Genomic DNA, 144,179 nt, shown 5'->3' on the forward strand with positions numbered 1-144,179 from the left:
TATATAATATTTGCAAAAATATAGTTGTTGAAAATATCGATTTTTTTATTAGTGTGATGAATTTTTTTTATATTTTAAATGTATGTGATGTATGTTTTTTGTATAAGTTTTGTTTATGTTTTTTGTTATATGCGTTAAATTTGTAGTAGTTATCAATTTTATTTTAAGTACATTTTATGTTTGTTGTTCCGTAGCAGGTTGTGGGTTTATATGGGATTAGGTTGGGGAGTAATATATTTATGACAAATTAACAATTATTTTTAATTTATTAATATTTATTTATTTGACATTTTATATTGTTTATTGTCTGAAGTCATTTATTTGTATTTAATTAGGAATTGGTGGTTAATTAAAATGTATTAGTAATTGGTAATTAATTAAGGACATTGTAATTTTAGGTGTGGGTTGTGGGGTTTATAGGGCTAAAGGGTGGGAAGTAATTTATGTTTAATTAATTAATAATTCGTTGTTAATTAATTAATTGAAATGTAAATATGGAAATTGTGTAATTAATTTTAGGTGTGGGTTGTGTGGTTTATGGGGTAAAGGGTGGGAAGTGATTTATGTTTAATTAATAATTAGTTGATCATTAATATTAATATTAATGAAGTGATATTTAATTAGGGTATTTGTTTATATTTTTGTGTGGGTGTTACTGTTATAGGGGTACAGTCTGGGGAGTATATTAATTTGACTAACTTAATAATTAGTTGTTAAATACTATTAGTTGTTTAAGTTTTAATTGTATAATTAAGTTTAATTTTAGCTGTGTTTTGTGGGGATTATAGGGGTAAAGTGTGGGAAGTCAATGAATTTTTATGAGTTTTAATTTATTTGTTTTTTATTAATATTATTTCTTTAATTGTTAGTTAAGGAAGTACATTCTTTTTTAAATTTAGATGTGGATAGTGAATTGTGTACTGTTATAGGGTAGGTAATAAAAAAAGGACATTTATGTAATAATCCATGTTTTTATTCTAAATAATTTCAAATTAACAATATGTATTTGTTTGGAAATTAGTCTTAATTTTATTAGTATGCTAATTGTTTTTGGAATTGAAATGTGACGAGCCTTTATCGCCGGAATGCCCCGCCGCACATTATTCCAAATGTAATAGCGTACTTATGACTGCCAAATGGAGCCCTTCGTAGGCCCCCACGAACTTCTGTGTCCTCAATCCTTCGTGCAGACCACACATTGTGAAAGGCGAATCCCCTTCACACGGCCCCCTCGGAATATTGGGGTGGTGCAGTCCCGGCGGATGAGCCTCCGACTTGATATTTTATGCAATTGGTTACTCACACGGGAGGCACAGCAATTTGCACAGGTAACCAGTCTTTATTTGAGGTATGGACACTGTCGTTTGAGGGCTTATTTCAGCAGCTTTACGAAACTTTCCCCTTCTTCTTGGGCTATCTGAAAGATCATGCTGCGGTAGGCAGCTCCATAGTTAAATACAAAGTCCCGCCCCAAGGGGATAAATAAAGACCTCTGGGAGTCGTAGTCCTTATTATTCCAAATGTAATCAGAGTGCATTTATAACTGCCAAATGGAGCCCTTCGTGGGCCCCTGCACACTTCTGTGTCCTCAATCCTTTGTGCAGACCACGCATTGTGAATGATGAATCCCCTTCACACGGCCCCCTCGGAATCCTGGGGAGGTGCAGTCCGCGCGGATGAGCCTCCAACTTGATATTTTATGCACAAGGTTACTCACAGGGGACGCACACGGATTTGCACAGGCAACCAGCCTTTATTTGAGGTATGGACACTGTCGTTTGCGGGCTTATTTCAGCAGCTTTCCGAAACGCCAACACGTTTCGGGTTTCCCTTCTTCTTGGTGGAATTAATATATGACGCCCATGGTATTTTATTTGCATCATGCAGTTTAAGACAATCTAAAAGAATGTCTTTAGTCAAAGCAGTTTCTTCCCTTTTCCATACTGAGTCCCAGAGTACCAATGATTGTACCAGTAGTAAGTCTTCTATATACTGAAGACCCACCTAATGATGTGCAATGGTGTTTGATGCAGATGGCGGTAAATAAAGCAAGCGTTTCAGGAATAGGTTTTTTTTGTATTTGCAGGTCCTATTTGTTTGTGTGGCCCCATAGCCCTGCCCCGTAAAGGGCTGTACTTGCACCTTTGGCTTTATAAAAAGCTGCCACCTCATAAATCGTCTGGGTCTCCAGTTTTGAAGAATATGTAAAAATTCCCTGAATTGCCCAGCTCATTTTGGCTCCGATATTTATGAAGTGTTGGGACCAGGTACCTAAATAGAAAAAAGAAGTAAATGTCTTAATAGGGCTTTTTTCAATAAAAAATGTTTTAGGCTGTTTAGGTTGGGGCCCAAAGATCATGGTATATGTGTTAGACTTATTTATGACCATTTTCTTCTGTGTCATAAAAGTAGAGAATGTGTCCATTATTCCCTGTAGGCCTATTGCGGTTCTTGGTAGCAATACGGCGTCGTCCGCATATAATAAGACAGGTATCGGACGACCTGCCACCTTAGGGGTGTCTGTCTGTATTGTCTGTAGATGTTTATCTATTCCACTAATATATAAGGAAAATAAAATTGGTGCAAGAAAGCAGCCTTGACGAATCCCCCGCCCCACTCTAAATGTGGGTGTACATACTCCTAAATCGGCAAAGTAAAGGTATATGGAACCTACCTTTGCTCTGGTATATTTGCTGGTAAGCAGTGCTAAATTTGTACATTGATTGATAGTCCCTATTCGCTTTCTGAACCAATACTGCACCGGTTTTAAAACTGAGTATTCAGTTGCCCATTCCTCTAGTCTTACCAGCAGGACCCTACTCATCACTTTCATAGATGTATCAAGGAGTGAAATTGGTTGATAGTTTTTGGGGTCCTCTTTATCCCCCTTTTTAAATATGGGTATGATAGTGGCTTCTCCCCATGTCTCTGGGATTCTATCAGTGGCAGCTATGTTAAACACCCTAGTTATGATGGGTCCCCAAAAGATAGGTGCTGATTTAAACACATCTTCTGGGACACCGTCCGGCCCAGGGGCCCGACCCCCGGCATTTGCATGGTTTGCCTGGATAACTTCCTAATTTGTAATATTCATGGGGAGGTTTATTCCCTCACTTATTAGGCCATCCTGTATCGTCCACGAATCCATATTACTATTAAAAATTTCAGAAAAATGATTTAGCCATTTATCCGAGGAGACAAAAGAACAAAAATCTGGGATATTATCACTCTTCAGAAATGGGGCATTAACTGCATCCCCAAAATGTTTATTATTTTTTGTTTTTGCAGCAACAGTCAAATTTTCCCATGCCTCCACCTTTAATATATTTTCCGGGCAGATACAGCTGTTTTATACTCCCGACATAGGGTTTGGAGGGTAGATAATTCTCTTGGTGATTTAGACAAGGCCTGCTTCACAGACCTTAGGGCTTTTGTGCAAGCACCGTCAAACCACCCCTTCCTTTTACTGCAGGATCCTCTGGAGGATTTTGTGAGAATTCCCTTAATTGATTCTTTAATATTACAGAAATTCTCAACCAATAACAATGAGGTAATTTCTTCCGTATACAATATGTGATTTTCCTTTTATCATTGTTAAACATGGTTCAACACCTGACCATTTAATTCTAATCCTGTTTGTCTCAGACAAATTTATATGGTGTACTGTGTCATGAACATCATTCTTTTTACCCCAGAAAAAAGGATAATTTTTACAAATTATGTTCACTAAATGGAGAAGGGACTACATTAAGATTGTCACACAGACCAGCAGCGGAAACAGATACCTATACATTATCGATAGTAGATTGTGCATTCCTTCCTATAAATGTTGGATATAAACACCCATTCGGGCCACTGCCACCTTTGAGGAGTTTAAAGTCATATTTTGCAATCAACTGATTGAGTGCTTCCCCATAATCATTATTACTAAAATGGTTGATTCCTCATCGACATTTAAGTGACCACAGGACATCAAGTTAGGACCTCCACATGCCTGTAAATTTAAATCTCCAGCCCTATTTATAACATACTCTCTGTTGACTAGGGACAAGAATGTTTCCAAGCCCTGATCAAGGGCTGCTACAAAGTTACCTCTTGAGGAGTTGAAGACATTATTAAAGAAATGTACAATGATCAAGTCCTTCGCATCCTTTTTACTGAACCACACCAAATGTGTGTGAGGACCCACTGTTGCAACCTTTTTGATATTGACAGATGATTTAAATGTTTTACCCACACAAACCTCACATAAAAAGCACGGACTGTCTGGCAGAAATTAATTAAGACAGACTAACACCAGATTAACTAAACAGTTTGCCTTTAATGGCTTTTCTAGTAACTAAACAGACACTTTGGGGTCGATTCCGAATAGCCGTTCGGAGCGTTTTTCCCATACGAATCGTATCTTGCAACGTCCCCCGTACGTACGACGTACGATTTGTACGAGGAACTGGACTACGTACGAATTGTACAGAGACCGTGCAAATTAAATCCCTGTACGAATCTCCCTCAGAACCCGCTGTACGTGACATCTGTACGGTTTGCGGCTGCTTTTTCCGACCCGGCAAGTACGATTCGTGTCGGGTACGCACCGTACAACCCTTTTTCTACGGGAGCTGAAAACAGCTGTAAAAACAGAGTTCACCCCAAAACAGGTACGGAACAGCCCCTCCGGGTACGGTGCGTACACCCCATGATTGCAGGGGTACAGTGCATACCCATGCGATCTTGGGGTGTATGCACCATACCCCACGATCTTGGGGTGTACGCACCATAACCCATGTTCGCTGGGTGTTCGGTGCGGACACCCTGCGATCGCGGGGTATGGTGCGTATACCCCAAGATCACAGGGGTACGCACCGTACCCCTGCTATCATGGTGTGTACGCACCGTTCTGTGTGTAAGTGATTGTGTGCTTTTCCGTACGAATCGTCCTTAACTAACGTGGACTGTAAGAATTGCGTCCTCATACCGGATCGTACTCGTCGGGTCGTACCACATGTGTACGAGTCGTACGGTTCACTGTTTCAGCCTTGCAATAGGTAGGGATCACGACGATTCGGACGGATTGACGGAATACGGATCATACTACGCAACTCGGACAGACAGGTACGAATCGTACGGTGATGGCTCTGGATGAAAATCGTACGGGCGTTTATTTTCCAGGATCGGAATCGGCCCCTTAGAGTGGAAAAAAAAATAATGTACCTCTCATTAATGAATAAGGCATTATGCACTATGGAGTACAAGCTATTGTGCTACATTAATGGAGGCTTGCTATCCAGTGCTTTGGGTACTTTGCTACTTTCTGCAGCTAGGGCAAATGTAATTGACAATTATCTATCTTTGTTTCCAATGTCTCTGATCTTTTCCAAATTCCTTTTTCTTTCCACCCTGTCTCCACAAAAGCAGATGAATAATAAATAAGATACTAAATCAAAAACGTCACAAATAAAATGCAGATATTATTATCCTGTCGGCAATAAGTAGGAAGAGGAGAAAATTATGCACAGCACTACAGGGAAAGAAATGGGCTAAATAGATTGAAGTTGGCATGTTTGTCACAGAGTATCCCTTACACTAACCTTGAAATCAAATCAGGCAATAAGTCCCACTTTTCTCACTGGCTTCACCCACCACCAAAATTATTTCCAACAAATTCATTAACTGGCAGTAAGAAGAGGAATCTTGACTTACTCTCTTGCAGGGTAAGGTAGAGGGATTAGACGAGTAGGCAGACATTTTGCTACAGAATAGAATGTGTCACTGATCATCGATTCTTTATGTGCCTAAACTTTGGCTTAATCAATCACTGTGTTAATATTCAAAAATGCAATGTCACTGTATGCCTTGATATATGTAATATTACAACGAACTTGCTTTGCTATTGTGGAATCTACCCGATATGTTTTGTAAATATATTTATTAAGTGCACAAATACCCAGAGGTGTCTTGGTGCTGAGGTCTGGAGTAGCAAGTTCATGTAAGGCACAGATCACTATGTATTAAACAGCCACGTTTTCAGGACCTTCCTGAAAACAAACAAGGTTGGAAGTGTTCTAATGGAGAGAGGAAGATATAAACTCCACATCAACCCAGAGTCAAAAAGATGTGGTCAGGCAGGCCCGGTGACCTATGCCTGAAGCAACTGATTGACAAATCACAGGTGGGGTGACATGTAACCTTTCGACAAACATTCAAATAGGAAAACCCAGATCAATCCCACAGATAGGAAGTGACAACTGGTTCCCATAAAACACGTTTGGCCGTAGGCGTACACATTCCCAAAACATCATCTAGCTACATACCACACTAAGTTAGCAACACCTAGTCATTCAGAAACCTGCAGGCACACTACAAGCAGTGATCACATGCTCCCTGTGTCGGACATCCAAACACGTACCCACAGGCCCCAAAATGTTGTGTCCACTCAAGGTCGAGACCCACCTGAGCTTCCTATCAAAAGAGCAGATTTAAGGCCCAGTGACTAGGCCCAGATTCCGCTTTTAAAAGAATGTACAAATTGCTTTGGGACACTTTATGAAATGCAAAAAATGTCGGCCAAAACCAATCTACTTTGAGACAGTTTCAGACGCCAACTCTGTTGCCTGTACTCCCAGCCAATGCATTTAATTCAACCAGCTGTTCCAGTTTTGTCAAATGCCTCTTGTGTTTCTTTTTTTCAAGGTAAATTCACATTCTAGAAAAAAACTGTAACAGACGGAAGTCTAAAGGGAAAAATCTGAACGGGCTTAAAGTAAATCTGTTATGGGAAACCATGAAATATATTTTGGAATCACTTCACATTGCCATAAACGTGGGCACATGCCAAGAATGGGTGCTTCAATTATTTTGGTAGGCTGGGAAAGAAGAACTTAGGAAAGAATAAAGGAGTGAAGTACTAAAAGGTGACTGAGTGGGTGAGGGGAACACACCTCGTGTGTTTGGTTTGCAAATCATTGAAAACTTTGTAAATGGAGCATAAACTGAGGCAGACGGACATTGCAGAGCCAAAAATGGAGTCACAAATTGAACCATACTACACTTCAGTGATGGGTGGCGAAATGCCATGAGCATGGAGGGGAATGATGAAAGATGATGGGTAGAATACATATCTGCCTCCCTTAACAAATAGAGTGAGTCAAGTGATTAGAACAAAAAATAAAATACCCTCCATTTTGAACCATATCTATGATAATGATAAAAAAGTAAGTGAAGTGTTGAGCAGCATGACCCTCTCCAGAAAAGCTCCCTTGTTTATTAATCCAAGCAATTATTCAATCATCCTTTCATTCTTCCTAATATATTCACCCATTGCCATAATGATTTAAGCTTTACTTTCTCTTATCCAATCTTTTACCAAAATGTTCTGTCCATTATCCGCCTATTCAGTATCCATCCTTTCTTTCAATCATCCTTTCACCCATCCATCAATTTATCGAATGCTCACCCACGCATCCTTTCACCCACCCACGCATGCTTTCCTTTTTCTCATCTACCATTTCACCCATCTTTTCTTTTAACCTTCAGTTCTTTCCTGTTTCCATCAAGCTATCATTTTTAGCTTACACTATGTGAGCACTTTTGCTGAGTTGCAGATAGAAGATGCCATAAGTCAACCACCGCTGGAGCTGGAAAAGCAAAGAGGGTGGGGGTTATGATCACACGTGAGTCACGACGATGCCCTTGCAGCTAATGAGAAAAATAGTAATTGTCAATAAGCAAGTAATGCGACTTACCACCACCCGTCCCTGCCACAACCACAATACATCACACCAGTTCAGTTAGCACTGCAATATCTTCTATCAAAAATCGCACTCGGGCATTTTGTTTGTTTACAATGTTAGAAAAAAAACAGGTAGCCAAACCAGTCAAAAACTTTTCATAATGGAGGGGCGCAGCTATAGTGTTTAGTCAAAATAAAACTCTGAGCTTAAATTGTAGAATGTGGTACACACCGAAAGAGGGTACATATGACGCAGAATGATGATGTTAAATAACCATGTGCACTGTAATGGAAGACTGGTGACTATGCCCAAGACGAGATTTGTAGTGTTTACGAAGGTGTGCTGCAAAGGTACACACATGTACTGGGGGTTACAATTGTTTGTATGTGCAACTGAATAATGTTTGTGTAAAAAAATATTTGAGGGGCTGAGCTATAGCCTATGAAGATAATGACTCTGAGTCATTAAAGCCCAATGTTGGTGGCAGATACAATAAGACCTCATACTTTCCAGCCATGCTGCACTGTCATGGCAACTGCTGATATACTGTATAAATGTATTACATAGCCCAACATTTGGGGTTGTGGGTGGTCCCTGGCCATGGCCACTCTCTTATTAACTGTTAGAGCATGAGCAGTAAAAAGAAAGCCACCTCACTATAATGCATGGTGAATATTATATATTATACTAGCCTACTTGGGCCTGCAATCTTCAAAGTATACAGTAGAATATCAAAAATATGTTCTTAGTCTTATAGTACCACAAGATATATAGGGGTGTAGGAAAGATGAACCACAAAGCAGATACAAATTACAGACTAGTACAGACCGGAAAAAGTCCGCTACACCACCATAAAACATGAAATAAGGGAAAAAAGTTAATTCAGAGATAACAGGATTGGATCAGGGAGAGGAAAATAAAAGGAGACAGTGTTTGGGACTGTACGAGCTACGTAATGAAATGCACAGAGAACACTAACTCATGGATATCACTAATTCTTTATGGTGACATGAAGGCAGAGGAGTTTGCAATGGCTTATTAAATAATCAGCCAAAGCAAGCGCGGATAAGTACAATTAGGTAGTGACGAGCACCTGCCTAGCTCAAACTGGATCACATAATAATATTCTTAACGTAAACTAAATGTAACTTACCCCTGAGTGTGAGCAGCATGCTAATCAAAAAATCTAATGTTAGAACTGTAGAACACAAACTATTAATATTCCTGAGCTCCTCGATCTCCATGCCTAGCAGGTTGAGCAGGTCCTGCTCCTGGTCTAGGATATCCACCCAGCAGTATGCCAGCTGATGGGTGGACTGCTGCACACTCTGTCACAATACAGCTGATGCTCCCGCAGGAGGTATCCACTGCCAGGCCGGTTGCCTACTGCCAGCATGTAGAGGCCATGGTGCTGCCTGAAAAACAACAGTGCTGCCACATCCACCTCACAAAAAAGATTGCCTGGAGCTGATTCCCTTGTGGCACCGCCATCCGCAAGTTAAGCTGCTCCTGCTGGCTGTTTGGAGGGAGACTGGTGCCACCACTCCCCTGGTCACCCTGCTTTGCTGTGCCACTGGGTGGGGCAAATAAAAGTAACAGGAAAAGGGGGGAAGGAAAAAATTAGATAGAAGGGGAAAACCAGACAAATTAAAAAAGGAGGGGTATATTAATTAGGAAGGCAGAGGATTAAAAAGTTTAAGAAGGGATTCAAAAGCAGGCCCAGCACTACAAACAGAGTAAGAAAACGAGATAGCAGCACCTATGTGAATAGCATTTTGTGCACAATTTTGAACAAGAGGACATATTCCACATTTGATGTAAAGCACAACCTGAATGGACATGCCGGGAAAGCGCACAGAAATCCGTGTAGCGTGACAGATTTTTTTAACCACTTCGTGGAGTCGCACTTCCATGAACTCCGCCCAGGCCTAGAACTGGTATGAAGTTGTGGTGAAGATTTCCACGTTCAGACTTTTGGAAGTCAAAAATCTCCAGTGGGAGAAAGTTGCAGACCATAGCTGATGAGGGCTCCACAAGACTGGGTACCCCTTCTTCAAACAGATGCTGAACAGGATTTTCAGCTGTGAAGACCAAGGCTGGAGCTGTCGCGTAGTCAGGCCAACTAGCGATGTGCCTTGGACTGATCGACGTGCAGGTAGGTCTTAGTCTCCTCTCGGTTCTCAGAGCATTTGTTAGTCAAAAAATCTCCAAGTCCCAAGTTTGGGATGTTGGCTATCTGGGCACATTTAGCAGCACTTCAAATGGTCCAGGACTGGAGAGGCACCACTCATAGGGTCAGGACTCACTCAGGGTGGTTCTAGGTGCAGGTTTAAGATGGTTGAAGCCTTTTATGTCTCTGAGGCACTGATCAGGAGGCCAAACACTTAGTCCTTGGAGTCACTCTGGTAGTCCTAGGTTTGAGCAGTAGACCAGGACTCAGGAAAAACAGAAGGCATCTGATGGTTCAATGCAGACTTCAGGTAGTGGATCAGTACTTACAGGTGCAGCAAAGCAGTCTTGTCAAGTACACAGCAGTCCACAGCAACAGGCAGTCCTCTGAGCATCCGTCCACAGGTCCAAAAAGAGAAATGAAGAGTGGGTCTGAGGGTCCTATTTTTATACCTCGCTCCTTCTTTGAAGTAGGAGAAGTTTGTAAAGATTCCCTTTGAAGGGCTTGGAATTTCCTGACTCCTTGCCCTGGTTCTAGCTTGGCTGCATGTTCAATGGATTAGTGTGATATTCTTTGTGGGAAAGCAGGACACATGCTATTGATTTGCAGGTGGGGCTGCACCATCCCCAACTTGTCCGACATGGCCTATTTCGGTAAACCTAATCTCACTATTGTTTAGCTGTCTAGGAGGAATATACAATCACCACTGCAAACTACACCTGGTCAGGTGACCCAGGAACAAGTTGCATGCTCCGAATAGTGAAGGAAGGAAAATCCCTACTTTCTAAAAGTAACATTTTCAAAATTGTAAAACAAAATACGACTTTACTATTAAAGAGGGTTTTAAATTATAATTTCTCAGACATCAATTATGACTTTTCCACCCTTTCCAAATCAAATGTTATCTCTTATTAAATGCAAAAAGGCAACTTGTTGTTATCCGATGGGAGAGGTAGACCTCAGAGTAGTGAAAAATGAATTTGTGAGTTTTTCAATTCAGTGCATTGAAAACTGAAAATTATATGTCCAACCTTTTAATTACAGTTTACTATGCCCAATGGGCTGCTTAGAGCTTACATTAGGCATAACTGATATGTAATAAAAGGGGAGATTAAGGCTTAGCAACTGAGTTATTTTTCCTATTAGAATTGGCAGTCTAAAACTGCATACAAACTGCAATGGAAGACTAGGACATGTTTTAAGACGCTACTTAAGTGAGTAGCACAATGAGTGCTGCAGGCCTATCAGTAACATTTAATTTACAGGCCCTCAATAGGCCAATCAGGTGTAAGCAAATGTGACCATTTTTAAGGAGTGAACACAAGAAATTTTAGAAAAATAAGAAAGTGAAGGCTCAAAAATTTGGAGGTGAACCTGCAGAGAGGGTCAAGTCCAACACAACCCTCCTCCCGACAAAAGCCACAGGAAACTAATCAATACCTTGATGGATGGGATGTCCTGCTTCGGCGATAGAACAAGAACAATGGTTCTTGTATTGCAGAGTCCCTTGCCAGTTCTATGCCCCTCTGACCTCAGTTATATCCCTCAGTCTACACTCTCTTGAGTCACTGAACTGACCTATGGGAAACACTTCTCCTCATCTGTAGGCCCCATCTCTGATGCACCGAACCTTAACTTGCTCACAGATGCATCTTAGTAGGCAGACAGTACCATCATGGCCAAAAAAGTACCGTGGCCCATTCTACCCCTTGGATCACATTCCTGTCCCTACCCCAAGTCAAACTTTGCCCATAAGGGCAGCAACCAACAGAGGACACTGACAGCTGTCAGATGCAAGAGACAGGGCAAAGGCCACCCAGGGATCTCTGACCTTTGACCTCTGATATTTCTCAGAGTAGGGGGGGTTGACGGGTTATCTGGAATCAGGGTCTGACAAAGAGCTAGGTCCACACTAACTCGGGTTAGACTAGGTTTCATTTTTCCTAGTACACGATTCCTGGGGGCAGCCAGAGTTTATAAAATAAAGGAGAAACAATATGTTGGCTTCAGTATCTTCCTGATGCTGCGTGTTCCTTCTTTCCCGGTCTTCAGTCCTAGAGGATATGGCTCTTCCCAGCTTCTGCATCTTCCGGAGTTTCGTAGTCACTCTGGCATACATAACAAGATAATGGGTACGTGTTAGACTGTCAGTGACACGAGGTGTGGGGGAAAAGGAGTGAGGGATCACCAGTGGGTTTACCCTAACTATTGAGGGCCATGAAAATATGTGGGCACAACACCATGGCAGAAACCTTCACAGGAGAGACATTCTAATCACTGTCCGTCTCCCGTCTCCCCCCGCCAAGCGTTCACGTACCTGGTAAAGCCACGCTCCTCCAGGAACAAAGCTGGGAGCAGCTTGTTGTCGTTGGCCTCCTGACTTGCTGCTGATGCGTTGCTCCTTGCCGTACTCAGTCGGTATCGCCTCCTTGTCTCCCAGAATCCTCTTCCTCTCTCCTGTGGCTTCCACTGACCACAGAGCTTAGATACTTCCGGGAATTTGTGCTTTGCATTGGTCGGAACGTGCCATTCACTTTGACCTGGTGGAAGTGATGACTCCCACCCTAGTGATCACCACTTTACCCTCTGAGTTCACCTCCCAACTATGGGAGATTAGGTCATGGCCTACTTCCTGCCGGTGGGGACAACATACTATTAACACCTTAGCAGCTATGGAACGTCCAGCTCTAGTGCTGGACGTTCCATTGCGCAGGTGCAGCTGGAACGTTCAATGGCCGACGGCAGCACTCCCGAGGTAGTGGTGCCGTCGGCCGCTGAACGTTCGAAGCACTTAAGGGGTTAAGGCCACATTGACCACACCCGTAGAGGTCCCATCAGTGGGTTTTTTCTTAGGACATGGTCCCCTGTTTATGTTCTAGCTTAGAACCCTCAAAGCAGTGGGGTTGGAAAAGGAGGCGTCCTGGGCCTCAGATCACCATAATCTCCTCGCTGTTTTGTAAAAGGGAGATGGGAACTGTTTCTCCGAACCTAACTCTAGGATTTGGCTGTCTTCCTTGACTTTCCCCTCATTCTGCTGGGGGGAACCAGAACCACCATTGGTGGGGTCAATCACAAGTCTCTTCTTATGCAGCGCGGGGCATATCCAGAGCATATGATCAAATGATACGCTGGGCAGGTGGCATTGTGGGCATTCAAACTGTGTTTCGGGATAATACCGCTTTAGGCATGCTGGTGTGAGATACGCCAGGTGTAGTATGTTAAACTGCATATTTTTGAAGCTTTGATTTTGTGATACTTTCTTATGTTGCTCTAGGGCCTTTAGCCATTCTTTGTCATGCAGTGCACAGCCAAATTCCTCTTCCCATTTTGTTTGGAATCGCGCGGGCGGTGTGGCCATTAGTTCTATGATGGATCTGTAGATCCATGTGATAAGGTGCTGCCCTGTGCCCATATTTGGTATTGTCTGTAGTGTTGGGTGAGTCTTTGGTTCTCCGTCTGTTAGATTCCATGTCTTTCGGCAGTCAGAGATGAGTTGCCCATGTAGGAGGAACTGACCGGCGGTGAGCCTGCTCCCCTCCGTCAATCTCTTGAAGGAAGCTAGTTGTCCTTCCTTGAATGGGGATTCCACTTCTGTGAGTGCGTATTCTGTCCAAACATGCCTATGCTTTGTCGTATAATGGATACGCCCCCTGGGGAGACCCGTTAGCAGCAATAGCCAGGGGTAGAGTGGTGTATCGCCGGATAGGCCGTTGGGTCTTAGCATGCAGGATCTGGCTACCGTCACCTGGATGGGATGGGTTGGTTGCAGTCTAGTACCCTGGAGAAGAATTCGGTGTATCGCAGAGGTAGTCAGGGGCCCTGATTGTCAGCCAATTTCCTCTAGATGTCACCCGAGTGTTCAACGTGACTGAAAGAAAGTAGGCCTCAACGGATAGGGCGCCTATCTCACCCTGGTCCCTTAGGAGTTGGCGTCCTCTTCCCCAGATCAGTAATACTAGTAAGGCATTTAACTCCTGGAAGAAGGCTTGCAGAGGGATCACTGGGAAAACAGAGAAGTAGTAGCGAAGGCGGAGTACCACCATCTTCGATAAGGCCACCTTCCCTATGGGGGCCAGGGGTAGAAGTTAATCAGGGTTTTAATGCCTCTTAGGGCTCTGTAGTGGTTGACCTCGTGGAGATCTTTTGGGGTGTTGTAGAGCCTAATTCCCAGGTATCTCGGGGCATCTCCATTCCATGCCATCCTATCTGCCTCGGCGCTGATTTCCTGTAGGGGAGCATCCGGGTGGAGGAGGTAGATGGTAGACTTTCCCCAGTGTACTCTCAGTCCTGCGGCCTTCCTGAAGTCATCCAGCGGGGCCCAGAGTGGAGATAGTTTCATGGTGATGTCTCTAATGTAGATGAAGAGGTCATCCATGTATAGTGACATGCTGTGGTGTGTGGCCCTCTAGTGGAATGCCCCAGTATTTATCTCCCTCCCTGAGCCTGATTGCTAGCGACTCCATTGTGAGGGCGAATAATAGGGGGGATAATGGGTACCCTTGGCGCGTTCCGTGGGGCACCTGGAGAGGGGGTGAGATATGGTGGCCGATGCGAACCCGAGACATAAGGCCAGTGAACAGCAGTTAAATGTGTGCTGTGAGTTTAGGACCGATCCCCACCCACTGTAGGACCACAGACACATACTGCCATGCCAAGGTGTTGAAGGCTTTGTCGAGGTCAGTATAAGGCAAGGGGCGTGTGGGAAATGGCCCTGCACCCCGTCCTGGACGTGGAAGAGCCTGAAGATGTTCTATGAGGGTTTTTTACCAGGTACGAATCTGCATTGGTTGGGATGCACAAGGTTGGGGAGTGCCCCCCATGAGCCTGTCTGCTAGGATCTTGCCTATTATTTTGCAGTCAACTGTGAGCAGAGTGATTGGCCAGAACGATGACCTGAGCAAGGGGTCTCGGTCCGGTTTAGAGAAAGTCACTAGTGTGCATTTGTGCATAGATTTAGGAAGTTCCCTGGTCTCAAAAGCTGATTTGTAAAGTATGTCTAGCTTCGGGGCTAGTTGAGAAGAGAATGTGCTGTGGTATTCTAATGGGAAGCTTTCATGGCGGGGGGCTTTGTTTGTGGTCAGTTTGTGGATCGTGCCTTCGGCATGATCTGTTCATCTAGGGAGGTTCTGTTGGAAGTAGTCAGCTGTGTCATGGTGAGTGGGGGTATGAATTTGGGTATGTTTTCCTCCCTGTCTGGCATTGGCATCCTATATAGTTCTTTAAGGTACTCGTAGAAGGTTTGCAGGATCTCCACTTGTGTGTAGGTGATGGTGCCTGCTGAGTTTATGATGTTGGTGATGGGTTATGTGTCTTGGTTCTGCCGGAATAGCCAGGCTACCAGGTTCATGGCTCGGTCCCCCTCTCTGTGGGTTCTAGTCTTGTGGGCTGGGAAGTTGTATCTGCATAGATCTGCGCAGGCTTCTACATATTTGGTCTTAGCTTCTGCTTATTGTGTGTGGGGAAACACGCTTTTGTCTGTGTCTTTGGACAGCTTCACCAAGCACAGTTCTGTCATTTGTATCATCTACTCTAGTGTTTTTACACTCCTGTGATTTGCCTAATGCAGGCTCCCCTCATGACCACCTTAAATGCATCCCATTCCAGTGTCCTGGATGTCGTAGTTTGTGCATTGCCAGTGAAGTAATGTTGTGTATTTTCTCTCTGTTCATGCTGAAACACTAGGTCTTCGAGGCAGTCCTGTGGGAGTTGCCACGTGGGGATTGGCAGTAGGGGCTGTTGTCATCCGAGGATCACAACGGGAGCATTGTGGTCCGAAGGCACCTTGCCCAGGTAGTCCGAGTGTTGGATCATGGATGTACCCAAGAACCGGTCCAGTCTTACACATAGGTTGTGGGGGATGGAATGGAAAGAGTAGAGTTTAGTTGTCAGTGTGTGTGCCGCCAGGCATCTGCTATCCACCAGTGGTTCAACCATGCGTGGAAGCAGGCTGTTTGCGCGTGGGTGTGTGAGATCAGGATGGGAGGGTGAGATCTGTGTAGATTGAGGTCTTGTGTGCATTTATAATCCCCTCCTAAGATCCATGGTGAGGCTGTAAATTGGGCTAAACTTTTAAATTAGGTCTCCCAGAATGCTGCTTGCTCTGTATTGGGTGCATAGATACTGCCAATTAGCACTGGTTGGCAGTCCAATAGACCTTACAACAATGCATATCTCCCCTCAGTGTCTACCTTTCTGCTGGTCTCCGAAAAGGGAATCCCCTTCGCGACCTATGCTGCAAGCCCTACATTGGCTGCCTGTAAAGAAAAGAGCAGTCTTTAAACTCCTCACACTGGTGTTTAAGACAACTCGAGACCTAGGGACAGCTTACTTAAGGAAGAAGACAAGGCCTTATGTTCCCAGTCGCCTCCTCAGGTCAAGTAATCAAAATCTGCTAGTACCTTGCAGAACTAATAAAGCCAGAATGGGAGGGCGTGCATTTTCCTATCTGGCTCCATTCCATTGGAATAGGCTGCCGGAAGAGATACGTCGCTGTACCTCTCTGGGACACTTCAAAAAAAGCTTAAAGACCTGAATGTTTTAGGGGTTTGCGTTGCTCGTAGCCTCTGTTTGCTGTCATGCCTAAGCGCCATGAGATCCCCCTGGGGATGATACGATGCGCGATACAAATTTTAAATAAATAAATTTAAAAAGTGCCCCACGTGCATACGCTTAATATGTAGTAGCACAGAAGGTGCCCCGCCATCGCATTTGAAGTTTTTCGAGTTCCCCCTTTGTAAGGGGCATTTCCTATATGATCTGCGCTTTTTGACACTCTGACCCCGCACACACCACAACACCCACCTCCGCTACGACTCCAGCACTCTCCACGCACTCAATGCCGGACAATCTCACACCTGCTGCCTGGCCGCCATGAAATGCACCCAAGGACCCTTCTCCTGCCGGAACTGCAGCTTCACCAGTATAAGCCCGCCAACCCACCTAACATGGAAACCAACTTCCTCAGATGTATCCTGCTCAACACCTGCTCCGCCCGCACACACGCCATCGAACTCCGGGACCTACTCGACACCAATGCCCCAGACGTTACCTTCCTGACTGAGACCTAGCTGAACCCCTCCTCGGCACCTGACATCTCCATAGCCATCCCAGAAGGCTACAAGATCACCCGCAAGGAACGCACCAATGGAATAGGAGGAGGAACTGCCATCGTCCATATGCCGACGACACACTCAGCACCGCTGAACACCTGCACTTCCAGATCCACACCGACCCCAACACCACCCTCCGAGGCACCCTCATCTACAGACCCCCCAGACCCCGACCGCAGTTCTGCGACTCCATCACCGACATAGTCAGCACACACGCCTTGGCCTCCACAGGCTACATCCTCCTCGAGGACCTGAACTTCCATCTCGAGCACAACAATGACGCCAACTCCTCCACCCTGATCGACAACCTCTGCAACCTCGGACTCAGACAACTCGTCACAGCACCCACACACTCCATCGGCTGCACGCTTGACCCCATCTTCTCAGCAAGCACCCATGTCTTCTTCGACTGCACCACCGAACTCCACTGGACCGACCACCGCTGCATCCACTTTACCTTCCGGAACCCACCACACACCACCGCACCTAGCAGATGCATCGCCGCAGCTGGGGCAAGATTACCAAGGACCAGCTAACCGCTGCCCTCGCCCAGAACCCACCCGCAGACCCAACTGACCCAGACGCAGCATTCCGCAGCCTCAGACAAAGGATCAACGACTGCGCAAACACCCTTGCCCCGCTCAAGAAACCCCTGACCACTCATACCAGCAAGAGAGCCAGCTGGTTCACCGAAGACCTCCAGGCCTCCAAGGGAACCTGCCGAAAACTAGAAAAAACTGGACCAGCGAAAGAACACCGGAAAGCCACCCGCCGACACCACCAACTCATCAGATCTGCCAAAAGGACCGCCTTCAAAGACCACCTTGACAACAGCGCACACAACAGCAAAGAGCTCTTCAGCATCATGAAGGAACTCTTCAACCCCAGCTCCAACACCAACGACATACCACCGTCACAAGACCTGTGCGACTCGCTGGCCTCCTTCTTCCATCGCAAGATCACAGACATCCAAGACACCTTTGATGCCGTCACCACCCCGGCAACAGCCGACACTCCCACTCCCACGACCACCACCCGCACCAACTGCCTGCACGCCTGGACCAACATCAACAACAACTACACCATCAAGATCATGTACACCGTCCACTCCGGTTCCCCGGAAGACCCCTGCCCACACCACATCTACAACAAAGCCAGCAGCACCGTCGCACCCTACCTTCGGAAAACCATCAACATCTCCTTCGAGACAGTGACCTTCCTGGAGAGCTGGAAGCACGTAGAGATCAACGCCTTACTAAAGAAACCCAAGGCGGACCCCAAGGATCTAAAGAACTTCCAACTGATCTCCCTGCTCCTGTTCCCAGTGAAGGTCATCGAATAGGCCGTCAACAAACAACTGACCAGCTTCCTTGAAGAGAACAACATCCTGAACCCATCCCAGTAAGAGTTCCAAAGCAAGCACAGCACCGAAACTGCCCTCATTGCCGCCACGGACGACATCAGGAACATGCTCGACAATGTAAAAACTGTGGCCCTGATCCTCCTGGACCTGTCAGCTGCTTTTGACACAGTCTGCCACCCCACACTAAGAGTACGCATCCTCGGCGCTGGAATCCAAGAGAAGGCCCTGGACTGGACCACCTCCTTCCTCTCCGGGAGAACCCAGAGCGTCGGCCTCCCCCCCTTCCGCTCCGAAGCCACCAAGATCATCTGCGCCGTACCCCAAGGCTCATCTCTCAGCCCAATGTTGTTCAACATCTACATGGCACCACTCACCCAAGTCGCCTGACAGCATGGCCTAAACATCATCCCCTATACTGACGACACCCTCGCTGACCAATGACCTCCACACCCCCAAAACCAACCTCCACGAAGGAATGAAGGCCGTCGCCGACTGGTTGAGGAACAGCCGACTGAAGCTGAACTCGGACAAGATAAGGGTCCTCATCCTCGGCTCCACCCCCTCGGCCTGGGACAACTCCTGGTGGCCGACGGCACTAAGAGCACCCCCTACACCCACCACTCACGCACAAAACCTAGGGGTCATCTTTGACTCCACACTTTCCATGACAAAGCAGCTCAATGACGTCTCCTCCTCCTGCTTCAACACCCTCCGCATGCTTCGCAGGATCTTCAAGTAGATCCCCATGGAAACTAGAAGGACGGTCACCAAGGCCCTCGTCAGCAGTAGACTGGACTACGGCAACGCACTCTACGAAGGAGCCTCAGCCAAACTCCTGAAACGACTTTAACGCATCCAGAACGCCTCCTCACACCTGAACCTCGACATCCACCCCTGTAGCCACATCACACCCCACCTGAAAGACCTGCACTGGATCCCCATCAACAAGAGGATAACTTTCAAGCTCCTCAGCCACCCTCCCTATCCGCCTACCGCAGACCGAAGACCTTTTAACCTTCAGGAGACTCCTCAAGACTGGCTCTTCAAACAGTAGCAGCACCCCCCTAGCGCCTTGAGACCCTCACAGGTATGTAGTGCGCTTTAGAAATGCTATGGTTGAATGATTGATTTATACGTACTCACATTTGGGGGCCTGGCGATTCCGGATGGTCCCAGTTCTGCAGTTGGGTGTTGGGGCCCTGGATGGATGATTGAGGGCCTGTACACTTTGCCCTGTTGACCCACCCCTGGTGACAGTAGTTTTCAGGTTTCTCCTGGCTTGCTTCCGGTTGCTATGTAGTCCCGTCAGGGGCCTAGCGCCTCTGGTTTGGCCTGGTGTTGCAGGTAGGCATTAGGGCTGTGGTCAGATGTCTGAGGGTCCACTTCCCTTGCTCTGTTGGCCCTCCCCAGTGGCTGTAGTGTTCGGGGGCCTCCTGACTTCCTGGCTCCTGATTGGGCAGCGGTGGCCGTGTGTTGGCAGTTGTGGCCCTGCCACTTGGGCGGACTTTAGGCGACGGCTGTGTAAAGTTGAGAGTCCTGCTCTCTCCCATATTCCCATGATGTTCAAGTGGTTGTGGGCCCCCCTCCGGGGTCCCCCGGTGTCTGTTTAGCTTTGGCTGCTATCACCAACGTAGTCTTCTTCCAAGATGAGAAACTCATTTTTGGCAAAGATTTCTTTAAGCACCAAGTTTTTTGCAGCAATTGTTAAGTCGTCTAGCGGATGCAGGCATGACCCTGCACAAGGACAAAAGCAAGTTTCTAGTCAGGGAGGTGGAGTATCTAGTCCATTTGATTACTGGGGAAGGAATAAATCCTAAATTGAATTTAATCAGTGCAATTGTTAATGCTCAAGTTCACAATGACAAAGACATGTTCAGATCATTCACGGGATTCCTTGAGTATTACTCGAAGTTTGTGAGGGATTTTGCTGAAAAGTTCATTCCATTGAGGGCCATACTTATAAAGGAAAGAGGTTTTCGTGGGGGAAGATCCAACAGGTGGCATTTGAGCAACTCAAAATGGCCATTGTAAACGTAATGTTGTTAGTACCTTTTCAATGTGGTTTAACTTTTCTAACCGTTGATGCCAGTTCGAATGGTATAGGAACCGCTTTGTCCCTGTGTATTGACGTTTTGAGAAAACTGTGGCTTTTGTTTCATGCTTGTTGTCTGAGGCAAAGAAAAACTACTCAGTCATTGAGATCAAGGCGCTAGCAGCAGCATGGGCTACCAACCATTTCTGAGTAATTTATTCTGAAAACTGATCATGAACAGTTATCACAAGTGTCAGAACCCAATGGATATACCAGGTGTTAAAGTCGTTTAGCTAGGTCGTTTAGCTAGGTTGGTTGTGAAGTTACAGGAGTACAACTACACAATTGAATACTTACCAGGTTGGAAGAATGGTGTAACTGAAGAAGTAGACGCTAACGTGGAGGATGCGATTGAGAGTTTAAACAGGTGTGTCTCCATAAGAGAGTGTAAGCTAGTGTAAGCTAGCCATGGATTCTGATGAGGTCCTTAGGGCGGCGATAGAGTTTCTCCAAGGTGAATTGAGAAGAGAGAGTACATTACCACAGGCAGTTAGACCTTTTCAGAAGGTATTGAAAGAACTATCCCAAGTGGTCTTATCATGCATAATGAAAGATTTGCGCTGCCTACAGCTGTGAGGGAAATACTCATGAGGCTAGCTCATGAAGGACATTTTCAACTCAAGGACCAGTTTTGGTTGCCTGTAATGGATGTTCAGACCAAGGCATGAGTGGCTGGACGATGAAAGGTATGCAGCATTCTTAGTAGATGTCAGTTCACTGTGGCCAGAGGTTGTTTTTGTGAGGTCTATCAACACTAGAGCGACCATTTTTGTGAAGGGGGAAATATTCAGATGGGAAGGCATAGCCTCAAGCCTACTCACAGATAATCGTAGACAGTTGACCTCCACAGAGATGCAAAGTGTTTTCAATGGTTTGGGCATTAAACATATGTACCGCACTTTATAACCCACAGAGCAATGGTCAAGTCAAGAGACTCAACTGATTAGTCAAAGGAACTATGGAACTGGCTGTTAGAGCTGGCATTGAGATGCAAAAAGCGAACAAGGACATGGTGTGGGCATACCCTACCACAGTGAACTCCAGGAAAGGAATGACACCCTTTGAGCTTATGAGAGGCAGGGTACCAGGTACCAAATTAGTCCCATTGTGGATGCGTGAGTGTGAGGCCAAGTCCATAAAAAATCTCAAACCCTCTTACAAAGGAGTTTTATTAGTATTGATGAGGTTTACCCAAATTTTGTGGTAGTAATCGGGTAAGACTGGAGAAAGGACAAATTTGAAACCTCAGGAGAGTAGCTTTGTTTAGAAAGAAAGAGAAAGGTTTTGCTGTTGACTTGTCTGAGGAGCAAGGTGGTAGTCCTGGTTGGTCTCACATAGATGACAATGAGTTTGTGAGACCTCAAGACATAGACAATGGGAGGAATGCGAATGCAGGAGTGAGTGGTGAGGACTCTAACATGCGTGGTCGGCGGCTGAACAGACGTCCCGCCTGGTTGGATGAATATGTTTTCGGTTAGTTCTTCTCTCTCGTGTTAAGTTCACCCTGGTGGGATGGGTATGTGGTTTATGTTTGCTGCATTGTTTTGTGTGAGTGGTCTCTTCATTTAACTTGGCCTCTGTTTCCCCGGTCGTCGGTTTTCTACCTTGAATATTTTGTATTTGTGGTACCTGTGTGGTTCTTTAGTGTAAAGAAAGGGGATATGCTGTATCTGGATCTTGCCTATCGCATGGAACTCTGTTGATGTCATGCTGCCTGGAGCGATGACGATTTACAAAAGGGGGTGGTGATGAACAGAGTGTCTGAATTGAGCGATGACATCACAGTATTCTGTGTCAGACATTGAAGCGGTTTGTGCCTGACCGAATCGGGCAGGTTGCGATGCCAATGAACTCAAAGAACGAACTTACATTTCAGCGGAGTGTCTTCTTTATTATTACAGGCCCATCGGCCGGAAAACTTCTTTGCCTATTTGGTAATCGGGAGCTGGTTAAAATATGCATAGTCTGGCATGACCTGGTCTAGCTTATCTTTTGAATTTGAGAATAGCGTGTGGGTAGTTATTGGCTAAATGAGGAGTATGTTACCTCAGTATGTATCAAGATAGTTCCAGCATACCTGCCTGGACAACAAATGGTTAAAGACATGGAGTGGTCTGGCAATCAGCTACTTATTGGTGGTAGGTAGTTTAAGCCTGGTGGACCCAATCAGTGGACATTAGGATGTTTTCATTCCAATGAAACAATGGCTAGAAAGCCAGAGGAAGAGTTGCCTATGTTGAAGGCACACCACTCTGTGTGGCATCTAGTTAACAAACACAACCAAAGGTCTCCCCATGCCTGCACTCTCCCCTCTGTGGCACCAAAAGCTGTGACTCCATGCATACTGAGTGAAGTTCCCCATCCATAGCTACATGCCCTCTTTGCCAGGTATTGGTCTGAGCAGTTCACATACCAACATTTGCTAAAGGCCGTATTCGAGCTTTGCAAGATGTTGCCACGTCCCATCTCCAACTGTATACAGATCTGAAACCCTGCCAGAGGCTGCAGTAAAAGGAATCTGCTTTACTGTACCTCACTGGTAAATGCAAAGAACTAAGTACAACTGTGCCTTCATTGCACTGTGGTAAATGCTGTGGCCTATGAATGTATACCAGACACTGTAGTTAGGTTAAATCTTTGTACTGACTCTGCCAATGCTTATGCTAACAATATAATTTAAAGTTTGCCCCTAGTCCTTTTGATATATTGTTTTATAACTTTACATATCTTCACTAGACAATTGAACTCAATAACTCAATATAAATACAAATTATATCTTTGTTCCTAAATAAATGCCACTGAGTGGGCACAATATCAATGTTATCAATAGCCAAACTTCTAGTGATACTAGCCTCCGACATTGAACCTTGACCGTTCAGCCTCTTTGCTCTTTACAGTTAAAGGCTATACCTGAGGTGTCAGCAACTCTATGAACTCGAAGCAGCTTCTTGCTCATGTGGGTCTAGGAACACTAACAATCATTGATAAAAGGATTTTTGAGTTAATTTTGAGTCATAAAGTTCATTGAGAGCTGGCCTCTGGATGTGGAATAGTTTTGAAATAGCCTCTGTCACATTAGTTTTGGATTTTGAAAGTGCAATTGTCAAACTGACCAATTGTCTCTACGGTACGTACGGTGGGCTTTGGGATGGTATCTTTCAACCACTAGTTTTGTGATCTACTTCTTACTGCTATTGCTTTGAAGCTTTGAAGCAAGGGGGGGCAAGAGCGACGCAAACCTAGTCATATTTTTGAAGCCACACAAAGCCACTTTGAGAGGTTTGAATGGCTTAAAAATATGAGTAATGCATCGCAGTGCAAATCTATGTTTTGCCTTAGACTGCACAAGAGAGGAGTTCCATGGGCATTGTGTGGGTGTGCCCATGGGACTCTCAGGGTTTTTGACACATTCCCAGACTACCCAAACCTGGTAAACCTGGGAATGCCCAAATAGAAACACCTCCCAGGTGAGAAGTAACGAGGAGAAATAACTTCATTTCTCCTCGTTTTTTCCTCTTTCTATGTGTGCTGCATTCTGAGGAAAAAGTAGCCCCTCCTGCACAAAAACAATCCTGCCCACAACACATGCACCCTTGCACTACGGTGCAACGGTGCCTGTATTGGTGCTAGCCTGCCAGAACAGCATCAGTGCAAGGGAATGGGACAGGAATTTGCCGTATTGAATAAATACAACACAATTCTGCCCTTTACCTGTAATTCAGGCAGGGAAGCACAACAAGGTGACTTTCTGCACTGCCCTGCACCAAAAAGGTCATTAATATGGCCCTTAGAGTGCGATTTGGGTCTCTCATTCAACACCCAGTTTTGTGAACAACGTCTTACTGCTGTTGCCTTGAACCTTTGACAATAGCATTTTGGCTCAGTCCAGTTGAGTATTTCGCTCTCACCTACTTTCATTGGCTGTCTATGTTATCTAACCACTTCCAATCAACTGTTTGCATTGAACTCCATGAGGGACTATTTTAACCTTAAATGTTTTCCTGTCAGCTTCTCCATGCTCATTCACCTTGTGTAGACTCTGTTTCCTTTCACTCCTCTCTGTACAACTGCTCGATCCTCTCTGCCCTGCAAAGGCCCGCTTTTTCAAGCTCCTCAATGCCCCAACTCCTTATGAATTGCAATCTCTCACTCTTCCATTCGGACTACTTACACACTTTCCCCTTTTTCCTGCATATATCACTCCTCCCCACGTGTTCCTCCCCTCCATTCTCCACTGTGCCATTGTGTCCTCAAGCATCTATATCCTCGCCATCTCCTCTCATGTGAGTCTCCTCTCATTCTTCCATTCTGATTATCTCTTTCCCTTGTGTCTTGTTCATTACTTCCAAAGCTCTACCCCAAGAGTGGTTCTGCACTGTAGGAAAGCTGTGGCAACAGAAACTGGGGAAGGAGCCATTGAAGAAGAGCGGTTATGGGTGAAGGGCAGCCACAGTGGACACAGATAGTGGTAGAAGTGAGGAGGAGGTATTAGACCTTATATATATTACATATATATATAACATAGAAGCACAGTTACAAGGAAATGTTGGAGCAACATTTCCAAAATGTTGGGATGCCCTGTATTTACAACAATACGGCGCGCCCCTGTGTTTTCCCTAGTGCTGGGGCCTTCCTTAGCTGCATGGCGCCAACACAGGCACCCTTGCACTATAATGTAAGAGTGGCTCTGTTGCAAGGAATGATTGTTTATGTGCACTAAGGTGTCCCTTCCTGCACATAAGCAATTGTTAATGGCATTTTGCTCTTTCTATGTGTGCTGCAAAATGCAGCACACAAAGAATAAGCAAAAATGAGGACAAATAAAAGTGTTTATAATTGTTTTTTGCTCTTCTAACGCCCGCTATTGCATGGCGTTACTGTTTAGCAATGCCTCAAATTTACACATTCTTGTAAACCTGGGGCAGCATCAAAATGCAAAGAGTGTTGCAGTGGAATGCCAACCGCAACACCCATTGCGCGCCTTTTCATGGAAAGTGATGCATGTAAAGGAGCCGTATTTGAAAATCTAGGGGCCATATTATCAGGAACGGTGTTAAAATTATCACCGCTTTAGCAGCAGGAAACTGCTGCTAAAGCGGCGATAATGGCTTGATAATATGCCCTTGTGAATTCACATAGAAGCCCAGGTTCTGATGTGAACCTCGGCTTCTATGCGAATTCACAAAGGCACATTATCAAGCCTCTTATCGCTGCTTTAGCGGCAGTTTCCTGCCGCTGAAACGGCAATAATTTTAACGCCGTTCTTGATAATATGGCCCAAAGTGTCTTAGCACCGCTTTGTAAATATGTAGAAGGGCAGAGCGCCACCAGAATATCGCTAAAAGACACGTTCTGGTGGCCTATGCTCTTGTAAATATACCTCACAGTGTATACTGAACTGCAACTTGTTTTTACACATTGGCCCGATTATGAATCAGGTACAGTGGGAACACTGTACGGAATTCCGCTCCATCCAGTGTTTTCACACCCAGTTCTCCCTGGCGTGGGAACGCTGGATACAATTGTTTGGACTATAGCTATGGTTAGTGAAATTGCCACATCCCTCTGTCACAAACAAAGTTTTTTGTTAGTATTGGGGAGCTCCACCCTGCCAAAATTAGTTTTCTCTTTCCCAAACGTATCCAGTCGTCCCTTCCCCATGGAGAAGCCACTGCTGCCATTTATCACCTACAGACAGCTGCGGTCGGTAGTGGGAGTAGCTGCCGGACCGTGATGTGGGGAGGGTGAGGGGCAGGGGGGGGGGGGGGTAGTAAACTATGGATTACAGAGGTTTACAGGTAAGTAAACATTTAAATAAATAAAACAAAATTTGTTGCGCACACTGCATCCCCAAATGCGATGCAGTTCATGCAGCGATATTCTTTTTTTTTATTTATATGTTTACTTACCTGTAAACCTCCGTAATCCATAGTTTACTACCCCCTACCCTCCCCCTCCCCCTCCCCACGTCACCACCCGGCAGCAACCCCCACTACCGACCGCGGCTGCCTACAGATGGCAGGTGGTAAATACGAACACCAAACTCCTCAGATTAGAGCACACCACGCCGAATTCTGTGTCCACACAGTTATTCCTCATTCTACTGGGTCTAACTCATAACAGGCGAAATTCCAAGTTATATCAGATGGTAATAATAATTCAACCGCTTGTCCTCGCCACATATAATTCCACCTAACTCCTAATCAGGGCCATTATTTCGTCTCAGACTATTGTAGCGTGGCCACAAAAAAGCCACTTTTGGAAAATATTGTGATCTTTGTCCCTTGCCTGTGGCTAATTGATCTGGCAAGTTATAAGCCTTTCATAACGTCGTACAAAAACCTACATTTAAGGCTCGAAAAACCTTAGCGCCGTCCAGCTCATTTTTCGCAGGTCAGGCAAATGTCTTTCAATTACTCAATATGCAACGCCCTGGGATACATCGAGCTCTCAGTGCGCAAATGGGACTAAAGCAAACGTCTCCTGGCTAAACGTGATCCACAAAATAAAATCAATTGATGTTGACAGACGGATTGTAATTTCATATGAGACGGTCTGGCATGCAATGCATTTTCATATGCCCTCGTGATAATTAATTGCACGAGTGCAATCTATTCCAGACTTTGACATCAGCTTAAACGTTAATTTATGTAGAGACCGAGCTATCCTCGGTCATCCCAGGAGATATTTTAAATGGACTGTGATCCATGTGCATCTTTAGCTTCTAATTCGGGAAAGGGAATGCAGACATCAATGCAGAAACCTCTAGAGAGTTCAATTTCGACCCCTCAAACGATTGGGTTTTAACAAATATCTCACTGTAGTTAGAGACAACACCAAATCACCTTGGAACATTCACTATAGGATCAGGGAGCTACAAACAGACCCTGTTAAGCGTACAACAATTAATAATACTCAAAGGGCAGTGCATCTCGGTTAATTTGTGGCTGCTTTTTTCCCTAGTAAATGTGCTACTTTGGCTGTTAACCATTTCCAAGTGTAAATTTACTATAAAGGTTAGACTTAAATGTCCTCACCCCCTGAAACCAGTAGGTGGAGCCAAATTTCCAAGACCAAAGTTACTACTAGTAACTTTTCACACGCAGGCCACAGAGGTCTTCACCGTAAGGACAGAAATCTCCCTATGGTAAAGTACAGGGAGGAGTAAAAAAGTTTAGTACGATTTTAAATACTATTGTAAAAATATTTTAATGCTTAATAAGAACACATACAAAAGCTTACCACACTGTTATAGCAAACGTATATTAAAAAATGATTTAATTTAAATATGTTTAAATAATGCATACATAGTTATTTAAATAGGAATACCTGAAAAAATCCCACCTACATTAACATGTATATTTTTATTTATTATGCCTTAAAAAGTACTGGAAGTAATGCGCAGAATTAATTTTTTAAAAAAATTAAAGTTATACTTTAAAATGCAAAAGTATTTGAAACATTGTAATATAATATTATTTATATATATATACCCATTCGAGAGTACAGTGTTTTTTGATGTGTGGAGGAGGGGAAGAGGAATATGGCGGCCGCCAGCTAAATGGCCGCAGCTCGTCTCCCCCCTATGGTGTGATAAAATTCCTGCCGATATGCATTGTTTATAGCCTATAGCCCCCTCCCCCCGTTTCTAAGTTACCTTGATGTTGTTTGGGGCTCTTGAGCATGGCCCCGGAGCGTGACCGGTGCTTGTTGCCCCCTCCCGCTAGTTCTCAGAGCGGGTCATGAGAGGAGCGCGGAGAACGCGGAGAGTGAGGCGGACGGCGTCTGCAGGAGTCGACGCTGGCTATGAGAGGAGGCGGCCTGGAGACGGAAGAGGCACGATTTGGCCTTGCTCCTGTTCCGGGTCACCGGGGGAAGAGCAAGTGGAGGTGGTATAGAGGAGAAAGAGCTGGTGAGAGGAGCTGTATCTAAAAATGGAAACAGAAGTACCTTTTAGACAAGCAGTGAGGTATTTAAGGTAGGGGGTTGGCAATTCTTATTTCCCCCACCCTGGGATGGTGATAAGGAAGTCTTCCCTGAGAACTTTGGGACAGAAACCCACCTGCTAAGTGACATTCATGTTCTTTCCTATGGAGGTTTAAACCTGTCACAAGGAGAAGAGGCGAAGTACATTTGTGCTCCAATTGAATGTATGGAAGTAGAAGGAGTGATTGTGGAGGGTGCTGATGCTGGCATCACCGTTAGATCTGGCAGTTCTGGCGACAAAGAAAAGAGCTCTGACCCAATTAAAATCAACAGGTACGCATTACGAGCCAGGGCAGTGTTTGACTCAGACAAAGGGAAACCCGTTTACCCCTCAAGCGTTTCACCCCCAGTCTCTCAAGTTAGGGTGCGCGCAAGAAGGGGTAAAGCTAAGTCGAATACCTTTGAGGAGTATCTATACGTCAAAAGTATAAACGGTAAGAGCAAAAGTAAGGGTGTTAAAGGCGCTACCCCCAACATTAAAGTAACCCCTTCTCTTAAAACCTTCTATAAAGTAATGTCTACTACTTCTACTACTACTTGTTCTCCTCAGCCAATTTTGCCTTCCCACCCTATCCAGTCTACCCCCGGAGCTGTGATGGAGAATACAACAGGGGTATTATTAAAAGGGGCGATATAGTAGTGGATATAGTACACCCAGGAGTAAGCTTGTCGAATAGGTACTCAGCACTTGGAGAGGAAGGAATAGGAAATTTCCCTACGGATCACATAGAATCAACGGAAAGTACTGACACCCCAAGTGAATTACAGCTAGAGCAAGCACATATAGCACACAACTCCGCCCCATCTAATAAAGTAGGCAGGGAGGCCGTCACCGATAAATCAGACGCAACCTCACGCTCATTGGCCGAAATACTGCTAGCTATGAGGGACAAAATCACCAGTAGATTTACGGTATCTGAAGCTAACCAAGCTGAAATGACCAACAGATTTTTAACTTCTGAGGCCAATCAGGCAGCGATCCAGGCATCATGTGAAGTTTTAGCAAAGAGACTGGATGAGGTCACCCTGAGAACTGAGACAATCGAGACCGAAATCCCTAAAATCACGAAATCCTTAAGCACCACCAGTGTAGAGGTGATCAAGTTGTCTGCCCAGAACAAAGAATTAAAAGAGGATCTTGAGCGCCTAGGAAACCACTCGCGCCGGAACAACTTGAGACTCCTGAATGTTCCTGAAGCCCTAGAGGGGGCTGATATTAAGGGCTTCGTGATATCTTTATTGAAAGGAACAGTGCTAAAGGACTCACCAGAGGTGGACCTACTACACAATATCCAGAGGGTGCACCATGACCCCTTTAGAAGAAATCCTGCAAAGCAAAAGCCTAGGAATTAATTCTATTAAGGAGCAGATGTTGTCTTCCGCCTTGAAAGTTGGCTCCATACACTTCAATAGCTCCAACCCTTTTACCTTTCAAATAAGATCAGATATCTCACATATAACTGCAACAAGACAGTGGGAGCTGGGGAAAAGGTTGGAGGAGCTGAATAGTATAGGGGCCAAAGCTCAGTTGAAATTTCCAGCAACGCTAAGGGTGATGTGGAACAACCATATGTACCAAATTAAAACTGGCGATGAGGCGGATGCCCTCATACTTAAGATCAGAGATGGGCAGGGGGGGAAGTAGATCTAGATCTAGGTGGGCCTTTTCACATATGATACGTTCCTAGCAGGAATTTGGTTTAAAAATTGAAAATGTTAACACAATGCCATGGGGGGTAGGGGGGCTAAATAGGCTTTTGCCTATTAGAAGGGAGGGTTCCTTATGGGTAGAGGGGGTACAGGGGCACGGGGGGTCAGGGGGCACTAGGGTGGGGAGCAGTGGGAAAAAAGGAAAAAAAATGTATCCGAAATCTCAAATTTATGTACAGTTTTTTTGCCATGAAGGAGTGTCAACTCCTCCGGATAGAATAGGGGGGGCCATGGGTGGCATGGACATGAGGGATAGAAAGACCATCTTTGCCTCTTGGAATGTGAATGGGCTAAGGTGCCCCCGGAGACAGAGGCTAATCCTTAAATACCCAGAACTGTCAACTGCTAAAATATGCATGCTGCAAGAGACACACCTGAGCTACGAAGAAAGTGGCGTTATCTTCCCCAAGGTCCCTTGGGTTAAGAGCTTTAGCGCTTCATACCAGACATCTCAAAGTAGAGGGGTGGCTATACTAATCAAACAGGGTACTCCCTGCACTATTAAAAAAGCACATTTAGATTCCACGGATAGGTGGTTGGTAGTCCAATTGGCATTTGAAAATGTTGATTTGATCTGTGCCTCTTTCTATGGCCCCAATATAGACGATCCGCCCTATATCTATAAACTACAGTCCGAATTGATGTTGGAACCCCCACCCTATGTCATTGGGGGAGATTTTAATGTCCTGCTGGACCCACTGAAAGATAGATCCAACCTGAGTCACTATGTAGGGGCAGTTAAGGTACGTTGGGCGCTACTTAATGTGATTCATGATATGGATTTGATCGATCTATGGAGGGCTCAAAAAGGGGATCAGCAGGGCTTTACATTTTATAGCAAGAAGCATGGCCACTCCTCCAGGATAGATTATGTTTTTTAGATAGAACGTCAACGGCTTGCCTGGGGGAAGTTTCAGTCCTTCCGAGTCTTCTTTCTGACCCCGCACCTATGCAATTTGAATATCAGAGTAAAGAGGTACAGCGGCAACCGTTGAGGTGGACCCTCAATAGGGCCAAGCTTTTAGATCCCAAGGTGGTTGAAGCAGTACAGGCTCCCTCTTTTTTCTTTGAATACTGGCTCTACAACTCCAGACATAGTATGGGACGCATATAAGGCCAGGTTAAGGGGGAAACTCCACGGTATAATCTGTTATAAGAACAAGGTCGAATCTGAGATACTAAAGGGTGTTGCGGGGAAGATAAGCAATCTGGAGAAAGAAAGAGACGGTTTAAGCAACAGAGACTCAGAGCAACTTGCACAGGTCTTGAAGAATCTAGAAGAGGTAAGATCGGACTATAGAGGGAAGTTATAAGCCAAGTGTAGGGCGCAGTAGAACTCCAGAATGATGCAGAACTTTAATTATGGGGAGAAGGCTGGCGCCCTTTGGGCATGGAAAGCGAGAACTGATCGTGCTAGAAATGATATAAAAGAACTTACCATCAATGCTAGCAGGGAAACCTCAAGTAAGATCAAGGACATGCAGACCTGTCTCCTCTCCTTATTCTCGGAACTGTATAGAGAGGACCTGGCGCCCTTACCAAATGCTATCCAGTCATTTCTTAGGAGTAAACATCTCCCCTCGCTCTCAGAAGAAAGTATGAACAAACTAGATGCTCCCTTTACGTTAGAGGAGATAGCAGACCAGATTAAAAAATCTAAGAATAAAAAAGCTGCAGGCTCGGACTCACTCTCGGACTCACTCCCAAGCGAAATATATAAACTCCTCAAAGAGGAGTTGATAAATGCTTTGGGGGTCACCTTTAACTCAGTTTACAGCTTAACCGGTAAGGTTCCTAAGACCTGGAAGGAGGCAACAATAGTCCTGATTTTAAAAGCTGGCAAGGACCCGAAAAAGGCGGACTCCTATCGTCCAATCTCCCTGCTGAATGCCGATTAGAAGATCTTTATGGGTATTTTGGCAGGGAGTTTGGCAAAACTGATCTCGAGGTTAATACATTCGAATCAGAAAGGATTCGTCGCAGGGAGACACATTCAGGAGCAGTCGCAGCTCTTAATTGGAAATATAGATCTGGCCATTCAGAGGACTGAACCCTTGGCCGTAGTCGCCTTAGACGCGGCCAAGGTTTTTGACAGAGTCTGCTGGGCGTACCTCTGGGAGGTCCTGAAGGCAATGGGAATTGGCCCCATCTTTATTCGAACCCTGCAGAACTGCTACCAGCGCGCCTCCGCTCGAATCCTGCTAAACGGGCTGCTTATGCCGAGCTTTAACATCCAGAGTGGAGCCATGCAGGGGTGTCCAATCTCGTCCCTTTTATTTAATATATACATGAAAACATTGGCACAGGCGCTGAGACTGGATGATTCCATCTATCCTTTCAGATATGAACAATACAGTTCCAAAATAGCTCTCTACGCTGATGACCTAATACTGTATACAAGAGACCCAGAGGTAGTGATCCCGAGGGTGGAGGAGCTTATGTGCAATTTTGGGTCCTAACCCGGGTATTTAGTCAATAAAACCAAGACAGAGGTGATGTGCTGGAACCTGGAGTGGTCGGGGAGAGTAGGCACTGAGCTGAGATATCTGGGGATTTATATAGTAAAGGACTTGGAGAGGATACCTGAGCTTAATCTTAACAGGGTCATTAAGGAAATAGACGGCCTCTTCAGTAGATGGAGGAACCTTCCCTTAACCATTTACGGAAAAACCAACTTTGTAAAGATGGTCATTCTCCCCAAGCTGTCTTACCTTTTTTCTTCCATACCATTAACATTGTTGAGAAAAAGCTTGAGCAAGGTTCAGAGTAAGATTGGGAGTTTTATTTGGGGAGATAAAGGGGTTCGTCTGGCGTGGAAAAAACTTAGGCGCAGACTAAAGAAAGGCAGGCTTGCTCTTCCTGATGTGAGGCTATCCGCTGCAGCATTCCAGTTTAAAAGCCTACAGATGCTACTTGTTAAACCAGGGGAGTCAGCTTGGGGCAGGCTGTTGGGAGAAATGACAAGAGTAGAGGGAGGAGGCGATGGTGAGGCTTTTCTATATAAGTTTAGGGCACCAAGATTTTTCAAGCGGGTACGCCTGAAGGTTTTGAGGGCGGCCTTGGAGCCATGGTATAGGCTCATATGCAGCTGGGGCATGGGATACTATTCGGACAGCGCCCCTGTTTGGGATACACCTGGAACACTGGGCTGCCTAATGGATAGCTTGGCTTTGCCCATAAGAAGGGCAGGGATCACCACCTGGGCCGAACTTGTAGACTCTGGGGGAATACATCCATGGGAGTACCTGAGGGCAAAGATTGGGCCAGGGTTCTCTAGATTTAAATATCTACAGTTAGTATCATCGTACGATGCAGAAAAGAGGGAGGTCAGTGGGAATAGAGAGATTGAAGGAATGTGGCAATCTATCCTCCCAATTAAGAAAGAAATCTCTATATGGTACAACACGTTGTTGGAAACCGAGGATCATGAGACCCCCCCCTTAGCTGCAGTGTGGATGGAAACTCCCCTCGGGCCATTAATAGAGTCCTTGTATGTGCCTTCCTTAAAGATTTTGTACAAATATGTTAAGCCAGCTTGCTTAAAAAAAAACATTTCTTTGTTATTAACAGGCTTTATTATACTCCCGCTAAAATCGCCAAGTTTGCCCCAGAGCCATCCCTTAAATGTCCCAGATGCTCACTACCTCCTGCTAATGACGTACATATTTTCTTTGAGTGTCCAGCATTGATACATTTTGGACTGAGGTAGGTGATAACATTCGAGATATCTTTAACACCATCATAGAGATCAACATGTCATTAGTCTTTTTGGAGATGACGGTTACCTCAGTCAGACCCTCTCTCAGAAAAACAGAGGTCTTTTAATTTATCTGATATTGTTGGCCAGAAGGTAAGTTTGCAAGAAGTGGAAAGACCACCTATCCCCACAAAGGGAAGATTGGCTTAAAGCCTCATTCTCCATGGCTCGTCTAGACTACGAGGGCGCAGATGACAAGCCAATAAATATCTGGCACCCTTTAGTGAGATGGGGCCAAAGTTTAAGATTAATATAATTGGTCTAATGATTACACCAGGCTCCCTCACAAAAAGGGACCGGTCGGATGACCCAAGCGAGTGCGGTAAGCCGTGGGGGTCATAGATCACGAAGGCGGCTTCATAAGACCTGCAGAGGCTTGTCAGGTGGGATGAGGACCAAGACATTAAAAGTACAGGAGTACAGGAGAGGAGGCTGCACCGCTGCATAGGACAAATACAGGAACCAAAAGACAAAAGGGTGTGTGGAGGGTCAAGGGGTAGTTTAACGACCTGTATGCTCAATCCCCTATACTTAACATTCAAAACAAATGAGAGCAAACCAAGTCGAGGGAATGGTGTCCAACTATGTGAAAAACCATGAACAAAATTTTAAAGCATGTATGAGCACCTGTCATTGAGGTACATAGGCTGAAAATAAAACCCCATCAGACCAGCCATTTGCTGGAGAATGCGTCATATGAGGGTTTGGTACAGCATTAGACCCCACATCCGACTTAGTAATGACGGTGTAGGAGTAAATGTCAGTACTTTAGCCATGAAACTCAATGCAGAGATGTCGTGCAGTGCTACAATGATAGTGGTACTTAAAAATGGCTACTTAGACTCAGACATAGGTTCAGAGCGAAAGACTAAGTGTCAAGATTAAAAGCATGCCGGATAGTAAGACTACCCTATGACAATTATACAGAACGGTCAACATGTTTCAGCCACATAGGGAATTACCCTGGCTTTCTTCAGGACCTTTAAATACAATATGGCTACTGCAACTTTGAAAAAAATCTTTTTGTATCAAATGTGACATAACAGTATGTACTGAAGACAAGTTACATAGCTACCAGGAACTTGAAAGAATGTGAGTCCATTGGAAGGGAAGAGACATGTCTTCTTCCTAACAAGACAACAGAAAACATGTAATTGTTTTTCTTACTCAACAACATTGGATTTCACACATACATTCGCTAAATGCACATAAGAAACGCATAGACAGACACCTGCATAAATAATTTACATTATGCATTATAAAGAAAGCATATTAGCTTAATCACCAGGAAGCATTTCTTCGCGGTGATACTCACCCAGCGTTGTGTGGATGAAGACCTCATCTCACCCGGCAACCGCTCGGGAGTGTGAGGCCCCGCTCTATGGTGTAAAAAAGGGCACAGTAAGTACTAAGATCCACTGTGTCCAAGCCAATTGTTTTACACACTTAACCCAACAAACGTGTATTAGAAACACCCTTGGCCATACTTCAAAAAATACCCACTGCGAATTTCTCTTTGAACCATAGAAAGCTATGGGACTTTCACAAGATTTTTATATAATATGGATAGTTAGAAAGCCCTAAAGAGTCCTGCTTGTCTCAAATTTGAAGTGTCAGACAACACTGGTTACAGAGAGCCTGACCAGCAACTCACCTGTCCGTCGGTACCTCCATTCGACACCGAACGGAAGGGGAGGAACTCTTTATGCCGTCTTTTTCCTTAATAAATAGTTATGTTTGATTGGATGTAAAGGGCGTTGACTTCGTGTAGCCAGTCGCGCTAGAAAACACTGTTTCTGCGCGCATGTGCTGTTGCCCTGCGAGTCTCGGCATCATGCCCAAGCTCTAATCGTGTCTATTAGCCGAAAAAACGGAACATCATGCGGCTATCACCCCAAGATACTGTGGGTGCTTTCTGCCCAAAGGACTGGGAAAAATGCGCAATGGAGCGCACTGAGCACGAAGTATGTGACTTGCGTGTTGGAGAACCACAACGGTAGTGTGCGCATGATCACGGGGCAGAACACTGTTCCCCGGGCATGCGCACCAGTGAATGCTGCCGCCCTGCAGATGCGTGATCCGTGTTCAGTGTCAACAATACAGAGTTTATAGTGTTATACCTCTGGAGCATGGAGCAGTCAGCGTCATGAATTTACTAAGATGGAAACAACCGAGGGGTATGTCCATTGATAGATCCTGAAATCCAAACATGGGCATGAGCAATATAGGACGTGTGTTACTTTATGAAGTGACTCGGTCAAACCCTATTGAGGGAGTATTTACCAAGGGAAAAGACCATTCGATATTGGAGAGTTGGTCTGTAATTGACTCAAAATACATGTGAGATTACCAGTCTAGTTGGCAAAGACGATTTTGGGAGTAACTCGGTCAAACCCAATTAAAAGAGTGTTTACTTTGAGGGAAAGAGACCATTCAATATTAGTAAGTTGGTGTGTAGTATTACCAAGCTTATTGCCTAAGGCAATTTTTCTTTTAAGTGGAAGTTGTATGTAGTGTGGGGTAGGATGAGATAGGCGAAGGGGCTGCATGCACAAGTAAGTTGGGTGAGCTGAAAGGGTACAAACTGTTTGTATCCATAATATACGACCCGCAACCAGAGGTTGCACTAAATACCAAAAGACAAAATGGTGTGTGGAGGGTCAAAGGGTAGTTTAACGACCTGTATGCTCAATCCCCTATACTTAACGTTCAAAACAAATGAGAGCAAACCAAGTTGAGGGAATGGTGTCCAACTATGTGAAAAACCATGAACAAAATTTGAAAGCATGTATGAGCATCTGTCATTGAGGTACATAGGCTGAAAATAAAACCCCATCAGACCAGCCATTTGCTGGAGAATGCGTCATATGAGGGTTTGGTACAGCATTAGACCCCACATCCGACAATATTGAATGGTCTCTTTCCCTCAAAGTAAACACTCTTTTAATTGGGTTTGACCGAGTTACTCCAAAAATCGTCTTTGCCAACTAGGGTTTGACCGAGTCACTTCATAAAGTAACACACGTCCTATATTGCTCATGCCCATGCTTGGATTTCAGGATCTATCAATGGACATACCCCTCGGTTTTTTCCATCTTAGTAAATTCATGACACCGACTGCTCCATGCTCAAGAGGTATAACACTATAAACTCTGTATTGTTGACACTGAACACGGATCACGCATCTGCAGGGCGGCAGCATTCACTGGTGCGCATGCCCGGGGAACAGTGTTCTGCCCCGTGATCGTGCGCACACTACCGTTGTGGTTCTCCAACACGCAAGTCACATACTTCGTGCTCAGTGCGCTGCATTGCGCATTTTTCCCAGTCCTTCGGGCAGAAAGCACCCACAGTATCTTGGGGTGATAGCCGCATGATGTTCCGTTTTTTCGGCTAATAGACAAGATTAGAGCTCGGGCATGATGCCGAGACTCGCAGGGCAACAGCGCATGCACGCAGAAACAGTGTTTTCTAGCGCGACTGGCTACACGAAGTCAACGCCTTTTACATCCAATCAAACATAACTATTTATTAAGGAAAAAGACGGCATAAAGAGTTCCTCCCCTTCCGTTCGGTGTCGAATGGAGGTACCGACGGACAGGTGAGTTGCTGGTCAGGCTCTCTGTAACCAGTGTTGTCTGACACTTCAAATTTGAGACAAGCAGGACTCTTTAGGGCTTTCTAACTATCCATACTATATAAAAATCTTGTAAAAGTCCCATAGCTTTCTATGGTTCAAAGAGAAATTCGCAGTGGGTATTTTTTGAAGTATGGCCAAGGGTGTTTCTAATACACGTTTGTTGGGTTAAGTGTGTAAAACAATTGGCTTGGACACAGTGGATCTTAGTACTTACTGTGCCCTTTTTTACACCATAGAGCGGGGCCTCACACTCCCGAGCGGTTGCCGGGTGAGATGAGGTCTTCATCCACACAACGCTGGGTGAGTATCACCGCGAAGAAATGCTTCCTGGTGATTAAGCTAATATGCTTTCTTTATAATGCATAATGGAAATTATTTATGCAGGTGTCTGTCCATGCGTTTCTTATGTGCATTTAGCAAATGTATGTGTGAAATCCAATGTTGTTGAGTAAGAAAAACAATTACATGTTTTCTGTTGTCTTGTTAGGAAGAAGACATGTCTCTTCCCTTCCAGTGGACTCACATTCTTTCAAGTTCCTGGAAGCTATGTAACTTGTCTTCAGTACATACTGTTATGTCACATTTGATACAAAAAGATTTTTTTCAAAGTTGCAGTAGCCATATTGTATTTAAAGGTCCCGAAGAAAGCCAGGGTAATTCCCTATGTGGCTGAAACATGTCGACCATTCTGTATAATTGCCATAGGGTAGTCTTACTATTTGGCATTGCTTTTAATCTTGACACTTAGTCTTTCGCTCTGAACCTATGTCTGAGTCTAAGTAGCCATTTTTAAGTACCACTATCATTGTAGCAGTGCACAACATCTCTGCATTGAGTTTCATGGCTAAAGTACTGACATTTACTCCTACACCGTCATTACTAAGTCGGATGTGGGGTCTAATGCTGTACCAAACCCTCATATGACGCATTCTCCAGCAAATGGCTGGTCTGATGGGGTTTTATTTTCAGCCTATGTACCTCAATGACAGGTGCTCATACATGCTTTCAAATTTTGTTCATGGTTTTTCACATAGTTGGACACCATTCCCTCGACTTCAAATACAGGAACCCCCAAGGAGCGGACAAGTCGTGGACTCGTGGGGTAAGAAGACACCAGCTTTCATATACTTAGTGCAGCAGAACGAGTTAGCAGGTGAACTGTTAAGATTAATAAATATTTAGCAAAGCTGCCCACCGGGAGGTGACAACAGAAATCTTCAAAAACTGAGCGGGATCATGGGCTGGAGGCAAAGGGGCAACAGCCAGCAATAGCCATCTGAGCCCGAAAAGTAAATACCTACAATTGGAGAGACTGAACGAGAGGGAAATAAGAAAATGGTGGGAAGCCACCAGCTTGCAGAACTATATTGAAGTTAATAGAGTACCCAGGGGCCTGAGAATTTATACGGTCCCTTTGTACGAGAACCCAGACCCAGAGCTGCTCAATGAATAGGCAGAGTATACGGCAGGTTCTTTGCAGGGGATGCTTAAAACATTAGTGAAATTTGCGTGGAGTGACTACCCGAATGCACTAGACGAAAATTAGAAACTTGAATAAAGCATCTTGGAGACCGCGGATACCATTATACACGAGGAGGAGAAAGAACTGATAAGGAAACAGCTGACTATCTACAAGAGAAAGATCCAAGTAAGAAAGCAACAGAAATTTGAAAGAGATACCAGGGAGTATGAGTAAGGAAGGATATTAACCTTCACCTGGAGATACGGCGCCCATAGGCATGACCTGGGAGCAATGAAGAGACCTGTGGTAGAACACCGGATACCTCATAATCAGAGGTTATGAGTGTGGAACAGTCTGAGGAATAAGGAGGCTCAAGTCAAAACACCTCACGCCAAAGCCTTTTTCACGAGGAGTTCAGCTTAATCAGGCAGACGCGGGTGAGGGAAAGCAAAGGACGACCTCCAGAGACAAAACCCACAGAGTCACAAGAAGGGGCGGCAGGAAACACCGGCACAAACCTGGCAAATACAAGGAACAGGAGGGGCAAGAACAACAAGAAATGAGAGACAATTTATCAATTGTTAACCTGACGGCAAGAATTTTATCACCAAAGGAGAGATCAGTGTTAACACTAGGCCTGACGTTTTGCCCAACTGAGGTGTTCAAATATTCACAGACTAGGCTAGATCTGTTTAAGTATATTCGTAAACTGATACTGTACAAGTTCTTTAAACTCAAGAACTCAGGACAGAGAAGGACTATAAATACTAGCTTGTCAAGACTAACAGATGCCTTAACTGGAAACAACCTTGAAACCCTGGCTACCATGGAGGAACTAGGACTTGGAAGTGGCACACATAGCACAGCAGTGGAGAGCATTTCTGATGGACTGGAGACTTTTGAAATAGCCCAGATGGGAGCCCCAAGTCCATTTAGACCCATATCGAGATTCTACCCACAAACACCGGTCAACGGTATTGACATTTTCTCCAACAATGTGAATAAGGAGCTACTGGGACTGAGGTTCAAAGTGCAACTGCCCCGTAAATGGAATCTATCGTACAATCAAAAAGGAAGTGATTAAGGGATTAAAGAATTATTAAACTATCCTAGTAAAACCTCCGGACAAAGGGGGCAGTATAGTTCTACTGACGAGAGAGGACTACTGCAGTGAGGAATTTTAACAACTGCAAGACAAGAACAACTATGTCACTGTGACGGAGAATGACTGCATGCTGAGCGTTATATCTTTTGAACAAATATTAGATAAGTGGCTTTGCAAGGGTATTTTATCATTGAAGGAATACCGCTTTTTACAGGATAAGCACCCAAGAATCCCGACATTCTACCACCTAGCCCACCAGGACGTCCAATAGTTTCCTCTAGAGGAGGCTTAACAGAGAATTTATCAAGATGCATAGACCATTTCTTGTTCCCATTTGTACTGAAATTGTCTTCGTATACACGAGATTCCAAGGATTTCCTGATGCAAATAGAAGGAATAGAATGGTAATCAGACTTTGTAATGGTAACTCTCGATGTGCTGAGACTGTACACCAGTATTCAACACACCGATGGGCTAGATGCAGTGAGATTCTTTCTAAGGGGATGGCATTTACGGTTTCTGGTGGAAGAATGTATTTCTATTTGTTTAAATAACAGCATTTTTATTTTCCAGGACCAGAAATATGGGCAAATACAGGGTACGGCGATGGACACCTGATTCACCCCTAGTTATGCGAACCTGTTCGCTGGCTGGTGGGAGAAGCAGATGGCCTGGGCTGATACCATGGATGAGTAGGTAGACAGAATTGTGTGTTGGAGGAGGTACATCAATGACCTCTTCATAATTTGGAGAGGGTCAATTGAGTCTGCAAAGCAATACATCTCTTGTCTAAATGATAACATCATCAATCTGAAATTTGCAGGAGAGCTCAATGCCACACAAGTAAACAGACTGTTTTTGTGAGCGATAACAAATATCATACAGCCTTATACAGGAGAAGTGCAGCATGTAACTCTGTTTTGCATGGGACTAGTAATCACTCACAAAAATCTGATCCAGAGTATCTCCTATGGGGAACTCTTAAGGATCAAAAGGAATAGCTTGAGACATGAAGACTACCTAAGAGCAGCAAACTTGAGTTTGAACCGCTTCAAAGTAAGGGGTTACCCTTGTAAGACACTGGATGCGGCTAAGCTCAAAGCAGAAAAAGGAACAGAACTTTTCTCATTCAGAGTGTGGGAAAAAAAGAAAAGAAAGAGAGCTCCAATAACTTTAGGACGATCACACGCTTTTCAAATGCAGCAAGTAAAGTTAGAGCTATTATGCGTAGAAATTGGCAGATTGTGAAATCAGATGCAGTCACCGGGAGGGATTTGCCAGAACAACCAGGCATAACCTTCATGAGATTCAGATCAATAAAGAATCATCTAGTTAAGAGTCACCTGACCCCGGTGAAACAGCAAAAAGGTTTGGCAGACTTGTATGGCTCATTTCCTTACGGGAAATGCATGGTGTGTGCTACGAGCAAGAGGACAACCACATATGCGATCCCTGAGTTGACAGCAATGAGGAGAATAATGAAATTTATGAAGTGTAGTACCCCATTTGTGGTATTCTGCCTTATCTGTCCATGCAACCTATGTTACATAGGGTGCACAATAAATAAGATGAAGATGAGAATTCTAGAACATCTGAGGGCCATAGCCAGCAACAATATGAATTACCCAGTTGCTAGCCATTTTGCTACCTATCACAATAGTGATAGAACACTGCTGCAATATTTCTGCCTTGATCACGTCCCTTGGAGGAGGTGACAAGGAGAAAAAACTAAGGAGGCTTGAATCAGGGTTTAATATAGACCTCCAATGCAAATCTCCAGAGGGACAGAATAGCGGGGAGGAACTTGCTGTTCACTTAGGATCCCAATAGGATTGGAGGTACAGTGCGGGCCCTGACTGGGAGTGTTAAAAAGCATGTACAGACATAACCTTTTATGTTGACGTTATTTGCCCATCCAGGGTGAGATCCTTAGATAAAAACACCACCACAGTGAGTAGGCCATCACAACCAGACTAACAATGTCACTAGATCCACACTACATGGTTCAGTTTCCATGGGTATGTAACAAGCTCGATCAGTCCATTCATGGCGTAATACATATAAGATTACCATATGAATTATCCCTATGAAGTCGGGAGAAGGGATTAACTGCTGGAATTGGATGTGGTGTGTGTTCATATTTTAAATAATTCACATAATTTGACAGTATCATGAAATGAATTAATGAATTATTAGAGAAATAATAATTTGTATGATGCTGTACATGCAAACTGCTTTTATACCAATGAATTCCATGTACAACTTAACACGTTCCAAAATTATTATAGAGGCTTTTGTAATGCGCCACCGGAGGCCTATGAAGGAAATTTGGAATAATGAAGTTAATTATTCATGAGTATTAGCTTTAAATTAGCTTAAATTAGATAAAGTATTATATTGTGAACATGATTGAAATGCAGTATGTTTTCAATCACGTAAAAAATGACTTTCCATGTACTACATTAAACATAATGCCCTGATGGAGTGCCACCCAATTCTTTCTTTTGGAAGAGTGTTTGGAAATTGAAGGCGGCATGCTCAGCCGCGGGGTAACGCACGACTGAAAGCAGCATTACAAAAACATGAACAGGGGCATCCCCGATAAATGAAATACCATACTGATGAAATCAGCCAAAGTCACCCACAGAACAGCTGTTATGATTTTAGAAAAATGTATTTTTAAATAGTCATTTTTTGATAAGATTCTCAAGACCAAAATAAATGTAGGTGAACCTCTTGTACATTAGGCATGGGCGTAAAATCCGTTCAGCTCGCGGATTTTGCGGATTTTTTGCTTGTGTTCGCACTGCTCGCGGCCCGCGGCGCGGGCAGCAACAATCTTGCACTCGCGAAATTACAAAAAAAATAAAAATGGCGGAGGAGTGAAGGAAGGAAGTGGCCCAGTCTCCAACTTCCTGTTCCTGTCCAGCAAGTTCCTCCCATTGGGGAGGGGTGAAGGAAGTGCCCCAGTCTCCAACTTCTTGTTCCTGTTTCCTTTCCTGGCCATTTTGGATTCGATCTTGACTGGGAAGGATTACTGGAAAGGGGCGACCACTCGGTCCCCCCGAACGTATGGATGAGTGCCTCGATCCCCCCGGGAAGCCATTTTTGGGCGGGAGGCGCGTCTCGGCTGGTATGCCCGAAGCGGCGTAGCCAGGGCGCGCCTTTTCCCGCCCTAGAGTGGGCTGGCCTAGACACCGACGCAGCCAGCCACGCCCCCGGGGCGGGCAGGGGCGGGTTTTCGCCCGCCCTGAAGACGGATAAAAGAAGGCGCAAGACCAGAAGACGTCCTCTTGTTCTTGTGCTCCGAAGCTGCACCTCCTCGCTACACGTGAGCTCGGGACGGAACGAAGAGCCAATTTTGAGCGTTTTGATCTTTTTCTTTGTCTTCTAGATACTTCGTAGGAGAGATGCCCAAGAAAGGCGAAAAAAGAATGACGACTGAGCAGATGGTTCGGGCACTATTCAAGGATATGTCCGACATAAAGAAACGGTTGGCGGAGCGAGATGGGGAGGAGGGTTCGGGCCCTTCGCCGGCTGGAGGGAGACCTAAGAGGCCGAGAAAGGTTCCAGCCGGTGGGGACGTCCCGGTTCCCTCTGCCCCTCTCGAGGCGCCGACCCCAGTACCGATGGAGGGGAATCCAATCCCCGTTGTCGTCACCCCGACATCGAAGGAAGACATGCCCCCCGAGCTGGCAGCACAGCTAGCAGCATGGTTGGGGGATAGTGGTGATGGCGCCACGGCTGCCGAGGCACAGGCGCTGATAAAAGGGCTTCGTGAGAAGAAAGAGGCAGCTAGAGTGGCGGGGATAGACAAGCCGCAAGCGGCAGATGCTGCGTCCGGTTCAGGTAAGCGGCCATTGCCGATTGCAAGGGACGAGTCAGCACCCTCTCGTAGAGAGAGATTGGGACAACATGTGCCTTTAGCTATAAAAGAAAAGATCTGGGCGGGGGAGTACGTGAATATTTTTTCCCTGCTTGTTGATCATTATGATGTGGAGCATGTGAAAAGTCAGAAGGACTTGATGCATCCGAGTGTTTGGCGTGCTAAAATGGCCGCCTTTAAGGTAAATGAGAACATTGGCAACTGGGGCAATGCGTGGGGTATTTTCACATCAATTTTGGGGGAACGTAGGCCCGAGTTGCTCCCTGAGTTTCCCGTTTACCAATCACGAATTATGGGTTACTCGACAACGTATCAAGGTAACCATTGGTTTTGTTATGACAATCTGTTCAGGAAAGAAAAAGAGCATAACAAGAGTTTGACTTGGGATTGTTACGATTCGTTAACGTGGGACAAAATGAAAGAATCAGGAATGTTACGAATGCCATTGGTCGGGAGCAATGTTGTTGAGTACTCCCGCCAAAATGTGGGGACGCCCTTTCGACCAAGTGCGAGCAGCGACGACCAGTCGAGGCCCGCAGGCAATACAGGGAGAAAGGGTTTCTGTTTTAATTTCAACAAGGGGAAATGTACCAGGCCTCCGGGATTGTGTAAGTTCAAACATGAGTGTAGTACGTGTGGGTCGTCCCATCCTGAGTCATCGTGCAGAGCCAAAACGGGTGAGAATGGGGGTAAGGGAGGCGCCAAACAGGTCTAAGCTAGGCCAAGGGGCGCCTTTACCGACCCCGATTGATACCATGGCGATGATTCCCTGGCTCAGCGAATACCCGGATCGTACTTCTGCCGGGGTGCTACGGAACGGTTTTACACATGGTTTCCGCATCCCGGTAGGGGACTTTCGGGGTGTAGGGATTTGCAAGAACCAACTTTCCGTTTTACAACATACATCCGTGGTGCAAGAGAAAATTCACAAAGAGGTTAGCCGGGGACGGGTCGCCGGCCCATTTAGTGTACCCCCGGTACCGGATTTTGTTTGTTCTCCGTTAGGGGTGGTTCCCAAGAAGGACCCGGGTGAGTTTCGTTTGATCCACAATCTGTCTGCCCCACACGGCCTTTCAGTAAATGACGCAATTGATCCAGAAGTTTGTTCGGTGCGATACGCATCGTTTGACGAGGCAGTAGCCATCTTGAATCGCCTGGGGCCCGGAACGTTGATGGCAAAATCAGATATCGAGTCAGCGTTCCGGTTGCTCCCGGTACACCCAGACGATCAGCGTCTTTTGGGGTTCGGGTTCCAGGGGTCATTTTACATGGATAGGTGTATGCCAATGGGATGCTCTATATCATGTGCTTATTTTGAACAATTCAGTACTTTCCTGCAATGGGTGTTCACTAAGAAATCGGGTTTTCGAAATGTAATGCACTATCTTGACGACTTTTTGTTCCTTGGTCCCGCCGCAAGTCCTGAATGTGCTCAGGCCTTAGCTGAATTCTGTGTGTTGATGGGTCATTTTGGCGTGCCATTGGCACCGGGTAAAACTGTGGGTCCCACGACTTGCCTCGAGTTTTTGGGGATCGAGTTGGACTCAATGGAGGGGTGTTTCCGTTTACCAACTAGCAAAGTGTTGAAATTCAGGACAGCCCTCCTAGTATGTTTGAATACACCTAAGGTTACACTGCATCAGTTGCAACAATTAGTGGGGAAGTTGAACTTTGCCTTGAGGGTGATCCCAATGGCTCGCCCCTTTTCCCGCTCAATTGCCCAAGCGATGGTTGGCCTGAAAGAGGGTCATCATCGCACGAGGTTATCGGCTGAGGTCCGCCAGGACATGCGGATATGGTTAGCATTCTTGGCGGACTTCAATGGCCGAGTCGTCTGGAACAAGCCAGCCGTGTCCTCGGAAGAGCTTGGGCTATGGACAGATTCAGCAGGGAGCATAGGTTTTGGCGCCATCTTCGGCACGAACTGGTCTGCTCGAAGATGGCCCCTATGGTGGCACGAGAAGGGGATAACGAGTAATATTGCTTTCCTTGAATTATTTCCCATTCTCGTGGCCCTGAGAACTTGGCCAGAAGGTTTCAGAGATCATTCTGTCGTTTTTTGGTCCGACAATATGACCGTGGTAGAATGCATCAATAGTCAGTCAGCCCATTGTAAAATGATTTTGAGGCTGCTCAAAGAAATTGTCCTACTATGTATGCAACTGAACGTGGTATTCAGAGCAAAACATGTCCCAGGGGTGTTGAATCAGGCTGCTGACGCACTGTCTCGTTTTCACATGCAGGCTTTCTCGGGTTTCCTTCCCTCAGCGGACCCGGAGCCGGCACCCTTCCCCGAAGCTCTCTGGTCTCTCGGTGCCCCGAACTTCGTCACCTCGTGGGAGAGAGTCTAGCACCCAGGACAAGGAAGGCATATGAAGGGGCGTTCCAGGCCTATTTAGCCTTTTTGGGGGCAGAGAGAGGGGGTCTTTGGGGACAGGAAGAGTGTGTAGTACTTTTTCTGATGTCATTACGTAGGGCTGGGAAATCGGTGGCTACGGCCCAAAGGCATCGTGCCGCCATTTCCTTTGTTGCCAGGGCCCATGGCATCCTGGACCCAACAGCGTCTTTCACAGTGCAGAAAGCGCTGCGGGGGTGGCAACGCCTAGAGGGTCGCAGAGTAGACGTAAGACGACCGATAGGTCTAGACAGGTTGTCCCAGTTACTGGCCACACTCCCTGACACATGCTCGTCCCCTTTTGAGTCCTGTTTGTTCCGGACTGCATTTACGCTGGCGTTTCACGGGGCTATGAGAGTTAGTGAGCTGGTTGCAAGGAACAAACAGGATGTGACGGGGGGCTTGTGCAGGGAACATGTTCAGATCAGGGGGGACGCGATGATTGTCTCCTTTCCCCGGTCTAAGACTGACCAAGATGGGAGAGGGGACTGTACGATCATTCGCAGGAACCCCGAGTCATCCATGTGTCCGGTACAGTGCTTAGAAGATTACCTAGCACGGAGAGTGGCAGCATGGGGGGGGACATTGTTGAGGCATGCAGACGCCACCCCGCTGACGAGGTTTCAGTTTCAACGGGTGCTTGCAATGGCCATTGCCGCAGCGGGCTTGGACCCGGGCGAATTCGGGACCCACTCCTTTCGTATAGGGGCTGCCACTGAAGCTACAGCCAGGGGTCTTAATGTAGAACAAGTGAAACGTGTGGGGCGTTGGTCCTCCAATTGTTATAAGAGGTACGTGCGATTGCACATGTTGTGAAGCTGTATTCATGTACTCACGCCTCTTGTCTTTTGTTTATTTTCAGTTGTGCAAGCTTACGCGGCAGGGCAAACTGAGCAGTCGACCCAACACCAGGCCAGCGGTCGCACGTCACCGGCTGTGAAGAAGGAGGTGTGGGTCGTGGGCCACTCATACGTGAGACGGGCCGCAGACGTATTCAAAGCAGGTGACATGATTCACATAGCTGGGGAATACGGGTACAGAGTGTCCTTCTACGGAAGGGGCGGTCTCTGTATTGACCAGTTTCAGGAATTTTTTGAGGGCCTGTTAGGGCGGATGAGGTCACCGCCGTCCATAGTCATAGTACATTTGGGGGGCAATGATTTGGTCACCACCGGTAGACGACTGCTCCTGGAGGCTATGCTTTCCACGGTAAGTTGGTTAGCGAGGAGAGTTCCGGGGTGCCTAATTGCGTGGTCTCATATGATTCCACGAAAAGTGTGGCGGGGGGCTATCTCGATCCCTGCTTTGAATCATTCTGTTAAAAAGTTGAATAACAAAGTAAGTAGGTTGTTCCGGTCCAAGACATTGCATTCAATCTCGCATAATTGTATTCATGATGATAGTATGTATCTGGGGGATGGTGTGCATCTGTCGAGGGCGGGGAACGAGTTACTCATAGGAGACTTCCTAGCCTGGTTAAAATCTTTAAAGCATGACCTATAGGTAGGAGTTTTGTGGGGGGTCCGGATAGCCGGTCAACTATCCGGACCTGTGGCGGTAAGGTCATGATCGGTGAGCACTAATTGGTAGATCCCTATGAGTGGGCGTCACCCAACACGGATGGGAGCGCTCGGGAGAGGTGGCCATTGGCCCCTCAGTGGGGAGGCGGTCCCGTCTAAGGGCGGGTCGCCGGAAGTAAAGTAAAGGCGGTCAAGGCCCCTTCCTTTGTAGGAGGGGTTACAGCCCCCTCCTGGGCAATTTCCCGGGGCTAGTGTCATCTGCGACGGCAGATGCGGTAAGTTGTGTGGGGTGGGGAGAGGTCAACGATACCTTCTAGATACCACACACAAGTGTTCGAACGACCTTTAAATGGCGTCGAGTCTTAAGTGCCCCCGTCAAGTCAAGGGAAATTGTTAGTAGTTGCACTTGTGGTAAGCCCCGGTGCCATCGCCCCTCCTAAGTGGGAGGGGTAAGTCTGGTTAGGGATCTTGACACCGGTTATGACCTTGCCGTTGGCCCTTAAACGTTAGGATGTACAATTTCAGTGTTCTTAGAGAATGTTTTGTAGGATGCTAGTTCGGCTAGGAGAACCTCTGTATTAGAGATTATGTTAAGGTTAGCCAAACATCGTAATGTGATAATGAAATTGTACATAACATGAAAACGTTTAATGTTTTAAATTTTTTGTTTTAATAAATACGGCCGGGATGGTCACTCCATCCCACATCCAAAAACTTTAAGAACAGTTTCCGGTTTCCCTTCCTTTTGGGGATTGTGTTGAGAGGGGGTGGCGGGTATCTCAGCCATATGGAAAGGGGCGACCACTCGGTCCCCCCGAACGTATGGATGAGTGCCTCGATCCCCCCGGGAAGCCATTTTTGGGCGGGAGGCGCGTCTCGGCTGGTATGCCCGAAGCGGCGTAGCCAGGGCGCGCCTTTTCCCGCCCTAGAGTGGGCTGGCCTAGACACCGACGCAGCCAGCCACGCCCCCGGGGCGGGCAGGGGCGGGTTTTCGCCCGCCCTGAAGACGGATAAAAGAAGGCGCAAGACCAGAAGACGTCCTCTTGTTCTTGTGCTCCGAAGCTGCACCTCCTCGCTACACGTGAGCTCGGGACGGAACGAAGAGCCAATTTTGACCCACCCACCAGCCCCTGAGGACAGCAAAGTTGTTGTGCAATAAAGTGAATTGATAAGTTTGTTTTTCCGTTTCGTTTACAGGCTATAACAGTATCAGTTCGTGGTTAATAAAGATGGTGAATATCGTTCAGGTTGTTACGATTAAAGTGATTTGATGTGATGTTGCATTTTTTAGCATGTTCCTTCGGTCGTAGCGACCAATGTTTTCATAGGTTGAAGAACTGTCGTATTTATTTTTTGGTAGGCGGTAAGGTCATGATCGGTGAGCACTAATTGGTAGATCCCTATGAGTGGGCGTCACCCAACACGGATGGGAGCGCTCGGGAGAGGTGGCCATTGGCCCCTCAGTGGGGAGGCGGTCCCGTCTAAGGGCGGGTCGCCGGAAGTAAAGGAAAGGCGGTCAAGGCCCCTTCCTTTGTAGGAGGGGTTACAGCCCCCTCCTGGGGAATTTCCCGGGGCTAGTGTCATCTGCGACGGCAGATGCGGTAAGTTGTGTGGGGTGGGGAGAGGTCAACGATACCTTCTAGATACCACACACAAGTGTTCGAACGACCTTTAAATGGCGTCGAGTCTTAAGTGCCCCCGTCAAGTCAAGGGAAATTGTTAGTAGTTGCACTTGTGGTAAGCCCCGGTGCCATCGCCCCTCCTAAGTGGGAGGGGTAAGTCTGGTTAGGGATCTTGACACCGGTTATGACCTTGCCGTTGGCCCTTAAACGTTAGGATGTACAATTTCAGTGTTCTTAGAGAATGTTTTGTAGGATGCTAGTTCGGCTAGGAGAACCTCTGTATTAGAGATTATGTTAAGGTTAGCCAAACATCGTAATGTGATAATGAAATTGTACATAACATGAAAACGTTTAATGTTTTAAATTTTTTGTTTTAATAAATACGGCCGGGATGGTCACTCCATCCCACATCCAAAAACTTTAAGAACAGTTTCCGGTTTCCCTTCCTTTTGGGGATTGTGTTGAGAGGGGGTGGCGGGTATCTCAGCCATATTTTTGTGGATGCTGCTGGATATTTGGATTTGAGGCCTTTTGGATTCAAAATTTGATTTCACAAGTAAGTTGATAAGTTGATGTTGTTTGTGGTGATTTTTGTGTGTGTTAATCGACTTTTGGGGTGGTGTTGGGGGCTGGCTATGTTGGTGGTGGGCCATTTGTAATAACTTTTGGATTCGAAATTTGATTTCACAAATAAGTTGATAAGTTGATTTTCTTTGTGGTGATTTTTGTGTGTGTTTTCCGACTTTTGGGGTGGTTTTGGTGATTTAGCGGGTATTTTGCCGCGTTCGCGTCGTGAAGCAACAGTCTCGCACTCGCTAAATTGCAAAAAGTGCAATTCTGCACCAGAAAACCACCAGCAGGCAGCATAAACCTTCTGAAACTTGATGGATGGCATTGGATTGTGGTGATTTGTGTTGTCTTTTTTGACTTTTTGGTGTTGGGGTTGGGGGCTGGCTATGTTGGGTGGGGCCATTTTGAGGCATGGTCCTCCTGGCCATGTGGATGGGGGTCAAGCGGCCATTTTGAAGGCAGGCAGTGAGCTTTGTGCCATAGGCCTGCACCCATTTTTCCTTGCTTTCACCCCTTGTGCCCAGGTTGAGTCAGTGGTACATGAAACTACATGCCTCTCTTTGGGCTCTCTTGGATCAATGTTGAATTCCTGTTTCCCAAAAATGTAGCAATTCTTATTTTGGATATTTCCATATTGTGGTGTGCACGTGTGTATTCGAAATTTGATTTCACAAGTATGTTGATAAGTTGATTTTCTTTGTGGTGATTTTTGTGTGTGTTTTCCGACTTTTGCGGTTGTTTTGGTGATTTAGCGGGTGTTTTGCCGCGTTCGCGTCGTGAAGCAACAATCTCGCACTCGCTAAATTGCAAAAAGTGCAATTCTGCACCAGAAAACCACCAGCAGGCAGCATAAACCTTCTGAAACTTGATGGATGGCATTGGAATGTGGTGATTTGTGTTGTCTTTTTTGACTTTTTGGAGTAGGGGTTGGGGGCTGGCTATGTTGGGTGGGGCCATTTTGAGGCATGGTCCTCCTGGCCATGTGGATGGGGGTCAAGCGGCCATTTTGAAGGCAGGCAGTGAGCTTTGTGCCATAGGCCTGCACCCATTTTTCCTTGCTTTCACCCCTTGTGCCCAGGTTGAGTCAGTGGTACATGAAACTACATGCCTCTCTGTGGGCTCTCTTGGATCAATGTTGAATTCCTGTTTCCCAAAAATGTAGCAATTCTTATTTTGGATATTTCCATATTGTGGTGTGCACGTGTGTATTCGAAATTTGATTTCACAAGTAAGTTGATAAGTTGATTTTCTTTGTGGTGATTTTTGTGTGTGTTTTCCGACTTTTGCGGTTGTTTTGGTGATTTAGCGGGTGTTTTGCCGCGTTCGCGTCGTGAAGCAACAATCTCGCACTCGCTAAATTGCAAAAAGTGCAATTCTGCACCAGAAAACCACCAGCAGGCAGCATAAACCTTCTGAAACTTGATGGATGGCATTGGAATGTGGTGATTTGTGTTGTCTTTTTTGACTTTTTGGAGTAGGGGTTGGGGGCTGGCTATGTTGGGTGGGGCCATTTTGAGGCATGGTCCTCCTGGCCATGTGGATGGGGGTCAAGCGGCCATTTTGAAGGCAGGCAGTGAGCTTTGTGCCATAGGCCTGCACACATTTTTCCTTGCTTTCACCCCTTGTGCCCAGGTTGAGTCAGTGGTACATGAAACTACATGCCTCTCTGTGGGCTCTCTTGGATCAATGTTGAATTCCTGTTTCCCAAAAATGTAGCAATTCTTATTTTGGATATTTCCATATTGTGGTGTGCACGTGTGTATTCGAAATTTGATTTCACAAGTAAGTTGATAAGTTGATTTTCTTTGTGGTGATTTTTGTGTGTGTTTTCCGACTTTTGCGGTTGTTTTGGTGATTTAGCGGGTGTTTTGCCGCGTTCGCGTCGTGAAGCAACAATCTTGCACTCGCTAAATTGCAAAAAGTGCAATTCTGCACCAGAAAACCACCAGCAGGCAGCATAAACCTTCTGAAACTTGATGGATGGCATTGGAATGTGGTGATTTGTGTTGTCTTTTTTGACTTTTTGGAGTAGGGGTTGGGGGCTGGCTATGTTGGGTGGGGCCATTTTGAGGCATGGTCCTCCTGGCCATGTGGATGGGGGTCAAGCGGCCATTTTGAAGGCAGGCAGTGAGCTTTGTGCCATAGGCCTGCACCCATTTTTCCTTGCTTTCACCCCTTGTGCCCAGGTTGAGTCAGTGGTACATGAAACTACATGCCTCTCTGTGGGCTCTCTTGGATCAATGTTGAATTCCTGTTTCCCAAAAATGTAGCAATTCTTATTTTGGATATTTCCATATTGTGGTGTGCACGTGTGTATTCGAAATTTGATTTCACAAGTAAGTTGATAAGTTGATTTTCTTTGTGGTGATTTTTGTGTGTGTTTTCCGACTTTTGCGGTTGTTTTGGTGATTTAGCGGGTGTTTTGCCGCGTTCGCGTCGTGAAGCAACAATCTCGCACTCGCTAAATTGCAAAAAGTGCAATTCTGCACCAGAAAACCACCAGCAGGCAGCATAAACCTTCTGAAACTTGATGGATGGCATTGGAATGTGGTGATTTGTGTTGTCTTTTTTGACTTTTTGGAGTAGGGGTTGGGGGCTGGCTATGTTGGGTGGGGCCATTTTGAGGCATGGTCCTCCTGGCCATGTGGATGGGGGTCAAGCGGCCATTTTGAAGGCAGGCAGTGAGCTTTGTGCCATAGGCCTGCACCCATTTTTCCTTGCTTTCACCCCTTGTGCCCAGGTTGAGTCAGTGGTACATGAAACTACATGCCTCTCTGTGGGCTCTCTTGGATCAATGTTGAATTCCTGTTTCCCAAAAATGTAGCAATTCTTATTTTGGATATTTCCATATTGTGGTGTGCACGTGTGTATTCGAAATTTGATTTCACAAGTAAGTTGATAAGTTGATTTTCTTTGTGGTGATTTTTGTGTGTGTTTTCCGACTTTTGCGGTTGTTTTGGTGATTTAGCGGGTGTTTTGCCGCGTTCGCGTCGTGAAGCAACAATCTCGCACTCGCTAAATTGCAAAAAGTGCAATTCTGCACCAGAAAACCACCAGCAGGCAGCATAAACCTTCTGAAACTTGATGGATGGCATTGGAATGTGATGATTTGTGTTGTCTTTTTTGACTTTTTGGAGTAGGGGTTGGGGGCTGGCTATGTTGGGTGGGGCCATTTTGAGGCATGGTCCTCCTGGCCATGTGGATGGGGGTCAAGCGGCCATTTTGAAGGCAGGCAGTGAGCTTTGTGCCATAGGCCTGCACCCATTTTTCCTTGCTTTCACCCCTTGTGCCCAGGTTGAGTCAGTGGTACATGAAACTACATGCCTCTCTGTGGGCTCTCTTGGATCAATGTTGAATTCCTGTTTCCCAAAAATGTAGCAATTCTTATTTTGGATATTTCCATATTGTGGTGTGCACGTGTGTATTCGAAATTTGATTTCACAAGTAAGTTGATAAGTTGATTTTCTTTGTGGTGATTTTTGTGTGTGTTTTCCGACTTTTGCGGTTGTTTTGGTGATTTAGCGGGTGTTTTGCCGCGTTCGCGTCGTGAAGCAACAATCTCGCACTCGCTAAATTGCAAAAAGTGCAATTCTGCACCAGAAAACCACCAGCAGGCAGCATAAACCTTCTGAAACTTGATGGATGGCATTGGAATGTGGTGATTTGTGTTGTCTTTTTCGACTTTTTGGAGTAGGGGTTGGGGGCTGGCTATGTTGGGTGGGGCCATTTTGAGGCATGGTCCTCCTGGCCATGTGGATGGGGGTCAAGCGGCCATTTTGAAGGCAGGCAGTGAGCTTTGTGCCATAGGCCTGCACCCATTTTTCCTTGCTTTCACCCCTTGTGCCCAGGTTGAGTCAGTGGTACATGAAACTACATGCCTCTCTGTGGGCTCTCTTGGATCAATGTTGAATTCCTGTTTCCCAAAAATGTAGCAATTCTTATTTTGGATATTTCCATATTGTGGTGTGCACGTGTGTATTCGAAATTTGATTTCACAAGTAAGTTGATAAGTTTATTTTCTTTGTGGTGATTTTTGTGTGTGTTTTCCGACTTTTGCGGTTGTTTTGGTGATTTAGCGGGTGTTTTGCCGCGTTCGCGTCGTGAAGCAACAATCTCGCACTCGCTAAATTGCAAAAAGTTCAATTCTGCACCAGAAAACCACCAGCAGGCAGCATAAACCTTCTGAAACTTGATGGATGGCATTGGAATGTGGTGATTTGTGTTGTCTTTTTTGACTTTTTGGAGTAGGGGTTGGGGGCTGGCTATGTTGGGTGGGGCCATTTTGAGGCATGGTCCTCCTGGCCATGTGGATGGGGGTCAAGCGGCCATTTTGAAGGCAGGCAGTGAGCTTTGTGCCATAGGCCTGCACCCATTTTTCCTTGCTTTCACCCCTTGTGCCCAGGTTGAGTCAGTGGTACATGAAACTACATGCCTCTCTGTGGGCTCTCTTGGATCAATGTTGAATTCCTGTTTCCCAAAAATGTAGCAATTCTTATTTTGGATATTTCCATATTGTGGTGTGCACGTGTGTATTCGAAATTTGATTTCACAAGTAAGTTGATAAGTTGATTTTCTTTGTGGTGATTTTTGTGTGTGTTTTCCGACTTTTGCGGTTGTTTTGGTGATTTAGCGGGTGTTTTGCCGCGTTCGCGTCCTGAAGCAACAATCTCGCACTCGCTAAATTGCAAAAAGTGCAATTCTGGACCAGAAAACCACCAGCAGGCAGCATAAACCTTCTGAAACTTGATGGATGGCATTGGAATGTGGTGATTTGTGTTGTCTTTTTTGACTTTTTGGAGTAGGGGTTGGGGGCTGGCTATGTTGGGTGGGGCCATTTTGAGGCATGGTCCTCCTGGCCATGTGGATGGGGGTCAAGCGGCCATTTTGAAGGCAGGCAGTGAGCTTTGTGCCATAGGCCTGCACCCATTTTGTGAATTCCTGTTTCCCAAAAATGTAGCAATTCTTATTTTGGATATTTCCATATTGTGGTGTGCACGTGTGTATTCATAAATGCCTACTTGCAAACTATTAATTGAAGCGCCACATATGCAACATATATTTAACTGATGTTCCTCTGTCTTCGTTTGCTTTTAGGTGCACAAAGTCAAGAACCCCGCATCATCGTTGAGCATCAGTGCCAGGAAGAAGTCCTGCTGCGGCCTGCTGTTCCGACATCTGAAGAAGAATCAGAAGATGGGTCCGAAAAGAGGTGCCCGTAGCTCCTCTTGCAAGAAAGATGTCTCTACTAAGGAGAAGAAGAAGCAAGTGGCACCACTTACAAAGGAGTCTGGTGCCTCGACCACTAAATTTATGTGGAAAAAAGAACCAAAGTCCACCATGAGTGCTGCACAGGTAGCCTGTTTATTGGTTCAATCACCAACGACCAGTGATGTTGGCTCAAGTACTATTCAACAACCAAAGCCGCAACAACAACTGCATGAGCTAACAGTACAAGCACAAGTACATGCGCAAGGAGCTGTCCGAGAAGGAGCTGGCCGAGAAGGAGCTGGTCGAGAAGGAGCTGGCCGAGAAGGAGCTGGCCGAGAAGGGGAAGGCCGAGAAGGGGAAGGCCGAGAAGGGGAAGGCCGAGAAGGAGAAGGCCGAGAAGGAGAAGGCCGAGAAGGAGAAGGCCGAGAAGGAGAAGGCCGAGAAGGAGAAGGCCGAGAAGGAGAAGGCCGAGAAGGCGAGGTCCATGGAGAGTTGCAAGTAGAGGTCAGTGAAGAGGGCCATGTAGCGGCGCATGGAGCGGTGCAAGTGGCCACAATGGTTGTTCTTCCCGAAGTCGGGGCACAGGAGGAAATTGACTTTGGACCCGGGGTATCAAGTCAGGAAGACGAAGCCACTCCTCCTGATGATTCATTTTCTCCCAGCTCCCCAGCAAGGAAAAGATCAAGGAGGGTGTGTAGAAGTTCCTCTTCAAGCCCCGCTCCCTCAGATGATCTGCATCAAGATTGGCAACCATCTCCGACGTCTGAGAGGGAGGCACACCATGAGCTGAGAAAGGTATCAAATGTTAAAAGGAAGGGCCCCGGAAAGCTCATACTTATGGATCCGAACGTCGGACTTGATGAAGTGGTGCATTCTGATGTTGATGAACAGGATGACAGCAATGACCTAGTCATCACACACGTCATTCCAGCCACACCGGCCATGCAGCAGACAGACATTTATACCCTATCCCGACGTCATGCTGAGCGTGACCCTGGCGATGTGGCACTGGTAGCACCACCAACGCAGTCATGTAGTACAAGTTCACCAAAACCTACAGCTCCCATATTTTCTCCCCAGAGGGGAACTCCATCCAGCTCGACTCCCTCAAGTAGGGTTGCTGCAATAATTGCACAATCCAGTAGAGGCCTGCAAGGCTCATCCACCACTGCTTCATCTGGCATTGGCAGTATCATCACCTCATGCGGCAAAACCAGAAGTTTCCAGTCCCCAGTTTGGAACTATTTTAGTGTCCATGCAAAGCATGATAACCTAGCCGTTTGTTCCATTTGTACGACTACAGTTAGCCGCAGTAAGATTGGCACCAACTATGGTACCGGAGGCCAGCTAGGTCATCTTGAAAGAAGGCACTCTGTAGAATGGTTTGCGCACCTAGCAAACATCAAGGCAAAGGAATCCCAAAGGGCAAGTGGCAAAATAAACCCGTACTAGGTGTTTCATCTGAAGATGACGGGGAGGTAGAAGAAGCGTCAGACATTTATCCGGGCGCACCCAGTACCCCTGGCAGCACCACACCCTCCGGAACACATAGGAGGCACACTGAGAGTCTGGGAGACACACCAATGCGGAAAATGTCAACACTGAGCAGAAGTGGGTCGAAGAAGGCATCAGCATCATCCATTAAACTTGTCCAGCGCAGCATTACAGACATGTTCTCCTCAGATGCGCCATTTCAACGCAATCACCCAATTGTGCGCCTGTATAACACTAAGCTGGCTAAAATGCTAGCGGTGGACCTTCTCCCTTTTTCGTTTGTCGAAGGTGTGGGTTTTCTTCAACTCGTGGCAACACTGGCCCCTAAATGGAAGGTTCCTAGCCGGTTCTATTTTGCCAGGGTTGCTGTTCCAGCACTACATAAAGAGGTGCTTGAGTTGGTTGGGGCAGCTTTGCAGAAGAGTGCTGTTCACACTATACACCTGACAACAGACATGTGGACCAGTTGCCAAGCCCTTGATTACATGTGCATCACTGCACACTGGGTCTCTTTTTCAGGGGTTGCAAAACGGATAAATGCAGGTGGTGACTTGGTCGACATTTTTCAGGGTGCTCGTAAACATGCAACATTAGCCATGTTTGGCATGGAGAAAACTCATACTGCAGACAACATTTTGCATGACTTTAACAAAAAGGTCTTGCAATGGCTGCCCAAAAGAAATTGCAAGGTTGGTTATGTTTCTACTGATAATGGCAGCAATGTAGTTAAGGCCATGGCGGACGGTGACTATTTCAGAGTGCCGTGTTTGGCGCACTGTATGAACCTTGTCGTGCAAAAGTTCTTGAAAAAAGAACCTGCAGTCGACAAAATACTGATCATCTGCAGAAGAATATGCACACATTTCAACCATTCTTTTAAGGCCCGGAAGGAGCTGAGGCGCCAGCAAAATGTACGTAGAATGCCAGTGAAAGCACTTATCCAGGAGGTGGCAACACGTTGGAACTCAACCTTCTACATGCTTGAGCGTCTGCATGAGCTGTTTCCAGTAGTCAATGAGTATTTCTACAACCTGGGTGGTGATCCGACAGAAATGATGCTAGCGGTGGAGCAATGGCAGCTAGTTAAAAGCCTGACAGACATGCTTCGTCCTTTTGAGGTCTTCACGCGTGAAGTCAGCAGGGAGGACTGTTCTTTGAGCAAAGCTATCCCATTGTTGCTGAAGCTCGAGCACCAAGTCAAGGTGGTGTCTTCAGAATTAAAGGATGCGGGAAAGAATGAAGCATATGAGTTGGCGCAGAGATTATTACAACGCCTAGTTAGCAATAAACGGCTTGTAAATATCAAGAAACAACAGCACTACATTTGTGCTACTATTCTGGATCCACGTTACAGAAAGCCATTGTTAGGAAAAGTATTAATTCCTTTTGAAACTTCAGATGTTACAGAGTACAAAGGTTGGCTAGCTCGGTCAGCCATTCGTTTTGAAAGAGAGAGGAAGGTAACTGTAGGAGAAGACAGTACTAGTGAATCAGCAGGCCAACAGGCGTCGGATAAAAGCACTTCTGTGCCTGTGGCAGAAGTGAGTGTCTTTTCCTCTGAGCCGTTAACCACACCAGCAACCGTATCATCTGCACCAGGCACAGGCGATATGTCTGAAGAGGATTGGCTAAGTCAGCTAGGGTTTGCTTGTCCCAGAAAGGACACAGAAGTGCAAAGTACAGGAATGCGGGAGAACATTGTTTCAATGGTGCAGGCCTACCTGGATGACTCAACAGCGGTCAATATTACTGAGGACCCATTGGCGTATTGGCATGGGAAAAGAAACATATGGCGAGAGCTCACCAACCTGGCTATCAATTACTTGTCTTGCCCACTCGCAAGCGTGTCTTCAGAACGTGTTTTTAGTTCTGCTGGTGGCATTGTGACTTCCAAAAGGTCCCGCCTCTTGCCCGCAAATGTGGAGCGGCTCACCATGATAAAGATGAACCAGCACTTCATACCACCAGATTACAAAGTACGAGAATGCACGCAGGAAGAAGAGGACACCGACCTACCTGAGGAAAGTTCTCCTCAGTTACCACAAGTACTACCGACTGAATTTGCAGAGTATGAGGACGAGTTCATTTTCCCTGACACCGAGTTCTGAAAATGAGTCAATGATTCATTAACTTTATTTTTAGTTCGACTCCTTATTCACTTTTATTCCTGTGTGTCTGTCTTTCTTTGTTTACCAAGTGCTTGATCCCATTCACAACAAAACTGTAATCACCCAATCAAAGAACAAGCCCATCAGCAGAACTGTCTTGCCGCAGCATTCATCAGGTTCACAAGTTAGTTGCCAAGAACTCAGTCCTGGTCGTCTATCTTCCTCCTCCAGACTCATTCTATCCATTTCCCGTAATGCTGATGCCTGGATTCTGCACAATGAAGAAACTTACGTTGACGAGTCCCCTAAAGAGGTACTGGAAGTAGTGAGTCCTGCTGCAGAATGCTTTAGGACACTGTGAATTCCAGGTGGAGACAACCCTCAACAAACACAAATTACAGGTAAGATAAGCGTTTGGATGGGAGGTAGTATAATGGAGTATTAGGAGGAGAGGCGAGAGAGTGACAGTGGTACTACTAGTAAACTCCTAGGACTCTTGATTTAGGAAACTCTGTGACAGGCATTTAACTTTGGAAAACATTTGGCCAACTACAGGTTGCTTTTGCTTTGCAGAAAATCCACGCCGGGAAACTCCAGTTGGGGCCCTGCTGCAGAACGCTTTAGGACACTGTGAATTCCAGGTGGAGACAACCCTCAACAAACACAAATTACAGGTAAGATAAGCGTTTGGATGGGAGGTAGTATAATGGAGTATTAGGAGGAGAGGCGAGAGAGTGACAGTGGTACTAATAGTAAACTCCTAGGACTCTTGATTTAGGAAACTCTGTGACAGGCATTTAACTTTGGAAAACATTTGGCCAACTACAGGTTGCTTTTGCTTTGCAGAAAATCCACGCCGGGAAACTCCAGTTGGGGCCCTGCTGCAGAACGCTTTAGGACACTGTGAGTTCCAGGTGGAGACAACCCTCAACAAACACAAATTACAGGTAAGATAAGCGTTTGGATGGGAGGTAGTATAATGGAGTATTAGGAGGAGAGGCGAGAGAGTGACAGTGGTACTACTAGTAAACTCCTAGGACTCTTGATTTAGGAAACTCTGTGACAGGCATTTAACTTTGGAAAACATTTGGCCAACTACAGGTTGCTTTTGCTTTGCAGAAAATCCACGCCGGGAAACTCCAGTTGGGGCCCTGCTGCAGAACGCTTTAGGACACTGTGAATTCCAGGTGGAGACAACCCTCAACAAACACAAATTACAGGTAAGATAAGCGTTTGGATGGGAGGTAGTATAATGGAGTATTAGGAGGAGAGGCGAGAGAGTGACAGTGGTACTACTAGTAAACTCCTAGGACTCTTGATTTAGGAAACTCTGTGACAGGCATTTAACTTTGGAAAACATTTGGCCAACTACAGGTGAATCAACACGATGACAGTGTTCCGTAAAACAAACTTACTGCAAAACCACCACCCACCAGGCTCAAAAGTAGTAAAAAACAGCTATGCTCAGATAAAGTTTGAAAAAGTATATTTTTATATCCCTAACAAAATAAACTCCCGCAAGACCCTCCCTAACCCCAACAAATAAATAGTCCATCAAAAGTCCCCAAAAACCCCAACTCCCAATTCCCACCCCCCAAAAGTCTCTAAAAAAGGGGCAAGGGACACTCTACGGATGCAGGTTGTTGAATTTGGCCTCCAGGGCATCAAACTTCTCCTGGATGATGGCTTGATCTAAACGGAGGCCCTCCACCAGATTGTGATACTCCTTCCATCTCTGGACCTCCGCCTCTAGGTTGGACACTCTGCGGAGTGCAAGGCGCAAGCGAGCCTTTACAGTACTGTGAGGAGGTGCAGCCTTTGCTGCTCGGCGGTGGCGTCTTCCAGCACGGCTCCGGTTGGCTGGAGCACTGCGCTTACCGGCAGAACGTGGGGTCATGGAGGAGGATGCAGAAGATGTTACACTGGAGTGCGTGTCGTCCCCCTCCATTTCCACCAGCCGGCGATATTGCGCAACAGTGGCATCCAGCCTCCGTTGCCGGGCAAGTACAGCCCGCATACTCCTGCTCGGTTTCGATGCTTTGGTATTACCAACTATAAGAAGAAAGAAAAACATAATCTGTAACGAATGCTCTTTAAGAATATGATTAACACAAAATGATTCAGCAGGAAGTTGTGTCACAGTACAACTAGCAACTAGCCAGCGCAGTACAAAACTATTGAGGCCAGTATCATGGGCGTCCGCATGGAGGGGCAAGGGGGGGCGCTTGAATCACCATTTCCCTTCCCACAACTCACTTGTATCCTTGGTTTGGTGCTCTTTCATATGAAAGAGATCTGGCAGAAGTGAGTGACTTTTCCTCTGAGCCGTTAACCACACCAGCAACCGTATCATCTGCACCAGGCCCAGGCGATATGTCTCTATCTCTCTCTCTGTCTCCCTCTGTCTCCCTCTACCTCGCTGTCTCTCTCTCTGTCTCCCTCCCTCACCCTCCCTCTGGCTCCCTCCCTCTCTCTCTCCTTCTGTCTTCCTCTCTCTCTGCCTCTATCTGTCTGTCAGTCCCAGCCTGCTGTAATTACCATATTGTAATTTGTCACTGGTCCAGCACTGGATACACATCATATGCTATCTAAGAGTCAGATAGTACCATGATCCAGCTTATCTGTACTCCACACCACCGCTGCCTGCTTCCTCACAGTCTGATTGTCCACTTGCGCCGCATCCTCCCCAGAGTCGCCCTCAGACTCCGAGTCGATGACGATCACGTCCGAGCTGGCCCCGCCACCAGCTGTTCCACCTAAAAAATATATTTAAGACTGTTAGATTACACCACTCACTAGTATTTGGTCTAGGAATGAAGAAGTTTGAAAACAGAAAAAATAATTGACTGTCTACTCTAGTCTAAAGTAAAAATGTCCCTCCTTCCAGGGAAGGCTGTTGTCTTGCTGCACTTTTTTGTCACAATTGATGAATGCTTGCTTAATTTTAACACACATCTTTTTTCTCTGAACAGACAGACGCTGGACTTCTACGGACAAGAGCAACCAACTAAACCAGGTGAAAGCTCGGCTCGACCACAAGACATGTGTTCCATTACTCATCAACTCAGCACCAAGCACTTTTCCTTTTCCAGCTAACTTTATTTTAATATATGTGTTTACTTTTACTTTTTTTAATAAAGCTTTTAAACTTGAATAGACTCTGTGGTTTTTGGTCCTCCAAGCTAGAGTGACTGAGAGAAAGGTTTTGTAATTTTTGCAAGGAGGAGTCCGTGCCGCTGACACTACCGAGTTTATACTATAGTATACAGTGTGCCAAACACGCCACTCTGAAATATTATTACTCTGGTCTTTGGTGTCCATAGTAAGGTTTGTGGAGAATTGTCCCTGCAACAGTAGTATTATTGATTTAGCTCCTATCTAAACACTGTTTCGAAAATTTAAATTAGGAACGCTTGGACAACAATAGGTCCTCTATATTTAAATGAAAACTTACTGGGGCCAGCAAAGGAGCACTCGCCGCCCTGGCCTGCATCATCCTCCTCCTTTGGAGCCACTGCATCCGCTGTTTCTGTCCGCTTGCCCCTGGGCGGACCTGACGTACAACATGAAAGAAAGAACAGAAAAAAATGATGATTGCTGCTTGTCGATGTCCTTGTCAACCAAATCAAACATTTAGAAAGAACAAGAACCAACTATTTTAGCCAAAAAGAGGGCTACAAAGGAAGGACTGCACCTGAGCCTCTACTCAGTCATTTAGGACAATGATGCGTCACTGAAACCCTGCGCCTGCATGAAGCAGGCTTACGGCTTGACGCAGCATTGCTGGAGCTGCGCCATCGTTGCAACCCAACTCCATCAATCAGCCGCCTTTACGGCACCGCTGCGTAACGCTTCGGTGACGTTTTGGCACCATGGCGTGCCGCATTGAAAATACGGCGCACCATGGGTGGTGCTGGCGTGCCTCACACTTTGCAGGGATGCACAGGTAATTGCTAATCTGACACTTAGGGGCATACTTACGAGTTCTGGGCTGCACACCTCCAGAGGTGCACCAGAACAAAATGCGTAACTCAAAACTAACCTTGCGTCACGGCAGATGCGCTGCAATTACAATGCGGCAAACCCTGGCGCAAGGGTAGGCAGATGCGTGATGCATCTCGTGACGAAAGAGGGGCGCATCTCTAGAGTCGCGTCGCAGGCGCGATGCAACTATAGCAATGCTCACGGATGCCCAATACTCAACATACCGCATCAGTCCTTACACCTGCTTCAAGCAAGCAGGCATAAAGAATTGACGTAGCAGCGTCGCGGAAGTGCCTGCGTTAAATCTTGTAGATTTCACGCAGGCACTTTTGCGAGGCGCACACCTGCCTGACCGCCACCCCCTCCCTCCCCCTGCGTGGCAACGCACCCATTGTGGCGCAGGCCCAGGTCTTAACGTGGCGCATCTCCTTAGAAGCATCACGTTGTACATGACTCGCAGGGATGCGCCACGTTTACGTCGCTGTGCGTCAGGTAAGGCAGCGTAAACGTGGCGCAAGGGGCTTGTAAATCTGCCCCTTTGTGTCTAGCATTACGCAGTTCTGTAAAGTACACTCATACATTACTCAGCCCAATTAAATGAACACAAAATAGAAAACAAATAAGCAGTGGCACAGCCACGGAGAAAGAGAGCAGTGCACCTGAAATGCACAGAAGATTTTGAAATATTAATTTAGCTCTCCTATCAATGTAATCAGCAGCATTATTGCTCTTTGTAAAAAAGTTAAAGCAAACATTTGCAATATTAACACACAGAGCAGGAGAAAAAACAGAGTAGTGAGTGATGAAAAAATTGCTACTACTACTCACCAAGCCGGGGACCTCCACTCCCAGCAGATCGAGCAGGTCGTGCTCCCGCTCCAGAATATCGGTCCAGCGGTGGGTCACCTGATTATAGGTGCGCTGGACCCCCGTGATCTTAAAAAGGGCCCGGCACACCTGCCCCCACCGCTTCCGACGCTCCTGGCTGTTGGTATAACCGGCAGCAATCCTGCCGCCTGCTGCGATGGTCCTCGGGAGACGGCGCTGCACAAAATAAACGAGTGTGCCCACCTCCTCAGGGCTGAAGATCTCCCTGGGCACCACCATTTCCGCCCTCTAGCGGCCACACGGGAGCCGGGCACGGGCTGCGGTGCCCGGCTTGGGCAGCTTGACAGCTGTTTTCACCATGTTCTGGGCAGGTAAGGAGATAAAATGAAAAAGAATAGGAGTAGAGAAGAAGGAAATAAAAGTTTAAAAAGTACTTGAAAAGTAAACAAAAGTAGCCTAAAACACAAAAATATAGACCTAAAAAACAAGAGGGATAGAAAAAAAGTTTAATAGATCAAAAACAAAATAAAATAAGCAAAGGATGGCAGAGATATACAGAGGATAGAAACACCATGCCCAGACACATAGGAATGAATGAAAAACAAGATGGCGGCCGATCACGTGAGCGTAAGTAGGTTCTCACGCGATTTCTCTCGCGAACTCGTGCGAACTTGTATTCGCAAGGCGCTCATCGCGCGAGACTACACATAGCGGGCGGAAACGGAAAAACGTCAAGCAAACAAAATGGCGGCACCCGTAAACCTTGGGGTAACTCGCACGAGTTCGCGGCTTACACGATCGATTTCGCACGACGCCGCGCCTCGCGAATAGTGCGAAATTACCGAAAAACGAGTTTTGCAAAAGGAAAAGCTATGAGCAGGTGCAAAAGTTCAACCTCATCATTTGTAACCATTCCCTGTAGTGCTTCCTGAAGGGGCCCTCCAGAATTCGGTTAGGTTCCTGTTAAAAAAAAATTACATTGCAACAAACAGGAAAAGGAAAGGAAAGGGAGCAGACAAGCAGGTGCCAGCCTTCATTAATGTCAGTTGGGGCAGGGCAGGTGTTGTTGTAATTTAATTATGCAAAACTTAAGGCACTTAGCAGGTGTGCTTTGCTTTGCCACAATAATGTACACTCACTGGTCAACCAGAGGGTGCTGTGATGACACCGAGGGTGGCATGGGTGTGACAGCCAGAGGGTGGCATGGGTAAACCAGAGTGCCAGTGTTGACAGAGGATGGCAGTGCTTTGTTTGCCCCAATAATGTACACTGGTGAACCAGAGGGTGCTGTGATGATACAGAGGGTGACATGGGTGAGCCCGAGGGTGGCATGGGTGAACAAAGAGAGTGCCAGTGGTGACAGAGGGTGGCAGTGATGAAGAAAGGCTTGCAAACAGGCTGGGCACGTAGAAACAACAAGTTCGCAAAACTGGCGACCTGACAAGTAAGTTCGCAATTTGCGAAATTGCACAAAACCCTCGCGAACTTGCAGAAACCCGTGCGAACACCCCCAAAAAAAATCTGCAAAATCCGCGAGGATTCGCGGATTTTGCGGATTTTCGCAATCCGCAAATCCGCAAATCCGCAAATTCGCGGATTGCGAATCCGCAAAATCCGCCCATGCCTATTGTACATGAAAATTCATTAAGTTATACAGTCATGGATAAACATCAGCCCAAACACTAATAAAACACTAAAAACATGTCACACAATTCTGTCATTCAGATCATTCATCCACCAACTCTCTATCACACAGACCATATAGTCATACTCAATCAAAACATCAAAACGTCATACAATGGGAAAAAAAGTGCTGACGCGTGTTTTGGAAAAAGAAAATAATTTAGGAAAGTCCTTCATCAGGGTGCATGTGTATATTCCTAAAATCTGCACGGTCCTTTAAGATCCAATTATGTAAAACAAAATCAGTGTAGGTTTTTGTTCACATTCTCTATTTAGGGCTGACGAAGCATATCTGTTTGTGATGTTAAAATAAATTCAAAGAATTTGGTTTGATTTGCAGTATAGTCCTGCCTGATAGTCGAAATAAATATGCAAGATGGAAGAATTGTTAATGGTGTGGAAACAAATTCTAAGAATTCAGTTTGGTGTGCCGCGTGGTCCTGGTGTGTTCTTGGTAAGTTGAATCGAAAATGCAGAATGGAAAAATTCCAAAGTTATCCTCCTGAAGGCGTGTCAGGGTACGCGTATGGTTGTTTTAAAATTTGAACTTTGTTGGTCAAGAGGTCACTGATCCCAGAGGTGCTCTGTCCTGTTCAAATAGAAAAGCGCAAAGAATGCATCGGTTCAATGGTTGGCAGCCTCAGCATTCGTCCACACCCAGGATAGCAATTCTACATTAAACATAATGCCCTGATGAAGTGCCACCCATTTCTTTCTTTTAGAATGTTGTTTGGAAATTGAAAGCGGCGTGCTCAGCCACGGGGTAACGCATGACTGAAAGCAGCGCCTGGACCGCGCAAAGAGCAGCAAGACGTGGATATATATATATATATATATATTACCTACTGGCATTCGCCAGTAGGTAGTTATAGTTAGGACCTAGTTTCCATAGGAAATCCACAACATTCTATTTGGAATAACTTTGGCGCCGGTGGACGAATCTTCGCCAATTTCTCCAAGAATATGGCATGGGGGTGATTCGTCAAGTGGGGGCCGAGAAAAAAGGGGGGTCCCAAAACGTGTTTTCCCAATGCAATTTTCCTTTGGGACATTTAGCCAGGGCTACAGCCCGAACGGCAAAACAGAATTACACGAAATTTGTCAGAGAGGTAGAGTTCTGTTGGCAGATTGTGCTTTTTGTTAAATGGTGTAAATCCGTTCAGTAGTTTCTGAGAAAATTGCAAGTCAATCATAGCGATATCTAGAGAAGGAGTTCAGCACGCGTACGGAAATCCGTTCAATTACGAGCGCGAGTTGCATGCTGATTGGTTGTTAACTGTCTGTCAGCACTCATAGTGTTGGTGGCCATCTTGTGCCTTGGTAGAACCGAGTCAGAAGAAAACAGTAAAACAAAGTTGAGAAAAAAGGGTAGGGGGCAGGCTAGAAAGATTCTGAACCTCTAGGCTTGCTCAGGGGGTCGTACATTTATGTTTAGGCTCTTTTTTGTTATGTAAAGAAAAATCGCGGCGTACGCGTACGGAATCCGTACAATTACGAGCAAGAGCTGGATGTTGATTGGCTGTGAATACTCCAAACTAGGAAGTGTTGGCAGCCATCTTATTTGTCACGAGAGCCGAGTCACAAGAAAACAGTAAAACAAAGTTGAGAAATAATGAAAAGGGGCAGGGTAGAAATATTCTGAACCTATAGTGTTGGTCAGGAGGTGGTAGATGGATCTTTAGGCTCAATTTTCTTTTATATTTTTAAATATAATATCAAATATTTTGCATAATGGGGGCTTATAAGGTGCTCAGAGCACTGGGGAACGGCACTCCTCCGGTTTTATTTTGAAGTATGCTGGGGTTACGGTCCTACTCCCAGTGGTCTCGGGGAGCGGCACCCCTCAGGTCTTTTTAAAAAAAATATATGTTTTGAGTTCTCCCTCCCTCTATCCCCGTACACATCGCGGGGAACACCACGTTTTAAGGGCAGTAATATGTAAAATGATGTTCCAGCTACGGGTATCTGCACTGTCTGTTTTTTTTTATTTATGTTGGGAGGGTGGGCTTGATAATACGTCCTTGTTAATTCCCATTGAAACGCTTGTTCTGGTGTTAACATGGGTTTCTATGGGAAATACCAAGGCTGTAATATTAAGGTCATTATCGCCGTTTTATCCGCAGTTTCCTGCCAATAAAACGGCAACAATTTTTACACCGGTCTTTGATAATATGCACCTAAGTTTACTGGTCAAAAAAAGAGCAATGGGCCGTATTATCAACAAAAGATACATTTTGCGATGCAGGGCGCAGGATACAAAATCCATTTTATTAATTTAATTGTTTACTTACTTGCAATCATCCAGATTCCGCTGTTTATAAACCCCCACCCTGCCGCTCCCCGCTCCACCTGCCTACCCCACCACAACTCTCTCCACGGGCCGCGGCTGAGTCAGATACTTGTACTTCCCTTAAGCATAATAAATAATGAAAAAATTATATATTATAAAATTATCACCTGTGGAAGATACAAAAAAACATAGTTACAATATATATTTTACAACACAAAATAATTTGTAAAACATTTCATTGCCTTTTTTGCTGTTCTCAGAATATATTGAACTTCACTATAAACAGTGAGTTCAATAGTACTCATCACATAACAGCGGGCAAAAAAAAACCCAGTCAACATTCTCAATAACAATATAAAAAATAGAAATAAAACATATCTTAAATGTTTTTTTTGAGAGCAATATCTTAGGTAAATATGACACATCTGAAAGAATCATAAAATAACAAAACATTATTATTAATTTTCTTACACTGTAAATAATGTTACTTAGAAATATATACTGACAAACTACAGAGCAAAAACTCCTTAATGGTTTTACACACTTTTCCTTACAGCCAAATAGTATGCATCAAGTCCTTTGTTTGGAAGTTGTTCAATAGTAATCCTGAACGTCCGCCTCCCAGCCTTCTGATCCAAAACCACCAACATCATCTACGGGTCCCCCAGGACTCATCCATCAGTCCGACGCTGTTCAACATCTGCATGGCCACCCCAACACAAGTAGCCCAGCATCACAACTTAAACAGCATCTCCTACACAAAGAACACCCACCTCATCCTCTTCTTCACCAAGAAGCTACATATCACCAAAAGCAACCTCCACGACACAATGAAGGACGTCACCAACTAAATAAAGAGCAGCACTGTAAACCCAAACTGGCACAAGATGAAGGTACTCATCCTCACATCCACCCCCTCAGCCTCAGACAACTCCTGCTACCTGACTGCACTGTGAACAGTACTAACACCTACCAACCATGTCCACAACATAGGATTCAACCTCAACTCCTTCCTCTCCATGTGTAACGAAGTCTACACCGTCTCCTCGTACTGCTATAACGCCTGCACATGCTCCGCAACATTTACAAGTGGAAGCTAACCAAAAAAAAAGAACAGTGACACAGGCCCTCATCAGCAGCAGACTACACTGTGGCAAAACACTGTACACATGAATTGCAGGCAAGCTCCTACAACAACTACAAAAAATTCAAAAGACCTCCACGTGAGTGATCATGAATGTCCCCGGCTGCACCCATATCATCCACCACCTGAGACATCTACACTGCCTCAATATCAACAAAAGGATCACATTAAAGCTTCTTACCCTCACTTACAAAATACTCCATAACACCAGACTAATCTACCTTAACAGCAGTAATCCTAAAGGGTAAATTTTGATCTTAAAATTTTGCTTTTAAATATATTGGGTAAGAATTTGGTAACTCTTTGGGCAAACGTTGCTTAAAAACGAATTGAGTATAATTACAATGTATCCAACCTTTTAGACATTTTAAATAAACAATGTAATGTCCAGATGTGGTAGAAGGTCCTTCATGAAAAATAATAGCAACAGCTACAAAAGTTCTTGTTGATATTGAACATTAACCAGCTACAAAAATTTTAATTAAAGTTTTCAATTTTCTACCATCAGGTCTACAACGTTGCAGCATTAAAATAACATACTGTCCATATATTTGTATAAGTAATGTTGATGACTTTTCTGATTTACATTGGCTACACTCCATGTTTTAACTCTAATTAGATTGTTAAAAGACACTGATTCACAGTCAGGTAAAGTCAAATATACGAATCTCTCAGTGTTTATATCAGTGCTACATGTAAACAAACATTTATAAGAAAGGCCAAAAAGATTTTCAATATCTATACCTTCATCTTCCAGTACACCAAGCATAAACATTTAAAATTCCTGACAATCTTGCTGAATATTCTGCGTTAATTGAGTAGAACCAGAACATATGTCCAAAACATTTCAAATATCAGAAACACTTTGTATTTTACTTTTATCACTAGTACATTTCTGATAAACAGAATTCAACAATGAACAGAATCTTTTGTCCCGATTTTCTACAATTTGCTGTTGCAAACTTTCAAGAAAAAAAGAACATTAACAACTGCTTTAGCATAGCAGTTCACACCAGAACTATTTTCAAACCGATAACCAACATTCTCTTCAAGACTGTCCTTTTTCTTTTTGCTTGCAGGCGCAACTTCTTCTTATTTTTTTTCTTTCTCTAGAGTTTCACAACAGATATTCTTAAATCTTCTTTTTCTACCTACCACACGCTTTTTAACTACTGGATATTGACCTAAATTGGGTGCATATTCTCTTCTTAACCTATTATACTCTTTCACACAATTTGCATCTGAACAAATCTTTGTCTCATCAAAATCAATCAAGTACAATCCAGATAAAGTTCTGACTCGAGACAAAGCAACATATGCCATACCTTCTTTGAACACGGTACTTCCAATGTTCACTAAAGCACAATCTACACTTAAACCTTGAGATTTATGAATGGTCACCACACATGCCAAACAAACAGGAAACTGTTTTCTGCAGACATACAAATCTTTTACAAGCAAAAAACTAGCTGTACAATGACTAACTTGTTGTAATTCAGCAATTTCATCTAATTTGATTTTCAAACATTCAATCCCATATCTATTTACATAATTAACAAAATCAACAATTTTACCCATTGCGCCATTTACTAAACCTTTTTCCACATTCAAATTACATCGCAAAATTACCCTACAATTTACTCATGCATATAAATTCTTTTCTAAACCAGGAGTTTTACTTATCGATTTCTCTAAACAATCCAATTTCCTCTACAACATTTCACTCAAAATAATACTGATTCCTTCATGTTCTATTTTATCAATTGCTTCCAATTTTATAATTTCTTCATTTTCCAACTTTACCATTTCTTCATTGAATATAGAACATTCACGCAGTGTTGGCATTAGGCAGATTACAGATTTGTTTTCTGCAATTCTCATGTATATTTTCTCTGGGACAATATTTGCATTTGGAAACAAATTGGAAAGTAATCGTCTCTGTAAAGTTTGTTTGCCATGATTGGTCAATTTTCCAATTCTCATATCTTGAAAAATAGTTCCATAATCAACATCATTTGCCTGTTCCATATTTGTAGTAAGCTCCTTATACTGAAAATATGACCAAATGTTTACATTGCCAATTCTCCCCATAGACTTTCTTGTATCTTCATGCACCAGTGTTTTAAACACTGGCTGTCCTTTTACAGGAATAAGTTTTAGAAGATCTTCAAAAACTATGACGTGTTTTCCTCCGAATAATACGTCATACTCAGTTTTAAGAATTTGTTTCATTCTTAAAGGCACAAAGGCAAGCACTAAGTTTGAGACTATGCTTACCTCATCAATAATGAGAAGCTTCATTTTCCTCAACACTCTTGAAACTTCACAAGAAGCTTCTCCAGATAGCTTGTGGTATTCTAATTTGTTGTCATGCTCTACTGGTAGCATTAATATACGATGTAAAGTAATTCCTTTAACATTGTGAGCTGCTAATCCAGTTGGAGCAGTGACAACATAAGACAAATGCGAGTTCGTTCTTTTCTGTAGAAAACTTGTGATTACTTTAATTAAAAACCTTTTTCCTGTTCCAGCTTGTCCATTCACATACATACGGATAGGTTTAAATGATGAGCAAGAGCATTCTTTCTTCTCATGAAGTAATCCATGGTCAATCTGTCTCTCACTTGCTCATATATTTCTTTCTGCTCAAGATTTAGTTGTTCTTCCAAGTTTCCTAAGTTTGTTACATCTTTTTGAAGTTGATACATTGCTGTTTCCACCTCTTCCATAGCAGTTGCTGCTTCATGTAGAACAATTGGTTCTCCTAATGAGTTCTGACTCAATGGAGCAGAAGTTTCACTGTCTTGAGAACTGTCTCTGGCAATCTCAGCTGCAATTGTAGCTTCTTGCTCAATTTCGTCATTCAACATTTTCACATAATTAGCAAAAACCGGAGATTCTATGGTATCTTTAGTTGCATTGAAGGAATCTCCATAGCTCTCAAAATCTCCAAGTAATTCAAATTCTGAACGCCATGGCTTGAAAAGTTGCAAAAGAGCTAAATAGTAAAATTCCCTTTTGTCAGGTGTTTCGCAACTCAGTGTACGGTGATTAATCACATGTCCTTTTCTTTGTTTCACCAGACATCCTTCGGAACCAATCACGGCATATATACCATTATTGATGTTTTTGGTAATATTCCGTTTCGAAATATAGTTTTGCAGCACTTCATAGAGACAAATGTTCTGAAGATGATGACTTCTATTTGGATAATATGTATCCAACATATTTATTTTCACAATATCTGTACGTTCTGGCTCTTTTTCAGCTAAATATTCAATTTCTTGTACAGATTTAAGAACTCGGTTTCGTGTTGCAGCAAGACCTAGACTCACCCAAATGATTCTTCTAGATTTAGAGTACAGACTTGCAGATGATAAGCGATCTGAGCATTCATACGCTCCAATTTCTCGATGAGATAACATCTTCAAACTGTAACTGTATAATTTCTTACTTAGACTCTTCTCATGGGAAATCTCTTCCCACATTTCCTTCAATTCCGTCTTTTCTGACTTTCTTATGTACGATGTCAGTCATCGAGCACCAGCAATGGAATTGTCTGCAACATTTTGAATATCCATATTAGCATTCCACATGGACAAAATTACTGGGTTGTAGTCATTTATGTATTTTGACTCTTCATTTCTTCTTAAGTTGTAAGTATTTTTAGGAGACTATCTTGTGATAGTATGTCGCAAAGATGACATTAAACTGTTCACTCTTCCTTTCGATATTACAGGTCGAAGAAATGCAAAACGGCATTTGCTGTAGAATTTGTCCTTAGATTTGTACTTTCGATGACAGCATTTCTCACAACGATGGCTTTGGAATCGTAAGACTTGTCGTCTATAGTCCTTATTTTGTGCACTTTTGGGTACTTCACATGTAGCATATTCTTCAATAAAAGACATCACAGTATCATCTGAGTCTGCTCCAAATTTGGGAGCATCTTTGATCCATAATAGCATATGTATGTGAGGAGCACCTCTTGCTTGATACTCCTTTCTCCAAAAGAATTCCAGAACCTCTCGAAGAGGAGGATTTTTTTTATTGGTGATAAAAGACATCATAGCTTTGAATCTATGATTGAAATACCTGCATACATTAACCGGATCCAAAGAGCCCAGTTCTCCAGGTGTCTTGTATTCGATATTTAGTATATTTGGATTTGCCTCTCGAAGAAATTGAAGTAAATCATCCCAAACATTTTCAGCACAGCTTAGAGTAAGGAACTATGTAGAAGTTCCTAAGTTCCTTAGCATACATTTGAGTTCTCCATGACGACGGTACCAGTACTCATTAGTACCACGCTGACATGCCATCAGATTAATCAGTTGAGATTCCAAACATTATCTTTCTGTTGTACTTTATCCATAAATACCTTTGCCGAAACATTTTGCAGATATATACCTGTTTTCAATATATGGTTTACTGCATAAGAAAGTCCAGACAAATCACTCTCAAACAAAAGATGAAACAAATACGGAATACATTGTCGAAATCTTGGATCTTCTGCATATAATCTTGATGTCCGGTATTCGGATGCAGGAATCTGCACAGGTCATTCATCATATCGTCCTCCTTTTCCTGTAGGAAACAACTGTTGGAAACAACGAGCTACCAAGCTTTTTTCCCATACACTAATGGGACTTCCTTTTGCTTCTTTCATTTGAAATAACTCTATAGCATTCCCCATCATTTCTTTGGAATGCAATGGATGAACACTGTAATGTTCGTAGATTTCTTCAGTTCTGGACACATTCACTTTTTCAATTTTTCCAGATGGCAAGTCATTATCTTCTTGTACAGTTAATTCTTCACCCACCACATGCACATTTTTGTAATATTGATTAATGTTTTACCAGATACAACGTTGCCTTTTTCACTTTCCTTAGATCCACTAATTCTTGCCAGATTTTCTTACTCTTAGTAGTAACGCCATTAAGAAGAATAACTAAAGGTTCACTCTTTACATTTTCTACACCACTAGTTTCAATATTTTTCTTTAAATCTAGAGGCAAATATACAACTTTTCCCTTTAATCCTCTCTGTAAATCTGAAGGAGGCAATTTTCCTGTCTTAGGCTTCATACGAACAATACCCTGAAATGGATGCATACATTGAATAAGAATAGACTCATAGGTATTTAAATCCATCAGTTCCGAAGGAATATTTACCAACTCAAGATTATTATGCACAGTTCTATCAGGCATTTTATTCTCATCTAATTTGTTATAACAATGTTTACAAATACGCTGATCAGAACCCAAATCAAAACAATAAATAAGTTGCAAAATCCTTCCACTCATTATTATTTTCTTTTTCACTTTTTAAATATAGATCAACAGTCCTGGTCTGATTTTTATAATGAATTCGTCGACAACAGATACAAGAAAAATTTGGCCTTTCACCTGAAATCACCTTAAACTGTATAATTTCTTGCTCAAAATGTTCTACACTGCACTGTCCTACATTCTCTTCCACATTTTCTTCTATTAATCTTTCACTTTCTCCACTGTCATCCTGAGGACCAAAGCAACTAATTTGTATTTCATCACAAACATTTGTTACATCTGATACAGATCCATGCAAAAGATCACTGTTCAACTTTTTCAACATTAGTGCTGGACTTTTCGCGTAATACAATATTCTGACTAATTTCCTCATCTCCTCATCTGAGTATGATGAACTGCTAACATCCTGAAATGGTGGAAAACACTTTGACATACTTTTTTAGAAAGACAAGCCAGAGAAAGACCTTGCAAACCAGTATTTTCTCTCGCGTTGCAAGGGTGTAGTCCTTGCAACATCTTAATCTTTTGTTTAACACTTTTCTCAGTATAATTACGTAAGAAAATGGGTAAAAAATCAATAGATTCTTGCCACACACCTCAAATACTACTACAATTGTACACTGGAGGTTTAGGAGGTCTCCCTACAACTTCACCAGCTAAAACATCTTCTGCATTTCTAGAAATAATTCTCTCTTTCTCAATAGGACAACCATTTCTAACCTCATAAGCACAACCACTGGTGTCAACTGCATGCAACAAATCATTACTCTGAAGATAACTTTCTTCATTAAAAAGAGGCTCAGAACTTGAACTATGTTTCTATTCACCCACAAAAACCTCACAAAAATTGCTTCTGTTAATTAATCTTCTCCACTTACTTTTGGACTTCATTAAATGGATTTGCTTATGTAGTGATCTAACTCTATTGATTACTAAAATAAACAATTTTCTTTTCAATTCCAAAGCTTTCTCAACTACATTTTCTATAGCTTTCTTCTTCTTATACAATACTGTTTTTTTCTTACATACCTTAATTTCTTTAATTGAATTTGTTACACATCTATTATAAAACATTTGTTTCCTAATTTCTATAAATTGATTTTTTCTCCTTTTACTATACACAGTTTTGTCTGCACTTGATTTTCCAATATTCTTTTCTTTAATAGTATTTTTTTCCCCGCTGATACACTAAAAACATTTTTCTGTTTCTGAACACTACTCTTAGTCTTTAATATTTTCCTCAAAAAAGTGCTCCTGCTCTTACCAGGACTTTCTTTCTCTTTGTTAAGACATTTCTCTTCATGTAATTCTTTTTGATGACTTTTCTTCAAATACACACTTTTCTTTCGTTGCTTGCATTTTTAGAACTTCTTTGGTATCATACAGTATTTTTAGTATCGATAAACACGACTTATAATAAAAAAATATATATAACATTACAAAAAAAGGGAAGATAATGAGGACAAACCTCGGACTATAAAAATAAAAGGACTTACAACAAAAGAACAAGGAGTATGAAACAAGGAAAATATAATAAAAAATGAGAGTATAAATAGACACTGCAATATAATGGAATAAAGAAATAGCTGCGGCCAGTGGAGGGAGTTGCGATGGGGCAGGCAGGCGGGGTGGGGGAGGGGCAGGGTAAGGAGTGATAAACAACGGAATGTGGATGATTGCAGGTAAGTAAAGTATTAAATTAATAAAACGAATTTCGGGACATATTATCAACAAAAGGAGATAGATTATCGCTGCTTAAATCGGCAGGAAAAGAGACGATAAAGAGCTTGATAATATGCTCTTGAGAATTCCCATACCAGCCCAGGTTAACACCAGAGCCTGTGCTCCTATAGCAATTTACAAGAACCTAGGGGCATATTACCAAGGGGGGCGATAGGCAATTATTGCCTATTTAGCTGCCTTTTTCCGCAGCTAAGCGGCGATAATTCTATCGTCCTATTAGCAAGCTGTTGCTAACTGATGTTAGCGACAGCTTTTAGGCGATAGCGAGCGGTTTGGGGACCACTTTGCATGTGAGCGATGCTTATCGCTAATGACATACAAAGTGGGGGTACAAAACTAGTTAGCGACTGAAAGCAGTCGCTAACGTCGCTATCACCTATTAGCAAAGCAGGCGTAGCATTGGAAATATTTACGCTAAGTGCGAATATCTCCAAATACTAACACTTGCCCAGACCAGTTCTTAGCCATGTTATCCAATGGGAGGTGGATAACATGGCTAAGAGCATTTAGTCGCTAATGCGTGAATATCGCTGTATTCACGCATTTCGCCGCTATAGCTGGATATTTTAGCACAATGGAGAAAAACGTTGCATGTTTTCTCTGCTAACATATCCAGCTATAGGCAGCGATAAAAAAATATATATATTGCTACTTGTTGGTAATATGCCTCTTATTACCAAGCCCATTTTCGTGATTTTATCTGCAGTTTCCTGCCCATAAAACGTCGATAATTTTAACACTGGTCCTTAATAATATGCCCATCAGCGCCATATTATCAGTAAAGGGCGATACATTATCGCCGCTTTTACTGGCAGGAAACTGCTACTAAAGCGGCGATAATGGTTTTGATAATATATCCTTGTGAATTCCTATAGAAGCCCAGGGTGGGGGGTGATAAAAATTGGCATATGGATATTTGGATTTGGAGGTAAGTAAACAATTTAATTTCGTAGTGTGGCCTGCATCGCATTTTGCGATGAAGGGCACCCTATGAAATTCGTTTTGTTAATTAAATTGTTTACTTACCTCCAAATATCCATATTATGCTGGTTTTTATCACCCTGCACCCTGCCCCTCTCCCGCCCCGCCTCCCTGCCCCACCGACAATCCCTCCACGCGCCGAGGCTGGACGCACAAAATGATATTAAACCAAAAAACATAACAGCATGCATTGTAGCAAAACACATTTACTACTATAAAACATTTAACAACGGACGAATATAGGGGCATATTGTCAAGACGGGGGATAACGTTATCGCTGCTTTATCGGGAGTTTTCTAACCATAAAGCGGCAATAATATTATCTCCTGTCTTGATATACCCCATAATTCCTTAATGTACAAAGATGCACCGAACACACTCCCATACAACTTATCAAATCACCTTTCAAATTGATTTGTAGATTAAGAAGAATACCACTCACACAGTGGATATTCTTGTACAGAATCTCTCTAGTTCCGTGTTTGCAGCAGAACCGTCAAATGGAACATTTTCCCTCTCATTGTACACATACATACATATAAATAACCAATTAAAATCCTATACACATTAATTCAAAATAAAACACACATTTCTATTGGTTTAACATTCCAAACCTTTCCAAGTAACAAAAATGTCAACCCTTCCCCATTCCACAATCTGCCAGTTACCATAGAAACACTTCAGGAAACACGTAACTCAGCACAAAGTTCATCATACATTGTTGCAAATTGAAACAGGAAGTATGCATGACTGGAGAATATACCAGCTTATTTTATGTAACATTCTTTTCTATCACCTTTTCTTAAACAATAAAAATAAGGTTTTTAAAAAACAGAAATATGCAACCTAGTTTTCTGTAAAATGTTGTCAAACAGCCAATCATTTCTTTTCTTTTTCAAAACTACATGTTGTCCACCATTTTAGAAAAATCTTACTTTTCAAACTACCATTTTATTTACAGAAGCCATCAGAGTGCATCCAGACCTCTCTTCAAAATGCTTACAGTGTGGATTGTGGGACACAGCTATATTTTCTGGAGCCAAAGGCACGCACAACAGAAAAGAATTCACAAGGACCTAGGTTTACCAAATGTGGACATTAAATCGATTGGACAGAGAGGATTACAGTGTGACCAATTGATGCCTTTGGTTAAATCATTTATGCATCTCTAACACACTGACCTCTTAATTGTTCACTGTGGTGGGAATGACCTAGGCACTTTGACTGGGGTAGCTCTGTAAATGCTTATGAAGGACACATTTGCACAATTGATGACACTGTTCCCCAAAACTACCTTTGTATATTCTAATATATGCCAAAGGCAGAAATGAAAGCGGTCCAACCACTATTGTCCACAGTTTGAAAAAGCTAGGAAACATGTGAATAAATCTGTTTCTGCCTTTCTCCGAGACTTCCGAATGGGGTCAATTTACAACAACAATTTGCCTTTCAATATGCATGGCATCTATAGGAGAGATGGTGTATATTTTACAGATGAGGGGAACAGAGTCTTTCTCATAAACTTAAGACTCTGCATCGGTCTTACTTGTAGGTACTAAAATCTCCCAATGAACACAGCGGCTCTTTTTAGAGCCACACAACACATAAACAAATACACTTCATAAATATCTAAAATAATTTTTATTTTTCTTGCTTACGTACGCTTACGTGACGACTTTCAACATTCCAGCTGTACGTCGTCCAAACGTGCTTGGTACGCATACAATAAATCTACCACCCCTGAGAAACAGTATATGTTTAGAATGTTTCTACCCTACCCCCTTTCCTTATTTCTCAACTTTGTTTTACTGTTTCCTTGTGCCTCGGCTGTCATGACAAATAAGATGGCTGCCAACACTTACTGGTTTGGAGTATTGACAGCCAATCAGCATTCAGCTCCTGCTCGTAATTGTACGGATATCTGTACGCGTACTGCATGATTTTTCTTTAAAAAAAGAGAGTAAACATCCATATACGACCCCCTGAGCAACCGTAAAGGAGGAGAATGTTTCTACCCTGCCCCCTTTCCTTATTTCTCAACTTTGTTTTACTGTTTTCTTGTGACTCGGTGCTACCGAGGCACAAGATGCACTCCAACACTTCTTGTGTTGATATTATCAAACCCATTATCGCCACTTTAGCGGCACTTTCCTGCCGATAATGTGGAGATCATTTTGTTGCCCAGGCTTGATAATATGGTCCAGAGTGCGTAGTGTACAGCAGCTTCTCTGTAAAATCTATAATTACCTTCGAGCAGTGACAACAGATACCTTACAACAGTCTGACAAACATATCGACAAACCTTATTACGCCACTTTTGAGTCACTTTTAACATGGGTAAAGTGACACAAGGAGCTTGTAAATCTACTTTTCACGAAAAAATCTCAAATCCAGACTCTACAAGACAGTTTTAATGTTCTTTTCTCTCTCTTTGTCGCTCTGACTCTCTGTGACATCATTTCTCTTTCTCTCTTAAACTCATAGACACTGCTGTCCACTTGCACATGTAGAAGAACAGTCCAACTGAAGTTGTGAGTTCCACTGGCTGAAGTCTTTGGCGGCAGTGTTTATACAACGGTAAGCACAGAGGCCTAGATCTACAAAGCCTTCATAGCATTGCATTAGAATTAAGTCGACATATTTACAATCCTGTTATGCATTTTTGTGTCAGTAAGTCAGTAGGCACTTCCATATAGACACTACTTGAACAAGTGAAATGTATGAGGCACTGCACACGTAAAACCATAGAGTTACCTTTACTTGTACTGGTTCAGCTCATTTACTCACATCTACATAATTCTAAACTCTAATTTTCTTTTTTATTTTCCAGATTGCCAATCGGATATCTTATAAAGTCCATCAGACGTAGCAGCAGCGTTTCCAGTTTTTGCAATGAACCAATCATCGTCGGACAATTCCAGCAAAACACAAACAAGCGGCTCCTCTCTGGTCCGCAAATGGTCATCTTAGGCCGCCCAAATGGATATGCTCACCACCTTCCCCTCGGTTCAGATGACAGACCGAGGCAACGACGGACAGGTTGGTGATACACTACCCAGACTCTTCAAAACCAGGCTCAAGATCCCCTTTTTTTGAGCCCCGCATTTCATGTCAGACTTAATAACAACGAATTTCCAACATGCGGGACATGCTTCTCGAGACACATTTCTAAGATCAAAATACTTGTGTCCCTCTCTTCCACACCCTTTTTACGCTACAATCGTACACACTTGTGAAGAGAGGTGTATGGAAATCTTCCTCATTTCATCCAAGCGCCTTAAAGTCACATCAACCAGAGGTGCCATGTATCCGTCTCTATCTCTGTGCCTTCACTGCAATCTTGCCAGCAGTCATTGCCTACATTGAGTTACACCACAAGCATCGCACTTATTGGCGATGTCCATACATGTTATTTTTCCATGTTTCTTTACCTTGTTTAGAGCGTGGCGTCTTAGCCCTGAGCGAGCGCCAGGCGAGGTGAGGTCTTCTCCATAACGTTTAAGGGTGAGTCAAATTAAACCGTAGCGTGGTACACTATTTTACACACATTTTGATGTTTTCTAATATGCTGACATTTGTTCTGCTCTGTGTGTATCTTTATTTTTCCTTTTTCCTTAGGAGAGTTTGTGGTATAACGATATGAGACTACCATAGAGTAAAAGTTTACCGGTAGGTCTACATCATCTTCACTTATTGCCGTTTGAATCACTGTTGCAGTAGTGTACATCATAGGTCCTGATGAAAGCCTGTCTAGGCTGAAACATGTTGACCAATAAATATCTATGACGGATAGTAATTCCTTTCACACTATCCTCACTCTGCTTTTAATCATGCCGTTATGATGGTCACACCCAATAAAGCAGTTTCTTGTCATCATAACAGGTATTTTTAAGTTTCACCACATTCACTTTTCACACTTTCTTGAGCACTGCAACCTTTTCCCTTCAGCCTACTAATTCTACCTACTGGCTGTCCTTCTCACTGGAGGATCCGTTACAAGCACTCCTCGAAAGAGATCGGATGAGGTGGCTAACGGATACCAGTTTTCAATTTCCAACCCAGATGACGAGGCTCCGCCAATGGGTGGGCTTATGGGTATTTTCATACTCCCCTCTCTCCTCTGGACTATCCTTTCTACACACTACAATTGAGTGTTTAGTATCCCGATAGGATTTTCAGAGACCCTTAGAATCCTTCCTGTTGGTGGTAAATATCGAAAACCTTTGGAAAAGCAAATTTGTGCATTTCAAAAAAGTGCCATGTGGCAGACATACATGCCCTTAGGGCATGTATGTGTGCCACATGTGCACACATGCACGATTCAGGGCTGCAACATGGTGTCAATGTGACACCCTGCCACCCTTGAATGTGTTCCTCCTATTACCGAATCGGTAGTTATCGATTCGGTAATTCCCATTCATTCCTATGGGCCTCCAGGCCCATAGGACAGAATGGGAATTACTGAATCGGTAATTACTGATTCGGTAAATACCGAATCAGTAATACGTATCGAATTTTTACCTCCATAGCATTTACCGATTCTAAAATACCGAATCAGTAAAATTCTGTATTTTAAAATCAGTAAATGTGGATTACGTACATCTGGCCCTAGGTATTTTCCCGGTGGGTTGGAAGGGTGTGGGCTAGTTTTGTACTGGTTGTAGCATCCTGCTACAAATAACTACAGACACGATAATTCTTATCACTGGAGCTTTATTCTGTTGCATCCAATCTCTCTCCTGTCCCTACTCTAACTGCCCCTTTCCTGTGTCCGCTCCTCCTCTTCCTCTGGCCCCCTAGCTCCACCCACTCCCAACTACTAGCATGCTAACTTCATAACATCTCCCCCCTTTGTGACAAAACAAACAAAACATACTGACTTCCCAGTCCATCTCTACAATCAGTCTCTTGGGTGGACGTATGTCACGATGAGGTCGTGGCGACCTGGCTCTCGGACTATTAATACTCTGTGTCTCAATGATCGGAGCTGTGCTCTCACGATCATCTGAATTCAGTTCTTCCAAACTGGGAGTGTCCATTTCACTCATCATGGTTCCGGAGGTATCTCGTGACAGTTTTTTAAAGTGCAAGATGTTTCTCGTGACTCGTCGCTGCTCGGACTCCGCCGTCAACATAGTTCCTTTCCTTTTCGTAATCACCAATGGATCGTCCTTGAATAGACAGTCGGTCTTTTTCTGCTGCTCCTGCTTAACGATAACATGGTCCCCTTCATGTAACGATAGTGACCTCGCTCTTCTCCGGTGATCTGCGTAGGCCTTCATTTTTCCTTTGTTGCGTTCGTCAGTTGCTCTTATTTCATGTTGATCTCTTGCAGATGATGATGCTTTCAAGGCTCCATCCCACGTCGGAATGCGATTCCTCATGGGTCGTCCCAGCATGAGTGTCGCTGGGCACTGGCCAGTCGTTGCATGAGGAGTTGTGCGGTAAGCTCGGAGGACTTCATTGAGTGCTACTTTCAGATCCCTTCCTTCCGCAGTAGCATGTTGGAAGGTCTTTTTGAGCGTGGCCATGAGCCTTTCAATTGTCCCATTTGCCTGTGGCCAGAGGGGTGTAATCCTACGGTGATGAAAGTCTAGGTGTTTCGCAAAGGCTGCAAAGTCATTCCCATTGAAAGGGGGTCCATTGTCTGATTTAACTGTCTTAGGAACCCCCCACGTTGCAAAGACTTCATCAAGTACTTTAAGAGTACTGGAGGCGTTTGTGGATGGTACGAAGCATGCAATGGGATATCTAGAATACTCATCAATGATGGCCAGTACATATTTGCCCGATGACAGGGGTCCATAGAAATCAATGGCGATCTCTTGCCACACACCACGAGGCAGGGTGGTCATGTGTAATGGTGCTGGGGAATCACTCTTGCTAGTGAGTTGACAGAGATGACAATCCTTCAAGGTGGCTTCCACCAATTGATCGAGGTATGGAAACCACACTCATTCCCTTAGTGTTCGTTTGGTTGACACAATCCCTTGATGCCCTTCATGTGCAAGAGCAACCACTCCTTGTCTCAGTTGAGTGGGGATTACAATTCTCTGGTCTCGCAACATTATGCCATCAGTGGTGGCCGACAGTTCGCCGCTCACATGCCGGAAGGCCTGCATTTCACGTTGGACAGAGGAGTCGGTATTCTCATCCTGAGGGTCGTGTCTCCATCGATTGTTTCGAACCCTGTGAAGGACTTTCTGCAGGATGGCGTCCTGGGCTGTACTCTCTCGAATGGTATCCATGGGGATAGCCGGAGGTAGGGCTTGGTCAGCCACGAAATGTATGTACTCTTCCGCGATGGATGGATTAGAAACCGATGATGGAAGTGGGTGCCGGTGATGGAGCAGATTTCATCTGCAGTCAGGCATTGTTTTATTTTTTTTGTGCTTCAGACAGACTGCATTTAAATTGCCACGCACCTTTTGGTGCAAGTTAAAACCATGGCACATGAAAAATATGAAAGTGAGGCCTATTCACTCTCAAATGCTTTTGCTGAATTAACATGTGTTTTTGCAATGTGGAGAAAAGTGGCCTTTTTAGCTTTGAAGATTAATAGAATATGTTTCTCTCTTCCCAGCTCATCCCATGCAATCTACATTCACTATTTCTGTCTTAAGAGACTTTGACTTGTTGCATATTTTGATAAATATTTTCAGTTAATAACACCTCTTTTACTTTGTTGCACATTGCACCTTTATTTTGCATGTTGTCATAAATAATAGAAAAGCTGATTTACACTAGTAGCTTGGCTATGTAAACATTTATAAGGAGTATTAGTATGAAGTTCGGAAACATAATGGGCTGATTTACATGAAATTAATGTTATCTTGTGTTTATTTTATTTTTGGGGCCTACCATTAAATGGCTGCCTGTGAAACCATCAAAAGCTATGGCTTGCTTTGAATGAGAAGGGAGCATGCGCAGACCGTGGCAGCTTTCCTCATGACAAGAAGTGAAGAACACCTTGAACTGTACATTCTTGTGATTCTGCCAAATGTACCAGTGTTAGTTAAAAGTGTCCATCTGACTGCGCTTTGGCAGGAAGCGAGGAAGACTATTGAAACATTTTCCCTAGCAATTGTTGCAAACTTATAAAATGTATTTATTATGTATGCTTCTTTTGTTAAAAACTGGCATGGTCAGGTTTTTTTAGAATGAGTCAGGAAAGAGATGTCATGCCATCATGACTGACCAATCAGTACAGGTTTTCCTGAAAGTTGAAACATGTTGTGTAGTCTGCCAAAATTTTGTGTATAAAACTGACCTCTCCGGAGGAGGGGTTGGCTTTCTCAGCTCAGCTGGCTTCTAGGCTCATTAGGGGGGTGTGTGAGCTCTTGAAGAGAAGGAACAGATTAGGCCAGACAGCCTATGGGTTAGGTACGAGAATGTCCTGGGAGATTGCTGAAGGGGAGGTGCATCCGAGGAGATTCAGGGGGAGGTTTCTTGCTTCCAAGTCATATCTTGGCACTGCAGGCGCATTCCTATGAGGTCTGGTGAAGGAGGGGCTATCTCACTCCCTGCTTGCTCTTTAGACACAGACAGACAGAGAGTGCAGCTGATTAAATAGAATTAGATGCTAAACTTCAGTTATGCTTTGACTAATTAATTAGGTCTGAAAAGATTTTTTTGACTTATGCATTTATTTCTCTTAATGGGAGATTTTTACAAACTATTTGATTTTTGATTAGCCTTGCAAGACTATTTTTTCTTAGAAACTCTTTAAGAATTTTGAATGACATTTAGCGCCACATTCCTATATGTAAATGCTTATATGCAGACTGTAATATGTTCTGTATTAATGCAATTTTTTCTGTTTTCCAAATTCTGTAACCTGATTGATATTTTATTAATGAATAAAGGGTCAGAGAAAAATTAACTTTTGACTAGAAAATAAAACCCTTTAAATACTCAACAACTCTCTTTATTGGCTTAAAATAATAATTGCATTTTTGACTGTTCATGATTATTAAAGTCTCCTGAAGGTAATACATGGTGTGAAGGGCCCAACACCTTTTGAGCGGTAAATTAGAGGTAGCATGAGGGTTTTGCATTGAGAAATTACCAGAAGAAATTACCGCTCCATCAGTTTTTGGTAATCAGAGGATGGTTATTATTGATTACTTTGGTGATTAATGATTATTGATTTCACCATTGTTGGAAATGGGGGTTGCCCAAGTCTCAAAGGGGGTAGCATGGCATCAAGCGGGCAGGCCAAACTTGGAGGACATGTGAAGCATTCACGCAGTACCCTCAGTCAACACACCAGGCACACTACAAAAGAGGCAGGACACCAATTTGAGTTGGAAAATTAAGCAGTTTAGTATCTCCAACCTGCAAGGCAAAAAGGAAAAATACACTGGTAATCACAACAAGGCGCCAACTGGCGCCAGAGCCAAGTACATCCTGGGGAATTATTTACATGGGACAAAAAGGGTTGAGTCCAAAGTCCATGCTGTGATAAAAATGGTTGGTTAAATGAACATTAGACCTGGGGCCAATCTGGCGGGGCCAACTCAGGGTCTCATCCTTAGGGGTAGGCTGTAATTGCAAACTCTAATATTATGCATTAATACACTTTATGCGTTATTACGCCAAACCCCACCTCTGTAAGGGAAAACAGAACATCACAGAACCTTTAATATTAGACAGGAGTACCTGTAATAAAACATCAGGTTTCTTCCCCCCTCCCTCTAGGGAAATACGCATCAGGCAGGGCCTACTCAGGCCTTCATCCTTGGGAGGTTGGCTGAAATTGTAAATTGCATATTAGCATAATTACACCTCATGCGTGACAACGCCAACCCAACCCCTGTAAAGGAAACTTCAGGGCATCACAGTAAATCCCAACATACAGGAACACCTGCAATAAATCATTAGATAGGAAGGTGGCCTTACCATAAACGTATAAACAGTAGCCTAAGAGCCAGGCCTAACCTCAGGGACCATCTGGCTACAGGTAACAATGGCATTTCATTAGGCCTATCATCTGGCTAGGTGTATCAAACGTCAGGTGGAACATACCTCGCCTAGCATTAACATCAGGTAGGGCCCCCCTCATAGATAAGGAACACCTATACAGAACCGGGTAGGCTCCCTCTACCCTTAACCTAGGGCAACCCTCCTCGGGGCATACATATAGAGGTGGGATGTCAGGTCTACAACACTCCGGGGAAAATTAGGCAGCAAACAAAAAGATGCATTCCAATGGGCCTCTCACTTGGCTGTATATGACAACCCTTTCCCTGGGGACCACTACAACCTTCTACCTCCCTCCTGTGATCCTTAGGGTGAGCAAGGGCTTCTAAAAGCAGTTCAGTACGCCTCCCTGGTATCCTGGGGCTCTGAGGCAGCAGTCACCAACAGTCTTTAATGGGTTTCTAGGCACTTGGGCCCCATTTAGTCAATAGAGGCAGGGGGGGGAGGCGGACACCGACCCTGTGTCCCGTTGCCCTCTCTACCCCCCACACTGTACATTATTGCCCACACTCACCGGGCTGTCCAGGGCCTCCTTTGCGGTGGGGGCAGGCACCGGCAATGTGCCTCGATGCCCCTGCTGCAACGTGCTCTCAATTGCAGGGCTTCCCTGACCAACTGGGAGCCCTGCGGGTCCTGCAGCACCTTCCTGCGTCTTCCGATTCTCCCAGGCCCCTCTTATCCTGTGGGGACCTGGACTGCAAGGCGTAGGGGCAGGCACCGGCAATGTGCCTCGAGGCCCCCTGGCGTAGCACACGCAGAGGGGAACTCTACTCCCCTCTGGGGGAGTCACCCGGCTCCTTCTCTTCCCTGGGTGGTCGGGGCGGCTCAATCGGGGCTCCCTCGACTGCACGGGAGCCTCGCAGCTGCTCTAGTCCGGGCGCCTCAGGTCGAGAGGCGGGGCTGGCACCGACAGTGTGCCCCGGCCCCGCCTGCCTCACCGGTCCCTCGCGTGGGGACACAGACCGGCGGGGTGGCCTCCCGCTCCGGTTGCTCCTCTCGGGGCCCCCTCCTTGGCATGGGGGCCCCGCAACGAAGCTTCACCCGGGTCCCCCTCCTACCTCACGGGAACCCGGGGCTTCGACTTCGCTTCTTCCTGTCTTCCCGGCCGCCCGGCAGGCGACCAATCCCTGCGCGGCGTTGGCGGGGGCGGGCCAATGACGCGGCCGGACGCCCCCGTCACATGGGCAGGTCGAGGCTGGCTTCTCGGGCCCAGCGCGGCCCTTTCTCTACTCCGGCGGCCCTCTCCTCACACCGGGGGCCGCCGCAACGGCATCCACAACGGTGGGGGTCCCTCTGGCGACACCGGGCTGCGGCGGTGACGACGGCACCAGTAAGGGGTAGGCTCCCTTCTTGATTAATTAATTATATGGCGGAAAGCGCCAAAACGAGGGTTGGCTCCTCCAACGCTATTTCTCCTCACAGCGCCAGGCCACGGCAGTGACTTTTGGCGGCAATAAAGGGGTAGGCTCCCTTAGCGCTATGTAGCGGCGAGAGCGCGCCTCCTCAACCGGCGCTATTCACAGGATTCCACCGTCTCCTCACGCAGAGCGCTCCACAATGAGGGGTAAGCTCCCTTAGCGCTATTCATAACGCACGGCACCTCCTCTGGCCACAACCTCAGCATCTTCCTTGTCAGGCTGAGGGGGCAGGAATTGAGCGCCTCACCACAAGGTGCTGGACAGGCAGTAACAGTCTTAGGCGGCCATTGTTCACCCCCCTGGGCAAACAGCACTCCAGGGGCCACAACAGCCACAGTCCCTCACAGGGGCCCAATCCTCCTCAGGCGGCTCCACACGGGCAAACTCCTCACCTCCTGGGGGGAAATCCAGTTAGCTCCTTCCCTTCCCAGTGCTCTTTCAGCGCGGCGCTGGCAGGGTTCAAGATCCCAACTGTGACAGGGACCTAGTCAGAGGCCCTCCCTTGTCAGGGGCCCATGGGGACAGCATAGGAGGGGGTTCTAGGGGTGCAGGGCCCAGCTCACAGGCCCATGTGGCGGTAGCACCTCACAGCAGGTCCCCTCTCTTCCTTGTCCCTGCGCTGACTAAAACTCTGGTGACACTTTCCCCTATTTATACCCTCCTCCCAGGCAGTGCCAGGACCTTCTAGAATGTTGGCACATCTAGCCTAAACTGGTTCTAGGGGAGGGGGTGAGCACCCTGGGTGCCAGGCTTTCCCTCCAAAACTAGGGGTAGCTGGGTAATATTATCTAGACCGCTGACCTATGTCAGTCCAGTGGCAAAACCCATGGCCATGGCATCCATTTTAAAAACAATACATTTCAGTCAGGTACATTTCCAAAATGGGGGTGCAGTTTTAAAATGGGGGATTTTACAAGTGCTCACATTATGTCAGGTAATTACATTTTTCAAAAGGGGTCTCACACCACTCATGGCCTATACAGGTTTAATCCCATGGGGGAGACATCCTAGGTAAGGGGGTCAAAAGCGAAAAATTTTGGGGGAAAAAGGCCAAGTCCAACACGACTCCCCCCCAGCCAAAAGCCAGGGTAGACACATCAATGCCTTGATGGGCTTCCCTGCTTGGGGCGGAAAAAGGTGGACGCAGGCCTGCAACTACAGGAGCACCTGCAGTCTCTCCTCCACTCTGGAACCCAATGGTTCTCTTTCGCAACCCTCCCTTCACCAACAGAACCACCCCACTGGTGTTCCCTAGTGGGATGTCTCTCCTTCCTAGAGTGGGAGGCTCTAGCCTCAGGCTTGTGATACTCTGGAACCACTCTCTTCTCTCCAAATTTCCACTGGTCCACCCACCTGGGGTCTACACCCTCAGAATGACCAGCCCTTAGGGGCGAGGCTCCCCTCCCCCTACTTCTCCTCCTTGGGTTCCTCCATCTCCTACGCCTGGGGACACCCTCACACAACTCTCTCCCCAACCTGGAGTCGAAACTCACAGGCTGAACCGGTGACAGGGGCGAGTCCTCCCTCTCCCTGCACCCCCTCCCAGAATTCTGCACCCTCCTACCCGGAGAAGTACCCCTGGGAGTCACTTCCGGGGGGACTCTGATTACAGATGTCCCTCCCACCAGGGCAGGCAACTCCTGTCCCTGGCCACCCAACCCGGGATCTGCTCCCTGTGGCTGAGCTGGTGACAGAGAAGAGACCTTCCTCCCTCTGCACCCCCTCCCAGAGTTCCGCACCCTCCCACTGGAAGTGGTACCCCTGGGAGTCAATTTGGTAGGGACCTGCTTTACAGGAACCCCACCCTCCAGGCCAGGCAACTCCTGAACCCGGAACCCCAGTCCAAGATCTAGACCCTGTGACTGGTCAGTCCCCCGAACCCCTGGAGCTCTGATTAATGATGCTCCGGGTTCTCCTGACATAAGGGGATCCCTCCCTCTGGATGACACATCGGGGCAGCCTAGCCTCCCAAGCTGGGGTTCTCTTAAAGAACACTCCAGGCCTGGTGACCGCAGCTGGGGCACCTTGGGACACCTCCCCGTCTCACTCCCTTCATGATCACTCCCCTCTGCCTTCCCAGACACTCTGGCACTTACCCAGAGGTCTGCCTCCCGTGCAAGTTCCCTGGGGTCTGAGAACCGGCACTGCAACAGATGGTGACGCAGTGTTGGGAAACAACTCCTTAGCATGTGCTCCCGGATAACGGCATGGCACAGCCCTTCCCAATCCTCCACTGCTCTCCTCACCACCCAATCCTCCAGTACAGTCCAACACTCCTCCTCGAACTCTCCCCAGGACTGATGGGACAGCTTTCCCCTGCCCCTCAACACTAACCCGTCCTCCTCCTCCGGGGAATCAGGCACAGTCTCCTGGGCTTCGGGAGTGGGACACCTTGTACTGGACCTACACTCGCTGCCACCACTGGATCCCACCCACCTCGGTGAATCCAGACTCCTGAAACCACTCTCAGGGGTCAACCTACCCACCTGAGCTGATCTCTCTCTGGCGAAGGCCCTCTCCGCCTCCGCCATCCTCTCCAGCGCTAGGACTTTTTCAGTCTCTAGTCGCTGCTCTTCTACCCTCAGCTGCGCTAAGCCCTCGGCATGCCTGAGCTTTGCCAGCGCCAGCTGATACTCCCTCTCTTCTCGCCTATCTACCCACTCTTCTGGGGACAGGGAAAGGGATGGGGCAGTGGCCCCGGGACTGGACCCAGTGCGAGACTCCCTATCTTCGGTGTCCTCCACAGCTACTGGCGTCTCCGCCCTCTCAAACTCTTCCTCCTCATCGGAATAACTACCTCCCAGGGTTCTGGATGGGGAGCCCTCTCTCCGGTCTCTAACCCACTGACCCTTCAACACCTTGGGGGGGTAGTCAGATAAGTCCCCATCAATCTCTAAGGGCTCTCCCCTCTTGAGGGCCTCATAGAGAAACAGGTTCCTCCTAATGTTCCCTACTGGGGGTATCCCTCTCTCCAGGAGGAAGTCTATCACCTCCTGTTCGGTGTATTCCATCAGTTCCACTTCCTGGTAGATCAACCCCATCGTGGCGAGGTACACCCGGGACACACCCTCCCAGTGGAACAAGGGGACAATTCAGAACACTCTTCAGGAGGAAGCAATTTAGCAAACAACAATAATCCCCACAACAAGGCTCGGATTACATCCAAAGCTCTATTTGCAGTGTAACCTGTGGCCGCTGTGGTACTGCGCAAACACAAGTCCTATCCCACCGCTCTGCCACCAAATGTTGGAAATGGGGGTTGCCCAAGTCTCAAAGGGGGTAGCATGGCATCAAGCGGGCAGGCCAAACTTGGAGGACATGTGAAGCATTCACGCAGTACCCTCAGTCAACACACCAGGCACACTACAAAAGAGGCAGGACACCAATTTGAGTTGGAAAATTAAGCAGTTTAGTATCTCCAACCTGCAAGGCAAAAAGGAAAAATACACTGGTAATCACAACAAGGCGCCAACTGGCGCCAGAGCCAAGTACATCCTGGGGAATTATTTACATGGGACAAAAAGGGTTGAGTCCAAAGTCCATGCTGTGATAAAAATGGTTGGTTAAATGAACATTAGACCTGGGGCCAATCTGGCGGGGCCAACTCAGGGTCTCATCCTTAGGGGTAGGCTGTAATTGCAAACTCTAATATTATGCATTAATACACTTTATGCGTTATTACGCCAAACCCCACCTCTGTAAGGGAAAACAGAACATCACAGAACCTTTAATATTAGACAGGAGTACCTGTAATAAAACATCAGGTTTCTTCCCCCCTCCCTCTAGGGAAATACGCATCAGGCAGGGCCTACTCAGGCCTTCATCCTTGGGAGGTTGGCTGAAATTGTAAATTGCATATTAGCATAATTACACCTCATGCGTGACAACGCCAACCCAACCCCTGTAAAGGAAACTTCAGGGCATCACAGTAAATCCCAACATACAGGAACACCTGCAATAAATCATTAGATAGGAAGGTGGCCTTACCATAAACGTATAAACAGTAGCCTAAGAGCCAGGCCTAACCTCAGGGACCATCTGGCTACAGGTAACAATGGCATTTCATTAGGCCTATCATCTGGCTAGGTGTATCAAACGTCAGGTGGAACATACCTCGCCTAGCATTAACATCAGGTAGGGCCCCCCTCATAGATAAGGAACACCTATACAGAACCGGGTAGGCTCCCTCTACCCTTAACCTAGGGCAACCCTCCTCGGGGCATACATATAGAGGTGGGATGTCAGGTCTACAACACTCCAGGGAAAATTAGGCAGCAAACAAAAAGATGCATTCCAATGGGTCTCTCACTTGGCTGTATATGACAACCCTTTCCCTGGGGACCACTACAACCTTCTACCTCCCTCCTGTGATCCTTAGGTTGAGCAAGGGCTTCTAAAAGCAGTTCAGTACGCCTCCCTGGTATCCTGGGGCTCTGAGGCAGCAGTCACCAACAGTCTTTAATGGGTTTCTAGGCACTTGGGCCCCACTTAGTCAATAGAGGCAGGGGGGGGGAGGCGGACACCGACCCTGTGTCCCGTTGCCCTCTCTACCCCCCACACTGTACATTATTGCCCACACTCACCGGGCTGTCCAGGGCCTCCTTTGCGGTGGGGGCAGGCACCGGCAATGTGCCTCGATGCCCCTGCTGCAACGTGCTCTCAATTGCAGGGCTTCCCTGACCAACTGGGAGCCCTGCGGGTCCTGCAGCACCTTCCTGCGTCTTCCGATTCTCCCAGGCCCCTCTTATCCTGTGGGGACCTGGACTGCAAGGCGTAGGGGCAGGCACCGGCAATGTGCCTCGAGGCCCCCTGGCGTAGCACACGCAGAGGGGAACTCTACTCCCCTCTGGGGGAGTCACCCGGCTCCTTCTCTTCCCTGGGTGGTCGGGGCGGCTCAATCGGGGCTCCCTCGACTGCACGGGAGCCTCGCAGCTGCTCTAGTCCGGGCGCCTCAGGTCGAGAGGCGGGGCTGGCACCGACAGTGTGCCCCGGCCCCGCCTGCCTCACCGGTCCCTCGCGTGGGGACACAGACCGGCGGGGTGGCCTCCCGCTCCGGTTGCTCCTCTCGGGGCCCCCTCCTTGGCATGGGGGCCCCGCAACGAAGCTTCACCCGGGTCCCCCTCCTACCTCACGGGAACCCGGGGCTTCGACTTCGCTTCTTCCTGTCTTCCCGGCCGCCCGGCAGGCGACCAATCCCTGCGCGGCGTTGGCGGGGGCGGGCCAATGACGCGGCCGGACGCCCCCGTCACATGGGCAGGTCGAGGCTGGCTTCTCGGGCCCAGCGCGGCCCTTTCTCTACTCCGGCGGCCCTCTCCTCACACCGGGGGCCGCCGCAACGGCATCCACAACGGTGGGGGTCCCTCTGGCGACACCGGGCTGCGGCGGTGACGACGGCACCAGTAAGGGGTAGGCTCCCTTCTTGATTAATTAATTATATGGCGGAAAGCGCCAAAACGAGGGTTGGCTCCTCCAACGCTATTTCTCCTCACAGCGCCAGGCCACGGCAGTGACTTTTGGCGGCAATAAAGGGGTAGGCTCCCTTAGCGCTATGTAGCGGCGAGAGCGCGCCTCCTCAACCGGCGCTATTCACAGGATTCCACCGTCTCCTCACGCAGAGCGCTCCACAATGAGGGGTAAGCTCCCTTAGCGCTATTCATAACGCACAGCACCTCCTCTGGCCACAACCTCAGCATCTTCCTTGTCAGGCTGAGGGGGCAGGAATTGAGCGCCTCACCACAAGGTGCTGGACAGGCAGTAACAGTCTTAGGCGGCCATTGTTCACCCCCCTGGGCAAACAGCACTCCAGGGGCCACAACAGCCACAGTCCCTCACAGGGGCCCAATCCTCCTCAGGCGGCTCCACACGGGCAAACTCCTCACCTCCTGGGGGGAAATCCAGTTAGCTCCTTCCCTTCCCAGTGCTCTTTCAGCGCGGCGCTGGCAGGGTTCAAGATCCCAACTGTGACAGGGACCTAGTCAGAGGCCCTCCCTTGTCAGGGGCCCATGGGGACAGCATAGGAGGGGGTTCTAGGGGTGCAGGGCCCAGCTCACAGGCCCATGTGGCGGTAGCACCTCACAGCAGGTCCCCTCTCTTCCTTGTCCCTGCGCTGACTAAAACTCTGGTGACACTTTCCCCTATTTATACCCTCCTCCCAGGCAGTGCCAGGACCTTCTAGAATGTTGGCACATCTAGCCTAAACTGGTTCTAGGGGAGGGGGTGAGCACCCTGGGTGCCAGGCTTTCCCTCCAAAACTAGGGGTAGCTGGGTAATATTATCTAGACCGCTGACCTATGTCAGTCCAGTGGCAAAACCCATGGCCATGGCATCCATTTTAAAAACAATACATTTCAGTCAGGTACATTTCCAAAATGGGGGTGCAGTTTTAAAATGGGGGATTTTACAAGTGCTCACATTATGTCAGGTAATTACATTTTTCAAAAGGGGTCTCACACCACTCATGGCCTATACAGGTTTAATCCCATGGGGGAGACATCCTAGGTAAGGGGGTCAAAAGCGAAAAATTTTGGGGGAAAAAGGCCAAGTCCAACACGACTCCCCCCCAGCCAAAAGCCAGGGTAGACACATCAATGCCTTGATGGGCTTCCCTGCTTGGGGCGGAAAAAGGTGGACGCAGGCCTGCAACTACAGGAGCACCTGCAGTCTCTCCTCCACTCTGGAACCCAATGGTTCTCTTTCGCAACCCTCCCTTCACCAACAGAACCACCCCACTGGTGTTCCCTAGTGGGATGTCTCTCCTTCCTAGAGTGGGAGGCTCTAGCCTCAGGCTTGTGATACTCTGGAACCACTCTCTTTTCTCCAAATTTCCACTGGTCCACCCACCTGGGGTCTACACCCTCAGAATGACCAGCCCTTAGGGGCGAGGCTCCCCTCCCCCTACTTCTCCTCCTTGGGTTCCTCCATCTCCTACGCCTGGGGACACCCTCACACAACTCTCTCCCCAACCTGGAGTCGAAACTCACAGGCTGAACCGGTGACAGGGGCGAGTCCTCCCTCTCCCTGCACCCCCTCCCAGAATTCTGCACCCTCCTACCCGGAGAAATACCCCTGGGAGTCACTTCCGGGGGGACTCTGATTACAGATGTCCCTCCCACCAGGGCAGGCAACTCCTGTCCCTGGCCACCCAACCCGGGATCTGCGCCCTGTGGCTGAGCTGGTGACAGAGAAGAGACCTTCCTCCCTCTGCACCCCCTCCCAGAGTTCCGCACCCTCCCACTGGAAGTGGTACCCCTGGGAGTCAATTTGGTAGGGACCTGCTTTACAGGAACCCCACCCTCCAGGCCAGGCAACTCCTGAACCCGGAACCCCAGTCCAAGATCTAGACCCTGTGACTGGTCAGTCCCCCGAACCCCTGGAGCTCTGATTAATGATGCTCCGGGTTCTCCTGACATAAGGGGATCCCTCCCTCTGGATGACACATCGGGGCAGCCTAGCCTCCCAAGCTGGGGTTCTCTTAAAGAACACTCCGGGCCTGGTGACCGCAGCTGGGGCACCTTGGGACACCTCCCCGTCTCACTCCCTTCAGGATCACTCCCCTCTGCCTTCCCAGACACTCTGGCACTTACCCAGAGGTCTGCCTCCCGTGCAAGTTCCCTGGGGTCTGAGAACCCGCACTGCAACAGATGGTGACGCAGTGTTGGGAAACAACTCCTTAGCATGTGCTCCCGGATAACGGCATGGCACAGCCCTTCCCAATCCTCCACTGCTCTCCTCACCACCCAATCCTCCAGTACAGTCCAACACTCCTCCTCGAACTCTCCCCAGGACTGATGGGACAGCTTTCCCCTGCCCCTCAACACTAACCCGTCCTCCTCCTCCGGGGAATCAGGCACAGTCTCCTGGGCTTCGGGAGTGGGACACCTTGTACTGGACCTACACTCGCTGCCACCACTGGATCCCACCCACCTCGGTGAATCCAGACTCCTGAAACCACTCTCAGGGGTCAACCTACCCACCTGAGCTGATCTCTCTCTGGCGAAGGCCCTCTCCGCCTCCGCCATCCTCTCCAGCGCTAGGACTTTTTCAGTCTCTAGTCGCTGCTCTTCTACCCTCAGCTGCCCTAAGCCCTCGGCATGCCTGAGCTTTGCCAGCGCCAGCTGATACTCCCTCTCTTCTCGCCTATCTACCCACTCTTCTGGGGACAGGGAAAGGGATGGGGCAGTGGCCCCGGGACTGGACCCAGTGCGAGACTCCCTATCTTCGGTGTCCTCCACAGCTACTGGCGTCTCCGCCCTCTCAAACTCTTCCTCCTCATCGGAATAACTACCTCCCAGGGTTCTGGATGGGGAGCCCTCTCTCCGGTCTCTAACCCACTGACCCTTCAACACCTCGGGGGGGTAGTCAGATAAGTCCCCATCAATCTCTAAGGGCTCTCCCCTCTTGAGGGCCTCATAGAGAAACAGGTTCCTCCTAATGTTCCCTACTGGGGGTATCCCTCTCTCCAGGAGGAAGTCTATCACCTCCTGTTCGGTGTATTCCATCAGTTCCACTTCCTGGTAGATCAACCCCATCGTGGCGAGGTACACCCGGGACACACCCTCCCAGTGGAACAAGGGGACAATTCAGAACACTCTTCAGGAGGAAGCAATTTAGCAAACAACAATAATCCCCACAACAAGGCTCGGATTACATCCAAAGCTCTATTTGCAGTGTAACCTGTGGCCGCTGTGGTACTGCGCAAACACAAGTCCTATCCCACCGCTCTGCCACCAAATGTTGGAAATGGGGGTTGCCCAAGTCTCAAAGGGGGTAGCATGGCATCAAGCGGGCAGGCCAAACTTGGAGGACATGTGAAGCATTCACGCAGTACCCTCAGTCAACACACCAGGCACACTACAAAAGAGGCAGGACACCAATTTGAGTTGGAAAATTAAGCAGTTTAGTATCTCCAACCTGCAAGGCAAAAAGGAAAAATACACTGGTAATCACAACAAGGCGCCAACTGGCGCCAGAGCCAAGTACATCCTGGGGAATTATTTACATGGGACAAAAAGGGTTGAGTCCAAAGTCCATGCTGTGATAAAAATGGTTGGTTAAATGAACATTAGACCTGGGGCCAATCTGGCGGGGCCAACTCAGGGTCTCATCCTTAGGGGTAGGCTGTAATTGCAAACTCTAATATTATGCATTAATACACTTTATGCGTTATTACGCCAAACCCCACCTCTGTAAGGGAAAACAGAACATCACAGAACCTTTAATATTAGACAGGAGTACCTGTAATAAAACATCAGGTTTCTTCCCCCCTCCCTCTAGGGAAATACGCATCAGGCAGGGCCTATTCAGGCCTTCATCCTTGGGAGGTTGGCTGAAATTGTAAATTGCATATTAGCATAATTACACCTCATGCGTGACAACGCCAACCCAACCCCTGTAAAGGAAACTTCAGGGCATCACAGTAAATCCCAACATACAGGAACACCTGCAATAAATCATTAGATAGGAAGGTGGCCTTACCATAAACGTATAAACAGTAGCCTAAGAGCCAGGCCTAACCTCAGGGACCATCTGGCTACAGGTAACAATGGCATTTCATTAGGCCTATCATCTGGCTAGGTGTATCAAACGTCAGGTGGAACATACCTCGCCTAGCATTAACATCAAGTAGGGCCCCCCTCATAGATAAGGAACACCTATACAGAACCGGGTAGGCTCCCTCTACCCTTAACCTAGGGCAACCCTCCTCGGGGCATACATATAGAGGTGGGATGTCAGGTCTACAACACTCCAGGGAAAATTAGGCAGCAAACAAAAAGATGCATTCCAATGGGCCTCTCACTTGGCTGTATATGACAACCCTTTCCCTGGGGACCACTACAACCTTCTACCTCCCTCCTGTGATCCTTAGGGTGAGCAAGGGCTTCTAAAAGCAGTTCAGTACGCCTCCCTGGTATCCTGGGGCTCTGAGGCAGCAGTCACCAACAGTCTTTAATGGGTTTCTAGGCACTTGGGCCCCACTTAGTCAATAGAGGCAGGGGGGGGGAGGCGGACACCGACCCTGTGTCCCGTTGCCCTCTCTACCCCCCACACTGTACATTATTGCCCACACTCACCGGGCTGTCCAGGGCCTCCTTTGCGGTGGGGGCAGGCACCGGCAATGTGCCTCGATGCCCCTGCTGCAATGTGCTCTCAATTGCAGGGCTTCCCTGACCAACTGGGAGCCCTGCGGGTCCTGCAGCACCTTCCTGCGTCTTCCGATTCTCCCAGGCCCCTCTTATCCTGTGGGGACCTGGACTGCAAGGCGTAGGGGCAGGCACCGGCAATGTGCCTCGAGGCCCCCTGGCGTAGCACACGCAGAGGGGAACTCTACTCCCCTCTGGGGGAGTCACCCGGCTCCTTCTCTTCCCTGGGTGGTCGTGGCGGCTCAATCGGGGCTCCCTCGACTGCACGGGAGCCTCGCAGCTGCTCTAGTCCGGGCGCCTCAGGTCGAGAGGCGGGGCTGGCACCGACAGTGTGCCCCGGCCCCGCCTGCCTCACCGGTCCCTCGCGTGGGGACACAGACCGGCGGGGTGGCCTCCCGCTCCGGTTGCTCCTCTCGGGGCCCCCTCCTTGGCATGGGGGCCCCGCAGCGAAGCTTCACCCGGGTCCCCCTCCTACCTCACGGGAACCCGGGGCTTCGACTTCGCTTCTTCCTGTCTTCCCGGCTGCCCGGCAGGCGACCAATCCCTGCGCGGCGTTGGCGGGGGCGGGCCAATGACGCGGCCGGACGCCCCCGTCACATGGGCAGGTCGAGGCTGGCTTCTCGGGCCCAGCGCGGCCCTTTCTCTACTCCGGCGGCCCTCTCCTCACACCGGGGGCCGCCGCAACGGCATCCACAACGGTGGGGGTCCCTCTGGCGACACCGGGCTGCGGCGGTGACGACGGCACCAGTAAGGGGTAGGCTCCCTTCTTGATTAATTAATTATATGGCGGAAAGCGCCAAAACGAGGGTTGGCTCCTCCAACGCTATTTCTCCTCACAGCGCCAGGCCACGGCAGTGACTTTTGGCGGCAATAAAGGGGTAGGCTCCCTTAGCGCTATGTAGCGGCGAGAGCGCGCCTCCTCAACCGGCGCTATTCACAGGATTCCACCGTCTCCTCACGCAGAGCGCTCCACAATGAGGGGTAAGCTCCCTTAGCGCTATTCATAACGCACGGCACCTCCTCTGGCCACAACCTCAGCATCTTCCTTGTCAGGCTGAGGGGGCAGGAATTGAGCGCCTCACCACAAGGTGCTGGACAGGCAGTAACAGTCTTAGGCGGCCATTGTTCACCCCCCTGGGCAAACAGCACTCCAGGGGCCACAACAGCCACAGTCCCTCACAGGGGCCCAATCCTCCTCAGGCGGCTCCACACGGGCAAACTCCTCACCTCCTGGGGGGAAATCCAGTTAGCTCCTTCCCTTCCCAGTGCTCTTTCAGCGCGGCGCTGGCAGGGTTCAAGATCCCAACTGTGACAGGGACCTAGTCAGAGGCCCTCCCTTGTCAGGGGCCCATGGGGACAGCATAGGAGGGAGTTCTAGGGGTGCAGGGCCCAGCTCACAGGCCCATGTGGCGGTAGCACCTCACAGCAGGTCCCCTCTCTTCCTTGTCCCTGCGCTGACTAAAACTCTGGTGACACTTTCCCCTATTTATACCCTCCTCCCAGGCAGTGCCAGGACCTTCTAGAATGTTGGCACATCTAGCCTAAACTGGTTCTAGGGGAGGGGGTGAGCACCCTGGGTGCCAGGCTTTCCCTCCAAAACTAGGGGTAGCTAGGTAATATTATCTAGACCGCTGACCTATGTCAGTCCAGTGGCAAAACCCATGGCCATGGCATCCATTTTAAAAACAATACATTTCAGTCAGGTACATTTCCAAAATGGGGGTGCAGTTTTAAAATGGGGGATTTTACAAGTGCTCACATTATGTCAGGTAATTACATTTTTCAAAAGGGGTCTCACACCACTCATGGCCTATACAGGTTTAATCCCATGGGGGAGACATCCTAGGTAAGGGGGTCAAAAGCGAAAAATTTTGGGGGAAAAAGGCCAAGTCCAACAACCATCAACTACTCAACTAATGGATCATTGACCTTAAGAAGGGAAATAAAATATTGCCCAAGTTAGATAAATGTCCAAGTCCTGATTCCTGACTCCAATGCTCAGAACCTGAAGACTGGCAAAGCAGTACTGGCAGGTGATGCAAGAAGTGGTGTGAGTATCAATAGGGTTGTGAAATGCTGTTAATATGCTAGTGTATGTATTTTTGAAGTGTTGAAAATAGTAAGGATTTTTACTGTTGGTGACATTCTGCTCATTTTGAATTGATGGTGTTATTGATTATATTGGTAATTTCATAGGACATAATTTTTTTGGTTATTGATTACATGTTTTAACTCTTTATGTTAAGTTAGTGTTGTGTTCTATGTTGTTTGAAACACGCAGGTATGCACACCTGTGGAATCCCGGGAAGGAATAGCGGGTGGTAAATGGAAGCCACACTGCAGTGACGTTACTCGTCTGTTGGAATAACACTGAGAAGCAAGGTAGGGCTGGCAGTGTTAAATTAGGGACTATTTTCTGTGTGAGTGATTGTAGCAAAGAGTTCGCTGGTGAAACTTTGGTCTGATATCACCTAGAAAGGGTCACACTAAAGGAGTAGCAGGTTCTTCTGTGCTTGAGTGACAGCAAAAGGGTTCGCTGGTGAAACTTTGGCCTAAGATATATCCTGAAGGATAAGTCCAAAGGAGTAGCAGGTTCTTCTGAGCTTGTGTGAAGGGTAAGCGGAAGGGATTTACCTGTAGTGTTTGAAGAGTAAACGTAAGGTCTTACTTTGTGAAGGGTAAGCGGAATGTGTTACTCGCAGTGAATATAAATCTATCCTTTATTTAGCACAACAGACAGAGTAGCGAATGTATTTATGTTGTTACTAACAGAGTTATTGATTAAGAAAATATTGCAGTAAAGTTTTGTGGAGGGTCAGTAGTAGGAGTAAAACTGACTAAAATTGAGACTGACAGCTTTGGAAAATAGAAATTGCACTGAACTGTTGCAAAAATGAAATTGTTTGCAGGCTTAAAGAAGCTGTTAGGAGGTAAAGTGAAAAATTCGTTTTTTATTGGTGATGCTCCTGAAGGAACACCTGTGCATTTTATGTCTACCAATTTGGGACAAAATACATGTATGTGGGTTCACCAATGGTGCAAGATTACTGAAAAAGAGGGTGCTTTGAGGTTTCCAAAAGATGGTACTTTTGAATTGCAAATTATTGACAAATTGAGGAAAGTCTTATGTGAAATAAAGACACCATCTAAAGCTGCACAATTCGAGGCCTTAAGCATGTGGGAAAAGACAGCAAGAGAGAAAGCAAGTGAGGATAAAAAGGTAAAGCACCAAATGCAGGAGAAGAGAATTAATGATGATAAAGTGCTTCAAATAAATAATGATTCAGGGGATAAAATAATGGATGCATGGTTAACTGAGTGTCCACCACTTTATGTGGTTCCCATTAAAAATACTGAAAATAGTGTACTAGTAAGCACTACAGTGGCTACTGCTTCTGTTGAACAGAGAAAAACACAGATTGAGAAAACTGTGCAAACATTTCAGATTGACCCATTACCTGTTGATTCAGCACTGACAGTAATACCTCCAGGTGTTACTGCTTCAAATGTGCCTGATTCAGTCCAAGAATTGCTAACTGCAGGTGCACAGATAATGCATAGAAAACTTATGACTGTCCCAATTAATATGGTCCCTACTGAAAAGGTTCAAAGAGCTGCAGAAGGAGTGATTATGGCAGAGTTTATTTCAGAAACTCAGAATACACAGATTATTGAACAGAAATTATCCCAAGCACTGAAAGGTGAGGGAAAATGGTATTTACAACATCTGCAGCCCAGAATAAAATAAACGTAATTGAAAATGTTATTTTTCAAACCTGCTTAGAGGAAGCAGCAGTGATTAAAAAGATAGAAAACATGGGAGAACATAATAACACAGGCCCTGAAAAAGAGAAACAGCTTACCCCCACATGCATCAAGCACTTTTTCATTCGCAAACGGTGCGATTCCTTAAAATCGGCCGTTTGCGAATGCAAAAGTGCTTTTTGGGATGCATGAAGCAATTTTAGAATTCGCAACATTGTTGCGAGTTCTAAAATTGCGGGTGCTTTTAAGAAGTCGCAGATGTGCGACTTCTTAAAAGCAATGCATCATCACTTTGACAAGTGAAAATTCGCACTTAGGGTTCCAAATTTACCGAGTGGTTGAACCACTCGGTAAATTTGGAAAAAGTGTTTAAAATGCTTTAAATGTTTTTTTTTCAACATTCATGTTACGGACACACATGTCCTTAGGACATGTGTGTGTGCAACATGATGCGAAAAATACATTTCAGGGGTGCAGGGGGGGGGCCTTTGGACCCCCCCCTGCACCCATGAAATTTTCTAAGTGCCACTCGCAATTTGCATTGACTCCTATGGGCCTTTTGGCCCATAGGAATCAATGGAAATTGCGAAAATTAACTTAAGAATTCGGTATTTCTTTGGGATTCGGTAAAAAATGCGATTTTTACCGAATCACAAAGAAATACCGAAAAAAATGATGCATAGCATTTTGCATTTCCTAAATAGCAATTCCTTAATTTTCGCTATTTCAGAAATGCAAAATCCTACATTGATGCATGTGGGGGTTAGTGTTTTAAACTCAGCACTTGAACATGGAGAAAGTAACAGTCCATGCTGTTTAAATCATGAAAATGTGAACCAGTGTCAGGAAAAAGAATTAATTTCCCTGAGTGAGGAAACAGTTTCATGTGCATTAACTACCCATAATGGCCTGACAGATTTGGCTCAAAATTATGAAACTGATATATCAGGAAGTTTTCCATCTCAGAAAAGTTTTAGTGTACATATGGATGATGAAGCAAATGAGAAAATGTGTTCTTCAGAAATGCAACTGCACATTGCAGAAATAAAATATATTTTTAAATGCAATGGGTTTGAGAAATTAGGGGACAAATGGGCAAGAAAACATGAGAAGAAAAAGAAACCACCAGACCTAGCTAGGAAACTGGATAAGGAAAAGAAGCCACCAGATTTAGTTGAGAAAAATATTAAGCAGAATGAGGAAGAAGCTTTTGCTTACTCATTGAGAGAAATAGTGGGAGAAGTGCATGTTGCTATGCCACAGAATAAAAGTGAACTTGCAGCATTTCTGAACACATTCCCACAATTGAGAGACAGACATATGCTGTGGTACCCACAGGTTGATGGATTTGTTGAGATTTTAAAAGAGTTGTGCATTAATTTGGAAATGTTCTTTTACATTGTCATGCAGAATGAATTATGGTTTGAATCTAAAGTTGTTCAAGGGCCAGGTGAGGAGACAATGAAAAGGGTTTGCATGAATGCACCATTATTTTCTGTTGTTATGGAGGAAAATATAGCAGTGATTATTTTCCTGAAGGGTGGAGTGCTAGCAAAGGATGTTGATTTGGCACAGATTAAAAGAACACAGGATGGAAGTAAAGGTGTTTTGGTTTGTGAAAATTCAGGTATGGATGTTGTACTGCTGGAAAATGTGTCCTTTTGCCATCTTTATAGCAGATTTGAGCATTGGAAGAAGAAATATCAATTTAAACATGATGCACAAAAACATGGAGAAATGCAGATGCAAAATATACCAGCTAAGCAAATGCAAATGTCAGTTCAGAAACAGGTACCGGAATTTTCCAAGCAAAGATGGTCCCACAAAATATGGAAAATGCTAACATTAATTTAAATAAGTGGTCCAGAGCAAATGTGAATTATTTCCAGAGACAAAATAAGAACCCAGTCCATCAGGTTGCTGTGTTTGAAAATGAGAGTTTTAACCCTCACAATTCTGAATTTACCAAGTCCATTGTGAAGGCAGTGGAAAGTCCAGATTTAAATGCAGGAGTTTTAAACAAAGAAATTACAAACCCAGTTTTAGAAAAATGTGCACCAAAATTAGACCCATTTGAGGAAGATTGCAAAACTGTTGTCTGTGATTCAGGCCTAGCAGAAAAACAATTGTTTTGTAAATTAAGCGGCAGAGATTACTGTGCATCAGATAATGTTATTTTTCAGTTTCCTGATGAGGATGTACATTTTAAAATGGCCCAACAAGAAACAGCTGTAGCATTATTTTCAGAAAAGACAGTTGAAAAATTACCTTCTGATTTGGAAAAAACAGAAATTAGAGAGTTCACAGAGAAGGATGCCAGATTAATAAAATGTGCAGAACATGTCTTATTAAAATTAGAACCAAATGACATGCATTCAGGAACACCATCAGTTGCAGGAATTTTACCAATAAAAGGATTTTAGATGGACTTGATTGGAAGTTTGTGTAACTTTCTGATCACAGGTTCACAGAAAATAAATGAAAAGAACAGAATAGTGCAGGAGATTAAAAGCATATTTTTTCCATGTTGTCCTGTGGTACCGAATCCAGCCAATATATTTTTTCACATTCCATGTGCTGAAGAATGGCTTACTTCTATTGATTTTTGCAAAGTCCATGTAACAGTGCCATTGCATGAGAATAGTCAGGAGTACTGTCAAAAAGCAGATGAATATCTGGGACACAAAACTGGAAAGGGAGGTAGAAAGGTGTCACCAGAGAAGGTGGAAATAATTTCCAAGATAAATCCACCTCAAATAAAGAAAGAAGTCAGGACATTTGTGGGATTGGTTAGCTGCTGTAGAGAGTGGTTACCAAACCTTTCCCTAGTGGCTAAGCCTTTACTGAGGCTGACACACACAGGTGTGTCTGATCCGCTTCCATTGGACAACAATTGCACAAAAGCATTCCTAGAGTTGAAAGAGAAAGAATGTTGCGCCCCAGCACTAGGAATGAAAGTTTATTTAAAAGAAAATACACCAATTTGCAGTGAGAGGGAGGGCTACACTCTCTCATTGCCTATTCAAAAAGATGACTGTATTCACAGGTCTGGGGTGTATTGCCCAATGACCTTTGACCCTAACTTCACAGAAATGTCAGCAAATGAATTGGTTTGTGATGATAATGAATATGAGTGTCTAAATATCATGAAAATATGCATAAAGCCAAAATCAGACTTTAATGATGAATGTCTGAGTCAGCCCAACAATGTCCACTTTGTAGATGGCCCATGTTTGAAAGGTGACACATTAAAAGCAGCACATGCTGTGCTCCTTATGCATTATGTTGTCAAAGCTTCATGGCTCTCAGTAGTTGCCCCAGTCCAAAATTCGAAATTGATTGCCCTTACCATAACATGCAGTATATCTGCTCAAATGAGAGTCACTGTTGTCATGGGAGAGAGAAACGCTTATTCAGTTGCACAAATTTGTGTTCTGATAGCATGTACATTCTATGGAATCTTCACAGGTGAATTAAAAGAGGCTCAAGAAAATGTTTTTGAAGCAGCACAACAGGGTTGTATCAGAACTGTTTTTGAGAAAAGTGACAACTGCATAGTGGCAAAAGTGTTATTGCAAAGACTGATGCCCAGGTATAGATTGCCAGTTTCTCTGAAATCAGATCATAAGGTGGTCTCAAAGATAATGAGTGCAGAACAACAGATTGGACAAGGAATGGATTGTAGCTATCTGCCTGAAATGTCAAGCATAATAAAGCAACACAATGGCAGCACTGAGTTACCTTTTGCAAAAGACGGTGTCTCACAAACACCAAAGTGGCTTGAAAATGCATATGCAAATGCACTTGTGGAAAACACTGAGGAGAACACTAGCCATTGCTGTGTAGGTCAGGTTGATGTACAGTGTGCAGTTTCTCACCAGATTGCAGCTGCTACACAAAATCTGCATAATGGATGGTGCAACGGCTTTGATCTGAGAGATGCTGTGGTGAAACATCTGAATCTGATCAAAGTGAAGATAAGAGTGAAAGGCATTGGTTGAAAAACTGCAAAGGATTGATGGTGCTCTGTCCGAGTTTCTCAGCATCTAAGTAGTCTAATTTGCATTGAAAAGTTACAGAATGCCAATGAGCCATTCTGATGGCAAGCTGATGACAAAGAGAAAAGAAATGCTGAAACTGTCCTGTTGAATTCTTTTTTTTATTATTTTAGTTACTTATTTTAAAGAAGACTAACTGTTCCAAGAAGCTACTTACAGAACTCTGCACTAAAACAATTGAGCTTGGCTATATATGATCTGATTACAGATAGACTTGTGTTTGCCTTAGAAATAGAAGTAACATTGTTATATGTTCAGCTTTTGCAATTTAAAAAAAAAAGAAAAAATCACTTTTGAAAATGAAATATGGAAATGTGTGATGAATTATAAATCATCTTATTATGATTTGAATTATCAGAAGGGTGGATTGATGGAGCAGATTTCATCTGCAGTCAGGCATTGTTTTATTTTTTTTGTGCTTCAGACAGACTGCATTTAAATTGCCACGCACCTTTTGGTGCAAGTTAAAACCATGGCACATGAAAAATATGAAAATGAGGCCTATTCACTCTCAAATGCTTTTGCTGAATTAACATGTGTTTTTGCAATGTGGAGAAAAGTGGCCTTTTTAGCTTTGAAGATTAATAGAATATGTTTCTCTCTTCCCAGCTCATCCCATGCAATCTACATTCACTATTTCTGTCATAAGAGACTTTGACTTGTTGCATATTTTGATAAATATTTTCAGTTAATAACACCTCTTTTACTTTGTTGCACATTGCACCTTTATTTTGCATGTTGTCATAAATAATATAAAAGCTGATTTACACTAGTAGCTTGGCTATGTAAACATTTATAAGGAGTATTAGTATGAAGTTGGGAAACATAATGGGCTGATTTACATGAAATTAATGTTATCTTGTGTTTATTTTATTTTTGGGGCCTACCATTAAATGGCTGCCTGTGAAACCATCAAAAGCTATGGCTTGCTTTGAATGAGAAGGGAGCATGCGCAGACCGTGGCAGCTTTCCTCATGACAAGAAGTGAAGAACACCTTGAACTGTACATTCTTGTGATTCTGCCAAATGTACCAGTGTTAGTTAAAAGTGTCCATCTGACTGCGCTTTGGCAGGAAGCGAGGAAGACTATTGAAACATTTTCCCTAGCAATTGTTGCAAACTTATAACATGTATTTATTATGTATGCTTCTTTTGTTAAAAACTGGCATGGTCAGGTTTTTTTAGAATGAGTCAGGAAAGAGACGTCATGCCATCATGAATGACCAATCAGTACAGGTTTTCCTGAAAGTTGAAACATTTTGTGTAGTCTGCCAAAATGTTGTGTATAAAACTGACCTCTCCGGAGGAGGGGTTGGCTTTCTCAGCTCAGCTGGCTTCTAGGCTCATTAGGGGGGTGTGTGAGCTCTTGAAGAGAAGGAACAGATTAGGCCAGACAGCCTATGGGTTAGGTACGAGAACGTCCCGGGAGATTGCTGAAGGGGAGGTGCGTCCGAGGAGATTCAGGGGGAGGTTTCTTGCTTCCACGTCATATCTTGGCACTGCAGGCGCATTCCTATGAGGTCTGGTGAAGGAGGGGCTATCTCACTCCCTGCTTGCTCTTTAACACAGACAGACAGAGAGTGCAGCTGATTAAATAGAATTAGATGCTAAACTTCAGTTATGCTTTGACTAATTAATTAGGTCTGAAAAGATTTTTTTGACTTATGCATTTATTTCTCCTAATGGGAGATTTTTACAAACTATTTGATTTTTGATTAGCCTTGCAAGACTATTTTTTCTTAGAAACTCTTTAAGAATTTTGAATGACATTTAGCGCCACATTCCTGTATGTAAATGCTTATATGCAGACTGTAATATGTTCTGTATTAATGCTATTTTTTCTGTTTTCCAAATTCTGTAACCTGATTGATATTTTATTAATGAATAAAGGGTCAGAGAAAAATTAACTTTTGACTAGAAAATAAAACCCTTTAAATACTCAACAACTCTCTTTATTGGCTTAAAATAGTAATTGCATTTTTGACTGTTCATGATTATTAAAGTCTCCTGAAGGTAATAAATGGTGTGAAGGGCCAAACACCTTTTGAGCGGTAAATTAGAGGTAGCATGAGGGTTTTGCATTGAGAAATTACCAGAAGAAATTACCGCTCCATCACCGGGACATGTAGTCCGTTGGATTTTCAGATTTACCCGGTTTGTGGATTAAGGTGAATGTATATTCCTGCAGCCGGAGGCCCCACTTTCAATCCTCGGGGGCATCTTGGATCGTGGGTTGCCATAAATGGTGACCAGAGCTTGATGGTCTGTGATTAAGGTGAAATGTTTGCCATAGATGAAAACATGAAAATGTTCACATGCCCATACTATGGCTAGGCTCTCCTTTTCGGGCTGCGAGTAGGCTCGTTCCGGGTCAGTCAGACTACGACTCGCATACGCGATGATCCGGCGTTGATCTGAGTCATTCTCATATTGTGCCAGGATGGCTCCAAGCCCAACGGGGCTTGCATCTACAGTTATCTCAGTCTTACGCTTTGGGTTAAAGTATGACAGGTGATCCGCAGATTCCACTGCTCTCTTGATTTCCTTGAATGACTGCTCACATTGGGGAGTCCAGTCGAATGGTTGACCCTGTTTGGTCAAGATGCGGAGGGGATGGCTGATTGTTGCATAGTCCCTGATATAACGAGCGCAATAGCTGGCTATACCAAGGAACGACCTGAGCTCACTGACGTCTTGGGGACTCTTGGTGTTGTTTAAAGTCACAATTTTGTCAGGATCAGGCTTCATGCCAGCTCCAGAGAAGATATGGCCAAAGAACTTCAGTGTGGCCTGGTGAAATTCGCACTTCTCTTTGTTCAGAGTCAGGTTCGCCTCCAATAGGGCATGGCAGACACGGTTGAGTGCAATATCATGTTCTCGTAGATCAGAACCATAGACAAGGATGTCATCGCTATAGTTAGGTGCATATAAAACAATATCCCAAGGGGTATAATTATACAGATTAATAATAAATTACTGGTAAGGATATCTCTACAGTATTATCCTAAAAGAATCAAGGAGTCAAGTGTTTCATTCAAAGTAGTGCTAATAAAGCATCATTTTATATACTGGTCAAGAAAGGCTGGGGGAGGGAAGGGGAGAACAATGGGGGGGGGCAATAAACACAATTAATTACAGCACTGTGAGAACAATTAAACAAATGACAAATGACAAGTATCAGCCCAAAAGGTTGTACAAGGTGCACGAGTGCAGTGAATTGTGACACTACGGCAGCGCAAGTGACAAGAGATACAGCGTGAGCGGCGCAAGGTGCAAGGTGCAAATATATACAGTGACAATACAATGGTTTCCAGTTCAATTATGGTGTCCTAATTTAATCTTTCTAAGGAGAACCACTGTAGGGGGGCGCCTAAAGTCTGGCTGTTTGGTCGACGACGTTTCGATCCGGGCGACTGAGCGCTGCTACCCGACTCTCCCTTCCGGATTCAACTCGACTAATTGCCCTGCCGTGTGATTAATACAACAGCCTGAAGATAATTGAGACTTGCGCCGTAGAAGTGGACGCTTCCCGCCACCTATCGGCAATTGCCCCGCCTGGACTTCTAGCCAATTCAAGTAATTTGCTGTTCTCCACGTGCTGCCCGGACCTGGACCTTATCTGGCCTGACCCCAAGCTAACTCCCTGCTATTGATCAGATATTCAATGATCAACGCACTGCACCCAGCCCTGTATGTCCTGAAGATGATCCTCATTCAACCGGATCGAAACGTCGTCGACCAAACAGCCAGACTTTAGGCGCCCCCCTACAGTGGTTCTCCTTAGAAAGATTAAATTAGGACACCATAATTGAACTGGAAACCATTGTATTGTCACTGTATATATTTGCACCTTGCACCTTGCGCCGCTCACGCTGTATCTCTTGTCACTTGCGCTGCCGTAGTGTCACAATTCACTGCACTCGTGCACCTTGTACAACCTTTTGGGCTGATACTTGTCATTTGTCATTTGTTTAATTGTTCTCACAGTGCTGTAATTAATTGTGTTTATTGCCCCCCCCCCATTGTTCTCCCCTTCCCTCCCCCAGCCTTTCTTGACCTGTATATAAAATGATGCTTTATTAGCACTACTTTGAATGAAACACTTGATTCCTTGATTCTTTTAGGATAATACTGTAGAGATATCCTTACCAGTAATTTATTATTAATCTGTATAATTATACCCCTTGGGATATTGTTTTATATGCACCTCTTCAGACCCCAATCCCAATCGGTTGATGGGTTTATACTCCTGTTTTCTGACACATCGCTATAGTTAAGCGTGTTGGGAATATTTTGAATGACTTGCCGAATTGCTTCCTGAAATATTTTGGCCGCTGAAGAAACTCCAAAGCTCAGTCTTTTATATCTGAACAACCCCAGATGGGTTGCAAAGGTGGTGATATATCTTGACCCTACGTCCAACTCAAGGTGATGATATCCCTTATTTAAATCCAACTTGGAGAACACTGTGACCCCATTGAGAGCTGCGATCATATCGCTCAGATGTGGTCCCGGATGTCGTTCTCTTTCGATCGCAGTGTTGGGCAGGCGCATGTCCACACAGAGTCTGACTTTGTTGGCCGTGCCCTTCTTTGAGACAATAACTACTGGTGATACCCATGGTGTTGGGCCATCAGTGCGCTCGAAGATGTCTGCAGCTAACAGATCCTGGAGTTCTTCCTCCACAGCGGTCTGTAAATGGAATGGTACCCGTCTAGAGTGTTGAGCGACGGGTCTGACTTGTTCATTAATATGCAGTCGCACCTGACAGTCCTTCAAATGCCCAATCCCTGAAACAATCCGGGAAACTGGCGAGTCACATCTTGGTTGTCGCTGACCTTGAAAAGAATTTCTACTAGGTGAAGCCGTTCAGCGGTTGGCAGGCTCAATAGACAGTCTGCCTCTGGGCCCTTGATGGCATGGATGACCGCTGATATGGTTGTGTTGTCATGTTTAAGAGTCGTCGAGAACTTCCCCAGGAAGGGAAGTGGCTTCTTGGCCATCCACGTGAAGACTCTCACGGGTGCAAATGTCAGAGGAGGCCGTGGGCTCATTCTTTCATATTCGGTGACTGGAATGTAGTTTAAGGATGACCCAGAGTCTAGTATAAACTTTGTGTCGTGATTGCCAACTTTGATATCCAGCCGAGGGTATTTCATAAGCTGGCCCGGATCTGCCGCCAGGTTCAGGTACTCGATGGTGTATGCTGAGTCTCGGGACGACGGTCTGGACTCTCTGGAGGGTGACCTCCGCTCCCACCTGGACCGACATGACTCTCTGCTAGAGTGTGACGACCCAGAGGACCTCTCTGTCTGGTCTTGGACAGCTCACGCATGGTGTCTTCGGGTGTCGGACTGAGACATTCTTGGGGCTCTGCTTCGTGTGTCAGATTGTGGTGTCCTTGTGGTACCACTTCGTTTCTCCTTATTGTAGTCCCCACACATCACTTCAAAATGGTTAGTTCGACCGCATTTCCGACATCTCTGACCCATGGCAGGGCAGCTGTCCACATGAGGGTAATCATACCCACATCGGTAACATTTCCTTACTCTTTCTGATTTCCTCTCTTTCTTCCATGGTTCTCGTCGCTGATATTTGGATTGTTCTTGACGGGAAGACGTGTGCGACCTCCATTGTCTGTCTCTTGAGCTCCTTCGACTGTCACTTTTGGCGTGCACACGTCGCACTTGTTCATGGCTCCCTTTGTGTTCTGTTTCAATATCGGCTGCGTACTTCTCCGCCTGATCATAAACTCGTGTCATCTCCTCTATGTCATCTAGTTCATGCACTTTTCTCAGTAGGCGCCTCCTAAGCTGATCAGAATAACATCTGTCTATTATTTGTGATTTGATAGCGGCATCTGTTGAGAAATTATCAAATTCACAGTACTCGGCCAGTCTCCGCAGACGCATCATGAAGGTACGCATGGGCTCATCCTTCCCTTGCCGAGCAGAGTGGCGTTCATAGTCTACATTTCATTTGTGAAGAAATTTTTTATTCAAAACTTCATGTGCTTTGTCGTAAGTATCCGTGTCAGTAGCAGGAAGGTCCTTGATTATTTTAACTATCTCTCGCCCCGCCAGGTTGCGAAGGGCAATCAGCTTCTTTTTGTCCCCTACAATGTCCGATCCTTCAACGTAGTCTTCAAACTCTTCCAGCCATTCTTGCCATCTGGGACCCATACTCCCTCCAGTTGTCACCTTGAGAGGCAGGGCGCCCGCAGGAGCGACCCACCTGTGGCCTGGGGACTGGCGTCATTTGTTGGAGGCTGAGCATTGTCTTCGTCGGACAATTTGCAGCAATCTCACTTGGTTTCACCCATGCTTATTTCCTTGCTAATGCTTGCTTACTTGCCACTGATTGATTACTTATCAATGCTTGTTTGATTGCAGATATCAATGCTTGTTTGCTCGCCAGTGCGTGTTTGACTTCCGGTGTCAATGCTTGTCTGTTTGCCAATGTTTGTTTCTTTACCAGTGCTTGTTTATTTCTGTCACCAATGCTTGTTTGTTTACCAGTGCTTGTTTTATTTCTGTTGCCAATGCTTGTTTATTGGCCAATGCTTGTTTCTTTTACCGGTGCCTGACTCCAAAATGGCCGCTCTGTGAAAACTAAAGGGTTGGTCCTGACGAGTGCCTGACTTCAAGATGGCCGCCGTCACTACAGTCACACGAGGCTTTCTCTCCTGATTCAGTCACTCCAGACTCACCGGCCAGCACCTTCGGGGCAGCGAGCTCCAGGAATCACTCTTCCCTGACCACCAAGACAACTAGGTGAGGTGAGGTGAGGTTGTGGGTGGGCTCCCGCCTTGCCCTTCACGTTCCTGCACTTTTCCTTGCGGCGGCCTGCCAATTCACACGCATCAAGTGTGAGATCTTCACCGTCGGCGGGGATTCAGACCCGGACCTCCCGGCGCTTAGCCGCTCTCGCTGGACGGTCTTTGTGGACGTCGTCCTCACCACTGGGGCACTTCTCCCTCACTCTGGGGTGTGCAGCAGGGTCGGAGTAGGCTCCCGATCTCTGCACTGCCAAGACTCACGCTTCTGGCGGGATCGCGTGTCGGCGCGATCAGTTTCCTTCGGTTCGAGCCGTTCAGCGCTCGAATTCACAGCCCCTCTCAGCTCCCTCACAGTCCTCAAGGGGAGGGCAGGGTCACCTGCTGCTGGCTCCTTCTCCTTGGGCAGCAGCAGCTCGGCAGCGTCTTCTTTCTACGTCGCCGGGGACAGGGTGTCTCAATCTAGCTCAGCAGGTGGTGGGCTTGGCAATCCCACCCTCGTCGCCAGTTGTAGCATCCTGCTACAAATAACTACAGACACAATAATTCTTATCACTGGAGCTTTATTCTCTTGCATCCAATCTCTCTCCTGTCCCTACTCTAACTGCCCCTTTCCTGTGTCCGCTCCTCCTCTTCCTCTGGCCCCCTAGCTCCACCCACTCCCAACTACTAGCATGCTAACTTCATAACACTGGTGGGGGCCGTTTCTGTTACAGGGGCAGGTTTTGCAGCATGTACTACAATATTGGCCCCCTGCAACAAAAGAAGAAGCAGTGTTTCCCACTAGTACTCCTGCAGAACACCAACCACCTCCCCCTCCCACCCTGGGCTGATCGATTTAATCAAAAGGGCTTGTTTGCATTCTCAGTCGGCCCTGGCAGGGAAAGTCTAATCGAGGGCACGTCCACAGACCAAAAGCAGCACAGGTCTTGGCTTGTAGTAGCCAATGAGTGGCAGCGAACGTGAAAAGTGACGCATCGCTGCGTGAAAACAGCAATGCGTCACTTTTCACTGCGCACTCCTTGCGACACCAATGATGCATCATATTTAATGTATGACGCATCATGTCGCAAGGACTTACAGATACGTCAGTATTTCTGACGTATCTGTAAGCGCAAAAGTGACGCATTGCTGGAGTGTGTCACAAAAGTGACGCAACTCCAGCAATGCGTCCTTTCACATGGGGAAAGCCCCATGTGAAAGGGCTTGCGTCAGTCTTACGCCTGCTGTGAGGCAGGCGCAAGATTTTGATGCAATAGCATCCTAAAAGTGACGCAGTGACATCTCATAGATTTCACTGCGTCACTATTACGAGCCTTTTTGCGGGGGAACGCCCCCCTCTGCATACATTATACCTGACGCAGGTATAATGTCGCGCAGGGGTTTAAAAAGTGACGCATCTACCTAGATGAGTCACTTTTTAAATATGGCGCAACAAGGCACATTTTTTACGCCGCTGGTGTGTCACAAAAAGTGACGCACCAGCGGCGCAAAACTGACGCAAGGCCTCATAAATAAGGGCCATTGCATTCAAAATTCTGGCAATCACAGATAACTAATAATTCCTATGAACACTTTAAATACATAATACAGCAGCGTCACCCATAAATTTAATTGCACCTGAATATCTGTACCTCAATTTGGTGACATGTTTATAAATAAATCTTACATTTCAAAGTTTTCTGCAGATTTCAATCAATCCTGTTCCTGTGTTTTGCTGTTACTTTGCGAATCCCTATAAATCGCTTAAACCTAATTCTGGAACGAGCATTGTAAAAGGATTACAACCAGGAAATCCTAGAGCTCTACTGTACTTTTGATCGCAGAAATGCATTTAATTGATTTCGAAAGGTCGTTTATCTGGAAATGTAGCAACAGCTTGCCAGCCTAATGAATCATTTTAACCTACAAATGCTGAATGTTGAACATCTGGAAGACAAACGCACCTGTGTTTCATTTGTCATGACTCTCATTTATGCAGCTTAACATATAAACTTAAATGCTAGAAAAATTCATATTTTTTTCACAAAGGGTAAAGGTCATTTCTGAAAAAAATATTTGAAATTAACACGTTTGCCTCATATTTCACTAAAGGTCACAGCAACGGTAAATATCCAATCTGCTGTCGCGTAAACACAGAAACATAGCGCTTTTCAGAACCTTAATTTTGCTTATGACTTAGGCATTTATATGTTATAACATTTTTCTCTTTGTGTTCAGGAGCTCGGCCATTACTTCTGTGCAGTCAAAACTGGTAAAAAGATTGTGACTTGACCCCAAACAGCGTACATTTGTGTTCATGGAGATACAAGCTTTATTAAAACCATTATTTTGTGGACGTGTTAGTGTAAAGCATCGGCTAGCAATGTGCATCCTGTTTTTGTGTAAGTAATCCATTACATTGTTTCTGCTTCTTTAAGCAGATATCTAGGTTCCGACACCAGAATAAAGCAAAAAACTGCAAGACGCATAAACTCATGCAAGTGATGATTGTTAGGTTAGTTAGGTATTTTTTGTATAGCGCAAGTATGAGTGCTATACATTAGGTAGCACAACTCTTTCAGCAAATTACCGGGGAAAGAAACGAGAAAAAAAACAACTAACAATTAAATAGCAGGGTCTTTAGTGTCCTGCCAAAAAGTTGGAAGTGAAGAATAATCTTAGCGCCGAAAGCTATGGTCTTCTTGGCGATTTACAGCAAACATTGCTTCGTGGATCACAAATATGTTGTGGCCAATAAAGAACAGATTTGGCCATCGTAAAATCAGGGAAGTGAAGTCTTGATAGATTGTACAGTGATTGATAACAAGAGACATAAATACGGCGCGTTCTCAAGTAGGCAGCCCGTGCAAGAATGAATATAAATTGGGGTACTTACCCATCTGCAGGCTCCCTATCAGTTTGGGGTTGAAGACCAATGAAAAGCGAAATAGGTGTAAGTATTTGTAGAGTGCATGGCTGCCTGCAGGCATCCCAGCGAGGAGCTACAGAAGGAAAATACCTTTACTAAACCTGGACTTTTCTTCTGCATGCCTCTGCTCCGGGGCTACAAAGTTCCAAAGTTTTGGCTCCATACAGTTGAATGATTTTCCTCCATATCTCCTCCTCCTGGCTCTAGGGATTCTCAGTAAACGGTCATGAGCCGATCCTAGGGATCTGGTTGGTACATAGGGGGATGGGAGGCCTCTCAACCTAATAGGACGCTTGCTGTTCAACGATTCAGCAGAAATCGTATATTGTATAGTCTGGATACGTTTTGAGGGACAATCTTTCCAGCAAAATGATGAATGATCGATGCCCAGCTCCGCATTGTGCCTCATTGAGGCTGTGGCGCCCATGTGGAGAAATTTGTTCTGTTTGATTGAATGGCGGATGGTTTTCCTTGCAGGTACTGGACATTTTAGCATTGGATTTTGTGGGTCCTTGGTTTCCAGCTAACCTACTGTATATGATGCTAGCATCTGTGGTGCAATTTTGGAGTTGAATTTTGATGTTGGCCCCCTCCATTTTTTCCAGCTTATGGTGAAAATAGAACTAAAGTTGTGAAAGCTAATGTGTCACAAAGTAGTTCTCAATCTTATGAAGTGTGAAGCCCCCGGAGGGCGTATCCCATTAGAGCTTCGATGTATGGAGTCGGGGCAGTCTCCATCCCAAATGTAAACTTTTATCTGAGCATCTTTGGATTTGAGCATACAAGTAGGGGTCGCATTCCAAAGACATAATTGAAACTGGGGAAGGTTAACACATTGGTGTAGTGGAACCTGTGATAGTTGTAGCTGCTTCCAAGTCACAAATTCTGATTGCATCTGGCCAGCTAGTATGGATACATTGTCTGGCACAATGCACTTTATGTTGCTACTTACTAGCATGCTGAGATATTTCACCTGGAAAGGGATTATTTGATAGGATAATTCTTAAGTGTGCCTACCATCGCTGTTGTAGACATCGGTACAGCTTCATATTTTGCTAATTTATTTTGTATCCAGAGAAGATACAGCATTATGTTACTATGAACATGAGTTCCTGAAATGAGAAGTATGGGGAATTCGGGGAGGTCAAGGTCAACAACATATCGACTGCATACAGCATACATTTTATGTGCCCAATCACTGTTTGCATCCCCGTTATTTTGGGAGCTACCTGTTGGCTAGCGCTAGTGGCTCAAGTGCAATCTGGAACAGGAGTGGTAGGAGAGGGCACACCTGTCTTGTTCAACTTTCTACCTAAATAGAGAGAGAGAGATGAGGCCACTGATATTAACCTTTACCAATGGAGTCCTGTGTATAATTTCGACCATGTTGATAAATGAGTCACCAATGTCCATGCTTGACATGTCCTCAAAGAGATAGCCCCACTCTACTCGATCAAAAGTTTTCTCCGTATTAAGGGAAAGGGCCTATGTTTTCTCCTTATAATTCCTGGTTTGCCATATGCTTCCCTCGTCGATTCATCCTGATGTATAGACCACAGCTAGTGGCTGCGTCACTCTCTAAGCTGACAATTGACTATGCAAAAATACTTCTCCTTGGAGATTTTAAATATTGGACAAATGAAGCCAGTGGAGGACAATTGTCCTCAGACCTGACTGACACACTAACCCCTCTCAATCTTGACCAACATGTGCTTGTCCCTACCCATAATAAAGGTCATACTTATGACCAAGTCTGGACTTACCATTTAACCATAGCTCACCTCACAGTTGCTCTCTGCATTTGGTCAGACAACCACCTCATGCAATTCACCTTACAAGATATGTCCATCACAAAACCTCCCACTCATCCAGGTACTTTCAGCAGAAAATGGAAGAGCATTGACTTAAACTTACTCTGCACCACACTGTCTCTTTCACTCCACCTGGAGGATGCAGAGGACATTTTATTAGACTGGCTCATACATGCTTGAAATACGCTTGCACCCGCTCATAAAACCAAACCCTTCCGCTGTTATGAAGCCTCCAGATGGTTCTCGGTCGAGCTGAAAGCTGTGAAACTCGAACTCTGGCAGGCGGAGCAGAACTGACATCAGTCCTACCTACCAGAAGGCAGGGCTGCTTACGCCTCATGCCTAAAAACATATAAAAAACGCATTTACAGGCAGCAGCTTTGTTTTTTCAGATAAAATCCTGAATTCCCCCCAAAAAACAAGGCCATTTTTTAAATAATCAAAGAACTAGCTAATCCTGATAGAATAACTGTACCTTTGGTCCCTACTCAAACTTTCTGCAATAAATTCAATTCCTTTTTCATTGAGAACCTTAAAATCATAAAAAGTAGCATTCCAGCTTGCACACAACTTTCGACATTTGCCAAAAGATAGACACCCTATGACATTGGCTGCCTCCCCAGTCATCAGTAAAGAGCATCTCTAAAAACTGATGGCCTCAGGTAAGACCAGTTCTCCGGATGATGCATGTCCCCCTCACAACTCAAAAAAAAAACTTTCTCTTGCTTTCCTGCTATGGCCACTTATTTTTTTTAATGTATCCATCACCCAGGGCAACGTTCCTCATTCCTTGACGCAGGCTGCAGTGATACCATTTCTAAACAAACCTGGGGACGAGCCAGATACACTAAAGAACTACAGACCAATGTCTTTGCTTCTATACTTAGCCAAGCTATTAGAGACATACATAGCACAACACATTTATTAGTTCCTGGAAGAATCAGGTTTTCCTGACTCCTATCAAGCTGGTTTCAGTCCTTCACATTCTACTGAGTCAGTCTACTGAGTCGCTGTAGTGGATGACATGAGGAAGGAAGCATTTCATGGGATTACTCAGGCACTGGTACTCTTTGAACTTTCAGCGGCTTATGACACGTTTGATCATGCTGTAGTGATCGACCATGTCAGCTCTGCTATGGATACATGACACTGCCCAGAGTGGCTGGCCTCCTTTCTCAAAGAACAAGCCAATCAGTCTCTCCTGACATATCACTCCACCAAAGTCCCTTTGGATTGTGGGGTACCACAGGGATCCTCCTTATCCCCTTTCTTGTTCAATCTTTTCATCCTCACCCTGATCAACTCTCTTCAGGAGTAAAAGGCGAAAATGTATAACTATGCTCATGACATGCAGCTGATCTTCACCACATACAGCACTATAGACTTCAAAGCATTCTTTAAAAATACTATGCTGTTTATTCAGAACTGGATAAACTTTAACTAGCTTAACCGCATGCGCGCTAGCGGTTTTCCAGCTGAGCGCTGCGATTTTAAAAATCCTGCGTTACGTGACAAGGTCAACTCGTCACACGCACAGCGCAGGTAACACCCATGACGAGCTGACCTTGTCACACACATCGAAGGGGTTAAGTTTAACTTGGAGAAAACCGAAGTAGTGGTCATTAACAACAATGAACCCACTGGCCCCTTGAACTGGGCACTCCACCCTTGCCTAAGAATGTGTTGAAAAACCTTATAATTCTCATTGATGGGTATTTATCTCTCAAGACACATATTGGAGCTGTGTTATCCTCCTGCTTCTTCCATCTCCAAAAAATCAGAAAAATTAAGAGATATTTCATTGTTGAACCTGTCACACAAATCTTTATTGCCATGGTGATCTCTCGGATTAACTATGCCAACGCACTTTACTGGGGACTTCCCATTGGCCTCCACAAAAAAGATTTCAATTAGTCCAAAATTCGTCAGCGCAGCAGGTGTCCTGTCAGCCTCAACACTGCCACATTAAGCCTCTAATGAAACAAACTTCATTGGCTACCAGTAGCGCAGAGAACCATTTTCAGAACAGTGTGTCCTTTTAAGTCTCTCCATGGCAAACGCCTGGCTTTTGTGCCCACCAGAATCCAGTGCTACATTTCAAATAGCTCCTTAAGATTGGCTCACAACAATCTACTCTTGCTGCCAAGATTTAAAAAAAAATAAGACTCAGAGGGGCCAGTTTTTCTTTTCTGGCTCCTCACACGTACAATTCTCTCCCTCCTGATATCAGATCATCTTCTAACTATGCAAGCTTTAGGAAAAGTCTAAAAACATGTCTATTCTAATATGCCTATGTTTCAGTTGCTGCGTCTGGTTACCTTAGCACCAACACACCTTATGGTGATGGTGTGCTGTACAAATGGCCTATAACATAACACAACATAACAATGTGCTTAGATGAATCTGGGAGGATCATTTGGGACAAAGCCCACCTGCTTTTAAGATAATTCAGGGTTTCACCTTCTTTAGACTAGTGGCAAGGATGTTTGCCACTATCTTCATATCACAATTCAATAGTGATATCAGTCTATAATGTTTTATGTTGTGGTGGGTCCATCCCAAGCTTTGGGATTGATGCAATGTATGGTTTACTGAATTCTGCACACACGTAAAGTAAATACAAGGTCACAAAGATGACATAAGTCAGTAGGGGAGTGGTTATTTTAGCTATAATCTTTTCAAATACCTAGAGGAAGACATCCATTATGGGGGCCTTCCCAACGGATATATCTTTCATGGTCCCGTCACCTCTTCCTCTGTGATGATTTGGTCGAGACCTGACTGTAAAAAAACAATATCTCTGTTAAGTGTATCTTCTGAAAAATTCATCCTCGTTTGTGGTATCTTCTGATGCTCCAAAAGAGTACAAGTGTGCACAGTGGGAGGCAAACATATTTGTAACTTGCATTGTATCCCTTAGCAAGAACCTTCAGGACTGTGAATAGCTGGTATGGTTGTGGCAGCTTCCCTTTGCGTTAGCTACATTGTTAATAGCATGCCCACTTTCTCCGGTTTTCCTATAGTTTTGGCAAAGGCATTGAAAGGCTTGTTTCTGCTATGAGAGAGTAGCATGTATTAAGTTTGTTCTTCATCCTAGTTAACAATCTAAGGGCGTTGTCAGAGGTCTATATAGTTTTAGGTTAGTGCCTTCTTGTTCCATGAAGTCCTTTGGTTCTCTCAGTTTCTTTGTTTGCTCTGCCACCGTTCTAATTATCATACCCCTCGTACATTTTCTAGGCCCAAGGGATATGGGGTGAGGTGACAGAGTCCTGGTTCAAGACCAAGACTTTTTGACCTGCTCATTCAAAGTCTTTACGATAAAGTTATGTTTTTTGCCCTAATCACCCCCATTCTTTGAGTGATACTGGTGGCTAATTACTCTGATTGTCCCCTGGGTTCTGCTAACCAGACCCAGGGTCACTGCTCTGTTTAGAAGGTATATGGTAATTAGGTGTAGTTGCAATTTGTATGTCAACCTACCTGTAAGCCCCTGGTATATGGTAGGCCATGTAGATTTAGAACCCTCAGCAGTTTACATGCACATAAGGGCGCACTGCTGTGTTGCCTGCTGTCATTTTAAAAGTAAACCCTGCTTTGTAGGCAGCTTTTAGATTAATATTATAAGCAAATTCAACTTTTAGAATTAAAGGTACCTCCAAAGTCTTAAACGACCTTATATTTACATTTACGCCACCACTAAGGTCTCTCCTAGGTGTTCCAGGGGTGGTAACTATAAGCAAGGACATTATAAAAGATGTTTTATATGACCTGGTGAGTGAAAAACTGCCAATTTAGGTTCCTATTGTAGAACATTAGCTTCATAGGCTAGCACGGGAAGGCTTTATTAAACTTTTATAGTCTACCTTTTGATAGGAGTGAGCTAAAATAATACTTCAAAGTGTCTACAAAAAATTAGAATACATCCAACAACTTGCCAAGGTTAGATTTATTATAACTATAATAGAAAATAAGTTACAAAACATAATTTTCTGATGTACCTAAACCCAGCTCTAGAGTAGGCACTCCTGATTGACTAGCCTTTGACAAATTGAGCCAAGCTGCCCCTTTTAGCTGTGATGTAGTCTACAAGGAAACAAAGAGACACCTAGATGGAGGAGATATGCAAGCTGAGGAACAAAAGGCAAGAAGGTGCTGGGTAGCCAATCTGGTCTTCAAAGAGGGAAAGACACTTAGGATAGGACACAGGGCCGCCCCTCCTTCCTGTGCCCCAGCCAGATGGGAGCCCCAGTAATTGAATTAGCAGAGGGTCTGGAAGGAGAGTGTGCGGGAAAGTTAGAAACACCTGTTGGTTGGTTTGGCAGGCCTTAAGCTCCAGGACAAAAATATGCTACACTTTGGAGGAGGTTGTCGTACTTTAGGGTGGCACCATGAACCCCATTGGTCAGCGGTGCCCATGTGCTTGTCACCCTAGAAGCACGGACAAATATGAGATAGCTGCACAGCAACTCAGATCCCTGCCTGAAGAAACAAAAAGAAGGACTGTCCTGCTGGAACCCCTGTCTTGCACCTAGAGGATTGCACTGTGAATGACTGCACCTGCTGCACACGTTGAAAGTATAACAAAAGAAGGACTTTGCCTTGCACTAGAAGTTTAAGGTGTGGACTCCCTGAAAGCAACAGGTCAAACGAGCTCAACCTGTATCATCTCCAGCAAGAAGAAACCAGTTGACTACCTTCAGCTGGACTTTAAAGGACTTGGCCAGGTGCACTGTGGGAACTGTATTCCCAAATCTCCAAGCAACTCATAGCTTCTGGAACATTGGCTGGTGTTGTGGACCCACTGAGAACCCAGAAGCACCTTCTGAAGGTATATCCATCAGTTTCAGATCGTTTGGAGCATTTTGACCCAAAAGCTCCATAAGTTGACCGACCAGCCGTGGAGAGTCAAGCAGGCGATGCAAAACCGTGACGCGGCCTGAAATTCACATTTGCCTCACTAAAGTTCTGGAGCTTCTCTTCGTCAGCAAGACTTCCAGAAAGTTGCCCTGGAAGTCCAGCAAACTACTACTGTCTAAAACATACTGGGCTTGCAGAGGAGACTCACTCACATGGAGTGAAAAAGCTTCAAAAAAGTGACCAAGTCAAAAGGTTAAAACTTGACCAGGCCCTATCTCTCATTGTATCAGACCAGTACTTCAACGAAGTCGGCCTGAAGCTTTGACTTTGTGCCAGTCAAGCGCAACCAGATGTCCCAAATGGGCACTTTTGGATTTTAGGAAATAGAAAGTATTTGTTCTTTAAAAATTCATATCTCTGGTTCCCTACATTGGAGTTTTCTTATTTTGGTGTCATTTTAATCATAAATCTACTTCATATTTGTTTAAATTGGTGCTGGAATTTTATTGTGTGTTGTGGCTTGTCCTATTTATTTAATGTATTGTTTTTTAAAATGCTTTACAAACCTATACCCTAAGTTAAGCCTACCTACTCACAGCCAGCCTCGAAAGGTTGAGCAAGGGAATAATTTATTGAAACCTTGACTGGACCTTATATTGTGATTGTGGCCTTATTACTAGTTGTATGTACCTACCGAAACCTACTAATAAACTTCCTTCCAACAGTCTCGTTATCATCAGGAAGCTTATAGAAGAGAGTATTCAGTCACCCAGTATTTGCCTTTCATAATTTGGAGAATCAGGGAATGGCTACCAGCTCGGATTTGACAGATATGTACAGTGAGGAGTAGAGCTAAAAAGAAGTGCATTCTTGTTTACATTTTGTGGGGGGGTGTATAATTTGTAGTGGTGGTATAAATCAGTTGATACACACATGAAGGGAATGTTGTTTATCTCTCCGCAGTATGTGTACTCCGTGTTGGCAGAATTTCCTCCACATGGTCAAGATCTATTAGATCTACCACTATCTCCTTGACAACTGATTAACGTAAGGAGGTTTCTTATGGGACTGGGACGGATAGACGTCCTAAGAAGACCAATTTTGACCTACTGATTGGGGGCATGCCCAGCTCGAAACATGTTGACTCCAGCAGTTTAGGAAAGGTGTTAGAGGTTCCTAAATTTCCTTCCTTAACACCACCATCCGTTATTCATTTTTAATCCTGCCCTTGGAACCTACGAATAAAGGTACATTAGGTATCCATGAGCCAGTTTTTAAATTTATTACTTTGACTGCACTTTTTGTTCTATCACTGCACCCAGTCTTGGACTGACACATTCTGTTGTGAACACCGTTTGTCACGTCGATTTTATGTGCTGTATTTTTGTTTTGTGTTCCCCTTCCCTATGCTCTGCTCTATGCGTGGCTATGCCAGGGCGTCGTAGCAGACCCAATGATGAAGCATGTCACACACATTTGTATGTGAGTGAGGGCAGTTTTTTCAAACATACAAGTTTGTCACTGTTTGTACACTGCAGTATTTGTGGGTTTTTCCTCTCCACCCCTTCATGTGTGTATCATGTTGACTCCAGGGGGTTCGGGGTGGAAGAGTAGTTGTTTGACCCTCTCCCCTCTATTGTGTGAGAGAAAGGTATAAATCAGTTGCCAGGGATCTCTCAGTCTATGAACAGTGATCAGATCTTTTAACATGGTCCTGTTTTGGTTGCTGGTCAGATCCTGCCTCCCTGACCTATCAAGGTCGGGTCAATCATAGTGTTTGAGTTGCGGCTCACTTAAAGTTGGGCATACCGAATTCCATGAGGAGGTGGTTGAGTTTAGAGAACGTGGTCTTATTGATGTTTAGGGCATGGAATGACCCCATTATGAGAGTGTGATTTTGAATCGAAAGCTTCACAAACGTGCATTTCCCATCTATGTGCATCTATATCTTGGCTACTCTCATTTTAAAGTTTTTGTGTAAGAGTATTGCTACACCGCTTGTCTATAAAAGGCCTGTGATGTTTGTGAGGCCTAGTCTGAAGTGCAGACTCCTGCTAAAGATATAACGTTCCCCACATGATCTCTTGTAGGAACCTGACATTTATGTTGCTCTGTGCTTTGTTAGTATGTATTTTCTTCCATTTGATGAAGGGTGACAGATCATTAACATTCAGGGCCTGATGCTCAAAGGCTTGGAACCAGTATTCGTAATCACAGTATTCATGTGTATGCCAGAGTCTTCCATTTGTGTACACGGGCCGGGCCAAAGGTGCCAGGTGATGAGGCTACTCTATCTCAAGAAGGCTGCATTGGGTGATTCTCCTTGTGGGAGGTAGATTAAAAGATCAGGGCTCAGATACTTATTTGAGGGTTTGTTATAACCTAGAGTTGTCAGCGAGGTGAGTAAGTCAATATAGCCATCAAACTCATAATCTGTAATTTTGAGATCTTGTATATCATTTGCATCTTGAAGAAATGTTATTCTTCATGCAGCAATGGTCGATGCATGATCTAGGTGTGAGATTACACCTTTAATGAGGTTTTCAATTTGTCTCTTGTTTTGGAGGTTTTTTGATTTTTCTCTATGAAATCGCCACAACACACAGGTTTCTGGAAGAAGCTTTGATGTATTTTGGCTCCGCGGTGTTTGACTGGATAGATGACTTTTTGTCTCTCCCTGGAAACTGGCTCAGAAAACATTTTTCTCTGATGTGCTGTCACTACTCATCGAGCCTCCTCAATCTCACCAGAAGTTCTTGCTCCTCAGAAGTCCACCTTTGGGATGCAGCTTACCAATTGCAGTGCCTCAGTAGCACCAGTAGCTCACTAGGGTCAAGGACCATTGTTAGCGAGAAGACTGGGCAGTGCACAGAAACAGGATAACCGGTGTACAGTTGAACTGACTCTCTCATCCATTTCACTTCCACCTGGGCCTGTGCCTCTCTATTGCTCACAGATTTGGGAGGAAGATGGATCCACTTCTCACTAATTTCTTCCCTGTTTCTCTTTCTTCATATCATCAGCGTATTTGAATTTTGGATCATCACAATAACTTTGTTTGCCAGTTTTAAAGGCACACAGGAGCTTCTTAAAAATTAACCATTGCATTCATGGCCAACGCCCAGCTCACTAAAGACCCTGGGGCTCCTTCACATGAAAGCACGCTATGTAGCACCATAGCCAGCTTACAGCACTGTGTTGCAATATAAGTAAAGTGCAGTGATGCATCGTATTTACGGCATTATGACTCATCCCTCTCCTTTTTTTGCTCTGGTGCAGACTAGGTAGCCTTGCACCAATGCAGGCACCCTTGTGACAAGGCACAAGGATGCCTGCATTGAAATTGGATTGTTTTTGTGCAGGAAGGGACAACTTCCTTCACAAAAAAACCTGTTGCATCTGTCCTGGGGGGGGCGTGCACGGTTTTCACTCATCCCAGATTTACGTTATGTTCTAATTCTAGGAATATGTAAAAAATCATGGGGACAGCAACTGTAGTTCCCATGGCACGCTACCCCGACACAGTGTGAGGCAACGCAATGACTTGCATCAAAACTGAGCACCTCCCCAGGGCAGGCACACTGGTTGTTTTTTTTTTGTTAATTGTCCCTTCCTGCACAAAAACAACCCAATTTCAACAGACACCCTTGTGACATGGCACAAGGGTGCCTGAATTGGTACAAGGCTGCCAAACTGGCATCAGTGCAAAGGAAAGGACAGGTGTTGGAAATGACCCTTTTCGCAGGGTTATCCCCAAACACTTTGCCTTCCTCCTATATTTTTCCTGATCTGTTTTTGTTGGTTTAATGACTCTATGCACTTTACCACGGCTGATCAGTGCTAAAGTTCATGTGCTCTCTCCTATAAAGCTGGTATGAGTGGTCTATATCTGTTTTTCATATTTAATTTACCTGTTAGAACCTTGTACAGAGGTATCCCATATACTCAGAGCCTGTAAATTAAGTGCTTTTAGTGGGGCTGCAGTGCTACTTGTGCCACCCACAGAAGTAGCCTTTCAAACCTGTCTCAGGTCTCTGGAGCTGCAGGTCCTGAATGCGCAGTTTACATCCACATCGCTGACTTCATCAGCCCGCACGCCCTCTGCTCCGCTGACTACATCTTCCTAGGGGACCTCAACTTCCACCTGGAGAACAACAACGACCGCAACACCACCCCCTTCTGGACAACCTCGCCAACCTGGGACTCAAGCAACTGGTGACCACCCCCACCCACTACGCCGGACACACACTCGACCCCGTCTTCTCATCCAGCAAGGACATCGCCTTCAGCCACGCCACCGGACTCCACTGGACGGACCACAGCTGCGTCCACTTCAGCTTCGGTAGGACCTCACGAAGTGGATCAGCGACTGCGCAGACAAGCTCGCCCCCCTGAGGACCCTGCCCAGCAGACCCGGTAGCAAGAAAGCCCCATGGTTCACCGACGAACTCAAGAGCTCCAAGAAGAACTGCCGAGCCCTCGAAAGAACCTGGCGCAGAGACCCAACACCGGACAACATGACTGCCCTCAAGCTCGCCACCCGAAAACACCACCAACTCATCCACGCCACCAAGAAAACTGCATTCAAGGAACGACTGGACAACAACGCACACAACAGCAAGGAACTCTTCAACATCGTCAAAGAGCTCTCCAACCCCAACGCCGGAAACAACGACATCACCCCTTCGCAAGACCTCTGCAACTCCCTCGCCTCCTACTTCCACAACAAGATCGCGGACATACACAACAGCTTCAGCTCTCTACCGGCGAACGCCACGACCGAACCACCGCCCCCCACCACCACCCTCCGCGCCTGGACTCCGATCAGCACCGAAGACACCGTCCGCACGATGAACTCCATCCACTCCGGATCTCCGACCAACCCCTGCCCTCACCACGTCTTCAACAAGGCCGACGCTGTCATCGCAGCCCACCTGCGGGACATCATCAACACCTCCTTCGACACCGCCACCTTCCCGGGGAGCTGGAAGCACGCCAAACTCAGCACCCTACTCAAGAAGCCATTGGCCGACCCGACCGACCTCAAGAACTACCGCCCCATCTCGCTGCTCCCGTTTCCAGCAAAAGTCATCGAGAAGACTGTCAACAAGCAACTGGCCGCCTTCCTTGAAACGAATGGATCCCTCGACCCCTCGCAGTCTGGCTTCCGAGCCAACCACAGCACCGAGACCGCCCTGATCGCAGCCACCGATGACATCCGAGCGCTGCTCGACAACGGAGAAACAGCGGCCCTCATCCTCCTCGACCTCTCCGCGGCCTTCGACACTGTCTGCCACCGTACCCTAGTACAACGCCTCAGCAGCGTCGGAGTCCAGGAGAAGGCACTGGAGTGGATCATCTCCTTCCTCGCCGGAAGGACACAGAGAGTCCGTCTCCCTCCGTTCAGATCTGAAGCCACCGAAGTCATCTGCGGCGTCCCTCAAGGCTCCTCGCTCAGTCCAACCATCTTCAACGTCTACATGAGCCCCCTTGCAGACATCGCACGCCAGCACAACCTCAACATCATCTCCTACGCCGACGACACCCAGCTGATCCTCTCCCTCACCAGCGACCCCGCCACCGCCAGAGCCAACCTTCACGAAGGGATGAAAGAGGTAGCCGAATGGATGAAGAACAGCCGCCTGAAACTGAACTCAGACAAGACGGAAGTCCTCATCCTGGGATCCTCACCCGTGGCGTGGGACGACTCCTGGTGGCCCCCCGCCCTAGGCAGTGCACCCAAACCAACAGACCACGCACGCAACCTGGGCTTCATCCTGGACTCCTCCCTCTCCATGACCAGACAAATCAACGCCGTCTCCTCGTCGTGCTTCAACATACTGCGCATGCTACGTAAGATCTTCCGGTGGATCCCCACCGAGACCAGGAAGATGGTCACCCAGGCCCTCGTCACCAGCCGTCTAGACTACGGCAACTCCCTCTACGCCAGAACCACCGCCAAACTCCAAAAGAGACTCCAGCGGATCCAGAACGCCTCAGCGCGACTCATCCTGGACATCCCCCGTCGCAGCCACATCTCCGGACACCTGAGAGACCTGCACTGGCTCCCGGTCAGCAAGAGAATCACCTTCCATCTCCTCACCCACGCACACAAAGCCCTACACGACCAAGGCCCAGGATACCTCAACAGCCGCCTCAACTTCTACGCTCCCAAACGCCAGCTTCGATCGACCAGCCACGCCCTCGCCGCCGTCCCCCGCATCCGAAGAGCCACCACAGGGGGACGGTCCTTCTCCTACCTAGCCGCCAAGACATGGAACTCCCTCCCAACCCACCTCCGCCTGACCCAGGACCACCTCACCTTCAGGAAGCAACTCAAGACCTGGCTGTTCGAGCAGTAGCGGACCCCCCCAGTGCCTTGAGACCCTCTGGGTGAGTAGCGCGCTATATAAATGCGATGATTGATTGATTGATTGATTGAGTGACGTGGCATTTAAAGCATTTGCCTAGTCTGAAATTCCCCTTTTACTACATATAGGTCACCCCTAAGAGAGGCCCTAGATAGCCCTAGAGGCAGAGTGGTGTGTAGGTAACAGGTAGGATATGTGCCTTTGTTGTGTGGCATGTCCTGGTAGTGCCAAACAGCGTATTTGGTTTCTCACTGCTGTGAGACTGCTCCTTTCTGAGGTTTGCATTGGGAATTCCTTGATATGTTTCAGCTATAATTTCTGATATGAAAGGGGTAGTGTGGCCATGTTTGGTATGTTTGGAATAGTAGTGCTAATTCCAGGTTATCGGTGAAAGTGAATTTGTTGTTGCTATTTTAGAAATGCCACTTTTAGAAGTCTGCCTTTCTGTATGCTTATGACTCTTTGTGCCCTGCCTGGTTGTGTTTTCATCGTCTGGTTTAGACTGACAAGAGCTGGGGAAGTGCATTCACTGTAGACAGTAACAAGGGGGTTGAGGTGTGTCCTGCTTTCCTCGGTGACTCATATTTGGGCTGAATAGGCCTGGTCTGTATTTAGAGTGGTGAGAGGAGTTTCGCGAGCATCAGAATAGGGCTGTGCCTGTCTTTCACAATGCTGTTTCTGCCCCTCTATAGTGTGTCTCAGGCCAGGGCTGGGGATTGAATGGGGTTGTTGTGCACTTCTGAAGTTTGTTGGAAGTGCCCCCAGAAAAAAGACTTTGTGGGTATAAGTACAGGGGCTTTGACCCCATGATTTTAGACACTGAATGGAACTTATAATCAGACCCTTCTGGCTCGTCTGGCTCGTCATGCTGCACCTTGCCAGGGGAATATTGGGATCCCAGGAAGAACTGCCACTGGGACTGCCTGTTCTGCTGTGTGCCCTGCTGTCTGCTGGACTGCTGGAGAGGCCATCACTTTGCCTGACTTATCTATTGGGCTGCTGCCTGTTTCCCTGCTTGAGTGCCTTCCAGTTACTCCAAGAAAACCAGCATGTTGGGAGGGCTTTTTCTGCCCTTGCCCTTGTGAAACCATCATGTGGTGAGCACTGTTTTTGCCCCTTGAAGGTAGTAACATGGGAGGCCGGCAGTCCGACCCCTGCTTCAGAAGGTGTCCCACCCAGCTCGGGAGAGACTGTGGGTCCACCAAAAGAGGATGAGATCGAGTGGCTGCACCGCATGTTTGTGTGCAGTCACGCTAGTAGGTCAGAGAGCGGGTGCTCCCTTGCTAAGGCGGAGCGGCTACACCGCATGGTTGCAAACAGCCGCAGTGGAAGAACAGAGATCCCGGGGTGACAGAGCAGAAGGCTCTGCTCCTGATGGGGGCTTCGCTCCACATTGCAGCCAATCCAGAATGAGAGCCTGGTGGTGAGAGACAGGAAGGCTCTGCTCTGACCGAGGCATACTGCCCAGCGAGGTCTCGAACTACAATGCTGGGCTGCCTGGAACTGCCACAGTAGCCATCGCAGTCCTGAGGGAACAACGCTGACACTCGGCTGTTCACATGGAGCCCCAGAGCCAGAGGGCTCATTTACCCGTGCTGAGATTCCCCTATTGGGAGTGCCTGCAGCGTCAGTAGCTGCTGGGCACCAGTTATTGTCGCTGACCCAGCTTGGTCCTCCCATCGCAGTAGGCCATTGCTGTGTGTGTCCCTTCCTCCACACATGTTGGGAGACATACCTGGGGGCAGAGTTCAGGATACCCCATAATAAGGTAGTACAGAAATTAGGTAAATACCGCATTTGCTGTGGTATGTGGGCAGGTGGCCCAGGAGCCTAGACGCATCCCTACACTTTTCTTATGGCACAGTGTGGTGCTGCAAGCTGGCATGCAGTGCTGCGTAGTATCATTTTCTTGTAAATTAGCCCCATTCTTTCGATCCTTGTTAATGCATATCTCTAATTGTCATTAAATTGTACTTTGGCTGTTTATGCCCTCTCACAGAAGAATATGCTTTTTGTTTGGCCAAGATACTAAATGATAATAAAAGGATAACCACGTGGAAAAAACTAAATTACCCATAAGCTTCTTTCTGATCAGGTGGTGTTGGAGCTTCCTTACTATTCACATCAAGACAGTCCTTTCTCTCTGACAACCTGTGAGATATACAGATTTTGGTAGAGAAGAGTTCTTCTTTGCAATATTGCTCAATGAGGTTTAGCGTGCCAATGTGCGCATGAGGTTAAACTTACATTCAGATGACTATGGCGTTTGCCTTTTCGGTCACCAAGATATAATCAGTCCACCTGCTGCCAATGGGGATAGAGAGGGACAAACAGTTGAAAAAGTTTGAGTCACGGAAAAAAACAATGAGAGTTGGCAAACTGTAGGGGACTGAAAGAGAATAGTATTTGGAAATAACAAAATTGGCCAGAAAATGGCGGAAATGTAAGAATAAAAATAAAAGAAATAAAGATGACAAAATTATGAAGGAAGTCAAAGTGTGAGGACAATTTATGCAATATGTAATATTTGTTGGAGAAACGTGAACAGGAGGAGGGGAAAGGGGTGAAAGGATGTGAGAACAAGTCAAAAGAATAAAAGAAAGAAGGAGAAAGCAAACAAAGAAGAGAAAAATGAATGGTAAGACAAAGCCTGATGAATGAGACGGAGAGAAGAGAGAGGCAGAAGAAGTGCATCAAAGCAAAACTGAATGGTGAGACAATCAGCACAGTAAAGGTGTCAGTGAGCAAAGAGTCAAGAATACAAGCAGTCATCTAATATACAAGAAACTGCGACCCACTGGAATTTTAAAGCAGGGTAGCAGAGAAGAAAAGGGAATGGAGAGTATATGATTAAAAAATCTGGGGCTCAAAAGAGGACACGTTCCACCAGAATGTAACAGTGCTACTGCACATAAATCCTGGATTTTTCTTTGCAGCACCCCTGAACGTGGGTCACAAAAGAAAGGAAGGAGAAAAGAGAGGACAATAGAAAGAGAGAGGAGGATGAAGGTAGCGGAAGGAAGAAGAGTAAGCAAAGAGAAATGCTGAGTAGAAAGAAAAATACATACCATATGAATAAATCAATAAAGAATTATTCACAATGAAAAACGAAAAACGAACAAGAAAAAAGAAAAATTATGAATGAGAAAAAAAGTGAGTGATCAGAAAATAGAAAGAAAGCTAGAAAAGCATTGCCAAAAAGGGAAAAAAATGGGCAAAAATAAAAAGGAAAGGAAGAAATAAAAGTCAAAGGAAGAGAAAGTGGTTAGTAAGAAATGTTTTAGTGAATGAACAGAAAATGTAGAGAGAAATAAATCAAATGGAGGACACTAAAAAGAGCAGAAACGGTGAGAGGAAACTCCGAAGTAACAGAAAAATGAGCCAGAGTAAAATATGGTAAAAAGGAAAATAAAAGACAGAAGAACACAAAAGTACAAATGAAAAACCAAGGAAGACATGGGGTCAAAGAAAGTAGATTTAGACAGAATATGCCAAGAACAGGCCTGTCATGAGTGAGAAACAAGAGAAATGATGAAGGAAAATTAGAATAAAATGAAACGAAGAAAGTTGACCGCTAAGAATAATTCAGAGGAGGATAAAAATTGAGAGCTGAAATAAGAGTTTGAGGGTTTCAAGAGAAAAACTGGAAGAGGCAGAGGTAGATATTTGAAGGAGAAAGAAGCAGGGAGACGCGAGGTGGAATGGAGACAATGGAAGGACGAAGGAGTGTAAGTTTATGGGAAACTGCTAATTAGGGTGACGTGATGGCTACTACTAGCAATACATCTGAGAGGGCAACAGTATGAGACCAAAGTGAGGCAATCAGAAATTACTATTCCAACTCCAGTGAAAGCAACAGTAGAGAAAGTGTTGGATAGCGGAGGGGTAAAAATTACTATTCCCACTCCAGTGAGTGCAACGGTAGGGAAAGTGTTGGATAGCAGAGGGGTGAAAATGACTATTCCCACTCTAGTGAGTGTAACAGTAGGGAAAGTGTTGGATAGCGGAGGGGTAAAAGTTAATATTCCCACTTCAGTGTGTGCAACAGTAGGTAATGTGTTGGATTTCAAAGGAGTAACAATTACTATTCTTACTTCAGTCAGGTCAAAATTAAAAACAAACTACATTTTAACAACAATAAAAATATTTTAAAAAACTAAATAAATTAAAAAATGTATAAAAATGTTAAAAAATCAAATTCAAATATATTTAATATTACAAATACCTACTAATATTATATTAAATCAAATAAAAAAAACGATTTCCAAAGAAATAAATATGCTTGATTAAAAATGATTCCGAAACAAAAACATTATTACATAAATTAACTTTGATTATTTCTTACCCTTTAACACCACAAAATTCACAACACACATCTAAATTAAAAAAGGTACTTCCTCAACTAACATAATTAATTACCAATTAAATAAATTTTATTAATTAAAAAAACTCAATAAAATTATGTAACTTCCCACACTTTACCCCTAGAATCCGCACAACCCACAGTTAAAAATAAACTATAAAAAACGTATTTTCAATTAAAAAGCTAATAGTATTTACCAACTAATTATGAAGTAAGTAAAATGAATTTACTCCTCGCACTGTACTCCTAAAACAATAAAAGCCACACACAAAAAATATCAACAAATACCCTAATTGAATATATAAATTAATTGATTCTAACGATCAACTAATTTTTAATTAATTAAACATAAATTAATTTCCACCCTTTCCCCCAAAAACCCCACAGCCCACACCTAAAAAAAGAATCACACAATTAACATCATTAATTGTGACATAATTAGGTAAATCTAAATTAAGAACTAATCATTAATTAATTAAACATAAATGACTTCCCACCCTCTACACGTATAAACCCCACAACCCGCACCTAAAATTAATAACACCATTTCCATAATTAATTTTCTACCAACTGATTAATATTAATTGAGAACTAATTATTAATTAATCAAAAATAAATTATTATCCACCCTTTATCCCTATAAACCCACCACCTGCACCTAAGCAAAGTGATACAATGACCATAATAATTATCAATTAATTAATTAATAATAATTATCAACTAATGTTTAATTAATTACAAATAAACTACTTCCCACAATTAATGTATTATAATTAGATTACTTCCCATCCAATTCCCCTATTAACTCACAACCTGCTACAAAACTAGAAAATGCCAAATTTAATTAAAATAACATTTCTAACTACCAAAAATTTAACACATATATTACAAAACATAAACAATATCTATACAAAAAATAGTGTATCATATATATTTAAAATATAAACTAAAATACATAATACTAATTAAAAAATCGATATTTTAAACATCTATATTTTTGCAAACAATATTAATTACTTCTTTATTTTTAAAAAGTGATATTTTATTACCTTAAATTCGATACTCTTGACAACAATATTTTTGCTGTTGATATTTCCGAATCATGATATTTCCAACTCGATATTTCCAATTTGAGATTTGTGTAAGTCGACATTTCCAACTTAATATTCTGTCTCAGCACCCACTAGGTGCAGGTGTAGCCAACCTATGGCCTAATGGGACTATTCAAAAAGCCAAGTCTTCAGGTTATGCAAAATTCAAGAAGTGAGGAGGATGCTTTATTTTGCAGTGCCATGTTGTTCCACACTTTAGAAGTGATTTTGTAGAAGGATTGGCCACCAAATCTGGTTTTCCATATAGCTGGGATGTATGCAAGTAGGAGTACAGACAAGTAGAGGTGCCTGAATGGTTTGTGACAGCATATGTGATTGTTGAGCTATGCTGGGTCAGCGTTATATAGTGCCTTGAAAGTGTGGGTACGGAATTTATTCATGCTTGTTTGTGTAGGGGGAGCCAGCGGAACTCCTTCAGGTGTAGTGTGATGCGAGTGTGGCATGGAAGATTACAAGTGATTCTGGCTGCAGAATACTAAATGGAGACTTCTGGAGAGTTCTTTTGTTGTTCCTGGCATAAAGGGTGTTAGCATATTCTAGATTGCTTTTGACTATGGCGTGCATGACGATTTTCTGAGTGCTGATTGGGAGCCATAAGACATTATTCCTCAGCATCTTCAGGGAATGGAAGAATAAGGCGGCAACAGTGTTGGGTTGTCGAGTTTGTTGTCAAGCACGATCCCAAGGTACTTTGCATGGGCAAGGGGGCAGGGGTTGTGTGTTGGTCCAAGCTCTGGTGGGTATTGGTCTAGCCCTGTTGTCCACCAGGTGGAGTCCCACGGTAAAGTGGTGTTCACCTTTAGACTGTTGGTCTTCATTGAGTGGGTGATTTCAATCATGCAGGCATTGAAGTTGTTCCAGGTGCAAGGCATATCGTCCGGGGAGAAAATTCGTTTCTTGGTGTCAGTGTAAGAAAAGATGATGTCGTGAGAGCAGATCATGCTGGATAGAAGAATCATATATGCCTTGAAGAGGATCGTGCTCTGGGAGGATCTCTGAGGAACTCTGGAAATAGGGTTGCAGGCGTCCAAGGTGTACAGTACCAGGCTGACTGATCTTGTCCTTTCAGTCAGAAATGGAAATTTCTATTGGAGTGCTTGGCTTTGGGTTCCAGTGTCATCAACGCATTGGGTGAGGATGGGGTGGGAACCTGTTTCAAATGCTGCAGAGAGGTCCAGGAAGATGAGGGTTGCTGTTTCTTCTCCGTCTAGAGTCATGCAGATGTTAGCCATGGTGGCAATGAAGGTATTTTACCTTTCATGGTTGGGTCTGAAACCAGCCTGAGTGGTGTCAAGGAATTTGTGACTGTTGAGGTATTTGGTAAGACATCTGGTGATGATTTTCTCTACTTGGACAGTTATCCAGCAATGGCCTTGCCAGACACTCTCTCCTCTTGAATGTAGGTTCTTTTAGTGGATTGAAGCCAGAGTGCATAACATTTGCATCTATACAACTAGGAGTTTTGATTTGCGAATCAAGCTCATTTTGTATATTGTGTACGTAACAGAACAATATCACAAATCAATATAGGTTTTACTAGGACATATAGTCTGAAGTTGCTGAAAGTGATTCTTTTTAATGTTCACACAAATTGGATCATAGAGGGGAGTCCATCATTGCCGCACACTGCAGGGGAGCCACAGGGGAGACAGCGGAGCTGTGCGCTCGTCCCCTCCACGCCGCAGTCCTTGCTTTAACCAACGCTGCTGGGTACTACACCTCCAAGCAAGCACATCACCAGACACGCCACGCTATATCCGGGACAGGCTCCCACAGCACGGGACATGCGCAGGCGTGCCAGGGCCACACCTGGGCAAAGCCCAGGCCAAGAGCAGGCCCGTCTGCACCCGTCCGGGACCGATCGAGGCTGGGCTGGGCCATCCCTCTTGGTGTTGCTAAAGAAGGAAGCGGACTTGGTTTCTGGACATTATCTGGTTTAAGGTCAGTGACCCAATAATCTTATATATATTCTACTGTTTTGGCAGGCTCTCAGGTTTTACTTGGTTGTACTTGAACTCCATCTGAGACCAATTGATACACGCCTTAGACAAGAGCAGGTGCCCTGTCGGTATTTAGAACTTAAAAGGTGATTCCAAAACATCCATATCAATAGAGTAAGTTGAAAATAAATAGAAAAAATGGGCAAACAAATCTGTGCTGATAAGAAAGAAATGGCACTTCCTAAATCAAAATCTAAAGCCCAACCCACCTCCATTGATAGGATGCTAGAGAGAGCAATAGGAGCGGTGGCAACAGAAATAGAATGAACCGAGAGACGGCTATCACTCACCCCAAACTTGGACCTTCCCTTGACAGATTTGGACACATCACAAGCTCCAGGTTCCTTAACCAGTGACACCAACAGGGCCCAGATAGCTAGTGACGAAGTGCCCATGTTGAACTACATAAGGAGGTAGTACCTATGCGTCAAGTGAAGAAAGGAAAACCTAAAGTACCAGTGAGAACAGAGGTGAAAGAAAAAGAAGGTGTCAGAAGAAATCATGGATGACACGGATGTTGGGTAAAGATGTCTGTCCAGTAGTACTGATAGGGTAAAGGATCAACCAACATGGGTCACAAATTTAGTGGTGGACTTTCAAGTAAGAGCTATTGTAAAGGATGAACTTAAAATGCTGGTATAAAGGGTTGATAAGCTGACCATGCTACTTGAAGCCTGTTCATCCACATAGCAGTAGACATTGGCAAGAAAGTCAACAGCGGGAGGGGATACTGAAATTAATAAAGAAAACCATCCCCTGCCGTGCATTAATTTACCACCAGCCTCAACCCCTTATGTTGTTGTTCTGTCATGTATCCCCGAGCTCGGGGGGGCAACAGGAATCAATAAGCAATTTTATTATGAGGATGCAGGAGAAATTTAACCCGTTGAGTTGGCTGGGTGGGTTAGAGACCTAAGGTAATGCAGGGGGACTGTGTAGTGATAAACTTCAGAAACCATTAGTTGCCTGAGCAACCTGAAGTAGGGATGACTGGAGACAGGAGGGGACCATAAGAGCTCTTCCGCTAGGTTATTTCTACCCCCCCCAGGGAGACCCCAACACTGTAGAGGGCAAAATGGATGGGAGAGTAGGCCTCTAAATCAAAATCATCCCATTGACAATCGGGATCACCAACAGCCTAGGCAACCTCTTTTGAATATACCCACAATAAATAGATTTGGTGTCCTAGATGGAGTGGATTGACTTGAACCTAAGGGGTATGGGCTGGAGGAGTATAATCACCTGGGAGAGTCAGAGGTCAAAATTGTTCAAGCAAAGGAGATCATAGACCAGCATATGAGATCGGAAAAGGGTGAGACCAGTGGGAGGTCGAGAGGGATATTAGAGGGTAATAAGGTCAATCCCAAAAAGGTTACAATTAACAACCAATCTCTTATTTTCAACAGTGAGCCCTCCCAGAAGTTAGACTTGTGTACTGGCGAAATTCTGCACCGCCCGTCCCCAGGACATACTGCCATAGATAGTCGGCCATATCCATCAAGGTTGCGAGTTCTTTTTTGGAACATAGCCTGCCTTGTCCCCAAGATGGACAATCCTATTGAGCAAAATGAAATCTGCATGTTCCAAGAAACATGGGCAAAGAGGGATATCCCCAGAATAGGCTATGCCACGTATAGCATAGCAGCGTCATCGGGAGGAAAGGGGAGGCCGTCAGGGGGTTTTGCATCTGGGTGGGGACACATTTGGGCTGCACAGCTACACAGTTAGAAACATCTTCAAATTGACATTCTATGTGTCCTCCTTAACTTCCCTTCAAGGATCACAGCTGCTCTAGTAAATGTCTATTCGAGACCAATTAGCTGTATTTGAGAGTCAAAGACACTCGATGAGCTAACAACATTCCTTGCCACCATCCCGGGTAACTACTTGTTGATTGTAGGAGGAGACTTCAATTGCCAGTATGAGCTCCTAGACGGCATGACTAAGGACAACCCGTGTGAAGAAGATTCTCACTAGGCTGTGCCAGAAACCACTTGTTCGCGACTAAGAGTCTGGACCCCTTTGGTACTCCACATGAATTCTCTTGTATTAAAACACTCATTGAGGGAATCTAATGGTAGAACCAAGTCTGATACCCCTGGAAAATATACTTTTATTAGAATTGGCCATGGCTCTTTAATTGACTATATTCTGGTTGATTTAACATCATGGCCCAGGGTAGCAGACTTCTCGGTCGAGCCTCATCACAATAGTGACCACAACGCCCTAGTTCTAGAGTTATTCACACTAAGACTTAGGAGTACCATAGACTTGGCTACATCTGCTGATGGCAGGATGACCCTCACCAATTGTAGGAAGAGAGTCCGATGGGCAGAACTAAGTCAATCCAAAGAAAAGTTAGGTGCCCTATACTAAACTGTTATTCCTTTTCCTAAGGATTCTATCCAATCAGACTCAGTTGACAGTACCCAAATTGAATTACTGAAGGTCACCCTAAATCACAGTAGGCTAACATCCACTATGGTTGATTTTTTCTTCCAAATCAAAAAAGTTAGAAATAACAGGATACCCCGCCATCCTTGGTATAACGAAAGATGTTGCACAGCCAAAACAGCTCTGATTCTTGCCATTAAGGCTAAAGATAGATCTTTGATTAAAATCAATAGAGCGGCCTATCGAACTAGTATTGATGAGGCAAAAAAAGGGTGGTAAAGTGACAAGTGGGAAACCCTTAGAAGCTCGTTGGGCACCTGTGACATGAAGACATTCTGGAATGTGGTAAACACAGGTAGCCCCGAAGAAAAGCTGGTGATAGAGCCAAATTTAGGGGCAAATGTGTGGAAGGACCACATTCAGTCCCTCTACTCGAGGGCAACGCCAGAGGTCGATGTAGTGGACAGCGCTTGTCACTCCCCTCAAGCCGATTCCTCCAATATGTTTATGATTACCCCTAGAGCAGTAGATGATAACCCAATGATAACACTGACAGAGGTAACTGGCGCTTTAAGTCAAATGGCACCCAGTAATGCACCAGGGTTATATAAGATTCCCGGGGATTTGTTCAGTAGTGAACCGACTATTTGGGCTCCATATTTTTGGATTTATTTAGCGCTGTCATGCAAGGCATGGAAATTCTCACTAGTTGGGCCGGAGCTGACATGATGCCTGTTTACAAAAAGGGATCCCCGATGTCACCTACAACTTACAGGCCCATAAGACTGATTGACATTAGTCAAAAAAATCTTTGCACGTGTGTTGCTCTACCGCCTGCAGATTTGGATGGAAGATTACAAAGTTCTCAGCCCATTCCAGGATTTAGAGAAAAAATATCCACATTGGACCAGATCTTTAGGCTACAATTATTACACTGAAAGACCTTGTGTATAGAGGGTGACAGCTTCTATCTAATTCTTGTAGACCTGAAATCTGCATTTGATCTGGTCCCAAGAGATAAGCTGTGGGCAGTCCTGCTAGAGATAGGGGTCCCGTTATACTTATGCCAAATCATGAGGCAGCTTTACGAAGGAAAGTATGCGCAAATAAGATTTGGCAAAGACAGGAAACTCACCTCACCCATCCCTGTAGGTAGAGGTGTATGCCAGGGTTGTGTCCTTGCCCCAACCCTTTTTAGTCTTTTTATCAATGGGTTAGTTGACTTTTTAAATACTGAGAAGGATTTAGATGCACCCAAGTTGGCAGCACATAACATCCCGGCCATAATGTTTGCCGATGATACCTTGCTATTATCAAAATCCCCAATGGATTTACAGAGGGTCCTAAATAAATTTGAGTCCTTCAGTATGGAAAGGGGGCTTGAGGTTAACCTGCAAAAAACAAGATTTATGGTGTTTAACTCAGCCAAAAGTATCCAACCAAACCCATGTTTAGACTGCAGACCCCTAGAGACGGTATCTGCCTTTGTTTATCTCGGCACTACAATCACAGAAAAAATGGACTGGGGGTACAAATAAAAAAACAGTCTGAAGCTAGCGCAAACAACAGCGGCCTGACCAAGGTGTGCCAAAACTCTGGCCATAAACCAGTGGGCCCAACATTAGAACTATACAAGGTACAAGCTAGAGGTGCTGCTCTGTATGGAGCAGAAATGTGGGGCCACTGTCACATTGATAGCCTAACACAAGTGAAAAACTCATTTGTTAGACAAAGGTTTGGTCTCCCCCGTAGTACACCACTCACACCGCTATGATTAGATCTGGGGATCAGGTCAATCGAGATCGAAGTTTCTTTGAGACCCCTTTTATTCTGGAGACGCTTGTGGGCTACTCCAGAATTCGTTGAGTACAGGGAAGAACTAAAGGAGATGATGAGTTGCCTGGGGTAGGGAGATTACCATGGCTTAACTACATTAGGAACACTTTCACGCTCATGGGTCGGGGTAATCCATGGGAAAATCCAGACACAACATGTCCCACAGTATCAAGGAAATAGTTAAAGATTAGCTCTTGGGAGTACAAACTGGGCCAACTGCATGGGAACCATTCAATAGGAAAGCTTACTGTAGCCTTCTTGGAAATTAAAGAGCAGTACGTACTAGAGCCGGTACTTAATGACATCAAGCCGGCTGCCACGAGGAAGCTCTATTTACAATTTAGGCACAGGGTATTGCCACTGCGCGCTTTTGCGAACAATTGGGCAGGCCAACAATCATTGGGGTGCCTGGCCTGCAAAGGCGCAGTAGAATCCAATACCACGTGTTTTTTTTCTGCACTGATTATAAGAAAGCAAGAAAACGATGGCTGATCCAGATATGCAGAAATCTGGGAACCAGGCAATGTTCAGAGGCTTTCAGGCTACTAAAATATGATACTAGCCTCCCCATAGCATTTTCAGTGGCAGGCTTCCTATTTTCTATGTGGTGTACCCGTAGACTCTTCCTAAAAATGTCCCCCAAAGTTGGCGATTAAATGTGTACATCCTTTTTAACTGAAGGAATTTTATATGAATTGTATGTGCATTTTAGTATTATTTTAATAATGTATTATTATCATGATGTACATTACTTCGGCGGGTAAGACTATTAAGAAATAGAATTGCTGTCTAAGGGTCTACAACAATGTTGTTAACCATCTTTTGATTGTAGTACATTTTTAACATATAAATCCTTCATTGATTAAATAAGGCATTGTACACTGTTTATTATGTATTGCACAAGCACTTTAATGTAACCTGTGATTATGCTAATTATCTCCTCATTGACTGTTATAAGCATTTTATACAGACTTAAATGCAGATTGTGGTCTCGGAATTGATTGCAATATAGATTTCATCAGGTTATATTATGTATTTAGTACACAGCGCCAAACGATGATTGTATATTGTTAAGTAGTTTTGTTTTAAATGAAATGTTCAAACGCTTTTATGGTCAAATTGACCGAAATAAAGTTTTACAAGTTAAGTGATTACAGATGCACATGCATGGTTCATCTGTAACAAACAATTAAAGCACATTAATGGACGGTGTGCACATTGTGCATTTATGTTTGACAACGTGTATGCTGTCAATGAATTATTCACATGTTGGTGCATTTTTGCCACAAATTCATATTTCACACAAAGATAACCTCCAAACTCCTCAGAGGTCTCCTTTCTGAATTGTTTCTTTCAATCCCTTGTCTCAGTAGAATAAGCTACCCTCTTTGCTAGTTTCCAGACAGTCCAGCAGTTGCCTTTTTGAATTCTGAGAAACACGAGTCTCTGCTGAGCACACATTTCCTAAGACCCCTGAGCTTCCCATAATCGGGCTGCTGCTTACTGCAGATGAGTGTGCTAAAGGCAATGCATTAAACTGAAGAGATGCAGTTCAAATAGGGAAACTGAGACCTCGGTGGAGTTGTTTTGGTCAGAGCTAGCTTACCGCAAATAAAATATTCATACTTCCTCTGGACGGGCTGTGGGTGAGGAACTTTTACAATCACCACTTCAACACATGGAGTTATGAAACAAATTAAGCGTCGTGATTACATTTAGCATGATAATTTTTAATTAGGCTTCATATTTCCTATTTTCAAGAAAGTTTATTTCCATCCTGTCCTTAAGGCCCTTTTTATTTGAAAGACTGAATGCATAATAAACACTTATAAAGCAACCCTACATGTTTGAGAAATGTTTGCAGTGACTCCCCACCCAAGCATCAACGCAAAGAATAAACGTTCATTCGGTACTAGTTTACATCTCATTCGCTACCATCTACCCAACAGGTAATAATATTTAATTTGTTTGAAGTTCTTCTTTACAAAGAAGATGAACTCGGCTGCACGTCACCAAAAGTTTGAATGCAGCACTTTTAAAAATAATGAGCTACAATTTCGATGTGATCTTCCTAGCAGTTTTCCAAAATTAGGTCTTGCTTGCGGCATTGAGTTAAAAGCACTGAGATGCATTACCATGGCAGATAAGTAGCTTTTTGTTGAATTTATAAATCTCCGCGCTTTCTGGCGGCATTTTAACTTATAGAAAAGTTTTGTTGCTAAGTGAATTATAAAGTACTTGTCCTTTTTTCGTTTTGCTTGGTTCCTGGAGGAATCACCACCATGAGTTTCTCATTTAGGTGCAAAATGTGGTGCTGCAGAATGTACCAAATGTATATGCACCAAGAGGGCTGCTGCACTGCACTCACTTACAGTATGGCTACTATCCTTCATTACCCTGAATGAATGCTGTTTTATAGTATTATATTGGGAACGGCTTCTGTGTTTTTATTTTCCTGTGAGATGACTGCTTCTCTACAGTACTCTTGAAGAATGCTGCATGTTGGGTTTTGCACACATTTATTAGCCTGTAGAGCTGCTGCACTACAGCACCCTTACAGACAGCTGCACTGCGTTACCTTGTATGACAGCTTCACCATGTGTGCTAGCACGGAGGAGGGCTGCTGCACTACTTTACCCTCTGCATTGCTGCAGTGCATTGCCCTGTTGGACGGCTTATGCTTGCTTTAGCCTGGAGGAATTACATTGCCCTCCATCACTCTTGAGGAGGACAGCTACACTGTATTGCACTGTATTGTGTAAAGTGTACACAGTCAAAATATCGAGTTCTAATTGTCGACCTACACAAATATCGTGTTGCAAATATCGACGGTACAGAATTTCGATGTCATGAATATCGTTGGACAGAATATCGACCCTAAGGCAAGTAATATCGAATTTATTTATATCGATGTAAGTAATATTGATGTTACTAATATCGATATTTGTATTATTTTTATGTTTTTACTTATGTATGTGTAATGTGTTTTTGTTAAGTATTTTAATTTTTTGTATTATTTTTATATATTAATAATGTTATTTTTAGTTAAATGTTATGTTTTAGTACTGGAGCGGGTTGTGGGTTTATAGGGGAATGGGGTGGGAAGTAATTTAAATATACAAAATTATTTATTAATTTTTAGGAATTAATAATTAATTTTAACTAATGTATGCTTTTATTTCTGTAGTGGGTTGTGGGTTTATAGGGGTATTGGGTGGGAAGTAATTTAATTGTAATTATTTAAGGAATTTTTTATTTTTATGGATAAGTATTTTTTAAAATTAATTATTAATTGGCAATTAATTATTTTAATTGATTAATTAATTATTAATTGGCAATTAATTATATTAATTGATAAATTGATTATTAATTGGCAATTCATTTTTTTAGTTGAAAAATTAATTATTTGATTGATATTTAATGTTATTTTTAAGTAAATGTTATGTTTTAGTACCGGAGCGGGGTGTGTGTTTATAGGGGAATAGGGTGGGAAGTAATTTAAATATACTACATTAATTATTCATTTATAGGAATTATAAATTATTTTTTATTAATTTTGTTTCTATTTCTGTAGTGGGTTGTGGGTTCATAGAGGAGTTGGGTGGTAAGTAATTTAATTGTAATTAATTATTGATTTATAATTTTTTTGTTATGGATAAATAATTATTTTCTAAATAATTCTTAATTGACAATTAATTATATTAATTGATTATTTATTTTTTAATTGTTAATTAATGTTTTTAATTGTTAACGATTTTTTTAAAATGATAATTCATGTTTGTAATTGGGAAATAATTTTTTTAATTGGTAATTCATTTTTTAATAGGTAAATAATTGTGTTAATTGGAATTAATATTTTTAATTGGTAATTATTTCTTATTAACTGGAAAATATTTGTAATTAATTGGTAATCAATGTTTTATAAAAAAGTATTTTTTGGTATATTGTTTAATCATTTTTAATTGTGAATTAATTTTAAATCATATTTTTATGTAATGGAATGTATTTAATTCTTTAATATGTATTATTTGGGGAGTAATATTTAATAATTAATATTTATTGGTATTTGTTGATAATTTATTGTTAATTAATTATTCAAATGTAATTGCTTTTAATACTTATTAATTGTTTGTAAATTATGTTGATTTATTTAAAAATGTAATTATACATTAATTTAAATATAAAAATTATTTATAAGTATGTTAAATTTAAATTCTACGCTATTAAACGCTTTCCATACTGTTGCACCCTTTGAAGTTGGAATAGTACTTTTTTCCCCTACGCTATCCAACGCTTTCCCTTCTGTTGCACCCTCTGGAGTTGGAATAGTAATTTTTATCCCTACGCTATCCAACGTTTTCTGTACTGTTACACCCTCTGGAGTTGGAATAGTAATTTTTATCCCTACGCTATCCAACGCTTTCCCTACTGTTGCACCCTTTGGAGTTGGGATAGTAATTTTCACCCTTACTCTATCAAACGCTTTCCCTACTGTTGCACCCTCTGGAGTTGGAAT

This window comes from Lissotriton vulgaris, chromosome 10, assembly GCF_964263255.1.
Source record: "Lissotriton vulgaris chromosome 10, aLisVul1.2, whole genome shotgun sequence".
Classification (NCBI taxonomy): Eukaryota; Metazoa; Chordata; class Amphibia; order Caudata; family Salamandridae; genus Lissotriton; species Lissotriton vulgaris.